The sequence below is a fragment of the Lithobates pipiens genome, unplaced genomic scaffold, assembly GCF_037356315.1.
Source record: "Lithobates pipiens isolate NorthernLeopardFrog02 unplaced genomic scaffold, aLitPip1_a1.2 Scaffold_3, whole genome shotgun sequence".
NCBI lineage: Eukaryota > Metazoa > Chordata > Amphibia > Anura > Ranidae > Lithobates > Lithobates pipiens.
The window spans coordinates 132,362,451-132,506,629 of NW_027507790.1; positions in this window are offsets into that span (position 1 = coordinate 132,362,451).

Genomic DNA, 144,179 nt, shown 5'->3' on the forward strand with positions numbered 1-144,179 from the left:
ACCCCTGTGCATTGTAAAAAAATTCTAGACTGCTGGAGGTTGGCCAAAGCAATACACCTGGGTCCTTGTTGTTACTGTCCCTGTTTTCACATTCCAACCCAAAAAAAGGAACATTTGGTATGACAGTACCTTGCAACTCAAAGATAATTTACTTGTGTCTGTGATAACCAATAATAAATTTGAAATAATTACCTAAAGTGGAAGTCGATAATTTTTGTTTAAATCTTTCAGTCCCCCCTTACCCTTCCTTTACCCTCTCCATGTTCCAGCACTGTCCTTGGCTTATTCCAGAACCTAGCATTGTTCTCTTCAGTGCAGAACAAATCTTAAACATTTGGCCCATTTCATGTAAGCCCAGTCTTTCATTCAAACATCAGAACATGGGTTCTGCTCAATCGTGGAGGAAAGCCAGCTCTCCACTCTGGCAGAAAGAATTAAAAACTGTGATGATTTCACTGAAACAGCATGGAGACTTCAGGATAAAAGGTGTTTATCTACTGTATATGCTGGTCGGATAGTTGAAGCACAAGTAGATGTCAATGTGCCTGTTGCAAAAAAAAAAAAAAAGGTTCCATACAAAAAAAGTAATACTTGCCTATAGCTCAACACGTTTGTGGGTGCTATATGTCTGGTAGTCTTCTGTGATCTGTGGTTGCTTCTGCTGGTCCCCGTGCCACTACAGAATACATAGGGGGTTATTTACTAAAGGAAAATCCACTTTGCACTGCAAGTGCACTTGAAAGTGTACTTAAAGTGCACTTTGAAAGTAAAGTTGCTGTAGATCCGAGGGGGACGTGCAAGGAAAATAAAAAAAACAGCATTTTAGCTTGCACATGATTGGATGATAAAATCAGCAGAGCTTCCCCTCATTTCAGATCTACCTCTTAGATTTAGAGCGATTGCACTTTCAAGTGCACTTACAGTGCAAAGTGGATTTGCCTTTCGTAAATAATCCACATAGTATCTTAATCTCTGGAGTTCAGCTAAATATATATACAGTATACTGTATACATTTGAATAAAAAACTGAGGAGCTAGTTCATACATTGTATACCATAATAAAAACTTTGACAAAGCACTTGTGTGCATGCCCAATGCTCTGTTCCCCTTCCACTGTAGCTGCTCCAACTATTACTGAAACTTTCTGTATCACAGCTGTTTCTGCAGACACTACTGTTTAAATTGAACCTTATTTGAAAAATATTTTTTTTTACAGCTAAAGTAACCTTTACGTGAACCCACCTGTCCTAAACCCACCTGTCCTAAACCCACATAACTTCTTGGTTTGACCTTAATGTTATAAAAGGTCATATACACTTGGAGAAGTATATCTATTGAGCCTTTCTTTAGTATAGATCCATCTTGAATAGCAATGACAAAAGCAATGACATGCATGTAATGAGCATAATCCACAAAGTACAAAAACGACTTTTATTCAAATTCTAGTCCAAGTCGGCTCTGATGCTGTTAGCTGAAGGGGATGTAGCAGTCCCGGAGTCTTGTCCTGTGCCAGTAGTAGCCAGTTTTATGTATCTGGGGGTACAAATCACGCCCAAAGTAGGGGAATATGGTTCTGTGAACATATGCCCGCTGATGTCGAGATTCCGGGATAGGAGAAATACGTGGAATACCCTTAGGATGTCGCTGACCGGGAAAGCTAATCTCATAAAAATGATTTTAATGCCCCAACTGCTATACTTCCTCCACAACACACGGGTAGTAAAACATCTAAAAATCTTCAGGGTGGTAAATACTTTATTTTGGAAGTTACTGTGGAATACAAAGTCCCCTAGAATCAAGCTGGAACAGCTGCAGCGGTCTAAGGACAGCGGAGGGTTGGACCCTTGGCAGCACTACATAGCGGCCCAGTTGCAGCACCTGGTAGGCTCCATGTCCCATGAACCGGTGGGCTCAGTGGCCAGGTTGATGCTTCATGCATCTGGGGCGGAGACCATCCCTATGGGACTGGAGGCACAGATGTTCAAGAGCTCCAACAAACAGACCCTTATGCTGTCCATGATACAAAAAGTTTGTAATAAGAGTAGACAGCTTCAGGGGGTAAAGGGATTCACAGACTATAGTCCTATATGGGGTAACCACAACTATGTAGAGCTCGCTAAAATACAGCCAGACCCCAGATGGCATGCCCATGGAGTGACAATGCTGTCCCATATATTTCGAGATGGTAAGCTGCTGACCTTTGCAGACATGCAGAATAAATTCAACCTTTCTGAGACCCTGACTTTCCCATATTTGCAGCTGCGGCACGCAGTGGCCACGCAGGGGGACGCGGGGGACTGGGTGTTGTCGCCCACCCCGGTGTACCATGCGTTGCACTCTGTGGGCGGTACGAAGGGAATAATATCACAATGCTACCAGATGCTGCTGGTGCGGTACCTGCGTGATCACCCCTGCAAAGCACTGCCACTCTGGGAAAGTGACGTAGGTCAACTCACGGGCGAGCAATGGGATGAGGCCTTACAAGCTATAACCTTATGTTCATTAAATGTGGCACAAAAAGTATCCCAACTCTATATTATACTGAGAGCACATTACACACCTGTTAAGCTTTGCAGGATGGGCAGGCTAGATGACCCCTTATGTGGTAGGTGCAGGTAGCATGAGGGGGACCTCATCCACCTCTTGTGGTGCTGCCGGAAACTCCACAGGTATTGGAAGGAGGTAGTTGATACGCTCAATATGGTGTTTCAAACACAGATACCTACGGATCCCATATGCTGTATTCTGAGGGTCCTGGAGGAGGTGATTCCTCAGGAGCCGATCAGGGTGGCAGTCTCCAGGGCGCTATTCCAGGCTAGGAAACTTATTTTACTGGGTTGGAAATCCGCAGTGCCTCCTGTAGCGGCGACTTGGATAATACATATGGGTAGCACCCTTATAATGGAAAAATGTATATACCAACATAGGGGTGCCCCGGAAAGGTTTGAGCGCCTATGGTTACGATGCCCAGTGGACACAATTAACCCCTTGATCGCCCCCTAGTGTTAACCCCTTCACTGCCAGTGACATTTTTACAGTATGCATTCTTATAGCACTGATCGCTGTAATAATGCCAATGGTCCCATACATGTGTCCAAATTGTCAAATTGTTGGCTGTGCGAATGGACAAACTTTCTGGCAACAAAAGTCCGATGAAGCAAAGTCCGACCATGTGTACGCAAAAGAATCGGACTTTTGTACAAGGTACAAACACGCATGCTCAGAACCAATGCAAAAGATCAGACTACAATACAGAAGTTGACCAAAGGTGGCGCTGGAGTCATTGAACGTCCTCTTTTGAAGTGGCGTCATTACGTTGTGATGTCACTACGTTCGTGTTTGTTGTCAAAAAGTCTGACCGTGTGTATGCAATACAAACTTGTGGACCACGCCCTTTGTACAAAAGTCCACGGAAAAGTTTGTACAAAGTCCGACCGTGTGTATGAGGCTTTATGTTTTCATCAGCCCCCCTCTTCTATCTTCCCCAATAACTCCTCTTCACTGCTAGAAGTCATTAGTTTTCCAGGTTAAATTACACCCAGCATCATGTAAAATGGTAGACTGAGGACATACTGTGAGATACCCTGCTCTGTGCCCTTTATTCAGTGTAATGGTGCAGAGAACTGGGCTAAAGTCAACCACATCGCCACTGCTTTCTCATACCTCCCAACTTTTTGTGATTGGAATGAGGGACACCTATCAGCAAATGTATGCAGGCATAGGACGCGCCCCTTGTCACGCTCCCTTAAAGGAGAATTGTACAAAAAGTAAAAGATTGGTTAGACCCACAAGTGATTTTTTCACCACTACTATTCCTTTATATTGGCTTTTTGGAATTTACAAATGCAGCCATTTGGAAATCAGATGAAAGGTTTAGCGGTGGAAAACAAAAAAGTGCATTTTATGTACATCTATATAGATCAGACCAAAATGAGGGACAAATGAGGAGAAATAAGGGACAGAGGGATATTGCTCCAAATCCGGGACAGTCCCTCGAAATCAGGGACAGTTGGGATCTATGCTTTATGCATCATTGGGACCGGCCCCTGTCTGGAGAAGATCAAATAAGGAAGAGGACACTGCACATCATGTGGCTGTTTTGAAGAAATCCTAAACTGGTAAGGATAAAAAAAATGAAAATAAAGCAAGCCATGAAAATATACATTGGGGCCGGTAAGGACTGCTATTGTCATGATCTGGAAGCTGGCCCATTGCATTGATATGCAGTTGTTTCTGAGGTGAATGTAGATAAAAAGTGGCTGAAAGAGGCTGCAGTGAATAAGCAGCACAGAGGTGCAAAAAGGATGAAAAAAGGTGAAAAAAGTATTTTATATAAAAAAAAAAATGCCATCCATTTTATACACAGCACTTGAACTAACTAAATGTCATTTAGTTACAGTTTAGAGCTTTTCCAATAAAAGAGGCAAACTTCCTCATATTGCTTTGCTAGGAGAAGTACATATAATGATTTTTAGACCACTACTTTCAATAATGCAAATTTTCTGTTTTTTATGCTGATCCAGTGGAATCCCAATTTTTGCAGCTACTGACCTGGCACAAGTATGCAGATCAGAATGTATAAGCCCTTGAAAATATGTCATATGAACACCAAAATAGAGTTAACCACCTCACCTCCAGAAGATTTTACCCCCGTCATGACCAGGCCTTTATTTGCTATTTAGTACTGCGTTATTTTAATTAGTAATCATGTGGTCATGCAACACTTCGCCCAAGTGGAATTTATGGGGTTGATTTACTTGATTTTCTGGTGCAGCTGTGCATTGTAGCCAATCAGCTTCTAACTTCAGCTTGTTCAATTAGGCTTTGACAACAAGACCTGGAAGCTGATTGATTTCTATGCAGAGCTGCATCGGATTTTGCACTCTCCAGTTTTAGTAAATCAACCCCAATACCCTTTTTTTTCACACAAATAGAGCTTTCTTTTGGTGGTATTTGATCACCACTGGGTTTTTTATTTTTTGCGATATAAACAAAAAAACTGCAAATTTTGCAAAAGAAAAAAAAAATAGATCTTTTTTTTTTTTTTTTACTTTCTGCTGTAAAACATATACAATAAAAACCGAAACAAAAAAAAAATCACATTTCTTCACAGATATTGACCAAAATGTATTCTGCTACATGTCTTTGGTAAAAAAAAAAATCCCAATAAGTGTATATTGATTTGTTTGCATGACAGTTATAGTGTCTACAAACTATGGCACATACACTATATTACCAAAAGTATTGGGATCCCTGCCTTTACATGCACATGAACTTTAATGGCATCCCAGTCTTAGTCCGTAGGGTCCAATATTGAGTTGGCCCACCCTTTGCAGCTATAACAGCTTAAACTCTTCTGGGAAGGCTGTCCACAAGGTTTAGTAGTGTGTCTATGGGAATGTTTGACCATTCTACCAGAAGCACATTTGTGAGGTCCAGCACCGATGTGGACAAGAAAGCTGGCAGTCTCCACTCCAATTCATCCCAGAGTCCGTAGAGTTCAATATTGAGTTGGCCCACCCTTTGCAGCTATAACAGTGTCAACTGTTCTAGGAAGGCTGTCCACAAAGTTTAGGAATTTGACTATGGAAATATTTTACTTACGGACTAAGACTGGGATGCCATTAAAGTTCATGTGCGTGCACAGGCAAGGCTCTCAATACTTTTGCCAATATAGTGTATATTGCATTTTTTTTCTTATACTACTAATGGCGATGATCAGCAACTTATAATGGAACTGTAATAGTGCAGAAGTCAATCTTAAATGATGCTGGGGGGGGGGGGGGGCGACTGACTAACTACCACTGACATCACCAGTGATGCTAATACAGTGATCAGTGATAATACTATACACTGTCACTGTACTAATGACACTGGCCGGGAAAGGGTTAACATCTAGGGCAATCAAGGGGTTAAATGTGTGCCTAACAATGTGTAATGTGTGCTGCTTTTTACTAAAGATATGTGTTTCTTATCCCTGCGCGTAATCTAAACCCAGAAGCAGGCAGCAATGTACCAGTAGTTTGCTTTGCCTGTACGGGTCCGCCCGTCTGCAGTATGTTTTGGGTGGGCGGGCGGATGGTCCTTAAGTGATTAAAAAAGCTGTATTTTTGCATAATAATCACACAATAAAGCAAGCGTTTGATGTTTTTGTGCATCGTGGACATCACTAGTCTCGATTAAGGGGTCCTGCATGACCCAGACAAGTTGCATGCACACTTTTTTTGTGTGATTATAATAGAATAAAAGCAAAATGTATTTGAATCTTATTCTGGCGTTCAGACAACATATCTTCCATAACAAAAACTGAAAAGAGAGTGCATTAAATTATCTGATCATTAGAATAACATGGACATCAGAAACTTAGGTAAAATACATGCAATCATACAGTATAAAGCGGAGGGATAATGTCTATTATGAAGGCAAATCAAGCTTTTTGCCTTTCAGGTACACGTGGATTTCTTACAAATCTGCAATATGTGGAATGCAGTGGCGGCCCATCCATACGGGGCACATGGACGCTGCCCCCTTTATTCATGCGTCCGGCCCCCTAATCTATATGCAGGGTGCTTGATGCATGGATTCCAATGTGGGGTGTTTTTTTCTGAAGCACATGATTTAGTCAGAAGCTCTAATAGGCTTCAAAATAGGGTGGGCTCAGGGCACAGAGCACAACCCAGTTGTGTGACACTAGAAATTAATATTCGCTATTGTCACACTAATTCTTCTCCCGGCCAATCAAGAAGTGGGTCTGAGACCTGTTTCCCGATTGGTCAAAAGTAGAAGCTATGCTGGCTGTCGGGAGGAGGAGGGAGGAGATGCAAGTAGAGAAGACACAGGGAAAGCTAGTCAGCTGCCCATCCGTCGTCCGGAGGGAAGACCCGAGTAAAGGTTGCGGCCAGGTGCCTGTCCGACCTGGGTATGGGTGACTGGACTGGGGGGGTGGCTGGCTGTGCACTGTTTGCCGCATATGGGTTTGATGTTTTCCTGTAATGAATTGTCTCGGCACAGTCCTCTACAATATCATCTATATTAGTATTAACTTGCAACCATACCTGAGCAGAGCATATTCCTGGGGATTTAAAGTGTTTTTAGGCATTTTTCAGGTGTTTTACAAGCATTTTTGTACATATAATACACTTCAAGTATTTGTTTCCTGGGCTGGAGCAGTTCTATAGGAGGAGGGTAGTTGTTCAGGTGCAAAAACATACATATTGTACATTTACAGGTGCTCCCATTGAAGTCTATGGAGGCAAAAATACCTGACTATGTTAAAAAAAGCTCATGTACTTTTTTGAGTGTAGAGCGTAGGGCCACTGAGCATACAAGTGTCAACAGAAATAATTAGAAGGAATTGGATTCTGCATGTTAAGCACAGTCAGGTGTAGTCAGGCGTAGAGAACAAGTAGAAAAAATGCTCAGGTGTGAATGGAGGTTTAGAGTTAACAGTGCAGAAATTTTCCCATTACATGGAGGTACTTTATATGCATTACATGGAGGATCTTTATATGCTGATACCTTTTCCTATATAATTGGTAAATTCTGAAAGGTCTGTTGTAATTACATGCTTTTAGAATAAAGTCACAAAATCTACAGTGTTTCCCTTAGATGAAGGATTTTTTGATCTATGATTCCTGCTAGTCCTGTTGAAATGTGTTGTTGAGAAGCCTAAGAACCCTGAGAACCCAAATTACATATAATGCATACACTTTGGCTAAGCCCTGACTCCATGGACATGTGCCCCATATTTTATCTTATCTCATTTCTGGGTCTTGAGTCATGACCATTATTTTGGCTGCATTAACAGCCGTCCATTAGTAGAGCTGAAGGAGGTGGAAAAACGTATGTAGGCAGGCATTTCATTGGTGGCAGCACCAAAACTCTGCAAAACATGATTCCTGACAATCTTTATAAATATCTACTCATTCTACGTGTGTATTACTGAAATATAGGTTTCCTGGCATTTCCTCCCTTTTACTTAGAGTTTGTTAAAGAAACCTGAATTATACACATTACCTGCGACTGTAAATCCCCTTCTGAAGATGCGTGTTGTAAGACTAGTAAACCGAGTTCAATGATTATAGTAGTAAGTCACTAAATTTAAATGGAATTAAGTCAGAAAACCTTATTTACATGCTTGTTTTAGTTAAAGGACACAAAGTTTTATGAAATGAAAAGTAGCAATGGCAGCCTCCCTGTCTCTATCAAGAAAGGTTTCCTTCAATAGCTGGTCTGAGAAACAGCGCTCGTGTACGTGTAAGAGACCAGATAGAAGTAATATCTGAGGGGAATGGCAGATTATGAATTTTGAGTGCAGCATAGTATTCATCCTTTTTAAAAATATATATTTTTATTAAATTTTTTAAGTAGAGACAAAAGAACAGGCATGCATTACAACAGTGTGTCGATGTTGGTAGTAACAATCACAGGTAATCATCCAAACAAAGGTCTAGCAAAGAAATAGACAGTACCCTTCCTGTATGATGAGATACAAAACTCTATACAGATAAATAATACCTATCAAATATGATACTAGTCCATCTACACCAGAAAAAGGGGAAAGAGAGAGCCATCATTGCTATAGGCATGGATGTCTGTCCCTGTCACTAACTTCAGCAATAAAACACATGGAGTCATTTTTTATTATTATTATACACAATTTATATAGCACCAACAGTTTACACAGCGCTTTACAATGTATGGGGGGGGGGACGACAACACAATTACAGTACAATACAAAAGGGACAGGCGGGCCCTGCTCATAGAGCTTACATTCTAAAGGGAGGGGGTGGTGGTACAAAAGGTAATAGCTGCAGACAATGATTTGATGTGGGGGGTGGCAGTAATTTGACAGTAAGCACTAGAAAATAACATAAGAAGAAAGGAAAAGGATTATCCACATATCCTTATTATCGGGTGACATATAATTTCTATACTTGAGGGGGTAAAGGATATCTCTTCAACATAGAACGAGTAATTAAACCAATAACCTAATAGAAGACTCCTAGCACTGTAATTAATGAAAAATAAGAATTACTGTCAATGAATTTTCAATTTAGCTAGGGCATTAGAGAGGCCGGCCTTGAGGAATTGTAGTTGTATAGTGGAAGGAGGACATAAATTTGCTAGTTCAGGCAGTGAGAGGAAGACGTTTTTGCCCATGGTGTCATTTTGTAACTTCACATCAAATTTTTCTTTGTAGAACAGAGCTGTTAGATGCCTTTTAATCATGCTGATTGTGGGAATAGATGAGATTGCCCAAACCTTTAGTATAATCCTACGAGCAGCAAGGAGGCACAAGTGGACCCATGGGGACACCACGGGTGCTCAGCCATCAGAGGATGGAGGAGAGGTTGTAACATAACTAAAGAGAAGTAGAGGAGGTAGTTTATATAGTTATGTCCCTGCGATGTTATAAATATAGTACAGCACCTGATCACAGAATTTAGTTATTATTGCACATTCCCAGAACCTTTACAGAGGGAGGGTCGAAATTGGCCACAGTGGGGGCAGATGGTTGCCTGGGTTGCCATTTTGGAAGGTAGAAACAGAAAAAAAGCCCTATGCTATAGTTTGAACTGAGACTCTCTCCAAGATTCATAAATTTGTGAATTTTCTGATATCCTGCGCCCTTGTACACACGGTCGGAGATTCCGGAATCTGGAATGTGTCCGATCGGACCGTTTTGTCGGATATTCCGATTGTGTGTGGTCTACATCGGACTGTTTCCGTCAGAGTATCCAACAGACCAAGTTTTCCAACTTGTTGGTAAAATTTTCCGACAAAATGCTCCGATCAGACATACTCATGTGTAGAGAATTCCGATTGGACAAAGTGCCACGCATGCTCAGATCAAATTCCTACACCAAAGCTATTGGCTACTAGCATGACCGTAGTCCCGTCGTAACAAAATAACGTAATCATGTCGGATTTTCCGACAACTTTGTCCGACCGTGTGTATGCAACAGTTTTGGACAAAATCCGACGGATTTGGTTGTCGGAATCTCCGACCGTTTGTACAAGGGCTAACAGAATTTTAAGGTCCAGTCTCTGGGAGAACTGTGGTCCACTTATGTAGAAGGAACTTATGCCAGCAAGAACAGAGATTTATGGTTAGTTGTTTATAGGCTTCCGACATGGAGTATGACTGATCTGTTAGTAGTCAACCAATCAGGGAAGCTTAAGATCTTAGACCTGTCCGGGCAGGAAGATTTGACATAGGCTATTACTTGATGGTAATATAAAAGGTGAGAAGCTGGTAGATTGAATTTAGGAGCTACTTCACAGAAAGGCTTCAGCATGGGTGGAGTATTAGAGAATAATGAGGACACAAAAGCTCTTTTGAGCATTTGAATATCTTTGTGTTTCAAAAGAATAGGTATGGTCTGTAATGAGTATAGTAATCTATGAAAACTAACCATTTTTACTAAATGGCATCAACCAAAAAACGATAACAGCAAGGTACGCCCAAGCCTCTAGCTCCTTTATAATTGTCATAATCAAGGGAGGGTACTCGCATGTACCAATATTAAGTAAAGAGGTCATCTAAAATTCAACTTTAAAATATACATATTTTACACCTAAATGACTATAAATAATAACCATTGCTTTACAATAATAATAATCTCTAGTTAGTTATTTATACATATGCTAGTTAATATAAACAATATGAAATATATGGGTTAATATGAACATCCTTCTACACATGTTAGCATAAACCAAGAGAAATATAATGCTTAGAACATACAGTAAACATGAATGGACCACTTACATATTCCATGACACTGCACACTGTACATAGTGCCGTGAATGACATATTCTTGCCCATCGCACTTTTTATGGTGTGCTGTAGATAACCTATTCCTGATGATTGCACTTTGTACACTTTTTTGTGTATCACATACTCTGCACTGTTCCATCATATATACTGTGCTGTTCATTACATACTCCGAACAACTCCTATATACATCATACTGTTCCACTTTATAGATTATTTTTTCCTGTATGTACTGTTAATACTGTTAACCACTTCAGCCCCAGAATAATGTACCCCCTTCCTGACTAGGCCATTTTTTGCATTACGGCACTGCGTTAGTTTATATGAAAATTGCGTGGTCATGCGACGCTGTACCCAAACAAAATTGATGTCATTTTTTTCCCACAAATAGAGCTTTCTTTTGGTGGTATTTTATCACCTCTGCGCTTTTTATTTTTTGCACTATAAACAAAAGAATAGTGACAATTTAAAAAAAAAAACACAATATCTTTTACTTTTTGCTATAATAAACATCCCCAATTTAATTTATTTATTTTTTCCTCAGTTTAGGCCGATATGTATTCTTCTACATATTTTTTGTAAAAAAATTGCAATAAGCGTATATTGATTGGTTTGCGCAAAAGTTATAGCGTCTACAAAATAAGGGATAGATTTAGGGCATTTTTATTATTATTATTTTTTTTACTAGTAATGGCAGCGATTAGCAATTTTTATTTGGACTGCGATGTTGCGGTGGACAAATCAGACACTTTTGACACATTTTTGGGACCAGTGACATTTATACACCGATTTATACACCGACAGGGAAGGGGTTAACTGTGTTCCCTAGGTGTGTTCTAACTCTGGGGGGGAGAGGGACTGATTACGGCAGAACACACGATTGGTCTCCTCTCCCATGACAGAATCGGAATTTGTGTATTTAAACACACAGATCCCGGTTCTCACTCTGCCACGAGCAATCGCGGGCTTGATGGCCACCGGGCATTCGCATTGGCTCTGGGGACGCATGCATGCACCACCTGCAGTGTCTTAAAGAGCCAACGTACATCTACAACGGCTCACCCAGGGGAGCCATCCTGCCATAGTATAACTGCGGCGGCTGGTCGAGAACCGGTTAATCATCTCAGTTTTGTCATATAATAGAGCAGATATAAGAGGGTAAAACAAGTGAAATCTATAAACACTAGATTTTTAGGAAAAGTGGTTTATATTTTCTCTCACCCCTAAATTCTGGTGGGTTGTGGCTGTGGATAATGGTTGTTGCTATTTTTTGTATGTGTAGTGTGGGTGGCTGTAATTTGGTCGGTCTTTTGGCTGGTTCACGTTCAAGTTACCATGTTCTTCAGCACACACAAATTATGCTCATACCCACATTTCATTGTTTTTCAGACACTGTCTTTCTCCTGGTGCTCTGTTGTGACCCAGATGAATTAAAACCCCAGCTACACCTATGAATTGATTTATTTCTTGATTAATCATGTTGGTCTATCTACTTCCAATCCTCATGGGATGCATTACTAAATGTAAAGTGATCAACATTCCAAAAATCCTATACATTCCTACCAGATTACTTACAAACAAAACTTCTTTTTTTTTGGTAACCCTTTTGCAGAGCCCACTGTTGAACATCCTTGTCATATGGTAACCCATTCTGGAATCTTGGTTTCTTATAATCATCCATCTGCTGGGGATACTGGGATAAAGTGCAGCCAGACTGCCATCTTGGAGCCGGAATAAGCTGTGGCTGGCTACTGACTAGGGATGAGCTTCAGCACACACAAATTATGCTCATACCCACATTTCATTGTGGGTATGACTCGACTCGACTCGAACATCGGCTGTTCGCCCGTTCGGCGAATTCTGAACATTATGGGCCGTTCGTGCCAAATTCGTGTGGCGCTCACAGCCCACAATGCACTGCGTCATCGCAGTGCATTGCTGGCTCATGATTGGCCAAGCATGCACTGTGACCCCGCATGCTTGGCCAATCACAGCGCCAGCAGCGAGGAGAGCCATGATTGGCCACAGGCAGGATGCCTGTGGCCAATCATAGCTCAGGCTGTGTAGTACACGCCCCACACTATATAAGGCCGCCAGCGTGGCGGCCTTGTGTAGTGTGTTGGCGTCTGAAGCAGTTAGTGGGTGTTCTGTGTACCTTCAACACAGTACACACCGATCGTTATCGGCCGATTTTCGATCTTGCTCTTTTGTAGTGGTTGTTGTCTGCTTGCCCTGACCGCAGTATACACCGCTATATTCACCTCACCTATATAGCTAGTGATCTATCTTTTATAATAGAGCTTGCAGTCAGTAGTGTTAGGAGCTTGTGCGTGCTGCCTGCATGCTCTGTACCCAGTACACACCGCTATATCCACCTACATAGCTCTTCTCTATTTGAGCCCACTTGCCATCTGCAGGAGTTATTGGAAGTTGTGTGTGCCTCCAGCACAGCACAGTATACATCTGTATATACCCCTTTATCTCTGGTGTTCTATAAAAAAGGCATCTGCAGGAGTTAGTGGGTGTTTTGTGCCTCCAGCACAATATACACCTGTATCTACCCTTTATTGCTGTTCTCTAATAGAGCCCTCTGCAGGGCTTAGTGGGTGTTGTGTGACTCCATTACAGTGTACCCCTTTATCTCTGGTGTTCTATAATAAAGGCATCTGCAGGAGTTAGTGGGTGTTGTGTGCCTCCAGCACAATATACACTACCCAACTGCTGTTTTACCCAACTCTCTTCAGGCCATTACCATGTCTGGAAGGCCAGCAAGGAGAGGCAGACAGGCGCGAGCCAATAAAAGAGGGCAAGCAGGCTCTGTGTCTAGAGACAACAGTGCTGGTCGTGGACGCGGTGCATTGTCATCAGCACGTGGCCATGGGACATGCTTGTCCTTCTTTTCGGCAGCTGGACATGTTGAACCGCAACATGCCAACGACTTGGTAGAGTGGATGACCAAGCCCTCTTCATCCTCCTCATCCTCTCTTACCCAGTCTCAGGGTACTAGCAAAGCAGCTGCCAACGCATCGTCTTCCCTCCTCTCAATGTCATCATCAGTGACTCCTTCCCTAGACCCACCACGTCCTCCTGAGGAGTCTCCAGAACTCTTTGAGCACAGTGTTGGGTACATGCTCCAGGAGGATGCCCAGTGTTTTGTAGGCTCTGATGAATGAATGAATGAATGAATGAAATACTTGTATAGCGCACAATGCGAACTGAATCGCCTCTAGGCGCTGTGGCGAGCTTTGATCATCTGCTAAAAGAGGAAGGTCTTGCGTTTTTTCCTAAAAGCCAGGTGATTTTCTTCCAGGCGGATGTTGATTGGTAGAGCATTCCATAGCCGAGGCCCTTGGACAGCGAATCTCCGATCACCCTTGGATTTATACCGGGCTTTGGGCACGAGGAGGAGGTTTTTGTTGGCTGATCGAAGACTGCGGTTTGGTGTGTAATGATTTATTTTCTCCATTAGGTATTGCGGAGCTTCTCTATGCACGCATTTGTGGGTGAGGCAAAGGGTCTTGAACGTGATCCGATTTTTTACGATTAGCCAATGTAAGCTCCTCAGTGAAGGAGAAATGGATTCCCAGGGTTTTTTTCCTGTTATCAGCCTTGCCGCGGTGTTTTGGATCAGTTGTAATCGCGCAAGTTGATATTGTGGTAATCCTATGTAAAGCGAGTTTGCATAGTCCAGTCGTGAATTAATGATTGTTCCAACTACCACTGCTTTGTCATTCTTTGGGATAAAAGGGATGAGTCTGCGAAGCATGCGAAGCATGCGCAGCAGATGGTGAGATCCACTGACTACAGATCCTATTTGCGCATCCATTGACATTTGTGCGTCTAAAATAACCCCGAGACTCTTCGCTTTGGTCTTTGGGGAGATAGTCTGCCCAAAGACAGTTGGTGGAGACCAGGAGGTTTTGGTTGCGGGCTTATGATTTGGGTGTAAGATAAGAAGCTGTGTCTTTGATTGGTTCAGCTGGAGGGAGTTGGTGGTCATCCAGTCCTCTATTGATTTGAGGCAGTATTCAAGTTGTTGTTGGTGATCTTTTTTTCCATTGATCTGGAAATAAAGTTGCGTGTCGTCAGCGTAAGAGTGGAAGCAGAGATCTGAGCATCTGATGATTTGAAGGAGTGGGCGAATGTAAATGTTGAAGAGAACGGGTGACAACAGAGAGCCTTGAGGGACTCCGCAGGTGACTGCCCGAGTTTCGGAGAGGAAGTTTCCTAGTTTCACTCTCTGTGACCGATTTCCTAGGAAGGACGCGAACCATTGGAGATATATGTCTTGGACTCCGGCTACTTCTGTGAGGCGGACGAGTAGAGTATTGTGATCTACTGTATCAAACGCTGCACTTAGGTCTAGCAGTACGAGGAGACACGGCTCTCCGTCATCTGCTGCTTCGAGGGCGTCATCCCAAATCTTGAGGAGAGCTGTTTCTGTTCCATGACCCGGGCGGAAGCCTGATTGCAGCGGCTCCAGGAGTTTGTGAGTATCCAGGTGAAGTTGTAGCTGATGTACTACAGCTTTCTCTATGATCTTAGAAATGGTGTTGAGGCTTGTAATCGGCCTACGGTTGTTTGGATCCTGAGGGTCCAGGTTTGGTTTCTTGAGTAGAGGTTTGACGATGCCTTGTTTGAGGATGCTGGGAACAATCCCTTCGTGGAATGATCGGTTTATGAGGTGGGTTATGGTTGGAGCCACGATGTCGGAGCATTCTTTCAGTAGTTTTGTGGGGATGATGTCAATAGGTGAGGTACTGTCACGCAGTTTATTAATGATGTTTTTTGTGGTGTCTACGGTAATTGGGGATAGTGAAAATTTTGGCGGTTGCGGTATGTTGGTGCAGACATCTTCTTTATGTATTTGCTGGCTGAGGTTGGATGTTTTCTTCTGACAAATTGTTTCCCTGATGGTTTTGACTTTATCGATGAAAAAATCCGACAGTTTGTCACAGTAATCCTGGGATTCGCATTCTGGGGGTTCTAGGCACACCGGATTCATTGATTGATTAACCAGTTTAAACAGTTCCCGTGGTTGGTTTGCTGCCGTTGAGATTATATATGAGAAGTGGTCCTTTTTGGCTTTGAAGATTGCTTTCCGATAATTCTCTGTCAGACCTTTGTAGTTAAATAGGTTTTCCTCGGTGGGATTTCTTCTCCATGTTCTTTCCGCTCTTCTGCGATCTTGCTTTAGTACGGAGAGGGAGCTATTAAACCACCCAGCATTTTTCTTCCTGATGAGTGCCCTGCATTTTGGTGCTACCGAGTCTGATGATGACACTCAGCTAGAAGAAGGCAGTAGCGTGAGCGCAGAGAGAGGGGATGCTCAAGAAGGACAGCAATCTGGCAGTCATGTTCCACAAGCTGCAGCATACTGCCAGGTTTGCTACAGCGATGAAGAGGGAGGGGATGATGAGGGCACTGACTCCACGTGGGTGCCTGGTAGGAGAGAGGAGGAGGAGGAGGAGGCACATGTCCAACGAGGCAGGATGCCCTCCAGGGGCCAGCTTAGGGGCAGCACACCGACTGAATCACACCGCAGAGCTCCGCCTGTACAGGGCGCTGCCTCTGCACGTTATTCTAAAAGTTCTTTGGTGTGGGCCTTTTTTGAGACGAGTGCATCAGATCGCACCGCTGCTATTTGCAACATATGTCTCAAGCGTATCTCGCGTGGCCAAAACATCAGCCGCTTGGGCACCACATGCTTGACTAGACATATGTTGACCTGCCATGCAGCTCGTTGGCAAGCGTACCTCAAAGACCCACACCAAAGAACAAAGCGGACTTCTCCTTGCTCCTCATCAGCTGGCATCTCCAACCCCACTAGACCTTCAGTCCTCTCTGAAACCTGCTCTGAGAGGAATGAAGGTGTAGAAATAGGTGTGTCACAGCCAAGTGCTTCCGGGCACTCTGCTAGCAGTACACCCACGTCCGATTATAGCAGGCAAATGTCCCTGCCCCAGCTGCTGGACCGGCGAAAGAAGTTCACTCCCAGCCATCCACATGCCCAGCGGTTGAATGCTAGCTTGGCTAAATTGCTAGCACTTCAACTGCTGCCTTTTCAGTTGGTAGACTCGGCCCCCTTCCGTGAGTTTGTACAATGTGCGGTTCCTCAGTGGCAGGTCCCCAAACTTTTTCTCACGGAAGGCGATTCCGGCTCTCTACCGGCATGTGGAAGGCAATGTCCTTGCCTCACTGGACAGGGCGGTCAGTGGTAAGGTGCATATTACCGCTGACTCATGGTCCAGCAGGCATGGACAGGGACGTTACCTGTCTTTCACGGCCCATTGGGTCACTCTTCTGGCAGCTGGGAAGGATGCAGGACAAGGTGCAGTAGTGTTGGAGGTTGTTCCACCACCACGCCTCCAAAATGCTACTATTGGTTGTGACACACCTCTCTCCTCCACCCCCTCCTCTTCTTCTTCCTTCATGGCCTCTTCTAGTGCTCTGTCCTCAGAACCAGCGGTGCTCCGTAGGCGTTCCAGGGGCTACGCAAGTACGCAGGCAAAACAATGCCATGCCGTGCTTGCGCTGGTTTGTTTGGGGGACAGGGGCCACACTGGGGCGGATGTTTTGTCAGCTCTGCAGGGGCAGGCCGAGAGGTGGTTGACGCCACGCCAGCTTAAGCCAGGAATGGTGGTTTGCGACAATGGCACCAACCTCCTCTCCGCCCTCCGACAGGGACAACTGACCCATGTGCCCTGTGTAGCTCACGTCCTTAACCTGGTGGTGCAGCGGTTCTTGGGCAGGTACCCCGGCTTACAGGATGTCCTGAAGCAGGCCAGGAAAGTCTGTGTGCATTTCCGCCGATCATTTAATGCCTGTGCTCGGCTGGCTGAGCTGCAAAAGGAGTTGAATCTGCCCAAGAACCGCCTTATATGTGACATGCCCACCAGGTGGAACTCAACGTTGGCCAGGCTGCAGCGGCTGCACATGCAGCAGAGGGCCATCAATGAGTACCTGTGCGACTACGGCACCAGGACAGGGTCAGGGGAGCTCTGTTTTTTCTCACCACGCCAGTGGGGCATGATCAGGGATGCATGCACTGTCCTGTCACCATTTGAGGAGGCCACAAGGATGGTGAGCAGTGACAGTGCATGCATCAGTGACACTGTACCTCTTGTCCACCTCTTGGAGCATACGCTGCGTGGAATAATGGACAGGGCACTTGAGGCAGAACAGAGGCAGGAAGAGGAGGACTTCCTTGCCTCTCAAGGCCCCCTTTATCCAGACAGTGTTCCTGCTGTGCCACCCATCACACAGGAAGAGGATGAGGAGGAGGAAGAGGAGGAGGAGGATGATTGTGTCAGCATGGAGGTGGAGGCTGGCACTCAGCATCAGCAGCAGCAGTCTTGTAGGGATGATTTACAGTCCCAAGAAACACGTGGACTTGTACGTGGCTGGGAGGAGGTAGCTGCGGATCATGTTGCCCTTAGTGACCCAGAGGACTCCGGACTGAATGCCTCAGCTAACCTACGCTGCATGGCCTCCCTGATCCTGCAAAGCCTGCGGAAGGATCCTCGTATTCTTTGGATCAAGGAGAGGGACCATTACTGGCTGGCCACTCTCCTTGATCCACGGTACAAGGGTAAGGTTGCCGATCTTATCTTGCCATCGCAGAGGGAGCAGAGGATGAGACATCTCCGGGAGGCCTTGCAGAAAGGTCTGTGCAACGCGTTCCCAGAGACTAGGAGGTTACAAACTCCTGGTCCTGGACAACATGTTGCTGAGGCATCGGTCAGAAGGAGCGGTGGAGAAGGTGGCCATCTGACTGATGCTTTCAGACAATTTTTTAGTCCGCAGCCCCAAGGTATGATCGGTTCCAGCAACCATCACCAGCGTCTGATTTACATGGTGCAGGAATACCTAGGGGCAAGGTCAGACTTGGACACCTTTCCCACCGAAAATCCTCTGGCTTACTAGGTCTTGAGGATGGATCACTGGCCAGAGCTTGCACAGTATGCAATTGAGCTACTGGCCTGTCCTGCATCCAGCGTTCTTTTGGAACGCACCTTCAGTGCTGCTGGTGGCTTTGTTACCGATCACAGGGTGCGCCTGTCCACTGAATCAGTTGATCGACTGACCTTCATCAAGATGAATCAGTCTTGGATCACCCACAGCTACCAAGCACCTGAAGCTGATGTAACCGAATCATTTTTTTTTAAATATCGCATCGCTTTAAGACTGCCTATGCTGATGCTGAGTGACTGTCCTGTTATGTTGATTGTCTATCCTCTTCCTCCTCCGCTGATATGTTTGAAGAACATTTCTAGTTCTGGGTGATGCCATCAGCCCAATTTTTCTGCCCCTGTTTAACAGGGGCGTTTAATTACAATTTTTGATGCAATGCTTTGCAGCAGGGCTAATTCCTGCAATAAAACTAGAGTATATGGGAGAGGTTGCAGTGTGGTGGCACCAGCACCAGTGCCTAAGGCCCAATTTTTCTGCCCCTGTTTAACAGGGGCGTTTAAGTACAATTTTTGATGCAATGCTTTGCAGCAGGGCTAATTCCTGCAATAAAACTAGAGTATATGGGAGAGGTTGCAGTGTCGTGGCACCAGCATCAGTGCCTAAGGCCCAATTTTTCTGCCCCTGTTTAACAGGGGCGTTTAATTACAATTTTTGATGCAATGCTTTGCAGCAGGGCTAATTCCTGCAATAAAACCTGAGTATATGGGAGAGGTTGCAGTGTGGTGGCACCAGCACCAGTGCCTAAAGCCCAATTTTTCTGCCCCTGTTAAACAGGGGCGTTTAATTACAATTTTTGATGCATTGCTTTGCAGCAGGGCTAATTCCTGCAATAAAACTAGAGTATATGGGAGAGGTTGCAGTGTGGTGGCACCAGCACCAGTGCCTAAAGCCTAATTTTTCTGCCCCTGTTTAACATGGGCGTTTAATTACAGTTTTTGATGCAATGCTTTGCAGCAGGGCTAATTCCTGCAATAAAACTAGAGTATATGGGAGAGGTTGCAGTGTGGTGGCACCAGTGCCTAAAGCCCAATTTTTCTGCCCCTGTTTAACAGGGGCGTTTAATTACAATTTTTGATGCAATGCTTTGCACCAGGGCTAATTCCTGTAATAAAACTAGAGTATATGGGAGAGGTTGCAGTGTGGTGGCACCAGCACCAGTGCCTAAAGCCCAATTTTTCTGCCCCTGTTTAACAGGGGCGTTTAATTACAATTTTTGATGCAATGCTTTGCACCAGGGCTAATTCCTGCAATAAAACTAGAGTATATGGGAGAGGTTGCAGTGTGGTGACACCAGCACCAGTGCCTAAAGCCCAATTTTTCTGCCCCTGTTTAACAGGGACATGTAATTACAATTCTTGATATAATATTTCAAAGGAGGGCCCGTTCCTGTGCCCACTCAGAGTAACTGTGAGGACTTATAGTGTTGTGGCACCAGCACCACAACCACCAAAGGTAAATTTTTCTACCACTGTTCAACAATGGCATGTAATTACAATTCTTGATATAATCGTTCACAGCAGGGCGCTCCAGCGCCCACCAAGAGTCACTTTGAGGGCTTATAATGTTGTGGCAAAACCAACACTTTGTTCCGCTATTTCTGCAGAGCATATAGGGCAGGCCCCTACTTTCAAACATCCAACTTACAAACATCTCCTACTTGCAAACGGAAGGAGACAACAGCAAGTGAGATGAAAAAAGATGGACGACAAAACAAATTATACAGGGGTGATAACCCTTCCCTTTGTTTTCCAAAAAGCTTAAAAATAGTTTTTTTGACTGGAGCTACACTTTAAAAATGTACCAGTTGAAAATTACAAACAGATTCAACTTAACACAACAAACCTACACAGTCCCTGTCTTGTTTGCACCGCCTGTATACTGCTGTTCTGAGTATATAGGGCCTGGGGGCCACATGCATTTCCTTTTTTTAATATGGGTACGGGGTTCCCCTTAATATGCGTACAAGACCCAATGGGGCTGGTAATGGGCAGGGAGGGCTACCCATGGCATTTTTCTCAATGATTTTCAACCATATTGCAGGAACCAGATATAACATTAAAACCGCAAGCAGTTTTCAATGATGTTATTTCCGTTTAATGTCATTTTGTGCAGGGACTGTTCTAAACACGGGAAACACGTGGCACTTCACAGGCATACTACAGACACCCCCCAGGCACCATATTTAAAGGAATATTTCACTTTTTTTTCCACTTTAATCGTCATTAACCACTTGCTTACTGGGCACCTAAACCCCCCTCAGTCCCAGACCAATTTTCAGCTTTCAGTGCTCTCACATTTTGAATGACAATTACTCAGTCATGCAACACTGTAACCAAATGATTTTTTTGTCCTTTTCTTCATACCAATAGAGCTTTCTTTTGGTGGTATTTGATCACCTCTCGGTTTTTTATTTTCTGCGCTATAAATGAAAAAAGACCGAAAATTTTGAAAAAAAAAGAATTTTTCTTCGTTTCTGTGACAAAATTTAGCAAATTAGCAATTTTTCTTCATAAATTTTGGCCACAATTTATACTACTACACATCTTTGGTAAAAATAACCCAAATTTTTGCAAATTATATGATCTGTGTGAAATTTATAGAGTCTACAAGCTATGGTGCAAATCATAAAGATTTGCAAAAAAAGATCACATCTGATGTACTAAGGCCTATCTCCATTCTTGAGACCCTAACAAGCCAGGAAAGTACAAATGCCCCCCAAATGACCCCTTTTTGGAAAGTAGACATTCCAATGTATTTAGTAAGAGGCATGGTTAGTTATTTTAAGTTGTCATTTTTTCCCATAATTCTTTGCAAAATTATGATTTTTTTTTTTTTTTCACAAAATTTTCATTGTAATAGCTTATTTCTCCCACACGGAATGTGCATACCACAAATAACACCCCAAAATACATTCTGCTACTCCTCCTGAGTATAACGATACCACATGTGTGAGACTTTTACACAGCCTGACCACATACAGAGGCCTAATTTTGAAGTAGCACCTTCAGGCATTCTAGGAGCATAAATTACACATTTCATTTCTCAATCACCTATTACAGTTTTGAAGGCCCTGGAACACCAGGGCAATGGAAACGTCCAGAAAATGACCCCATTTTGGAAAGCTAACACCCCAACGTATAATCTATGAGGCATAATGAGTCTTTTCAATGGTTCATTTTTTTCCAGAAGTTTTCGGAAAATGTGGAAAAAAATTAAAACGCATTTTTTTTTACACAAAGTTGTCCGTTTATAAGATATTTCCAACGCATAGCATTTACATAGCAAAAATAACACCCCAAAATACGTTCTACTACTCCTCCTGAGTATAACGATACCAAATGTGTGAGACTTTTACACAGCCTGACCACATACAGAGGCCTAATTTTGAAGTAGCACCTTCAGGCATTCTAAGAGCATAAATTACACATTTCATTTCTCAATCACCTATTACAGTTTTGAAGGCCCTGGAACACCAGGGCAATGGAAACGTCCAGAAAATGACCCCATTTTGGAAAGCTAACACCCCAACGTATAATCTATGAGGCATAATGAGTCTTTTCAATGGTTCATTTTTTTCCAGAAGTTTTCGGAAAATGTGGAAAAAAATGAAAACGCATTTTTTTTTACACAAAGTTGTCCGTTTATAAGATATTTCCAACGCATAGCATTTACATAGCAAAAATAACACCCCAAAATACGTTCTACTACTCCTCCTGAGTATAACGATACCAAATGTGTGAGACTTTTACACAGCCTGACCACATACAGAGGCCTAATTTTGAAGTAGCACCTTCAGGCATTCTAGGAGCATAAATTACACATTTCATTTCTCAACCACCTATTACAGTTTTGAAGGCCCTGGAACACCAGGGCAATGGAAACGTCCCGAAAATGACCCCATTTTGGAAAGCTAACACCCCAACGTATAATCTATGAGGCATAATGAGTCTTTTCAATGGTTCATTTTTTTCCAGAAGTTTTCGGAAAATGTGGAAAAAAATTAAAACGCATTTTTTTTTACACAAAGTTGTCCGTTTATAAGATATTTCCAACGCATAGCATTTACATAGCAAAAATAACACCCCAAAATACGTTCTACTACTCCTCCTGAGTATAACGATACCAAATGTGTGACACTTTTACACAGCCTGACCACATACAGAGGCCTAATTTTGAAGTAGCACCTTCAGGCATTCTAGGAGCATAAATTACACATTTCATTTCTCAACCACCTATTACAGTTTTGAAGGCCCTGGAACACCAGGGCAATGGAAACGTCCAGAAAATGACCCCATTTTGGAAAGCTAACACCCCAACGTATAATCTATGAGGCATAATGAGTCTTTTCATTGGTTAATTTTTTTCCAGAAGTTTTCGGAAAATGTGGAAAAAAATGAAAACACATTTTTTTTTACACAAAGTTGTCCGTTTATAAGATATTTCCAACGCATAGCATTTACATAGCAAAAATAACACCCCAAAATACGTTCTACTACTCCTCCTGAGTATAACGATACCACATGTGTGAGACTTTTACACAGCCTGACCAAATACAGAGGCGCAACATGCAAGAAACACAGTCGGCGTTCCAGGGACACATAGCCTGCACATACCAAGAATTACACCCCCAAATACATTATGCTGAGCAAAGGGTAAAGAAAAGATTACCTGTGGTTTTAGAAGCGCAGTTGTCCACAGGAGGATATCACTGGTCCAGGCAGCAGGCAGGGACTTGGTCAGCAACAGCGAACACAGTTTTTCAGGCAGCAGGCAGGGATACTGTCCATATTACAGTCCAGGGTTAGTGCAGAGATGTCAGCAGTGCCAAAAATATTGGTCCTGGTAGTAGGCAGGTCCTTGTGGTGTGGTCAGTGCGGCATGATGGCAGTAAGTCCTACAGGCAGCAGACAAAAGTAGAGCCTCGTTCAGGACAGAATGGGGATAGGGGTAGAGGCTTCTCCCTCCCAAATCTCTTTGAAGCCTCCGAGTCTCCAGACCCTAATCTAGGAATAAGAAAACAAAGAAAATTGTTTTCTTCTTCCATAAAAACTATACTGGAGCCCCTCACATATGTGAGACCCCGTGTTGAATCCCACTAGTCCAGTTGCAGAATACAAGATCAGTCCAAGAGGCAGGCAAATATCGTGGTCAAACAGTCCAAGGTCAGTTCCAGATCAGGCAGAGATATGTACAGAATCGTTAGACAGAAGCATGGTCGAATAACAGTCCAGGGTCAGTTCCAGATGAGGCAGAGGTATGTACAGAATCGTTAGGCAGAAGCGTGGTCGAATAACAGTCCAGGGTCAGTTCCAGATCAGGCAGCGGTATGTACAGAATCGGCAGGCATAAGAGTGGTCAAATAACAAGCCAGGGTCCGTTACAGAGCAGGCAGTGGCATAAGGGGTGTGAAGGTGTATGAAGGCAGGAACTGAGGATTATGTTTACCATACTTCACTAAAAATTTATTGAAGTATGGTAACGCCGAAAACAGTCGCCTATACAGAGGCCTGGTTGGGAAGGACATTGTGCACAATAATAACATGTGTCTCTTCTGACTCCTGCTTTGGTACACACCTTACATCTTTTTTGGCGTCTTTTGCCTGCTGGTGTGGGGGGAATTTTATCCGGAAAGTGGCGCTCGGAGAGTCGACTAACAACGTCTGATCTGATATTTTCTGGTGGGCCGTTTGGGAAAATAAGGGCTGTGAAAACTTCCTCCTGGTAGCCAAAGAAACGTTTGGGGTTTTGGGTGGCGTTGCGGTAAATGACATATGAATTGTAAATGGCCAATTGAAAAAAATAAATTACTACTTTTTTGTACCAATGATATGTCCGTCTTGAGACCAGATATGGTTCCATCATTTGGTCGTTGAAGTCGACTCCTCCCATGAACAAATTATACTCTGAAATACATTTGGGTTTCTTTACGGGGCCATTCCTTCTGGGGATTTCTACGAAGGTATCGTTGTGGATAGAAGATAACATGTACACATCTCTTCTGTCCCTCCACTTCACTGCCAGAACCTCCTTGTTTCTTAGACTTGCGGTTTCTCCTTTCCGCAGCTTCTTGTTCACCAGACTTTGAGGAAAGCCCTTCCGGTTCTTTTTTACAGTGCCACATGCTGGCGTCTTCTTCCGGTGAAGGTTGTGGAACAGGGGCAGAGATGTGTAGAAGTTGTCTACATAGAGGTGGTAGCCTTTATCCAGTAGGGGGTATATGAGGTCCCAAACAATTTTTCCGCTGGATCCCAAATAATCCGGACAATTAGGGGGCTGTAGCTGGGTGTCCTTCCCTTCGTACACCTTGAAGGAATATGTGTACCCTGTGGCTCGGTCACATAATTTGTAGACCTTCACCCCATAGCGGGCCCTTTTGCTGGGCATAAATTGCTTCATCCTAAGCCTGCCACTAAATTTAATAAGGGACTCATCCACACATATGTGTTGGTCCGGGGTAAACAATTTGGGGAATATTTCAGAAAAATTATTTAGTATTGGTCGAATTTTGTAAAGGCGGTCATAATTTGGATCATTTCGTGGAAGGCATTGGGAATTGTCACTGAAATGTAAGAACCTCAGGATCATCTGATATCTGCTTCTGGGCATTACCGCGGAGAAGAGCGGTGAGTGGTGGAGGGGGTGGGTTGACCAGTAGGTACGTAATTGTTTTTTTTTTGTTGAGTCCCATATTAAATGTGAGGCCTAAAAAAAGCTTGAACTCCTCCACCGTTAGGTCTCTCCATTCGTAGGGACGGGCATAATAGGAGGTCGGATTTTGAAAAATAAATTGTTGTGCATACAGGTTGCACTGGGCCACAATTGACGCCAACATGTCCTCCGTAAAAATTAAATGAAAAAAATCGATGGGGCTAAAATTCTCCGTGTCCACCTGGACTCCTGGCTGGGCGGTGAAAGGGGGAACATTGGCCTCTCCTGAATTAGGAGGAAGCCACAAGGGGTTCTGAAGGGCATAGGGAAGGCCAGCATGGCTCCTAACCCTTTGGGGCTGAGATGACACCCCACTGGTACTTGGCCTTTCTTGCTGGGGCACTGCGGTGCTGGTGGACGGCATTGCGGTGCTGGTGGACGGCATTGCCTCACTAGAACGCCTTCGCTTGATGGGCCGAATATCTTCCTCCTCGGATTCATCAGTCAGTGTTTCACTGCTGAGGACTGGCTCATAAGTTACGTCTTCAGAATCCGAATCCGAAAAGGAATCGGAAGAGGAGAGCTCCCCGTTGCTCTCGTCGGCCGCGGAAATAATTTGGTACGCCTCCTCAGCGGAAAAGACGCGTTTAGCCATTGTAGCACTGATGGGCACTGATGAGGTGGCACAGATGGGCGTTTTTGAGGTGGCACAGATGGGCGCTTTTGAGGTGGCACAAATGGACACTGATGGGTCGGCACAGATGTGCACTGATTTATTGCACAGATGTGCAGATTTGTTGCACGGATGTGCACTGATGAGGCGGCAGATGGGCACTGCTGAGGCGGCAGATGGGCACTGCTGAGGTGGCACCGATGGGCACTGCTGAGGCGGCACAGATGGGCACTGCTGAGGCGGCAGATGGGCACTGATGGGTCGGCACAGATGTGCACTGATTTATTGCACGGATGTGCACTGATTTATTGCACGGATGTGCACTGCTGAGGTGGCAGATGGGCACTGCTGAGGCGGCAGATGGGCACTGCTGAGGCGGCAGATGGGCACTGCTGAGGCGGCAGAGATGGGCACTGCTGAGGCGGCACAGATGGGCACTGCTGAGTCGGCAGATGGGCACTGATAGGTCGGCACAGATGTGCACTGATTTATTGCACGGATGTGCACTGATAAGGCAGCAGATGGGCACAGATGGGCACTGCTTAGGCGGCACAGATGGGCACTGCTTAGGCGGCACAGATGGGCACTGCTGAGGCGGCACAGATGGGCACTGCTTAGGCGGCACAGATGGGCACTGCTGAGGCACAGATGGGCACCGATTGGTACAGATGGGCACCGATTGGCACTGGCTGGCACTGGCTGGCACTGGCTGGCACTGGCGGGCACTGGCGGGCACTGGTGGTGCACAGATGGAGCACTGGTGGTGCACAGGTGGGCACTGGCGGTGCACAGGTGGGCACAGGTGGGCACAGGTGGGCACAGGTGGGCACAGGTGAGCACAGGTGGCCACAGGTGGGCACAGGTGGGCACAGGTGGGCACTGGCAGGGTAGATCTGGGCACTGGCAGGGTAGATCTGGGCACTGGCAGGGTAGATCTGGGCACAGGTGGGGTTTTTATACGTTTACTGTTATAAGTTTACTGTTCACAAACTCACAGACACCTTCCGTCTCCTCACACGCTATCGCTGTGTGAGGAGACACGTTCGGCAATGGGTGATGATCTCATTTGTTTACATTTGAGATCATCACCCATTGGAGGAGGCGATCGCGCTGTAAACGGCCGCTGTGATTGGCTGTTTACAGCGATCTGTGATTGGCCGTGTCCAGCGGACACGGCCAACACAGATTTTCCCCGATGCGCGCTCCCGGGAGCGCGCGGGGAACTCTTAAAGGGGACGACGTCAATAGACGTAGTCCCGGAAATTGAGATCCGCGCTGTAGACGTCTTTTTACTATAGCGCGGATCTCAAGTGGTTAAAATCAGTGCTCCCGCCAAAACGGCCATTTTTAAAAACATTTTAGGCATTGACCCATGTCCCCTGGGGCAGGAGCCAGGTCCTCAAACCCTTTTTAGGACAGTATCTTGCATATTAGCCGTTAAAATTAGCACTTTTAATTTCGAACGTTCAAGTCCCATAGACTTCAATGGGGTTCTAAAGTTCGTACGAATTTGGGGGCCGTTCGAAAGTTCTAGTGCGAACCGAACCGGGGGGTGTTCAGCTCATCCCTACTACTGACCACTGAATGCAGTCTCCAGGAACGCCTGGTTCCAGGAGGTGGTGGGAGGATTAAAGGCCCTGGCTGGGTATTAGCCACAAGCTCAAACAGCTTGTGCAGCTGGTAAGCTTGCACTCTATGTGGTGGTGGATTCACGTTATCTCTCAAATGTCACAGAAGATTTCACTATACTGACTACAATCACTTATGCATTTGCCATTGGAGGACTCTAGGACTGTTGATTCACTTGTATTGGCTTATTCACCATAATATAATTTTTTTCCATATATGGATATATAATTTTTTCTTTTTTGATGATTGATGTATTTTATCTTTTTGGACTCAATTATCAGATTGATTTACTCACTTGCACATCATTTGTAGTGATGGACGAACTTCCGACGGGACGTTTCGCGAACGCGGACCGCGAACGCGGCCGATAGTTCACGAACCGTAACATTCACGGCGGGCCCCATTGACTTCAATGGGAGGTGAGCTTTGCAAACCTACAGGTCAAATTTGCAGCCACAAAATAATTACTAGCTGTGCAAACATAGTCCCACCACATGGCCAATGGTGAATCTTGGATCAACAACTACAAGCATTCTTTTTTTATATGTGAAATTGTGACAATTCAGGACTGTGGAGTGGATGAAGGCAATGGAGGAGAGGGAAGGTCAAGGTAGGCAAAGCAGAGGGTGCAGGAGATGATCAACCGCACCGTGATAGAGAGCACTGACTTCAGCAGCGTGACATACAGCAATGACACCTGCACCGTGATAGAGTGATCTGACACCAACGCGTGATGGAGAGCACTGACATCAGCAGCGTGACATACAGCAATGACACCTGCACCGTGATAGAGTGATCTGACACCAGCACCGTGATAGAGAGCACTGACATCAGCAGCGTGACACACAGCAATGACACCTGCACCGTGATAGAGTGATCTGACACCAGCACCATGATAGAGAGCACTGACAACAGCAGCGTGACATAAAGCACTGACACCAGCACCGTGATATACAGCACTGACACCAGCACTGTGATATACAGCACTGACACCTGCACCGTAAGCAGCCCCAGGAGGAAGTCAGCATAGCACAGGGATGGTGGGAGCCCCTCATAATGAGCATAGCACAGGGATGGTGGAGCCCTCATATTATGCACAACAGAGGTACAGCCCCAGGAGTAAGTCAGCATAGCACAGGGATGGTGGGAGCCCCTCATAATAAGCAGCCCCAAGAGGAAGTCAACATAGCACAGGGATGGTGGGAGCCCCTCATAATGAGCATAGCACAGGGATGGTGGGAACCCCTCATAATATGCACAGCAGAGGTACAGCCCCAGGAGGAAGTCAGCACAGGGATGGTGGGAGCCCCTCATAATATGCACAGCAGAGGTACAGCCCCAGGAGGAAGTCAGCACAGGGATGGTGGGAGCCCCTCATAATAAGCAGCCCCAGGAAGAAGTCAGCACAGCACAGGGATGGTGGGAGCCCCTCATAATGAGCATAGCACAGGGATGGTGGGAGCCCCTCATAATGAGCATAGCACAGGGATGGTGGAAGCCCCTCATAATATGCACAGCAGAGGTAAAGCCCCAGGAGGAAGTCAGCACAGCATAGGGATGGTGGGAGCCCCTCATAATAAGTAGCCCCAGGAGGATGTCAGCATAGCACAGGGATGGTGGTAGCCCCTCATAATAAGCAGCCCCAGGAGGAAGTCAGCACAGCACAGGGATGGTGGGAGCCCCTCATAATGAGCATAGCACAGGGATGGTGGGAGCCCCTCATAATATGCACAGCAGAGGTACAGCCCCAGGAGGAAGTCAGCACAGCACAGGGATGGTGGGAGCCCCTCATAATAAGCAGCCCCAGTAGAAATATGACAACCCTCAACCTCTTCAAAGAGGAGGGTACAGGCATATAGTACGGTGTGCTTTTTTTGGACAAGGAAGTGAGCCAAATGAAGAAAGAAGGTCTCTGTGCTCGATTAAAAAAATCGTTTATAGACATATTGTCACGTACCTGGTGGTAGAGCCCGACTTGCAGAAGGAGACCTCTCTTGCAGCTCAGACTCGAGGGCCCTGGTAGAGTATACAGGTGACTCAAGAGTCAAGAGGGGCACGAGTGTCTGGCAGGATCAACAGCTGGGTCAAGGAGTGCTGGATCGGAGGGGAACTGGAACAGCAGGCAGGTGCAGGAAGCTGAAGCAGGACAGCAGGCAGAGAGGCTGAAGCAGGACACAAGTGCAGGAGTTCTGGCAGAGGTAGGACTTCAGGCAGGTGCTGGAACCACTACAGGAGATGGAGCAGCAGATGGCACTGGAACAGAAGGCTGGAAGCAGAGTAGTCAGGCAAGCCGGGTTGGAGGTCAGGCGGTCAGCAGAAGTACCAAGGATCAGGCAGGTGGATGGTCAGATGAGCCGGGTCGGTAAACGGACAGGCAGCAAGGCACCGAAGGAACAAACAGAAGGGAGGTCAGGCAGGCCGAGGTCAGATGCAGGCGGATAGCAGGAGCAGTAGATAAACAAGCCGGGTCAACAGGTCACAGGAAGCAGGTTCTCAGGATCAGGGTACTAGCACGCTGTAGATCAGACAGCAAGAACTGGATGTGACCAACTGGACTAAATAGCCCGCCGGGCGCCAACGAGCGCACACACGCGCGCACGACCGCGCGCGCGCACCCGCGTGCGCACACGCGCACGCGCACGGGCGCGCACCCGCGGACGCGCGGCGGAAGGTCCGGGCTGACCGCTGCTGGCAGGATCTTCGTGACATTGCCCCCCCTCAAGGGGCAGCCTCCGGATGCCCAACCGGGCCCATCTTTCAGGGTGCAATCTTCTGAAAGCTTGGATTAGAGTCTTTGCATGGATATTTTCCACAGGCTCCCAAGAATTCTCCTCCGGGCCGTAACCTCTCCATTTAATTAAAAATTGAGCTTGGTTATTCCTTTTCCTACAATCCAGGATAGCTTAAATTTCAAATTCTTCCTCCCCGTTCACCATTACAGGGTCTGGAGGGTTCACATTCCGGTCTGGAAAAGGATTGGGGACAAAGGGTTGCAACAGGGAGACGTGAAAGACAGGGTGGATCTTGAGTGAATCCGGGAGCTCCAGCTCATAGGCCACCTCGTTGATCCTCCTCCTTACAGGGAAAGGGCCCAGGAATTTGGGGCCCAATTTCCTGGAAGGACACGACAATCGAAGGTTTGCGGAGGATAACCATACGCGGTCACCTTGTTCGAGCAGCAATTCACCCCGCTTCTTCCTGTCGAACACTTCCTTATTCTGTTCCTGGGATCTTGCCATGGTCTTCTGTAGTAGTTGGTTGTTTGAAGAGAAAAAATGTATAGTCTCCAAGACTGCTGGCACAGAACATTCGGGAATGGAATTAGGAAGGAAAGCTGGATGAAACCCATAATTAGCAAAAAACGGACTTTGCTTGGTAGCAGAATGCACGGAATTATTATAGGCAAATTCGGCCAACTGGAGCAGTGTGACCCAGTCATCTTGGGAATAGGATGAAAAACAACGGAGGTATTGCTCGAGAGTCTGATTGGTCCTCTCGGTCTGACCATTCGTCTGAGGATGGTAAGCGGTGGAGAATGACAGCGTAATTCCCAGGACTTTACACAGCGCTTTCCAAAACCGTGAGGTAAATTGCACTCCGCGGTCAGACACTATATTAATCGGGATTCCATGGAGTCTAATTATTTCCCTGATAAACATCTGGGCCGTCTCGGAAGCAGAGGGGGTACCCTTCATCGGGATAAAATGGGCCATTTTAGACAGCCGATCTACCACCACAAAGATGGCAGTATGCCCAGCTGCAGGTGGCAGGTCGACGATGAAGTCCATAGACAACATCTTCCACGGCCTATCTGGAATGGGCAGAGGTTTCAGTAACCCCCAGGCTCTGGACCTACAGGTTTTGCTCCGGGCACAGGTGGTGCAGGACTCCACGTAACTCCTACAGTCCTTAAGTACTTGGGGCCACCAGAAGGTACGTTGAACAAGATCAGCGGTCTTATAGGCACCAAAGTGCCCTGCTAGAGCATGGTCATGGCAAAGTTCGAGAATGCTCACTCGTAAGCATTCGGGTACAAAGATCTTGCTGCCGTACCAAAACAGTCCATCCCTGGCCTGTAACTCAGTTCCAACGGTGGGTGTTGGTCCCATGGAAGCTTGTTTCAACCGCGAGAGCAGATCTTCCTGTAACAGGAGAAAGTTCCCTGGGGCCAGGATAGTGTCAGGGGGTGAAGTTCCTTCAGATTTGTGAAACATCCTGGAGAGGGCATCGGGTTTCGTGTTCTTGGAGCCGGGCCGGTAAGTAACATGGAATGAGAACCTGGAAAAGAACAAGGCCCACCTAGCTTGTCGCGGTCTCAGCCTCTTTGCAGACTTCAGGTATTCCAAGTTCTTGTGATCTGTGTAGATCAGGATAGGATGAGCAGCTCCTTCTAACAGGTATCGCCATTCTTCCAGGGCAGATTTAATGGCCAGTAATTCCCGATCGCCTACGTCATAATTTCTCTCCGCGGGGGACAGCTTTCGGGAAAAGAAGGCAATAGGAAAAAGTGAAGCTTTGGTACCTTGTCGTTGGGAGAGGACAGCTCCAACAGCGATTTCAGAGGCGTCTACTTCCAGGACAAATGGTAGGGAAGAATCGGGGTGTTTTAAGACATCCGCGGAAGTAAACAGTCTCTTGAGGGACTCGAAAGCGACTTGAGCTTCCGGGGACCAGTGAAAACGCACCCCTTGCTTGGTTAATTGCGTGATTGGGCAGATGATAGCGGAGAACCCCTTGATAAATTTCCTATAGAAATTGGCGAAGCCAACAAAACGTTGGACCCCTTTCTTGTCAGTGGGAGCTGGCCAATCAAGGATTGCAGAAATCTTTTGTGGATCCATCCTTATTCCTTCAATGGAAATAACTAGGCCCAGAAATGAGATACTTTCTTGTTCAAAAGCACACTTTTCAGCCTTGGCGTACAGCCCGTGTTGCTGGAGCCAGTTCAGGACACATTTAACGTGTTTGCGATGAGAGTCTAGAGAAGGGGAAAAAATGAGGATATCGTCAAGGTAAACAATGACAAACAAGTCTAAATAGTCCCGGAAGACATCATTAATAAAATACTGGAAGGTAGCGGGAGCGTTGCACAGTCCGAAGGGCATCACCCGATATTCGAAATGCCCAAAGCGGGTACGAAAAGCTGTCTTCCACTCATCCCCACTTCTGATACGGACCAGATTGTAGGCCCCTCTGAGATCCAGCTTAGTGAAGATAGAGGCAGTTCCCAGTCTCTGAAATAATTCCGGTACCAGAGGAAGCGGGTATCGATTCTTTACAGTTATCTTATTTAACTCTCTGTAATCAACACAGGGCCGGAGGGTATGGTCTTTTTTTTCCACAAAGAAGATGCCTGCACCCGCTGGGGAAGTGGAGGGTTGAATGAAGCCTTTCTTCAGGTTTTCGTCTATGTACATCTTTAGGGTTTCCTGTTCCAGTTCGGTCAGTGGGAAGATCCTGCCAAAGGGAATTTCAGCCCCGGGAAGAAGTTCGATGGGACAGTCATATGCCCGATGGGGCGGCAGAGATTCTGCCCCCTTCTTACTGAAGACATCTAGGTAGTCGTGGTATACTTCGGGAACTGATTGGCGAAGCTCGGAATCGGAATCCAGACATAGTAGGGCAGAGGATTCGCCAGAATTTTTCAGGAGACAGTACTGCTGGCAATAAGGAGAGAAGAATGTGATCTCCCCAGTGACCCAGTTAATAGCAGGGTTATGGGCCTGCAACCATGGCATGCCAAGGATGATTGGAAACAAAGGAGATGGAATGATGTCCAAGCGAAGCAGTTCCTGATGCAGGTTAGAGACAGAAACTGAAATGGGGGTAGTCTCTTGCGTAACTGGTCCAGATTTTATCGTGGAGCCATCGGCCAGGTGGATAGAGAGTCCTTGAGCCTTGTACAGCAAAGGGATTTGGTGTTTACTGGCAAAAGAAGAGTCCATGAAACAACTACAAGCCCCCAAGTCAATGATAGCGGGGACCTGCAAAGTCTTTCCTGGGAGCTGCAACGAGACAGAAAGGGCGAGGTGAGAAGAGGTCTTAAGCCAAGCAGTAGTAGAGCCAGACGAGACAGACATGCACTTACGGAGCTTGGCCGGACAGTTCCTGACGTAGTGCCCAGGTTCCCCGCAGTAAAGGCACAAGTTGTTGACCCGACGACGTTGGCGCTCCTCCACCGTGAGAGCAGGGCGAAGGACTCCGAGCTGCATAGGTTCAGAAGTATCAGGTGCTGGAACAGGACCAGGAATGGGAGCCGGATGGGAATAGTTAGGTACCCGAGGCAGCATCCAGGTGGGGCGAGTGAGTCCAGGACCTCTTTCAGCTCTTCGCTCCCTCAGCCGTCGATCAATTTGGATGGCCAGATTAATCAAGGCATCCAGAGTTTGTGGGATTCCCACACGGGCCAGTTCATCTTTCAGTGGGTCTGAGAGCCCCATCCGAAACTGGTAGCGAAGGGCCGCATCGTTCCAGTCTGTATCAGTACTCCAACGGCGGAACTCAGCGACATAGTCCTCTACGGCCCTACGCCCTTGCTGAAGGGTATGCAGGGCGGCTTCGGCCGTGGCGGAGAGTTGAGGGTCCTCGTAGAGCTGGGCCATCTGATCGAAGAAGGTGGTCAGGTTGGTTAGGACCTCTGCTTTCTGTTCCAGTAAACGATGAGCCCAAGCTTGAGGATCTCCCAGGAGCAAGGACACCACGAATCCCACCTTGGTGGCCTCAAGTGAGAAGGTGCGAGGCTGAAGGGCAAAGTACAGTTCACAAGAGTTCCGGAACGCTCTGAATTTACTTCGTTCCCCGGAAAACTTTTCAGGCGTGGGAACCCTGGGTTCGGGAGGCAGCATTACCACCGTCGGAGAAGAGGTGCTTGAGCCGGCAGTAGACGGAAGAGGCCCCTGAGCGGTTGTGGGCGAAGTGAGAGCTTGGACCCTTTCCTCCAAACGCGTGTAACCCTCCTGGAGACTCTTAACAGCCTGGGTGAGGCCAGCCAGATGCAGACAAAGTTCGTCCATGGGAGAGGCTCCCTGCGCGGGCTCGGACATGGCTGTCTGATACTGTCACGTACCTGGTGGTAGAGCCCGACTTGCAGAAGGAGACCTCTCTTGCAGCTCAGACTCGAGGGCCCTGGTAGAGTATACAGGTGACTCAAGAGTCAAGAGGGGCACGAGTGTCTGGCAGGATCAACAGCTGGGTCAAGGAGTGCTGGATCGGAGGGGAACTGGAACAGCAGGCAGGTGCAGGAAGCTGAAGCAGGACAGCAGGCAGAGAGGCTGAAGCAGGACACAAGTGCAGGAGTTCTGGCAGAGGTAGGACTTCAGGCAGGTGCTGGAACCACTACAGGAGATGGAGCAGCAGATGGCACCGGAACAGAAGGATGGAAGCAGAGTAGTCAGGCAAGCCGGGTCGGAGGTCAGGCGATCAGCAGAAGTACCAAGGATCAGGCAGGTGGATGGTCAGACGAGCCGGGTCGGTAAACGGACAGGCAGCAAGGCACCGAAGGAACAAACAGAAGGGAGGTCAGGCAGGCCGAGGTCAGATGCAGGCGGATAGCAGGAGCAGTAGATAAACAAGCCGGGTCAACAGGTCACAGGAAGCAGGTTCTCAGGACCAGGGTACTAGCACGCTGTAGATCAGACAGCAAGAACTGGATGTGACCAATTGGACTAAATAGCCCGCCTGGCGCCAACGAGCGCACACACGCGCGCACGACTGCGCGCGCGCACCCGCGCACACGCACCCGCGGACGCGCGGCGGAAGGTCCGGGCTGACCGCTGCTGGCAGGATCTTCGTGACACATATACATGGTCTACTGGTCACATGTGTTGAATTCCTCCGAGATCCATGCCTCATTCATTTTTAGAAATGTGAGTTAGTTAACACTGTCGTGAGCTAGGCGAGTACGCTTATCGGTCACGATCCCCCCTGCTGCGCTGAACGTCCTTTCGGACAGGACACTGGACGAGGGGCAAGCCAACAGTTCGATTGCAAATTGGGCAATCTCACTGATGGCGCCATGGCTGCAACTGACCAGTTTGGTGATCTCCTCAAATGGCCGCAGAAGTCTGCATGCGTCGCGCATGAGCAGCCACTGGCGCGGTGAAAAAAAAACCCAGCTCCCCAGAACCTGTTCTGCCGCAGAGTTCATACAGGTAGATGTTAACTGCACGTTTTTGCTGGAGCAGCCTATCAAGCATATAGAAGGTTGAGTTCCATCGCGTCGGGCAATCGCAAATAAGATGTCTGACCGGCAGATTGTGTTGCCGCTGAATGTCAGCAAGGCGAGCCATGGCCATGTAAGATCTTCTGAAATGGGCCGAGATTTTCCTTGCCTGCCGCAAGATGTCCTGGACCCCAGGGTATTTGACAACGAATCGCTGCACGACCAAGTTTAAGACGTGTGCCATGCATGGCACGTGCATAATTTTGCCCTGTTTCAATGCGCTAAGCAGATTGGCACCGTTGTCACACACCACTTTACCAACTGTCAAATTGAGCGGTGTTAGCCACTGATCTGCCTGTAAACGCAAAGCTGAAAGGAGTGCCGGGCCAGTGTGGCTCTTGGCTTCCAGGCACAACAGACGCAGCACGGCATGGCAACGTCTCACCTGGCATGTCGAATAGGTTCTGGGGAGCTTGGGCGGCGCAGTGGAAGAGACGCTAGCAGCGGAAAAGGAGGAGTCAGCTGTGGAGGAGAGAAAAGAGGATGGAGTAGGAGGAGGAGGAGAAGAAGAGCCAGGCCTGCATGCAATCCGTGGCGGTAAAACCAAATCTACACGAGTGCCACGGGTTACATGCTTGACGGTCGTCAGAAGGTTCACCCAGTGGGCAGTAAAAGTGATATACCTTCCCTGCCCGTGTTTGCTAGACCACGTGTCTGTGGTCAGATGTATCTTGGCACTGACACTGTGTGCCAGAGATACATTCACTTGCCGCTGAACATGGCCATATAGCTCTGGGATGCCCTTCTCTGAGAAATACTTCCTTCCTGGGACCTTCCATTGTGGTGTTCCAATGGCCACAAATTTTCGAAAGGCCTCCGAGTCCACCAGTTTATATGGCAGTAGTTGGCGGGCTATCAGTTCTGACAAGCCAACCGTCAACCGTTGGGCAAGAGGGTTATCCGGCGTCATCATTTTTTTACGCTCGAACATTAGGCCCATGGAAGCCTGCCTTTTTGCAGAAAAACTTGAGCTTGGCGTGAAGGACAATTGTGAGGAAAGAGGAGAAGGAGAAGTAGAAGACGAGGCTGGACGGTGAGAGCCTGGAGTGTGGCTTTGTGTGTTCCGTTGCTCCCACTGGGCTCGGTGATGGCAGCTCATGTGCCTTCTTAAGGCGGTCGTCCCTAGGTGAGTGTTGGGCTTACCGCGACTAATGCGTTGACTGCAAAGATTGCAGATGGCAACACTATTGTCAGCAACGGACACGTTAAAAAAAGCCCACGCTGCGGAGCCATGTGCCGGCGTCCTGGGAGTGCCAGATGTGACCGTACATGGTTGATGACTCGCTCCTGATACATTAGCAGTCTGCTTTGTCCCTCCTGTGCAATGTAAGTTATTCCTGCTTCTCCTCCCTATCTGCTGGTCCATATCTCCCTCTGAACTCCCCTCCTCTTCCTCTCTTGTGGGCACCCACGTGACATCACTAGACACATCATCGACATCACCTTCCCCACCGCTATAAGTAGAGATCTCGGGGTAGGCAGCAACACCGGGGACCAACCTCCTCCTTGGGCTGATCTGGGTACTGTCGTCAGACTGCTGAGTGGCGGTTGTTGCTACCTCCTCTTCCTGATCCAATGCCAAGAGTGGCTGCGCATCAGAAATGTCTTGATATGGATCGGAAAATAATTCCTGTGACTCAAGCGGAAGGTATGTGGTGGTGGTGGTGGTGTTGTTGGTGGTAGTGTCTTTGGGGGTGCACATAGCAGAGAGTGAAGAAGAGGGTGCAGATCGAGAGGATGAGGAGGGTGCAGAAGAGTAAGGCTGAGTGAGCCAGTCAACCAATTCTGGTGCTTCCTTTGACGTAATTGCACGCACCTTCTGCAATTTCCCACTTTGGCTCAAGCCTGTTGCTCCTGCCCTACCCCTACCACCCCTGCGGAAGGGCCTGCCTCTTCCTCTGCCTGTCATTTTTTAAATGACCCTGTGACAAAACTCTCAGTCCTTATACTGATAAAGGACTGCTGCAGAATTGGGCAGCGGTCAGTAGTAGTGCACCTCAACCCTATATATTGTGGACCTATACCAGTCCTTAAGGATTAGCAGACTGTACCTCACTCAACCCTATATACTGTAGTACACTATATCTTACCAGTCCTTATAAGGACTTTTGTGGAACTAGTAGGTTGTGATTAGCAGACTGTACCTCAGTCCCTATACTGATAAAGGACTGCTGCAGAATTGGGCAGCAGTCAGCAGTAGTGCACCTCAACCCTATATATTGTGGACCTATACCAGTCCTTAAGGATTAGCAGACTGTACCTCACTCAACCCTATATACTGTAGTACACTATACCTTACCAGTCCTTATAAGGACATTTGTGGAACTAGTAGGTTGTGATTAGCAGACTGTACCACAGTCCCTATACTGATAAAGGACTGCTGCAGAATAGGGCAGCAGTCAGCAGTAGTGCACCTCAACCCTATATATTGTGGACCTATACTAGTCCTTAAGGAATAGCAGACTGTACCTCACTCAACCCTATATACTGTAGTACACTATACCTTACCAGTCCTTAGAAGGACCTTTGTGGAACTAGTGGGTTGTGATTAGCAGACTGTACCTCAATCCCTATACTGATAAATTACTGCTGCAGAATTGGGCAGCAGTCAGCAGTAGTGCACCTCAACCCTATATATTGTGGACCTATACCAGTCCTTAAGGAATAGCAGACTGTACCTCACTCAACCCTATATACTGTAGTACACTATACCTTACCAGTCCTTAGAAGGACCTTTGTGGAACTAGGAGGTTGTGATTAGCAGACTGTACCTCAGTCCCTATACTGATAAAGGACTGCTGCAGAATTGGGCAGCAGTCAGCAGTAGTGCACCTCAACCCTATATATTGTGGACCTATACCAGTCCTTAAGGATTAGCAGACTGTACCTCACTCAACCCTATATACTCTAGTACGCTATACCTTACCAGTCCTTAGAAGGACCTTTGTGCAACTAGTAGGTTGTGATTATTAGACTGTACCTCAGTCCCTATACTCATAAAGGACTACTGCAGCAGAAGGGCAGCAGTCAAGTATAATATTCTTTCTATATTTGGAAGAAAGAATATTATACGTGCACAAGCCTATTACCATACCAGTCCTGAAAAGAACCTTTGTGGACCTAATAGTAACAGCCACTGATTAAACTGACTGTCCCTCACTGCCACACACAGCTTCCTGTCTGTCCCTATTTAAACTGACAAAACATAAGCTGCTGCAACAATAACTTGAATAGCACTCAAAACTATATCCTGTACTACTTTACCATACCAGTCCTGAAAAGGACTTTTGTGGACCTAATAGTAACAGCTAATGATTAAACTGACTGTCCCTGCTGCACACAGCGTCCTGTCCCTCTCTCTACACTGACAAAAGACAGGCTGCTGCAACAATGACTTGAATAGCAGTGCCTCAAACCTATATCCTGAACTACACCTAACACCTATACCATACCAGTTCTTAAAAGAACTTTTGTGGACCTAATAGCTAGCGATTTGGGTCACTGCAGTCCTTTCCTGCTCCACACAGCAACCTCTCCCTATAGTGACATACGAAAGAATGTAAAATGGCTGCCGGATCGGGTCTATTTATAAGTTAGGGGGAATGTCCAAGTGTCCATGTGCTGTAATGTCTCAATTGGCTGTCCTGTACCACATTATGGATGTGTCCTCATAGGTCAAAGTTCTTTTACACAATAAACACGGAAGTCCGCCGGATGAACAGCGGCAATAGTCCGCCGATCGGGCGGACCGCGAACAGCCAAAATTCGCCGTGAGCCGACCGCCTGGCGAACCGTTCGGCCATCCCTAATCATTTGTTCACTTATCACATTTTTGTGAGCGCAGCTCCTTATGTTTTGTATTTGTGTATATTTTCCTTTGAGTTGCAGCTTGTGTGGGATGTTTAAACAACGCAGTTTTTTGTTTTTTGCTTCACATTTAATATTATATAGTCAGTGTTTTTTGTTTCTGTTGGGTCATCAAGTTCTACATTTCCTAAATGTATTTGTTAGTCCCTAGCAGTCATGAGTAGATTATTGTTGCTTATTTATATTTCATAGCATCACATTTCATACGTGTTCACTGATAGACACATATACCGAAGAGAGAAATTTGTAGACTGGCCTTAAGGCTTGCTACTCGTAGGAAACATTATACAACACATTATATAGATTTTAGCTTCAATGCGTAAAGACACAATACTTATTAAAATCCACCACACTAAATAAAGAATTTTATTTATTTCCAGAAAAATATGCTTTTGCTATAACAAACAGGATTTTGATTGCTATCATAGAAACTTAAATATGTAATTTTTTCCAGTTATGTAATCTTTGAAAAAATCATTACTTTTTTTTTCACATACATTTGTAGCTAAATCTGTCTTGAGCTTGTGAAAGCACAAAAGGATTGTGTCTCAAGCTAGAAAATGGAAATTCATTATATTTTCAACTGCAAAATGAAAAATGTTTATTGAAAAGGATCTAGTATCAGGTATATGTTCATGTTAAGTGCATGTATACCGTATATGTATAAAGGAATATATCACCTCTCTTAGGGATCACAGTTAGCAATATTCTGTTCAACAATTCAACTATTCAACAGTTCTGCTGTTCTTTCCTGAAGTTTCAGGCAATATTCAGGGTTATTTATATATATATATATATATATATATATATATATATATATATATATATATATATATATATGAATATATATATATAATATGGATTTTGCAATAATAGTGCAAAACAGGGAAAAAGCAGTTCCCAGAGTCTTTTTCTCTCCCAGCATGAAAATCAGTAATTGGTGTCTACAATCAGTCCAAAAAGCAATATATCCTTGTGTTTTTTAAAAACTATTTTTTTTCTCTTCTAAATGATACAATATTTTTCCATGACCATCAAGTACAACCAGGGCAGGACTTACCATTGGGCTTGACTGGGCTCAAGCCCATGGGCCCCACCCAATAGGGGGCCCCGCTGAGATTCATAGCCGAGTGTACTCGGCTTGGCTCCACTCACAGTCACGCCCAGTCCCACCCTATGATGGACATAACACAGGGACTGGGCGTGACTATGAGCCGCGTACACTTGGCCACTCTCAGGTCTGCTCGGGTCTGCGAGAGGACCCGAGAGTCCCCGAGAGCTGCCGAGATACACAGGACTCTGTATCTCATCTGTGCCATTTTTAAACTTCAAGACTGCAATGACAAGGCTGCAAATGACACTGGGGCAAGGCTGCAAATGATAAGGCTACACTGACAAGGCTGCAGTGACACTGGACAAGGCTGCAGATGGACACTGATAAAGCTGCATTGATGGGCATTTAAATGTAAGTTTTTTCCTTAAAATTCCCTCCTAAACTTGGGGTGCATGTTAAACGTCGGCGCATGTTATACGCCGATAAATACGGTAATGTATAGAAGGTAGGGCCCGAAAGTGACTCAAGCCCAGGGGCCCCCAGCACCCTAAGTCCTGCCCTGTGTACAACTACAATGGGATAAAACTCACCAAATGTGATAACCAGTTAAATCAAAAAACTGTCCACAGAACTACAGACCAATCTCAGTAATAAACAATGATCTTAAAATATTCAGTCGAATCATGTCAAATAGATTGGCTTTAATAATCCCCTCCTTAATTTCTCCCTTTCAATCAGGCTTCATCCCAGGCAGACAAATCACGGACAATATAAGATTGGTTACAAATGTTGTTCAAGATGCCAATATTAACTCCAAATCAGTTCTCCTGCTTAGTCTGGACATTAACAAAGCTTTTGACAGTGTATCATGGAACTTTCTAGATATAATTTTAGATAAATACGGTTTTAAAGGGGAATTTACACATGCATTCCATGCACTATACCATAACCCATCCACCAGAATTAGACTACCAGGTTGTAATTCAGATTTTTTTAATGTAGGGAGAGGCACTCGGCAAGGCTGTCCCCTTTCCCCATTACTTTTCGCCTTAGCGATAGAACCTTTAGCAACAGCTATTCTACTAAACCCTGACATCAAAGGCTATACTACAAATAACAGCACATATAAATTAAGTATGTATGCAGATGACATGATCCTTTTTCTTACACAACCAAATATTTCTCTACCGAACCTGCTTCAAACACTTAACACCTTTGCATCTCTATCAGGGCTAACAGTAAACGTTTCCAAGTCTGTAGGTATGCCGATTAATATCCCGCCATCTCAATTAGATACCCTACGCGCTACATTCAATTTTTCCTGGTCACTAGAATCACTCCCCTACTTGGGCATTTTCCTTACCCCCAATATAAATGATTTATATTCCAAAAATTATATACCTTTAATTAATAAAATAAGATCTACCCTCAAAATGTGGAAATCGTTTAAAATTTCATTCTTAGGCAGAATCACGGCAGTTAAAATGACCATTCTACCAAAAATTTTATATCTATTTAGAGCAATACCAATCAGACTAAATAAAATAATGATTTCAAGATTCCAGACAATTATTAATAAATATGTATGGCTGGACTCCCACCCACGCCTACCCAGACTGGTGTTATATAAACCACAGAGAAACGGAGGATTAGGCCTTCCGGACTTTTGGTTATATTATCTATCTGCAAGATGGGCGCAAATGGCCCAATGGCATATTCACAACTCTAAGATACCATGGGTCAGATTTGAACAAGAGTCTATCAAACCACTATCTATCTCTGGTATTCTCTGGGGCAACAAAATCCCAATAAACACTATCGAAGCTCTTAACCAAATAGTCGCACACTCTTATCGATTATGGACTTTACACAATAAAAAATTCAATCTTATTTCTAGATCCCCACCCCACGCTTCCTTTGTAGGAGACCCAAGATCCCCACAGAACGACAATGATATGGTGGACTTGTCATGGTGGATCAATCATAATTTGACCTCCCTTAAGAACTTTTTCGAAAATAACAATTTCTCCTCATTTGCATCTCTTAAATCAAAACATCAGATCCCAAATACAGAATTCTGTGGATATCTGCAGATTAGACATTTCTTCAACACATATTTCCAAACAACAAATCCCCCTCCCCCCTCGTTTTTTGAAAATATCTGCCTTAAAACACCAAGGAATCCCGGACTCATATCAGAGATATATCATAACCTTCTCAATCACACTGAAATGACCAAACTCCCATACATGACTAAATGGGAACAGGAAACAAATCTCTTGCTTTCTTCTCACGACTGGGACATTTGTATTAGCAATCTACACAAATGCACGAGATCAATCACAGTCAAAGAGACAGCACTAAAATTATTTACCAGATGGTACTATACCCCAGTAAAATTACATTCAATATACCCCATAACACCTAATACATGCTTCAGAGGCTGTAATTCCCTGGGCTCATTCTCACATATCTTCTGGGATTGTTCCAAAATTACATACATATGGAAACAGTTAGAAAATTTTGCCTCAGTGATCTCAAATAAAAACATAAAACTAACCCTACAGAATTGCCTCCTATATGCCCCTATCCCCTCTCTTTCCACTTACAATATGAGATTGATTCATACAATCTGTGTCGCAATTCATTGGCTAATTGCTTTTCATTGGAAATCGCATTCCGTCCCCTTGGATCACCTCAAAATCAGAATTAATAACATTAATCTGATGGAAAAGATATTCCATACCACACAGAATTCCACACATTTATATAGGAAGAAATGGGATCCCTGGTTTAACCACTCTACCTCCTTTTTTAATACTCCCTGAAATTGGGTCTCTTATACATGATTATCTACGGTTTACTGCACTATTATGGCTCTAGCCCATCACCTTACCAAATGAAAACACAAACTATTGCAATATATATGCACGGTATCTTGTAAAAATGTTTTGTATCTATGGTGATTTTCTGTTTGTTTTGATATACATTGCATTTATTATATTATATCTATGCTTACTCCCTGTACTTTCTCTATGTACCAAATAAAAATCGTTTGTAAATCAAAAAACTGTCCACATCGATATATTGTAAGGGATCTTCCCGGGGTAGGGTGTGTTTGGACACAGTTCACAGCAGACTTGGAATTTATAAAGCAGATCTTGGCGTTTATTCGTGGTACAAACAGTCCAGCAAACAAAATATACAGCAACACCGTGCTTTCTAAGTACAACAAAAATAAAAGTCCTAGCCCGGCTGGGCGCTTACTAACAGGTTCTGCTCACCTATCTGACACTTACAAACACAGCGTCTTTCGCCTGGATATCGCAGGGTGAGTTTTAGCTCCAGCAGTGGCTGTGCTTGCAGCTTCCTTCAACACACAGATTGTTCGTTCCCTGGCTGAGAGCAAACACCTGCAGACCCTGCAGTGCCTTTAGCTTCCCAGGCTAATTAGGATCAAAGCTCACCTGATCCCAAACCCAGAACTGGATCGGGGGATGTGGAATGACAGGTCCCTCTACCAAACCTACCTGCCATTCCATATAAACCCAGGCCCGGCAAAATTAAATAACAACTCAGCAGCATATCGCTGCTGAGAAACTGATCCATCCTGGATTTACCATCTCACACTGTGTAGCAACCTAGGTGAGATGTACACCCCCTCAACCACTTCTCCAGTGACATGTCTACATATCCCCCCCCTCTTTTTCAGACCGGAGGGCTGAGCCTTTTGTCCCCACAGACAACTCACCCTCGACAATGCGTCAGCATTTGCCTGTAATTTCCCTGGCCTGTGTTCCACAGTGAAATTAAAGTTTTGTAGGGAGAGAAACCATCTAGTCACTCTTGCATTTCTCTCCTTGTTTAACTTCATCCATGTTAGGGGGGCATGGTCTGTCACCAACTTGAATTTCCTGCCTAGCAAGTAATACTTTAACGATTCTAGGGCCCACTTTACTGCCAAACATTCTCGCTCCACAATGGCATAATTTTTCTCGGCCGGGGTTAGTTTTCTACTCAAGTACGTCACTGGATGCTCCTCACCATTCACTACTTGTGAGAGTACTGCACCTAAGCCTGTGTTAGAGGCATCTGTCTGGACCAGAAATTCTCGCCTGAAATCGGGGTAACTAACACAGGTGGTTGGCACAAGGCAGACTTAAGGCTTTGGAAAGCCTTCTCGGCCTCTGGGGTCCACGTGACCATTGCTGTCTTTCCGCCCTTTGTCAAGTCAGTTAGTGGAGCAGCAACTGAGGCAAAGTTCGGCACAAATCTACGGTAATACCCCGTAATACCCAGGAAAGCTCTAACCTGTTTCCTTGTCAGGGGTCTAGGCCAATTCTGTATTGCCTCAATTTTATTTAGCTGTGGCTTAATCAACCCTCTCCCAATAATGTAGCCCAGATATTTGGCCTCTTCTAGGGCTAGAGCACACTTCTCTGCATTTATGGTCAACCCTGCATCACTTATGGTATCCAACACGGCCTGTACCTTACAGAGGTGACTTTCCCAATCAGGGCTAAAAATGACCACATCATCGAGGTAGGCAGCTGAGTAATCACGATGTGGTCGCAGAATCAAGTCCATCAACCTCTGGAAAGTTGCAGGCGCTCCATGTAACCCGAATGGCATCACTACATACTGGAATAGCCCATCAGGGGTGGAGAATGCAGTTTTCTCTTTAGCCTCACCAGAAAGTGGAATCTGCCAGTAGCCCTTTGTGAGATCGAGAGTGGTTATGTACCTGGCGTTACCCAACTTCTCAATCAACTCATCTACCCTGGGCATAGGATACGCATCGAACTTGGAGATCTCATTCAACTTTCTGAAATCGTTACAGAACCTCCAAGTTCCATTGGGCTTTGGGATTAGCACAATTGGGCTGGACCATTCACTCTGTGACACCTCAATTACCCCCAGAGCAAGCATACGTTTTACCTCGGCAGATACGGCTTCCCTACGTGCCTCCGGTATCCTATAGGGCTTAAGGTTTACTCTGCTTCTAGGCTCAGTTTCAATGTGATGATGGATGAGGTGTGTACGCCCTGGGAGGTCAGAGAACTTGTTTTTGTTTTTCTGTAAAAATTCCTGAGCCTCCTGTTTCTGTGACACTGATAGAGTATCACCTACCTTGACTGGAGGGATTGGTTGTGACAAATCATTAACAGTATTTGTCGCCACCAAGGATTCCCTGTCTTTCCAGGGCTTGATCAAGTTTATGTGATAAACTTGGAAAGGCTTCCTTCTACCTGGTTGGTGCACCTTGTAGTTCACCTCACTGATCTTTTCAACAATTTCATAAGGACCTTGCCACTTCGCCAAGAATTTACTCTCAACAGTGGGGACTAGTATAAGGACCCTATCGCCTGGGTTGAATGTCCTGATTCTTGCGGACCGGTTGTAAATTCTACTTTGGGCCTCTTGAGCCCTCTGGAGGTGTTCCCTTACCAGGGGCATTACAGTGGCTATACGGTCCTGCATTTGTGCTACATGCTCAATAACACTCTTGTATGGGGTGGACTCATTCTCCCATGTCTCTTTTGCAATGTCCAGTAGACCCCTAGGGTGATGACCATAGACCAACTCGAATGGTGAGAACCCTGTGGACGCTTGGGGCACCTCCCTAATAGCAAACATGAGGTAGGGTAATAAATGATCCCAGTCACGACCATCTTTTGCCACCACTTTCTTCAACATATGTTTCAAAGTTTTATTAAATCTCTCCACCAATCCGTCCGTCTGGGGGTGGTACACAGAGGTACGGATGTGTGAGATTTTAAATAGTTTGCATAATTCCTTCATTACTTTCGACATAAATGGCGTACCTTGGTCAGTTAGGATTTCTTTGGGGATCCCAGTCCTAGAGAACATATAAAACAACTCACGTGCAATTGTTTTAGATGCAGTGTTTCTTAAGGGTACAGCCTCAGGATAGCGGGTCGCATAATCCAGGACTACCAAAATATACTGGTGTCCTCTAGCTGACTTTACAATGGGACCCACTAAATCCATGGCAATACGCTCAAAAGGCACCTCTATAATAGGGAGCGAAACCAAAGGACTGCGAAAATGTGACACTGGGGCACTAACCTGACATGTGGGGCACGACTCACAGTATTTTTTAATGTCATCATATATGGCCGGCCAAAAAAACCTCTGGAGAACCCTCTCTCGCGTTTTGTCAGTCCCCAAGTGTCCCCCAAGAACATGGTTATGTGCCATGTCAAGCACCTGACGCCGGTACGGCTTAGGTACCAGAAGCTGTTCCACAATCTCATCTTTAACCTTATTGACTCTATAGAAAAGATCATTAGTCACCGAAAAATGTGGAAATCTTTTTTCAGCATCTGGTTCCTGAGGTACCCCGTTCATAACAGCAACCTGCTCTCTCGCATTTTTGAGAGTGGGGTCCTGTAATTGTGCAGTCCCAAAATTATCGCTAGACACCTCTAAGTCTAGTATATTTTGCTCAGTGGGAGGAGCCTCCTCCTCCCCAGCCAGGACCTGCAAAGGAAAACAATCATTTTCATCCTGCACATTTTTATCATTCACAGTGGACAAGGCAACCCCCTTAGAGGTATCCTCACTCCTTTTGGGGATTTTTCTTTTTTCCCAAAGAGCCCAGAATAATGGAAAATCGCGCCCCAATATTACATTATGCATGAGGTTTTTAACCACACCCACTTCATATTGTACGGTGCCTTGTTCAGTCCCGACTTTAGCCAGCACTATAGGGTACACTTTTGTATCACCATGTATGCACACAACACTCATATGCTTTTTAGACTCTAAGTCCCCAGTCACCAGGCTAGCATGCACCAAGGTTACAAGGCTTCCTGAGTCCATTAACGCTTTAACAGGAAAGTCATTGATTGTGATGTTGCAGATTTGCGGTTCAGTCTCTAGTCCAGGAACTGCAGCACAAGATGGTTCCGCAAATAGCGACTGACGCCGGCTAGCGTCACATTCCATGGGTTCAGAGGTAAGAGGGCAATGGGCAGACACGTGTCCCGCCTCATGGCATCTCCAACACTGGATAGGGCCTGGTCTCTTTGGCAAGGAGTCCTTTTCAGAGCCCCTTAGCCACCCGGGACCATCACCAGTCTTTTGTCCCTGAGACACCACTTGAGCCCTTTTCCCCCCATCAGCACCCCTCCACACTCCCCCAATAGATGGAAGTCTCTTACCAGCTGACGGCACAGATCTGGCGCTCCGGGGAGGTGAAGATGCTGCAGGAACATCACGGAGGTAGTCCTCAGTCGCCTGGAACCTCTCCACAAGGTTGACAAGTTCGTTTGCGTTCCTAGGATCACCTTGTCCCACCCAGCGTTGCAGGTCAGTAGGAAGCGCTCGGAGGTAGCGATCCATCACGACCTTCTCTAGGATTTGTGCAGGAGTAGAAGTGTCTGGCTCCAACCACTTTCTTGCCAAATGGATTAGGTCATACATCTGGGACCTCGCTGATTTGTCCAGACTGTAGCTCCAGTTGCGTACCCTCCGGGCACGGACTGCAGTAGTAACTCCTAGTCGGGCAAGTATCTCCTCTTTTAGCCGAGTATAGTCCTTAACCTCTTGCTCACTGAGGTCATAGTAGGCCTTTTGAGGTTCACCTGTTAAATAGGGCGCAATTACCTCTGCCCACTCAGCGGCTGGTAACTTCTCTCGCTCAGCCACGCGCTCAAATACTGTTAGATAGGCCTCAACATCGTCCTCAGCAGTCATCTTTTGCAGCGCTTTCTGCACAGTCCTTCTCCCAAAAAAAATCTCTGGAGCGGCTCCCTCCATTGTGGGTGGATTAGCAACCACAGGCGCCTCTCGATTTACTATCAGGTGCTCGATAAGTTGTTGTTGGCTTTGGCGCAAAGCTTGCAACTCTTCCTTATGCATCCGCTGTTGTGCAGCCATCATCTGCTGTTGTGCAGCCATGGACTGTTCATGTCGTCTATTGGCCTCTGTCTGAGCCTGCTGTTGTTGCAAACTCACTTGCATAAACTGCTTCAGCATCTCCTCCATGTTGCTGGACTGTTTTTGGAGTGTAGTTGCAGCTTTCACCCAGGACATCAGCAGCTGTAGCCAAGTCTGTCCACACCGTTGCCCCTAGCAACCGCGTTGCCCGCTACCTCCACCAATTGTAAGGGATCTTCCCGGGGTAGGGTGTGTTTGGACACAGTTCACAGCAGACTTGGAATTTATAAAGCAGATCTTGGCGTTTATTCGTGGTACAAACAGTCCAGCAAACAAAATATACAGCAACACCGTGCTTTCTAAGTACAACAAAAATAAAAGTCCTAGCCCGGCTGGGCGCTTACTAACAGGTTCTGCTCACCTATCTGACACTTACAAACACAGCGTCTTTCGCCTGGATATCGCAGGGTGAGTTTTAGCTCCAGCAGTGGCTGTGCTTGCAGCTTCCTTCAACACACAGATTGTTCGTTCCCTGGCTGAGAGCAAACACCTGCAGACCCTGCAGTGCCTTTAGCTTCCCAGGCTAATTAGGATCAAAGCTCACCTGATCCCAAACCCAGAACTGGATCGGGGGATGTGGAATGACAGGTCCCTCTACCAAACCTACCTGCCATTCCATATAAACCCAGGCCCGGCAAAATTAAATAACAACTCAGCAGCATATCGCTGCTGAGAAACTGATCCATCCTGGATTTACCATCTCACACTGTGTAGCAACCTAGGTGAGATGTACACCCCCTCAACCACTTCTCCAGTGACATGTCTACAATATATATATATATGTATATATATATATGTATATATATATATATATGTATATATATGTATATATATATATATATATGTATATGTATATGTATATATATATATATATATATATATATATATATATATATATATATATATATATGCAAGAAACAGTGTTGCCAACCAACTAGTTTGAAATGTACTGATACCACACCCACAATTTACTAGCACAGTCATGTTTTTACTATCAGATTTAAAAGTTACAAAATTACAGTTTTAAGTGCAAATTTCAGTATTTAGGCTACAAACAAGTACAATATGCAATTAGCAAAGTGATTTAAGGTAGATATTAAGGAAAAAAACATATTACTTATTTTATTTTTGATATAGTAAATAAGGAGCTCAGGGACAGGAATCGGGAGGGCAAGAAGTTAGAATGGGCGGCACACACACATGCAATTGTGACACTGACAGCAGTGTGCAGCAGTACAGATGATGGTGGCACCTCACCAACATGACACCTCTCCTCCTGACTCATAGTGACCATCTCTCTCCATACCAGGTGTTCCCTTCAGTTCACTTCCGGGTTGCCTTCCTCCTGTTCCGCAGGCCTTCACATGAGGCCTTGGCTGCCCCATTCCCTTGAACCATGACATCATGCTACACCAGGGGCAGATTCAGGGGTGGGCAACGGGGAAATTGCCCCCTCCAAGAATTGCGGGTGACGTTACACGGATGGCCGGTTCCACTGGTAACAGAGTGGCTGGTTCCGCGGGTGACAGTGCGGCCAGTTCCGCGGCCGGTTCCGCGGGTGACAGCATGCCCGGTTCTGCGGGTAACAGTGCTTGGCGGCTTGGTCGTTGAGTGGGTAGGTGAGTCTGGGAGAGCAGCTTGGCGACTCCGTGTCTGAGCAGTAACAATCCTCAATGTGTGGCAGGCGATGTGGTAAATGACAATCCACAATGTGTGGCAGGTGATGTGACAAGTGACAATCCGCATTTGGTGACGAGTGACGTGGCAAGTGACAAGCCGCATTTGGTGGCAGGCGACATGGCAAGTGACACCCTCAGGGCTCCCACTAATTCTGCATTATGGTGAGTTGAACCATTTAATTTTATATTACAATGTAATAATAGCAATAATGCGCTTCAATCATCCTGACGCCATAACAACCATGGTGCTGTAATGATTGAAGCGCCAATACCAGCCATTTCCCATATAAATTTCCCCCAAAAAAACATATTTTATAGCAGTGCCCCTCCCGAGACTCTGGATCCACCCTGCCTTGTATTAAAAGAAGTATAGGCTTGTAATCTTGTAATTCAGACACAAGTTTACATAAATACAAATAATAGAGCCTGCAACTCCAAATGTCCTTGTTGCTTCTTTATTGGTGCATAAAAAAGTGAGTAAAAAAGCGAGTTAAAACATACAGGGGCTCACACAAGCCTTTATCACAGCTCAATTTTCAAGTTAAAAAACTGAAAATATACAGTGCCTTACAAAAGTATTCACCCCCCTTGGCATTTTTCGTGTTTTGTTGCCTCACAACCTGGAATTAACATGGATTGTTTGAGGATTTACATCATTTCATTTACAGAACATGCCCACAACTTTGAAGATTTTTTTTTATTATTTTGAAGCAAACAACAAATAGGACAAAATAACTGAAAAGTCAATGTGCATAACTATTCACCCCCCTAAAGTCAATACTTTGTAGAACCACCTTCTGCAGCTATCACAGCTCAAAGTCACTTTGGATAAGTCTCTATGAGCTTGCTACATCTTACCACTGGGTTTTTGCCCATTCCTCCTTGCAAAACTGTTCCGGCTCCTTCAAGTTGGATGGTTTGCACTTGTGAACAGCAATCTTTAAGATTTTCTATTGGATTGAGGTCTGGACTTTGACTAGGCCATTCCAAAACATTTACAGGTTTCCCCTTAAACCACTCAAGTGTTGCTTTAGCAGTGTGTTTGGGGTCATTGTCCTGCTGGAAGGTGAACCTCCATCCCAGCCTCAAATCATACAGAGTGGTCAGATTTTGCTCAAGAATACCCCTGTATGTGCCCTGTATTTAGCACCATCCATCTTTCCCTCAACTGTGACCAGTTTCCTTATCTGGACTGCTGAAAAACATGGATGGAGGATGGGTGGATAATTAATAGATCCACTTCAATCATAGATCACTTTCCACTTATAGAAATGTAAATTGCAATCTGTTTATGAAAAATAGATTTATTATTCTGATATTCTTTCTACAATGTGCATTTGAATAGAAATGCTAAGCCCTCAATGTGCCACGCTGGTACAGAAAAGAAATCGAAATCACTAACAGCCATAAGTAAAAAAACTAATTAACCACTTGCCGACCGCCGCACGACGATATACGTCGGCAGAATGGCACGGGCAGGCATATTGGCGTATATATAAGTCCCTGCCTGCCCGCGGGTGGGGGGCCCGATCGGGCCCCCCCCCCGGTGCCTGCGGCGGTCGGCATTCGTTCGGGAGAGATCAGGGATGAGGGGACGGCCATTCATTCATGGCCACCCCCTCGCGATCGCTCCCGACGAATGAAAATCCTCGGTGACATCACTTCCTCTCCTGTATTGTAAACACAGGCAGAGGAAATGATGTAATCTCTCCTCGTGTCGGTCTTTTTCGTTCCGGCACGGAGGAGAGAGGATCGGTGAGTTGCACCTAACACTACACTAACAGTAGAACACGCCAGGCACACTTTTCACCCCCCTGATCACCCCCCAATCACCCCCCCAATCACCCCTGCCCCCCCAGTCACAGTGACACCAAGTGCATTTTTTATTATTTTTTTTTTTTTTTTTTTGCATTGGTGTCATTTGTGACTGTAATAACTGTTAGGGCAGTTAGGGTTAGCCCCCTTTAGCTCTAGGGTGCCCCCCTAACCCCCCCAATAAAGGTTTAACCCCGTGATCACCCCCCGTCGCCAGTGTCACTAATAAGCGATTTTTTTCTGATCGCTGTATTAGTGTCACAGGTGACGCTAGTTAGGCAGGTAAGTATTTAGGTTCGCCGCAGCTTTTTATAGCGTCAGGGACCCCCATATACTACCGCATAGCCCCCTGATTGCCCCCCAGTTAACCCTTTCACCAGTGATCACCATATAACTGTTACAGGTGACGCTGGTTGGTTAGTTATTTTTTTTTTGTTTCAGGGCACCCGCCATTTATTACCTAATAAAGGTTTAACCCCCTGATCACCCGGCGGGTGATATAAGTTTGAGGGTCAGATAAGGCCTGCGTCGCCCCAGCGTCAGGTTAGTGCCAGTACCGCTAACACCCACGCGCAAAGCATACACCTCCCTTTAGTAATATAGTATCTGATCAGATCTATATTAGCGTTGCCTTCATTTTAGGTTTCCCAAAACGCATTGTTAGCGGGATCAGCCCAGATACCCGCTAGCACCTGCGTTTAGCCCCTCCGCCAAGCCCAGCCCAGCCCACCCAAGTGCAGTATCGATCGATCACTGTCACTTACAAAACACAACACACATAACTGCAGCGTTAGCAGAGTCAGGCTTGATCCCTGCGATCGCTAACAGTTTTTTTTGTAGCGTTTTGAAACAGTCGCTGACAGGCTAGGTGCTTTTTTACCTGTGAGTCTCACTAGTGTACCCCTAAATTTAGAGCCCAAAATGGCAAAGCGAAGGTACACTAGTGAAGAGGCCTACACGTTTCTGAGCATGACAGATAGTGAAGAGGACGTCACTCATCTGTCAGATTCAGGCTCAGAATACGATCCTGTAGAGGACAGCGGCTCCATGACAGATAGCTCTGACGACGGAGATGAGGCCGCTGCTAAGAACAGGTGTGCCCAATCCCGTATGTATTCTGTTGTTGAGGTGCAGGAACCGCAGGTCACTCGTATGGAGCAGAGACGTACTAGAGCCGCTCAACCTTCTGGTGAACTGGCAAGCACCAGCGGCCTAGTACACCCTGGACGTACATCCAGCACTGCAGTAACACGTGGTGACGTGGCGAGTCCCATAAGTGCAGTTCAAGCTGGCGAGGTGGCAAGCACAAGTAGTGTCCCGCTGCCACCAAGAAGAAGACAAAGACAGGCCCGTCGTACCCATAGTGCCCTTCCTGCAGAATTCGCCAATCCTATTTGGGTGCCCACATCTTCTGCAGAACCCGTACTTCCCCCATTCACTGGCCAACCTGGCATTAACGTGGAAACAGTTGATTTTACGACACTTGACTTTTACTCACTGTTTTTCACCGAAGATCTCTATAGATCTATTGTGGACCAAACCAATTTGTACGCTGCTCAACACATCGCCACTATTCCCCAGTCCGCCCTTGCCAAACAATGGAAACCAGTTACGGTTTCCGAATTTAAAACCTTTCTGGGCCTCTCCCTCAACATGGGCATAACCAAAAAGAGTGAATTGCGGTCATATTGGTCCACTGACCCAATTCACCATATGCGCGTGTTCTCTGCTTCCATGTCCAGGGCACGATACGAGATGATTTTGCGGTTCATGCACTTCAGCGACAATGAACTCTGTCGTCCTCGTGGAGACCCTGAATACGATCGGCTCTACAAAATTCGGCCCCTCATAAACCACTTCAACCAACGTTTTGCAGACTTGTTTACTCCCCATCAAGTTGTCTGCGTTGATGAGTCCCTGATTAAGTTTTCTGGTCGCTTGTCATTCAAACAATACGTCCCCAACAAGCGTTCCAGATACGGGGTCAAGATGTATAAGCTCTGTGACAGGGCCACAGGCTATACACGTAGTTTCATGGTTTATGAGGGTAGAGATAGTCACGTAGAGCCGGAGAACTGCCCTGATTACATAGGAAGCGCTGGCAAGATAGTGTGGGACATGGTGTCACCCTTATTCGGAAAGGGGTACCACTTGTACGTGGACAATTATTACACAAGCGTGCCACTGTTTAGTCACTTGTTTGATCAGCAGATTGGAGCATGTGGCACCGTGCGACCTAATCGCCGGGGCTTTCCCCAGCGGCTTGTAGAGTCCCCTCTTAGGCTGGGGGAGAGAGCCTGCTTGCGCAGTAATAATTTGCTCGCTATGAAGTGGAGGGATAATAAGAATGTTTTCGTTCTTACCTCCCTTCATGCAGACACGACGGTCCAAATTCCTACGGCGACTGGTATTGTGGAGAAACCCCTCTGTGTCCACAAATATAACCTTAACATGGGAGGGGTGGACCTCAATGACCAGTTGTTGGCGCCGTATCTAGTTGCCCGTAAGGCCAGACGCTGGTACAAAAAAGTGTCTGTTTATTTATTCCAATTGGCTATACTGAATGCTTATGTACTACACAAAGCTTCAGGACGGACTGGATCCTTCCTCAAATTCCAGGAGGATATCGTCAGAGCCCTTCTGTATCCAGACGGTGCTCCACCTCACCTTCCCCTACCAGATGCAGTAAGCCGGCTGCATGAGAGGCATTATATTTATGTCCTCCCGAGTACCCCTACCCAACGAGCCCCCCAAAGAAAATGTCGTGTCTGCAGAAAGCGCGGATTTAGGCGTGACACCCGTTATTGTTGTCCCCGCTGTCCTGACAATCCTGGTCTTTGCATTGGTGAATGTTTTGAACGCTACCATGAACTAGTTGAGTATTAGCGTAGGGTACAGCATTGCACAGGCTAGGCACACGTTCACAGGGTCTCCCAAGATGCCATCGCATTTTGAGAGACCCAAACCGCTGGAACCGTTACAACAGAAGTGTTAAAGTTACATAAAAAAGTGTTTAAAAAAAAAAAAAAAAAAAGTAAAAAAAACAAAAAACCAAAAAAAATATAAAATAAAAAAACCAAAAATAGTTGTCGTTTTATTGTTCTCTCTCTCTCTATTCTCTCTCTATTGTTCTGCTCCTTTGTACTGTATTCTATTCTGCAATGTTTTATTGTGAACCATTTTTTGTTTTCAGGTACGCCATTCAGCTGTAGCGTGGATTTATTTATCTTGACAGCAACAGCGTTTGCTCCCACGATACGTAAAGCCACGACTCCAGCGCTGTCGGAGGTGATTTCACCACCACAGTTAAAAAAAGAGCATATATGCCGAAGCATGGGGGCATAAGGGGTGGAGGAGCGATCTGCTCCTACCTTTTGCGGGAGGATGCCCCCATGCTTCGGCATATATATATTTTAGGCACAGATTGTGTTAAATGTGTTATTTTTTGCGATTTTTTTTGTATTTGCTTTGCAGGTATGGTAAGTCCTACTGTTATACTGTAATGTTACTTTGTTTTATTGTTAACCATCATTTGCTTAGCAGGTACGCCATTCTGCTGCAGAGCGGATTTATTTATCTTGACAGCAACAGCGTTTGCTCCCATGATACATAAAGCCGCGACTCCAGCACTGTCGGGGGTGATTTCACCACCACAGTTAAAAAAGAGCATATATGCCGAAGCATGGGGGCATAAGGGGTGGAGGAGCGATCTGCTCCTACCTTTTGCGGGAGGATGCCCCCATGCTTCGGCATATATAAATGGTGCATGTATGCCCACCATTAGAAAGTGGGTGGATGAAGGGTGGTATCTAATGGTGGGCATACCCACCGATCAATATTTTTTTTTCGTTCAGCCCACAGGCTGCATGAAAAAAAAATTACAATATATGCCCAACCAGTTCCAGCAACATACTGGTATGTTGCGGGACTTTGAGTGCTTATACCAGAATGATGCCTGCAGGTTTAGGTATCATCTTGGTATCATTCTTTTCAGCCAGCGGTCGGCTTTTATGTAAAAGTAATCCTAGCGGCTAATTAGCCTCTAGACTACTTTTACAAGCAGTGGGAGGGAATGTCCCCCCCCCCGCACCATCTTCCATGGTTTTCTCAGGCTCTCCTGTCCCAACAGGGAACCTGAGAATGCAGCCGGTGGTTCCGCCAGCTGACCATAGAGCTGATCAGAGACCAGAATGGCTCCAATCATCTCTATGGCCTAAGACACCGGAAGCTACAAACATTTCATGACTTAGATTTTGCGGGATGTAAACAGCGCCATTGGGAAATTGGGAAAGCATTTTATCACACCGATCTTGGTGTGGTCAGATGCTTTGAGGACAGAGGAGAGATCTAGGGTCTGATAGACCCTAATTTTTTAAAAAAAGAGTACCTGTCACTATCTATTGCAATCATAGGGGATATTTACATTCCCTGAGATAACAATAAAAATCATAAAAAAATATATATAAATGAAAGGAACAGTTTAAAAATAAAATAAAAAAGCAAAATAAATAATAAAAAAAAAATTAATAAAAAAAAACACCCCTGTACCCCCCTGCTAAGGCGCAACGTGGAACGCAAGCGTTGGTCTGGTGGCATATGTAAACAGCAATTGCACCATGCATGTGAGGTATCACCACGAAGGTCAGATCGAGGGTACTAATTTTAGCAGTAGACCTCCTCCGTAAATCTAAAGTGGTCACCTGTAAAGGCATTTAAAGGCTTTTAAAAATGTACGTAGTTTGTCGCCGCTGCACGTTTCTGCGCAATTTTAAAGCATGTCATGTTTGGTATCCATGTACTCGGCCTAAGATCATATTTTTTATTTCATCAAACATTTGGGCAATATAGTGATTTTTAGTGCATTAAAATAAAAAAAAGTGTGTTTTTTCCCCAAAAAATGCGTTTGAAAAATCGCTGCGCAAATACCGTGTGAAAAAAAAAAATGAAACACCCACCATTTTAATCGGTAGGGCTTTTGCTTTAAAAAAACACTTCATGTTTGGGGGTTCAAAGTAATTTTCTTGCAAAAAAAAATATTTTTTCATGTAAACAAAAAGTGTCAGAAAGGGCTTTTTCTTCAAGTGGTTAGAAGAGTGGGTGATGTGTGACATAAGCTTCTAAATGTTGTGCATAAAATGCCAGGACAGTTCAAAACCCCCCCAAATGACCCCATTTTAGAAAGTAGACACCCCAAGCTATTTGCTGAGAGGCATGTCGAGTCCATGGAATATTTTATATTTTGACAAAAGTTGTGGAAAAAATACATTATTATTATTTTTTTTTTTTTTTTTGCACAAAGTTGTCATTAAATGATATATTGCTCAAACATGCCATGGTTATATGTAAAATTACACCCCAAAATACATTCTGTTGCTTCTCCTGAGTACGGGGATACCACAAGTGTGAGACCTTTTGGGAGCCTAACCGCGTACGGTACCCCAAAATCCAAGCACCACCTTCAGGATTTCTAAGGGTGTAAATTTTAGATTTCATTCCTCACTGCCTATCACAGTTTCGGAGGCCATAGAATGCCCAGATAGCACAAAATCCCCCCAAGTGACCCCATTTTGGAAAGGAGACACCCCAAGCTATTTGCCGAGAGGTATGGTTAGTATTTTGCAGACCTTCATTTTTGTCACAAAGTTTTGAAAATTGAAAAAAAGAAAAAAAATATACATTATTTTTTTTTTTCTTCATTTTCAAAAACAAATGAGAGCTGCAAAATACTCACCATGCCTCTCGGCAAATAGCTTGGGGTGTCTACTTTCCAAAATGGGGTCATTTTGGGGGGTTTTGTGCTATTTTGGCATTTTATGGCCTTCAAAACTGTGATAGGTAGTGAGGTGTAAAATCAAAAATTTACCCCCTTAGAAATCCTGAAGGCGGTTCTTGGTTTTCGGGGCCCCGTACGCGACTAGGCTCCCAAAAAGTCCCACACATGTGGTATCCCCGTACTCAGGAGAAGCAGCAGAATTTATTTTGGGGTGTCATTTCACATATGTCCCTGGCATGTGTGAGCAATATATCATTTAGTGACAACTTTGTGAAAAAAAAAAAAAAAAAAAAAAAGTTTGTAATTTTCCCGCAACTTGTGGCAAAATATAAAATATTCCATGGACTCAACATGCCTCTCAGCAAATAGCTTGGGGTGTCTACTTTCTAAAATGGGGTCATTTGTGGGGGTTTTGTGCCATCTTGGCATTTTATGGCCTTCAAAACTGTAATAGGTAGTGAGGCGTGAAATCAAAGATTTACGCCCTTAGAAAGCCTGAAGGCGGTTCTTGGCTTTCGGGGCCCCGTACGCACCTAGGCTCCCAAAAAATCCCACACATGTGGTATCCCTGTACTCAGGAGAAGCAGCAGAATTTATTTTGGGGTGTCATTTTACATATGCCCATGGCATGCGTGAGCAATATATCATTTAGTGACAACTTTGTGAAAAAAAAAATAAAAAAAAAAAAGTTTGTAATTTTCCCGCAACTTGCGGCAAAATATAAAATATTCCATGGACTCAACATGCCTCTCAGCAAATAGCTTGGGGTGTCTACTTTCTAAAATGGGGTCATTTGTGGGGGTTTTGTGCCATCTTGGCATTTTATGGCCTTCAAAACTGTAATAGGTAGTGAGGCGTGAAATCAAAGATTTACGCCCTTAGAAAGCCTGAAGGCGGTTCTTGGCTTTTGGGGCCCCGTACGCAGCTAGGCTCCCAAAAAGTCCCACATATGTGGTATCCCCGTACTCAGGAGAAGCAGCAGAATTTATTTTGGGGTGTAATTTCACATATGCCCATGGCATGCGTGAGCAATATATCATTTAGTGACAACTTTGTGAAAAAAAAAAATAAAAAAAAAAAAGTTTGTAACTTTCCCGCAACTTGCGGCAAAATATAAAATATTCCATGGACTCAACATGCCTCTCAGCAAATAGCTTGGGGTGTCTACTTTCTAAAATGGGGTCATTTGTGGGGGTTTTGTGCCATCTTGGCATTTTATGGCCTTCAAAACTGTAATAGGTAGTGAGGCGTGAAATTAAAAATGTATGCCCTTAGAAAGCCTGAAGGCGGTGCTTGGTTTTCGGGGCCCCGTACGCGGCTAGGCTCCCAAAAAGTCCCACATATGTGGTATCCCCGTACTCAGGAGAAGCAGCAGAATTTATTTTGGGGTGTAATTTCACATATGCCCATAGCATGTGTGAGCAATATATCATTTAGTGACAACTTTGTGAAAAATTTATAAAGTTTGTCATTTTCCCGCAACTTGTGGCAAAATATAAAATATTCCATGGACTCAACATGCCTCTCAGCAAATAGCTTGGGGTGTCTACTTTCTAAAATGGGGTCATTTGTGGGGGTTTTGTGCCATCTTGGCATTTTATGGCCTTCAAAACTGTGATAGGTAGTGAGGAGTAAAATGACATATGTATGCCCTTAGAAATCCTGAAGGCGGTGCTTGGCTTTCGGGGCCCCGTACGCGGCTAGGCTTCCAAAAAGTCGACCACATGTGGTATCCCCGTACTCAGGAGAAGCAGCAGAATGTATTTTGGGGTACAATTCCACATATAACCATGGCATGTGTGAGCAATATATCATTTAGTGACAACTTTGTGTAAAAAAAAAAAATAATTTTTTTTTTTGTCATTATTCAATCGCTTGCGGCAAAAAAATAAAATATTCAATGGGCTCAACATGCCTCTTATCAATTTCCTTAGGGTGTCTACTTTCCAAAATGGGGTCATTTGGGGGGGTTTTGTACTGCCCTGCCATTTTAGCACCTCAAGAACTGAGATAGGCAGTCATAAAATAAAAGCTGCGTAAATTCCAGAAAATGTACCTTAGTTTGTAGATGTGACAACTTTTGCGCAAACCAATAAATATACAATTATTGACTTTTTTTTTACCAAAGACATGTGGCTGAATACATTTTGGCCTAAATGTATGACTAAAATTGAGTTTATTGGATTTTTCTAATAACAAAAAGTAGAAAATATCATTTTTTTTCAAAATTTGCGGTCTTTTTACGTTTATATCGCAAAAAATAAAAATCGCAGAATCAGTCAAATACCTTTAAAAGAAAGCTCTATTTGTGGGAAGAAAAGGACGCAAATTTCGTTTGGGTACAACATTGCATGACCGCGCAATTACCAGTTAAAGCAGCGCAGTGCCAAAGTGTAAAAAGACCTCTGGTCATTTACCAGCAAAATGGTCCGGTCTGAAAGTGGTTAATTGCAATATTGGGTTCAATAAAAAGAAAAAGAAAACTCCCTATATAAAAATATTGCTTCTAGTTGATTAAGGAAAGCTAGGCAGCATTAAGTATATCAGGCAGCATTTGAAATGGGTCACAGCAGGCGTATTCGCTTCACGCCGAGTCATCACAAAGACTACGTCAAAATAATGAGGCTGATGTCCCCATGGACTCTTTTTATTGTTTCTGTCATGTTAGGTATAAGAAGCATACCTTCTGTGAATTACATTCATAATCTTTCCTAAAATTACTCCTGGCTTGCCCTATTGGGAGGCTCCACATGCCTAATTTATTTCCTTATTTCCAGAGTTAATAAAGACACTTGCATGCGGAAATGAGTACTTGAAAGGGCCACAGAGTCTGTGGACTCAATAATCCTCATTTCTGTGACTTTACCATCCTATCGCATCAGTCTGCAGGGGAACTGTGACAGATAGTAAACGAAGCTGTGCTTTTTTTCCTCAGCTCTGATATGAAATCTATCAGATTGGATTACACACTGATATTTGTATGGGACTCCATAGGGACAGAATGTGATAGGAAAGTTTTAAACACAGATATGTTTGGAATTAGGCTTGTATTGTAAATACAAACAAGATCACCAGTCCAAAAAAAAAACAAGCCTTCAGTTAGACAATAATATGATATTCTTTAGTCTTGCCACAAACATTTTGTAAATGTGATATACTGATCGTAATATTAGCCATTTTATGTGCATGGCGTGAAAAGATAAAATGCAGCTGTATTTAAAAAAACAAACAACAATAAACAAAGCTGCCAAACCCTATTGGCCCTCAAAATTGTATTGCGAATTATAGCTTGAATTCAAGGACTGGTTTTCTATTTACAATTTTCTTTTTACATCAGGGCAGGGCAAAATTTTTAGTTGCACTTCAAGCAACTACAGTTAACATGAAGTATGTTCAAACAGTTCTAATGGACGCCAGCTCAAACCAGGCATGGGGTCTGCTTGGCACCCCTAAGGCTATACCATCCTTGAAGTGTTCCCTAACTATATCTTTTTTCTAAATAGGCATGAGCCGATCAAACCTGGATTAGGTTTGGAATGTTATTCTGAACTCCACTAAAGTCATTATGAGCTAAACCTTTAAAATGTCATGGTAGTTCCCGTAACTACTTCTCACCAAATGACAAATTCCTAGTTGACAACTTTTTTTTTATAAACAAAGAGGTGGGAATGGTGACTTATGTCATTAACCATTTGCTATATTTAATCAGTGATGTCAGCCAGGTATCACTGACTAACGTGGCCAGGCGGGGAGGCATCACTGGCTGCCAGCTACCTAACAACCAGCCTAAGCGGGATGTTGTCATGTTTAGTAGTGGAATTAATACCGCTGCTAAATTGAGCTGAATGCCAAATAGGCAAACTTTACACAAAATTCTACTTCCATCTGAATCCAAAGCTCATCCCTTTTTCTAAACTCCTGCTGAGGCCTGAATCATGAAGAGTACACATACCCTACTGTATTGCCAGACTGTTTCATAATTTTATATGACATATAGATGATAACAAGTATTTATTGTAAGGAAGGATTTTAGATTTGCACATTGCAGTTTAAAGATAAAGTTAGAATTTTTTCCAAGCAACATATACAGTACATTCAAGTTGTGGTTTGAAGTAGTTGTTCCCATTTCTCCTTTCTTATTTCAAATGAGGTCATTATTTACTGACAGTGATGTCCCAGGAGCTAGATTGTCCCTGGCGATGAGAAAGGGGTGGATGATGAGGTGGCAGGCCATCACACTGAGCTTGAGATACTGGCAGCAGGAATTTCAACCTAACTTTCTGTTCATGTGGCAAAGTAAGGAGCTCCAGTATTTGGCAATGAAGTTGACACCCTCTCTAAATAGACTGTATTATGCTAATTACATCCCAATGTTCAATTAAATTAGAAAATAACTAATTTGACTGAGAAACAGACCTCTCTTGTAGATTGGGAGAATCAACTTAGTGAAGATGGGAATTGTACCTAAAACTGTATGTTTCAGATGATTGCGATTCCGTTGCCCCAAGTGTTTTTATTTTTTTTGGAACAGGGCGTGATGAGAAAATTTGTATGGCAGAATAGGCATCCAAGAATCCTGTTTGGAAAAATGATGAAAGCGAGAGGGGAGGGAGTATTAGTGGTCCTGGAAATTAGGAAATACTATCAAGCAGTAATTGTATCACAGATGGTAGATTGGGTACAGGGGAATTTTAATAGGAGTATGGTAAAGATAGAGATGATTCAGAGTGAGGCACTTTTAGGTAAGATTATATAAATACCGCAAAGGTATAGAGACATATCAAGAAACAAGAATCCTTTAACTTTGATACCAAGGTTTGGAACACAGTACACAGGCAGTATTTAAGGATTTACAAGTCACCATTGACACCATTAACAGACACTAGATATTTTATTCTGGGCAAAGAAGATCAGTTGCACTTTTTGCATTGGACCATGATGGAAAATTTAAAATTAAGGGATGTTACAAATTGGAATACTATTTGCATGTTGGAAGAGTTATGTTGAAAATGGGGGGGGTATGGCCAAATATGTCACTTTGTAAGGCATGTATTGTTTTGTGGCAGACCTATTACTGCCACAAAATAACAGACTTCCAGCACATCCTAAGTAAATATAATGCATTCTGCATGTATCACAGTAGCAGCTGTATCTGCTTCTATGCAAACTGACACTCAGTGACTTCAGGGCCAATAGGAATTACAATGTAGCAATCATTACTGAAGTTACATTGCAATTATTATGATTCATTTATAACATGTCAGGACTTTGATCTGCATATGCTGTCAGAAACCTTGCAAGTAAAACAAGAAACATATTTTTAAATACACTGTCTTCCTAATGAACCCTTAGTAATCCCGATCTGCCTTAATTAACACCCTTTTCCCCTACACCATCACATAATCTGTCCCTGCTTGAGTTAAAGTTTCATGAAGGGGTCGTGGCTAAGACCGGCATGTGAGAGGACGCACTTCTCACAGCTTCTGGTTGATCCATTTACCGATCCTTCCCCGGCAGCCAAAACTCTGCTTTTTCCGGCTCCCCAGCTGGTGACCGACCTCCTGCACCTCCCGGACCCATCGCCGGCCCTCTGTACCCGTGGGAAGACCCGCAGAGGCCCGTTGGAGATGACGGGACCGGACTCCCAAGATGCGCACAGCGCACCCCGCGGCATGCGGACAAGTCCAGAGAGGGAGGCGGCAGGCGGACTTTAAAGACCCAGGGTAAGGAACAGTACCGGGACATTCTGTATTATGCTCAAAAGCTGCAGGGCCCTGAAGCTATTGATACAGCGGAGGAGACACAGGAGGGAGAGAATGATTTGTTTACACAAGCAGACTGGAGACATGATACCGGCGGCAATCCGGGCAACTCTATGGAGGATGCAGCTCCTCCACCCTCTCCCCCCCTCATATCAACCCACATTGGCTGCTATATTGAAGGCTGTTCATGTATGTACGGCATCGGTGAATGATATGAAGGAGCAGTTTGGGGGCTTGAGGGAAGAAGTCTCACTTCTCAGACAAGATTTGCAAAAACTTAGAGAGAGGGCGACGGCGGTGGAGAGCAGAGTGAGTGATATAAAGGATAAGCTACCCCCCTTGCCAGTGAGGCCAGGGCAGCGCACCGCTTGGCACAAGACATATACAACAGAGCCGAGGACACGTAAAATCGCTTACGCAGAAACAATGTCCGCATTGTAGGTCTACCTGAGAAGTCAGAGGGTAAGACCCAACGTTATTCTTGGAAAATTGGCTGGTGGATATCTTTGGCCGTGATCCGTTCTCCCCATTTTTTACAGTGGAAAGGGCCCACAGAGTGCCGGGCAGACACCCCCCACAGGGTGGCCCCCCCAGGTCCATGCTGGCCAAGATGCTGCACTACAGGGACAGAGAGGCAATCCTGAAATGTGCAAGAGAACGTGAAAACGTCAAATTCAACGGGGTCCGGGTTTCATTCTACCCGGACTTTTCTGCTGAAGTTCAACGGGCCAGGGCAAAGTTCGGGAAGGTGAAGAAACGCCTGAGAGCTCTGCAACTGCCATATGCCATGCTTTACCCAGCCAAGTTACGTGTGACAGTGGAAGGACACGCACAATTCTTTGAGTCGGCTAAGGGTGCAGCGGCCTGGCTGGATCACAATGAGCAGGCCCTGCGACATCACAGGGTGCCTGCTGCTGGTGATTGACATCGCTGTGAAGGTATGCGACCACTAAAACAGTTAAGGCCCGAAGGCCTGCCTAGGCCCTTGCTGTGTATCCCTCTGTGGAGACTCTTGTTTGTTTGACATACCTTCTTCTGATGGCCCTACATTATCTTGGGGGGCTTCCCCCCCACTCCGTTTCTTCTTCCCTTTATTTTTCCCTACTGCCGGGGAATACTGTGATCTTATTACTGAGTGAGGATCTTATCATGACATTTAATTCTACGACCACCCCTTTCTGTATACGTTTTCTTTTTTCGGGGCAGTATTTTTGTTTTTTGTTTTTTTGGGGGGATGCTGTACCCCAAAGTTGGCCGCCAGTTAGGCCACACTGGAACAAACAAGTTTGCCCTGTTGGCTGAGTTGGTCTGGAGACCTGAATCTATGCAGACTATTTGGCGACATTATGTTGAAGGCGCTTTTTGGGTATCATTGATCCCCCACGCCGCCTGCGACAGTCCCAATGTGCCTTATTACAACATGCAGTGTGGATCATCATGCAGTACGAATGACTTTAGTAGTTTGCATTGTGGAAGTCCTGGGGGCTATGGGGGTCCTGTTTGGCTTACACTTTTCCCTCCATGATGGTGGGGTAGCAGTAGTTTCATGGAATATTAGGGGCCTGAACTCCCCTCTTAAGCGCACCATGATATTTACCTGTTTAAAGAAGTTTCACCCTGCTATTTTATGTTTACAGGAAACACACCTTACTAGTGCCACCAGGGGTTGTTTGAGATATCTGTGGATTGGCTGGGCATACCACTCCACTCACACCTCCTTTTCCCGGGGGGTGAGTGTGGTGGTACATAGGTCCCTGGATTATCAGGAATATGCTTCCAAGATAGATTCAGAAGGGAGATTTGTATTTTTACATTGTCGGATTGGTTTTTTACACTGTGTACTGGCTTGTGTGTATATACCTCCTCCCTTTGATGCACGGGTGCTCCGGCTGCTCCTAGAATTTTTGGGGGAGTGCCCGGTCTCCCGTTACTGATAGTGGGGGACTTTAACAGTTGGTTGACTGCGGGTTTGGATAAACATCCAGCTCTGGGGCCGCATGGCCCTCCGAAATTAACTCCTCTGGCCAGGTTATTGCAGGAGGTGGGCTGGGTGGACATATGGAGGCAGCGTTATCCCTTTAGTAGACAATTCTCCTGCTTCTCAAAAACTCACGGGTCTTTGTCCAGGATAGACTTGGCGGTGGGGAACTCAACCATGCTCCCTTCTGTTCTGGATGTTACTTATAAACCTAGATGTGTTTTGGACCACTCGTATTTAGTGGTCAATCTGCTAGTCACCCAACCTTCCTCCCTTTCTAGGGCCCCCTGGAAATGTAATGCCTTTTGGCTTCAGCTTTTTATAACGCCCGAGGTGACGGAAGGGAGCATCCGAGAGTTTTTCACTCAGCAGCCTGATGCATTATCAACACTTACTGAATGGGAAGAGTTTAAGGCATTTCTGCAGAGGCTGCTTAGTAAGGAGGTTACTAAGGTTACGAGGCGGTCGGAGTCTCTCAGGGAGGCACTTGAGGCACAGGTACATTCTCTGGAGGTGCAATATATTCAGGACCCAACAGAGACCACAAAGGGGGCCTGGCAGTCGGCTCAATCTGCGTATGACCGCCTGTTGGCCGCCTCTGCGGAAAAAAAGAGATTTTTCTCGAGGACAGCTTTCTTTGAGGAGGGGGAGGTCACGGGCAGGCTTTTGGCCAGGATAGCTAACTCTGAGCAGAGATCTCCGGTTATTGGCAGTATACGCACGAAGGAGGGGAGAATGGTTCACTCCCCTGATGGAGTGATACAGACACTAGCTGCATACTATGAGGACCTATACCGCCCATCCTCACAGTATGGCTCTGAAGAGCTGAAGGCCTATTTAGATGAGATACCGTTCCCGCGACTTTCGGAGTCCTAGTGTGCGGCATTAGATGCCCCACTCACCCTTGAGGAGTTACAGACTGCAGTGGCGGAGTTTCCCAATTGTAAGGCCCCGGGGGGCGATGGGATCCCTATTGAAATCTACAAGCACTTTTCTGAGATATTGCTCCCCAAACTGCTGAACGTGTTCAAGGCTGCCAGGGAGGCGGAGACTCTGCCCCCCTCGATGTCTGAAGCAATTATTGTTTTAATTTTGAAACCTGATAAAGAACCGGTAGACCCGGCCTCTTACAGGTGATCTCCCTGCTGCAATCTGACATAAAAATGTTGGCCAAGGTGCTAGCGCTCCGTTTAAATACAGTAATCTCCTCAGTAATACACGCAGATCAGGCAGGGTTTATGCCGAATAAGTCCACGGCAGTGAATCTTCGGAGATTGTTCCTTAATATACAGTCACTGGCTGACAATGTGAGCAGGAGAGCTCTCCTGTCCCTTGATGCTATGAAAGCATTTGATAGTGTGGAGTGGCCTTATCTTTGGGAGGTACTGAGGCATGTTGGCTTTGGGGCTGGGTTCATAGCATGGGTACGGCTGCTTTATTACCACCCTAGCACGGCCATTAGGGAGGCCGGTAGGCTATCCTTGCCATTCTGTCTTGGTCGGGGCACTCGGCAGGGGTGCCCTTTATCTCCCCTGCTGTTTGCCCTGGCAATTGAACCGCTGGCTATTAGGATTAGGGAGCACAGGGGCATCACAGGTTTCTGCTATGGGGATAGGCAGGAAAAGGTGATGCTCTATGCAGATGATACTATGATTTTGCTGGGGGACTCGGCACAGTCTCTGGAGAACACGTTAGATACAGTGACTCGCTTCGTGGAGTTCTCTGGTCTAAGGATAAACTGGTCCAAATCCGCACTTATGCCTATTGATGAGCCACAATTACAGCAGCGGGGAAGGGTGGGAGAGATCCCTATCGCCCTCCAGTTTAAATATCTGGGGATACAGGTGACGCCACAAATCAGAGACTATGTTGCGTTAAATATCGCACCGCTGCTGACCAGGTTTCGCTCCAGGACTAAGACTTGGAATTTGTTGTGTATGTCGGCTGCAGGCAAGGTGAATCTTATTAAAATGATTCTTATGCCCCAACTGTTATACAGTGGTGTGAAAAAGTGTTTTCCCCCTTCCTCATTTCCTGTTCCTTTGCATGTTTGTCACACTTAAGTGTTTCGGAACATCAAACCAATTTAAACAATAGTCAAGGACAACACAAGTAAACACAAAATGCAATTTGTAAATGAAGGTGTTTATTATTAAAGGTGAAAAAAAATCCAAACCATCATGGCCCTGTGTGAAAAAGTGATTGCCCCCCTTGTTAAAACATACTATAACTGTGGTTGTCCACACCTGAGTTCAATTTCTCTAGCCACACCCAGGCCTGATTATTGCCACACCTGTTCACAATCAAGGCATCACTTAAATAGGAGCTGCTTGACACAGTAAGGTCCACCAGAAGATCCTTAAAAGCTACACATCATGCCGAGACCCAAATAAATTCAGGAACAATTGAGAAAGAAAGTAATTGAGATCTATCCGTCTGGAAAGGGTTATAAAGCCATTTCCAAAGTTTTGGGAATCCAGCGAACCACAGTGAGAGCCATTATCCACAAATGGCGAAGACATGGAACAGTGGTGAACCTTCCCAGGAGTGGCCGGCCTCCCAAAATTACCCCAAGAGCGCAGCGACGACTCATCCAAGAGGTCACAAAAGACCCCACAACAACGCCCAAGGAACTGCAGGCCTCACTTGCCTCAGTTAAGGTCAGCGTTCATGCCTCCACCATCAGGAAAAGACTGGGCAAAAATGGCCTGCATGGCAGAGTTCCAAGGAGAAAACCACTGCTGAGCAAAAAGAACATCAAAGCTCGTCTCAATTTCTCCACAACACATCTTGATGATCCCCAAGACTTTTGGGACAACATTCTGTGGACCGATGAGACAAAAGTGGAACTCTTTGGAAGGTGTGTGTCCAAGTATATCTGGCGTAGAAGGAACACTGCATTTCATAAAAAGAACATTATACCAACAGTAAAATATGGTGGTGGTAGTGTGATGGTCTGGGGCTGTTTTGCTGCTTCAGGACCTGGAAGACTTGCCGTGATAAAAGGAACTATGAATTCTGCTGTCTACCAAGAGATCCTGAAGGAGAATGTCCGACCATCTGTTCGTGTACTCAAGCTGAAACGAACTTGGGTTCTGCAGCAGGACAGTGATCCTAAACACACCAGCAAGTCCACCACCGAATGGCTGAAGAAAAACAAAATGAAGACTTTGGAGTGGCCTAGCCACAGTCCTGACCTGAATCCTATTGAGATGTTGTGGTATGACCTTAAAAAGGTCGTTCATGCTCGAAAACCCTCTAATGTAACTGAATTAGGACAATTCTGCAAAGATGAGTGGGCCAAAATTCCTCCAGGACGCTGTAAAAGCCTCATTGCATGTTATCGCAAACGCTTGGTTGCAGTTGTTGCTGCTAAGGGTGGCCCAACCAGTTATTAGGTTTAGGGGGCAATCACTTTTTCACACAGGGCCATGATGGTTTGGATTTTTTTTCACCTTTAATAATAAACACCTTCATTTAGAGCCGGTTCACACAGCGGGCGATGCGAGGCGACACGACTCGCCTCGCCTCGCTCTCGCAAGTCGCCCCCGTTCTGTACAATGGAACCGTTCTGAGAGGAGCGACTCGAGTCGCTCCGGCTCAGAAAAAAGGTTCCTGTACTACTTTTGGGCGACCTTGGGGCGACTTGCATTGACTTCTATACAGAAGTCATCTGCAAGTTGCCGCTGAGGTCGCGGCAGGTCGCGGCGAGGCAAGTCGGAGTCGCCTCGCCTCGCCTGCAGTGTGAACCGGCCCTTACAAATTGCATTTTGTGTTTACTTGTGTTGTCCTTGACTATTGTTTAAATTGGTTTGATGTTCCGAAACACTTAAGTGTGACAAACATGCAAAGGAACAGGAAATGAGGAAGGGGGCAAACACTTTTTCACACCACTGTACATGTTGCACAACTCTCCAGTGGTGATCCCGCTGAAGACTTTTAGGATAGTGAACTCAATATTTCGCGAGCTAATATGGAAAGGCCGGCCCCCTAGGATTAAATTAGAGCATCTCCAACGTCCAAAGGGGGACAGGGGGCTTGCGCTGCCGAACCCCTGGCTGTACTATTTAGCCTCTCAGCTACAACATTTAATAGGCACTATGGTCCCTGAGAGTGACCCCACTGACAGAGTCCTTACCGCTTCTGAGGCCATCATGTTGCACACGGTGGGCGGGAGATCTGTTCCGACTGCCCTGGAGGCTCTGGCCTTCGGCAAACGCCCCCAAAAAAGTTTCCCCACATATAACTTAATGCAGAAAATATGGAACAAAACCAAATACTTGCAGGGAGCTACGGGAATCAGTGAATATAGCCCTATATGGGCTAATGAGTCGTATCCTGAGTTAGCAAAGCTGCAGCATAAGGAGAGGTGGCAGAGGAGGGGAGTGTTTTACCTTACGCAGATAATCAGTAACAGTCAACTGTTACCCTTTGATGCCCTGAGAGCAAGATATCAACTCCCGTCACATATGTACTTTTATTATATGCAACTTAGGCACGCATTTCTGGCCCAGTCGAAGGTTTCGGATTGGCAGCTGGAGGGATTGCCTCTTGTTTCCCAGCTTAAGTCAGCTGCCAGCTCGAAAGGCTTTATCTCGCAGAGCTATGCTACACTTTTAAGCAGATTCTTGTTGAAACACCCCCTGACGGTTAAAAGATAATGGGGATTAGATGTGGGGCCCCTGGAGGATGAGCAGTGGGAGGAGGTGTTGCAGTCGGTGGCAGTCTGCTCGCTGAATGTGACGCACAGACTTACCCAACTGTACACCATACTGAGAATTTACTATACTCCCCATAGGCTACACTCTATGGGCCTTGCTCCGACACCGATGTGTACCAGATGTGAAAGGGATCACGGTGATTTAATTCACATGCTGTGGCGATGCCCCAAACTTCATGTTTATTGGAGGGGGGTGACGGGCACTCTGAGCATGGTATTTCGGGTGTCCGTCCCCTGGGATCCTCGGTGTTGCATTCTGAACTTGCTGGATGAGTTGGGATGGGAATCGCACACTAGAGAAGCCCTGACCAGGGCGCTCTTTATTGCCTGCAAGTTGATAATGCTCAACTGGAAATCGGACTCACCTCCATCGGTTCGGGAGTGGACCGCCACTGTTGGTAATACGCTGAGAATGGAAAAAATTGTCTATCAGCATAGAGGTTGTCCTGATAAATTTGAAAAACTATGGGTGCCGTGGCTGGATACTCCGGGTCTTGCCCCGGATGATTTAGTTATGGACCGGCTGCTCGGACCAGGGGTGTCCTAGGTGCTGCAATTTCCATTTATTTCTATCTGCATGGCTACGGACTGATGTTTTGTGTATGTACCAATTATTAACATCACTGTGGTATAGATTGGAGGGGGGGAGGGGACTCGTCTGTTCTCATGTACTATGTGTTCTCGGGCTAATTGTGTATTGTACTGCATTGTTCTGCACTGACTGGATTTATTTGGACTGTATGTGTATACTATTGAATAAAGTTTTTTTTCTGGATAAAAAAAAAAAAGTTTCATGAAATGCTGCAAGAGACATTGTCACTACTGATTTACTAGTCTGTAGCTCATCAGTCTGCAACTGGATACACTTATTTTTGACAAATGCCTTTTGGATTGACAACACTGCCTCTTATACTGAAACCTCCCCACTGTGAGCTGCGGAGTCTGAGAGAGGGTGGATGTGTGACACAAATAAAGTAGGATTTGGCACACTTTGTGAAGGTAAAGGAGGTACTTTCTTTAGGCTCAGTTCACACTGAGTTCCCGCATCACATGTCTCCCAGAGGCAGTTCACACTGCCCTATGCGAACTGCTGTTATTGTCAATTGAAAGTTAATGACACTCCAAAATAAGTTTGCATATCACAGTGCAAACTGCAAATTCAGACAGGAATTGGATCGCCTTGGGTGTGGACACCCATGCGATCCAATTCTGCTGAGGACCAAAAAAAGAGTCCTGTGCGAGTTTGGTCAAAATGCAATGCGAATTCAGCCATACTATCTGTATGGCTGAAATTGCATCCCACAGAGATCGCATGTAATTTGCACTACAGTGGCCAAATCACATCCGATGTCAGGCTTTGCACCAATGGTAACTCTGATGCTTGGTAACTATATTTATGATGTATTTGGAGTGTCACACAGGAGCATTTAAAGGTACTATTTTTAGGTGACACATTTAAAAAAAGAGTAAAATTAGAAAAATGTGCCTTTGTTTCATTTTAACCACTTCGCACCCAGGCCAATTCTGACATTTCTCTCCTACATGTAAAATTCCAAATTTTTTTGCTAGAAAATTACATAGAACCCCCAAACATTATATATGTTTTTTTAGCAAAGACCCTAGAGAATACAATGGCGGTCATTGCAACTTTTTATCTCGCACGGTATTTGGGCAGCAATTTTTCGAACGCGTTTTTTTCAGAAAAAATACAGTTTCATGCTTTAAAAAAAACAAAACAGTAAACTTAGCCCAATTTTTTTGCATAATGTGAAAGAGGAGGATACGCCGAGTAAATAGATACCCAACATGTCACGCTTAAAAATTGCACGCGCTCGTGGAATGGCGCCAAACTTTGGTATTTAAAAATCCCCATAGGTGACGCTTTAAATTTTTTTACTGGTTACATATTTTGGGTTACAGAGGAGGTCTAGGGCTAGAATTATTGCTCTCGCTCTAATGTTCGCGGCGATACCTCACATGTGTGGTTTGAACACCGTTTTCATATGTGGGCGGGACTTACATATGCGTGCGCTTCTGTGTGCGAGCTCACGGGGACAGGGGCGCTTTAAAAAAATTTTTATTGTTAATTTTATTTTTATTTTTTTAGTTTTACACTTAAAAAAAAAAAAATTTATGACTTTTATTCCTATTACAAGGAATATAAACATCCCTTGTAATAGGAATATGGCACAATCGGACCTATTTACAGTGAAATATGGGGTCAATAAGACCCCATATCTCACCTCTAGGCTGGGAAGAATAAAAAAATAAAAAATAAACGATCCTGGCTTCCTAGCCAGATTGGCGCCGTTAATTTGAATACCGAGGCCGGGCGTGACATCATAACATCGCGCCCGGCCTCCGAACGATCATAGAGACTCCGGGGACAATCTAGTCCGCCGGAAATCTCTATGATTACTTGCTGGGGCCGGCGGATCCTGTGACTGACTCACCGATGGAAACGGTGAGTCGGTAGAAGCACCGGAGGGCGGCGGGAGGGGACGTCCCCTCCCGCCGCCCGTAAGAACGATCAAGCGGCGGAACAGCCGCTATGATCATTCTTATGGTGTAGGGAATCGCTGGCTGAAAACTGCAATATCTGAATGATGTCTGTGGCCTCAGGCATCATTTAGATATAACCACCGGAACCCCATGACGTCAATAGACGTAGTGTGGGAACCAAGTGGTTAAACAATTTTAATATGCTTTGTAAAAGAACCTTAAATTCGAAAGTAAACCCATCCATAAAACAGTTTCATTTTTGGCACATGCCAGAAATGTAACACTCCCATTGGTTGTGCTCTCAACCAAACTATCAAACCATCCAATAGCTGTTGTCATAACTGATCACATGTGCAGGATCATTGCAGTTACAGATTAAACAGAGGCAAAGATGGCAGCTTCCTTGGCTGAAAACAATAGGAGGGTTTACTCACACTTTAATTGTAGTGTCATTATAAACAGGACAGGCCCTTGTGTATGTCGGTCTGATTGGCCATTTGGCCAGCTTCTGTCGGACTTGCATGCTGGAAAACCAGCAGCCGATCGACTCCAAATCTTTGCTCTCAGCCAATGGCAGAGAGCACTGATCAGAGTGTTCTGGTGGGGTGGTGATCAGCGGGGAAGATCGCTATAATAACTTTGCATTGTTAGTACAGCGGCTCTGACCAGAGCTGACAGTTTTTTTTTTGCTTAACCCGCTGGGTTGCACAAAAAAAGACTATTAGCCCTTGTACACACGGTCGGAGAATCCGTCGGAATGTGTCCTATCGGACCGTGTTGTCGGATAATCCGACTGTGTGTGGTATGCATTGGACTGATTCCGTCGGAATACATCCGTCGGACCCAATTTTCCAACTTGTAGGAAATATTTCCCGACAAACTGGTCCGATCGGACATACTCCGATCATGTGTAGAGAATTTTGATCGGACCAAGTGCCACGCAGGCTCAGATCAAATTCCTACATCAAAGCTATTGGCTACTAGCCTGAATGTAGTCCCATCGTAACGAAATGACGTCATCACGTTCTGAAAGATCTGATGCAACAGTTTCGGACAAAATCCGACGGACAAAATCCGACGGATTTGGTTGTTGAAATCTCTGACCGTGTGTACAGGGGCTTAGTGTGTACCAGGCTTAACACTGGTCAAATTGCTTTTTTTTTGCCATGAGAAACTTGTTTTGTTTTTTACAGAATACAACATGTATTACTCCATTATTTTAAATAATGACAAAGCTATCAGCTTATGAGTAGAGCTACAGCAGAAATGTAATAATTGTATGGGGTATGCAGGTGAGTGAGCTGAAGTTGTTCATTTAGGCATTCACATGTTTGCATTTGTCATGTGGTACAATTGCCATGTGACATGTTATAGAGGTGTTTTACATTCAATTTCCACTTGCTAACATCTAGGCCTAAAGAAGATGCCTAAAGTGCAGAAGTGCAAATGTAGCCTTTATGTCGAGAGCTATAATCGTGTTTCTAATAAATGTAGGTTTAATCAACTAACTATGAGACCTGCCAATAAACTTAATTTAAAGACATTGGCCCAGCATCTGCTCACACCACAACAGCGTGCTGCTACCAATTTAGTTTGATGGCTGGATTCTATTCTGTGTTTTCTGACTGCTAACAATGGCTCCTGTGGTAATGAAGTAAATAGTGGCTTCCGGCTTTATTCTTAAATAATATTTTAACAATATTCTTACAATGTATTTTATTATAGTGCTTATGTGCAGACTAAAAACTGTATTCTGAATTGAATGTGAAGTGTTTTTTTTGCCTCCTATATATAAACTTTCTTTTCAGTTGTCTCATTAATTCATTTTTGCAGCAATATTAAAAAAAATAATAGAAAAGTCTTTATCGTAATTGGGTATTTTAAGAAGTAACAAGGCTATTATCAAAATTTGAAGCCCACAGCTGCTAAAAATAAAGTCGCTCTGGTCATTAAGGAGTATACAGGTGTTCAGCTGAACTGGATAAATATATTCAGTTAGTTCATTTTAAAGATTGAGATTCAGTGAAATCTAATTTTTAACCAAAATGTAGCCTAATCTTTGTTTTGTTATTCAGCATTTGAATGCAATTACCCATAACAGACAGATAAATAATAATACAAAATAAAATGTGTGACATACATTATGCAATAGCATCCTGCAGCACAACCAGCAGCAGACATGAAAAACGAAGTGAAACAGTCACGCATAGTGGCACAATTCATGGTGCCCCTACTGGCACTCCACAGGGCACCCTCCATATCATGCATGAGAGAATCTTCAAAAAGGTACCCATCATGAATTCAGACATAGTTATGAAGCGCGCATGCTGCTTTGACCGCAGATATTGCATTCTCCATTTTCAAATTGATAGGTGTATATAGGAACAGCCAATTGTTAGATAAATGCCAAAAGCACATTTGACAACTCGTCTTGCCCTTTCTGAGCAGTAGCTGAAGATTCTCTTCACTCAGAGACCGATTGAAATAAGGCATTAGTAGATGGTCACCAAGAGCAAAGGCCTCATCCCCAACATAGGCAAATGGCAGTGGTGGCCCATTTGTCCCTGGCAACGGACAGTCCTGTGGCAGGTCCAGGCCATTTTCCCCTCGACATTCTTCCAAAATATGATCATGCAAAAATATTGGAGTCTGAGCTGCTGGTGTACGATCCTATGTCTATATATCTAAAACAATAATTGGCATCAGCCACTGCTAGTAAGACAAATGAAAAAAAAAATTTTTTTTGTCTCAATAATTTTTATTCAATTTTGTCAACATACAATAAGTGAACGATATTGGACATACAGGAATAAGTAACGTATGTTTGTGATACAGATGGTAATCAAGGCTAACAGAAATAATTATCTATAAGACATAATTTGCCAGGATAACGTGTATTCACACATTTAAGGAAGTATGTATATGCATTTCTCTAAGAAAAGAAACAACAAACAGAGATAAAAAAGAAAAAAAAACAAGAAACGTATTCCACATTTAATAAAACGTAGATAAATCAGGATGTATATCGTCCACTATGTGAACCAAGGAAACGATTAGGATGCGGTACACACACAGTGGTGTAGACACCATATCTGCAAGGTAAAGTAGTTTTACGGATCTAACTGGTAGACTGGTAAACTGGTGGCCTGGGTCAGTTATATCTTCGTAGCTCAGCTGCAGCACTAGTGAGGGGGGATGTTCCACCCGAGCACCCCCTGAGGGATCTATTCTGTGCCCGAGAAGAGTCATCCACCCCTCTTCATAAGGTTGACTTCGAGTCTTATTTCAAAGAGTTGAATAATGGAGTTAAGCTAGGAGAGCTGACCCAGTCCTTCCATTGTTGCCACCTGGAAAGGGTTCGTTTTTTGGTACCTTGTCTGAGTGTTAGTACTGTTTCATGTAAATAATGTGCATGGGTAGTTTGTACTACGTCAAGTAGAGTAGGTGGGGTAGTGTTCTTCCATTTCCGTGCTATACTTAGACGTGCTGCAAGAAGTATGTGTATTATGATATTTCTTGCCGGATTAGGGAATTGTTCAATAGTCAAGGAGAGGAGGGCTAGGTAGGGAGTTTCTGTGACTGATTGCTTGGTAACATCAGAGATTAATCTGAATACTGAGTGCCAGTAACCCGTGAGTTTGGGGCAGTTCCAGAAAGTGTGTAGTAAGTCCCCACGGTGTCCACAATTCCTTCAACATGTACCATCATTAGTTAGGTCAAATTTGGATATTTTGTCAGGAGTCAAATACCAAAGGTATGTCAGTTTATATGCCAACTCCCATAGGGAAGCGCAGCATGTAGCATTATACGTGGATTGGCAGGCTTTTTCCCATTGTTATAATGTGAATTTGTGGTCTAAGACTTTTTCCCAGTGCAAAATTGCTGCTGAGCTAGTAAATGTAGATTTATGGTGGAGTAATTTGTAGAAGAGAGAGATACCTTTTTGTCGTACCATGGTGGATTTGAAGAAGATCCATGCTTCGTGGGGGAGTGTGCACTTCCATGTTTTAAGGGAAGCGAGGCAGTGTTTGATGCGTAGATATAAGAAAATATCAGAGTTTGGGAGTAAATATTCTTTTTGTAGTGCGGGAAATGATTTTATGGCATTTTTAGCAATTAGATCCGATAGAGAGGTTATGCCCTTGGTGTTCCAACCTGAATAAGATGTCGATTGCATTAGAAGATGTAGGGTCCCTATGGGTATAGGAATTGTCGACCCGTTTGAGTGAGTGGTCAATAAATGGATAAACCGTGTCCATGTTTTAATAGTTGCCACTATGGTCAGAGAGAGTTTACTAGGGAGTTTTGCTCCTAGGATAGTTGCGAATAGCCAGGAGGATAGATTTCCACCTGGAATTAGAGAGGCTTCCATTTTTTCCCATAGGGTGGAAGGGGGAGAGAGTGGGAACCATTCCTTAGTTTGAGTGAGTATAGAAGCCATATAGTAGTCTTGGAAGTCCACATAGCCTGTGCCTCTGGCCAGTCTGTGTTTAATTAATTGGGCGTGTCCGCATCTAGCTTTTTTACCCTGCCAAACAAATTAAGAGAGTAGCGATTGGAGTGATTTGAAGTAGTTAAGGGGGAGTGGGATGGGTAAAGTTCTGAATAGATATAGTATTTGGGGGAGATGTAACATTTTTAATGCTGCCAAACGTCCCGTCCAAGAGAATTCGAAATTTGCTAGCCTGGTAAGGTCGTTTTGTAGTTTTGTGCGAATCGGTAAGTAGTTAGCTGCAAACAGAGATTTTGTAGATTTAGTTAGTTGGATGCCTAGGTATGTTATGCTATTCTCTGCCCACGAATAAGGGAATTGTTCTTTGAGTCGAGCGCTAGTGGGCGTGTCTAGGCCTTTTTTTTGTAATAGGAAACATCACTAAACCAGGCGAGCGTCTTCTGGATTGCAGGGAGTGAACGTTCAGGATCAGTGATCATAAGGATCACGTCATCCGCGAACAGGCTAATTTTATGGTCTAGGTCAGTGAGGGGAATGCCAGTGATTTCGGTATTAGATCTTATTCTTTCAGCAAGGGGTTCCATGACTAGATTAAAGATTATAGGCAATAATGGACAGCCTTGTCTTGTGCCATTAGAAATTTGAAAGGGGGAGGAAAGAGTGTCTGCTGAGAACACTCGGGTCGAGGGAGAAGAATATAAGGCCATTATAGCATCCTGTATTGGGCCAGTGATTCCAAATGTATTCAATACTGCTGACAGGTATCCCCAATGGACCCTGTCAAATGCCTTTTCGGCATCTAGGGACAGGAGAATCGAAGGGAGCTTAGTCGATTCTGCATGATGTATAATATTTAATAGTCGTCTAGTGGCATCTGAGGTTTGGCGCCCTTTGGTGAACCCCGACTGGTCCAGGGAGATAAGGGAAGGTATAATGTCCTTAAGTCTGTTGGCTATCAATTTCGCGTATATTTTCAAGTCAAGGTTCAAAAGTGAAATGGGGAGGAAGTTTTTAGGAGATGTAGGTTCTTTGCCAGGCTTGGGTAGGGTCACAACCATGGCAGTAAGCATTTCTTTCGGGAAGGAGGCGGATGCGGCTGCCAGATTGAATGTTTGGGACAGAGTAGGGGCTACGATGTCTTTGAATTGTTTGTAGTATTCTCCAGTGAAGCCGTCTGGGCCTGGGGATTTGGAACAAGGAAGCCTATTTATTACTGATATAATCTCATCGACCGTAAAAGATGAATTCAAGTCTGAAAGTTGTTTATGTGATATAGACGAGAGGGACAGGTCATCTAAGAATGCTTGAATCAACGCAGGGGAAGGTTGGGTGATGTTCGGATCTTCTTTAAGGTTGTAAAGATCTCGATAGTACGTGCTAAAGGCGTCGGCTATGGATTGAGGTTTAAGGAGTTTTTCGCTGGCGTGAGGGTGGTGTAGAAACTGGATTTTCATTTTGTTCCTGTGTCCTTTGACTTTTAATGACATTGCTTTACCTGCCTTGTTACCTGTGGTATATGAAGTGGCCTTGAATATCTTATAAAATTTTTCATGTCTCTCTAGGAGAAGGGATCTCAATTCGTTTCGTAACGTGAATATTTTAGATTGAAGGAACAGGGAGGGATTTGCTTTATTTAGGGATTCAGCAGTGGCAATGTCAGCTGTGAGTTTGTCCAGTTTCTGGGTTCTTTGTTTTTTGGCTTTAGCACCCATTTGGAGGAACACCCCTCTCATAACTGCTTTGTGGGCATTCCACACCACCACCGGGTCAGATACTGAGGATTGATTAATTAAGAAGTATTCTTCCAATTGTTGTTTGATAGGAATGGAGTATTGTGGCGTGTTAAGGAGATAATTGTTTACTCTCCATATGAAGGAATCTGGGTGATGCGAATCATCAGAGATATTGGGGCTAATGGGGCCATGGTCCGACCAGGTGGTGGTGTGGATGCTGGAACCCAAAGTCCTCTGAAGCAATCGTTTGTCAGCCAAAAACAGATCAATACGTGAGTAGGTGTTGTGACGCGGCGAGAGGAATGTAAAGTCCCGCTCGCTTGCATGACAACACCTCCACACATCATACAAATCATTAGATGCAATAAAAGACTCTAAAGGAGATGCATATCTTTTAGACCCTGCTGTGGAGTCCATTGTGTTGTTTGGAACTAGATTAAAGTCTCCGCAAAGCAGTAAGTGACCCTGTTGGACTTTTCTCGCTCTTCTCAGTGTCTTCCTAAGAAAGTTAATTTGGCCTTGGTTTGGGGCGTAAATGGTAACAAGGGTGTACGGTACATTGTTGATTGTACAGTTCAAAATAATATAGCGGCCTTCCGTGTCAGCAATATATTTCTGCAATGTGAACAGAACGGTGTTCTTTATGGCTATTAGTACTCCACGTTTCTTCTGAGGGAAGGAGGAGTGGAAGACATGTGGGAACATTCTGTGCTGGCATTTAGGGGTTGCGTCTACGGCAAAGTGGGTTTCCTGGACACATAGTACATCACAATTATGTGCCAGTGCTGATTTCCACAGTGAGTTACGCTTCACAGGGTGGTTGAGCCCTTTTGCGTTAAGGGAAAGGATGGTGATTCCCATGTTATGCTGGGAGGGTGTGTGGTAGCAAGTACTTACAGTTGATGAGTGCAACCAATCAAATCTCAGGATACCAGCTGGTGCAGATGAATTGGGTGGGAACAGTACTCGGAAGTCCAGGCAAGAAGAGAAAAAATGGTGCTACAGATATAAGGAGAAGACAAGTTAAGATTCGTGTAGGGCAATTTGCCTTAGGGTGGGACTGTGTGTGCTTGACACTTTTGGAGGTCCCGGTATAGCAGAAGAAGTGAACTGAGAATAGCAAACCAGAAAATACAACAAAAGACAGGAAAAAAACTAAACAAAAAACACACAAGTATGTCAGTGGTTGACCGCTCATGTGAGCAACTGACTAAGTTAGGGGGAAAAGTTCAACAGTCAGGTGTGTAGTCGCAGCTCCAGACTGGACTAAGATATTCGCTTAGCATTGTAGTATGGGCTGATCACTCAACGGTGGGTGTTTTTGGGTTTCTCCCGGTTAGGACCAAAGGTGAACGGATTGGGCTTCCCGTCAGGATCCAATTAAGGTTGTGGAGGATCTGGTAGGATTCCCCAAGCATTGAGCTTCAATCCCCCCTCCAAAGTGGAGATGGTATGCGGTATACCATTGTAGGTGGCCAAGATGGTCGCTGGGTGGCGCCATTTGTAATTGATCTTGTGGTTGTTCAAGGCCTTAGTTATGGTTTTTAATTGCCTCCGCATTTGTAGCGTATACTGAGATAGATCTGCGTACAATTGGATATTGGAGTATGGTGCAGGTAGTGGTGATAGCTCTCTAGCCTTTAGAAGTATTTGTTCTTTCGCCTGAAAGAAGTGGTCCCGGGGTATATCCGCCTCAAGATGGCGGGGTTTTGGTATTCTGTGTATACGGTCAATAGTGAGCTCAATTGGGGAAAGCTCAGGAAGCATGCTAGAAAACATTGAAGTCGCAAAGTTATGCAGTTCTTTGGGCTGGATGGACTCTGGGATCTCGCGTATTTTGACGTTATTTCGTCTGGAGCGGTCTTCGAGGTCCGCGAGTTTAGCTTTGATCCAGAGAGACTCATCTCTTTGTTCGGAATATGCGTCTACTAATTCATTGACCGTGTCAGTACATTCTCCCATTTTGTTCTCCATGAACTGCATTCTATTGTCCATATGTTTCATTTCCAAGGAGAATCTATTGATCAGGGACGATAAATTGGTCATAAGGGAAGATTGCAAGGATAGAAGCATATCCTTCATCGTTGTGTCTAGTAAAGGTTGTCCTGTAGTCGGGAATTGTGCTATTGATGATTGTAAAGCAGATATAGCAGAATCATTATGGAGGCCTGTACTCACTGTGTCTGAGGCCTGGTTGTTAGGATCCATCCACATCTTCGATTTCACTGGGCTCTGGGAGGCCGGAGTGGAAGGAGACATGTCAGGGGGGTAAGATGCCAGCATATCAGCTTGTATTTCCCATGGATGAGCATCGGGGAGATCTGTGTAGCTCAATGAGGTCCGCGCTGTGCCAGCGGTGCCATCTTGGGCCTTGCGGCGGGGCTGGAAGGAGAAGGACTCCAGTCTTTTCGGGCCTCTTTCCTGGAACCGCTTGCTGTGCCGGAGGGTCGGGAGGAGCGAGCGAGGCTCTGTAGAGCAGATAGCGGCGGTACGATCACCCGTTAGTTGCTGTTTGTCCGGTCTGGGTAGTGGAGCTCTCTGCTCAGGCGTCCATCTCCGTGCGCGTGCAAGCCACGCCCCCGAAAAATATTTTTTGAAGTGGAAGAAATTGGTTGCACTGCCAATGGGCATCACTAATCTTATATGTTTGACGTCAATTGCCCCGACACAATTCGGAAAATTGCATCGGTCCCAGAAAACTTTTGCTATCTTGCACCAATCTTCGGGAGTGGGCTTCTTCAGGACCAAATCTCTAAGAACATTCCAGTTGTCTCTGCAGGTATCATGTACAATATTGCTGTCAGTAGTTTTGCCAACCAAGACCTCAAAATTAAAATTTGCAAAGGAATGTCCAGTTACCAGGTACCTAAAATGACAGAACAAGCACAAAGTTTAGCACTAGGAGCTGTCAGTCATATATATGGATGTAAATGCCCGGAGAGACGTTGAATAGACTCTGAAAAAATGCATACACGTGAAACATGTAAGCCACAGCAACCCAGAACTTGTGGTTACCGCTACAGATGGGCTTCCTGTTTCCCCTCGTTTCCGGCGCGGCATCCAGTGCGCCCAGCTCCAGTCAGTTTGTGCGGCTCTCCCAGTTCCATCTTTCAGTGGTGGATGTTATACCACACTGTCTGCAGCTCAATAGTGGCTCACTCCCGCTAGGAGCTTCAGCATCTTACAGCTTCCTGCAAGTGTCCTTCGCCATTGCGGTCTCCATCCTGGACACCAGCAGAGCCTGACCAACAGCTTTAGGCAGAGGGCTGTCACACAACCCCCCTTCCACCGTGCTTCCATTGTTATCTCACATGGTTTATTACATGTCTTTCCATGCTTAAGCAAGAGGATGATGTTGACCCTTCCCTACCCGGATGTCATTGTGGTACTGTTTATTTAACATTTTTATACTAGTATTTACAGTATATTGGCTATATGCTCCTATGATTGTCTTTTGCAACCTCCACAAGTTTTTATAATTTACAGTTGTTCACCTTTCTCAAGTGCAATAAACTAACTTTTTACTTAGCCAATGGTCTATAAGTATCTATCTACTATCTAAGTATCTACTATAATATATAATAATATAATATAATATAATATATAATATAATATAATGTATTATATATAAGTATCTACTAACTGCTAAAGCCAATGGGCACTACTTCATACTCTTTAGACCTCTCTTCCATACTTTTAGACCTCTCTGCTGCCTTTGACACAGTTGACCACCTGCTCCTCCTCAGCAAATTACGCTCCCTTGGCCTCCGCGATTCTGCTTTATCCTGGTTTTCCTCCTACCTATCTCAGCACACTTTCAGTGTCACTTATAACTCCATCTCCTCCGCTCCCCTTCCTCTTTCTGTTGGGGTACCCCAAGGTTCTGTCTTTGGGCCCCTCCTATTCTCACTCTATTCCAGTTCCCTGGACCAGTTGATAACCTCCCATGGTTTCCAATACCACCTCTATGCCGACGACACCCAGATCTATCTCTCCACTCCTCAACTCACTCCCTCAATCTCCTCAAAAATCTCCAACTTACTGAATGACATATCAGTATGGATGTTACACCACTTCCTCAAACTCAATCTTTCTAAAAGTGAGCTTGTTATATTTCCTCCTTCACGATCCACCCCCGCCCCCCCATGCCGTGACTTCACCATTAATATCAACAACACAACCATTGGTCCCTCCACACATGCCAGGGTCCTGGGTGTAATCCTTGACTCTGACCTCTCCTTCAGCCCCCATATCCAATCACTGGCTAAATCCTGGCGCCTTCACCTCCACAATATCTCCAGAATTCGACCCTTCCTAACTAATGACACCACAAAGCAACTCAATCAATCCTTGATTATTTCCCGCCTTGACTACTGCAACTCTCTCCTTAATGGCCTACCCTTAAGCAGGCTATCCCCCCTTCAGTCTATTATGAATGCTGCTGCTAGACTAATACACCTCACTAATCGATCCGTGACTGCCGCCCCTCTCTGCCATTCCCTTCACTGGCTTCCCCTACCCCACCATGTAAAATTCAAAATGCTAACCATAACATACAAAGTCATCCACAACATCGCCCCCATCTACATCACCAACCTCATCTGCAGATATCGCCCAAATCGTCCCCTCTGCTCCTCCCAGGACCTCCTGCTTTCTAGCTTACTTGTTACCTCCTCTCATGCTCGCCTTCAAGACTTCTCCAGAGCCTCTCCCATCCTCTGGAACTCCCTGCCCCAGTCTGTCCGATCAGCCCCTACCCTGTCCACCTTTAGGAGATCCCTTAAAACTCATTTATTCAGGGAAGCCTATCCCACACCCACCTAAGAACTGTCCCCGAGCCACCCCCATCAAATCATTCTCTGCAGCTATTACCTTTTGTATCACCACCCCCTCCCTTTAGAACGTAAGCTCTACGAGCAGGGCCCTCCTGTACCTTTTGTATTGTACTGTAATTGTGTTGTCCCCCTTATACATTGTAAAGCAATGCGTAAACTGTTGGCGCAATATAAATCGTGTATAATAATAATAATAATAATATCTATGCTTTTACCCATAGAGCTCTGCTTCTCTGTTTTTTTTTGTACCTAAAATGAGTAAATACAGTTTATTAGAATGATGCATATTAACAATAAGATACTTCTATATTAGAATTAAAAAATAGCTTGGAAGGAGGTGCCTGAGAAAGTGAAGAAGAGGGGGAGCAGGAGAAAGACACTGGTGATGTACAGGGACAATTACTATTGTAAACACAATCATACCCACAATTGCATGCTAGTATTTATTATTTCAATTAGTGTAAAAAGGATCAAAGAAGGATGTGGATCTCCAAATGCCACATATGATATACGAGGAGGGATGGGACTGTACGTGAAAATGTTTGGTCTGTCTGACCCAATTATAGCAAACATAGAAAAAACACCTGGTACCAAAGGTACAGTGAGGAATTGTTTTTCAATAATCAGTTATGCTCCTCAACCTCAAGCAATGCGGATGGGTTTCATTTAGAACCTGTTTGTACATATTTTTTAATACAGAACAACAGTGCAACCACCACCTAATACTCCTAAGGATATGAATGTCAGAAATTTATAAATACAAACTATTTGATTATCACTGTAATGGTGGGTACTGTCAGTATGTATTAACCAATTAAATGTGTTCAATGTTCTGTATTTCAACATATTGCAAATGTCACATGGGTATTGTGAATCATGTTTGACAAATTTTTGACTGTTACACTAGCAGAGTGGATGCCCCCTTCTGTCAAATTACACTTGTTGGTCTGTGGGCATGGCGCTCTCCTGTGCATCCTTTGACAGATCTGGATGGGACGTCTTTACTCCCGGAGCGTAGGACTCCTGACCCGCCCCTACCATTCTTTGGTGATGGCGTGGCTCTGGACATTACTTTTTTGGCTAAATTGGTCCTCCAGGGGCCTCCATATGCTTGCGTTCCATCAGTGGAGCGCAGGCATGGCCATTGCACGTTATGCCATCCCGCCCATCATTGTTGGGCGGTGCCACGCGCCACGAATCGGGGGGACTCCAGGGTGATGGGTAGTGCAAAATTATCGCATGATGTCCTCCCATTTTCTGGACCGTCTGTTTTCCATCGCGATTACCATCTCGACTGGCTCTTGCTCGGATACCGGTCCTCAGCCCTTACTGAGAGAGTAGTCGGTTATGAGAAAGCACAATCCATTCGCAAGGTCGGTTCACCCATTATATTTTTTAATAGGTTCTGGTACTCTCTGCCCTGTACAAGCATACTCTTTAAGATGTTGGGGCATATGATTGCTGCAACCTTTATTTGATTTTTGTATACATTTCTTGGCAATTGATTTTGATACAGATACTTATATATCTTTTTATACCATGTAGAACAGCAATGATTCCAGTTCTGATGCATGTCCACTATATGCCCCATCATGTTTGAGTCCTTGCGTTGAAGCAAGCCCCGTTTCCTACATATGGCCTGGTTGCCAGGGATTTGGAGGGTGCGTGCCTCATTGACCAATACATTTTCTGACCTAGTCAATTGCTCAGATATTTCTGTTATGTGAATTGTTTGCCATGTAAATAAATACATTCATATATTATATCACGTGTCATGTTAATGTGCTGCATGGTTTGCTATTTAGCTGAACAGTTATAAATATGATTACTTTGTATTAAGATACATTTATTTGTATACTCATTATCCCTGTGCAGAAATCTTGTACCCATTTAAATCAGTAATGCCCCGTACACACGAGAGGGATTAAGTCTGACAGACCTCCAAAGGAGTTCCGCCGGAGTTCCGCCGGAGTTCCGACGGAGTTCTGGCGGACTTTTCGACCGAACGGACTTGACCACACACCATCACACCAAACTCCGACGGAGTCGAACGTGATGACGTACGACTGGATTCGACGTAGGAAGTTCCTAGACAGTAGCCAATAGCTGCCCTAGCGTCGGTTTTAGTCCGTCGGAGTAGCACACACACGAGCGGATTTTTCAAAGGGGACCGGGTCCGGCGGAGTTCCGTCGGGAAAATTTAAAGCATGCTTCATTTCTAAAGTCCGTCAGACTTTAGCTTCGCTAAAGTCCGTTGCAGCCCACACACGATCGGATAGTCCGCCGGACTCAGTCCGTCGGAGTTTGGATGTCGAAAAGTCCGCTCGTGTGTACGGGGCATAACATAAAACCTCTAAAGAAGGACTTTCAGTCCGTCACATGTAAGGTGTTAGATACACTGTATCAATTGCCACCAGCCCTTTGCACCAGGATGGTGATTCATCTATACAATTGTATCAATCAGGGTATTACCTATGGCTTTTATGCTTTTTATGTATTGTTTGTATATGTAAACTATTGATATTTTGTAATAAAATTTATATTTTAATACTATGAATTTGATCTGTCTATTAACGACCCCAAGGGGTTCCTCGCCATACCTTTGGTACCAGGTGTTATTTCTATGTTTGCTATAATTGGCTCAGACAGTCCAAGCATTTTCACATACAGTCCCATCCCTCCTCGCATGTCTTGATTTTCTATGTTTGGGTTTACCGCCCATAAATCCCCTTATCTGGAGGTTAAGGACTGTTTGTGTATATAACCATTTTTTGGATTACTAATTCATATTTTGTGCATTTATTATTACTATTCAGCCATTTTTATGTAGCAATTTCGCATGCTTGTCCCCGTTGGGTGAATATTGCTTTGTTCAGTGATTACTTCATTCTCTTTTTATTCCATCTATCAATTAGGGGGTCACCACCCTGCTATTTTAGTAAATTTAGTCAATATGGCGGCATATCTTGGGGAGGATTGGAATATTTTGATGTCTAGGTCTCTCAAAGACTTTGACACAAATGAATCAGCAAAATCAGAGCTTTTGTACACCTTTTCAAATCTTACCAATTTGGTTGAGAAAAAGGTGTCCCTTCATTGGCATATAAAATCCTTTGAGGATTATAACAGGGAAGGTATTAACCCATTTGGTCTCAGGGTTCAGATTTTTCCATCATTTGAGAGGATTGAACCAGAATTGAAAACTGTCTGGGAACAGGTCCTCAAACAATGTTTCACAGCTTTAATGCAACTCCTTTTCATGGAATACGGAAAACTAATTTAGGACATTGATGCCAAGATTGATGCTCATAATACTCAAATCATCAAATTTAAAACTGATATTTCTTTTGCATCTATTGAAAATAAGCTTAAAAAAACATTTAGAGCAATTTAATAGGGACATCCTTGTTAAAAAGGACAAAAAGTTTTACCATGACAAGAAGGCCTTTAGAGAAGAGCGGGCATATAAATGGGATACTTCCTCAATGGGATCAGTAAGAAATAGACCCTCCAATACAGCAATAAATTTCATTCCTTCTAGGCATTCCTCTATGGGGTAAGTGGGGGAATGTTCCCCCAGTTACCCCCACACAATCACAAGGATCACAGCATTCCAAAAAAATCACAATGAAGTAATACATCTACTGATAATAGTTCAGAATTGTAAAATACTTCTTCCATGCACACTGGTGACCAACATATTGGCACTCATCATATGGGACAACCCAAAATTCACCCCACTCGAAGGAAATCAAGATCTAGCACCCCTATATCAACGCCAATACCAGGAGTATCACAACGGGGGGATTTTTTAGATCTCTTATGTGCACAGTCACAAAAACAGCCTCAACACATCAAAAAACAGGGCCCCAAGACTCAACAATCTCACAAAACCCAGCCTCACTGAATGTCATTAATCTGTCTTCATATGATCCTACCATAAATGAGATTAAAATTATAGAGAAAGGGCTTAACTTTTGTCCAACATTTCAAATTAATAAGTTTAACACAATTAAAGATATTCATCATTTTGTACACAACCTGTTGGTCAAAAGCTTGTTCTTTAAAAAAAAAACAATCATGTGGAGATCAGACCTACACTCATGAAGAACTTGAAGCTATAGAACAATTTACCGAATTGCTTTAGGACAAAGGATCCTGAAAACGTACTAGATCTTATTGATCTAGATACAATTTTAGCAGATGTAGAGGTGGATAGTACTATCTCAGACATGTACACAGCCCAATTGCAAAGTAGGCACAGGACATACATGACAGGGCGTAAGTAGCTTACAGAGAGGAAAAGGTTAGGAAAAGGAGGGTGTTAAGGAAAGTACTTGTCTTACTGGATTGGAGGACAAGATGATTTGGGGAGGAGTTTAGGTAAAGTCCAGGAGGGAGTAGATCAGAGGTCAGCAGTCTGGGGGAAGAAGCGTGTTGGAAAGTTCCCTCCCTCCCGCCCTAATAAAAAGGTTTCCTGGTATTGGAGTGGACTGCAAAAGGGTGCGTGGCAGTTGGGTCCTTGACGATAGGTAGCAAAAACATGAGGTATTGAGAAAATGGTGGGACCCATCTCAGGTATGGAGTCCTCCCGGTTGGTCTGGTTTAAGTCTAGACTACCGGGTAATAAGTTGGTGGGGATCTGTGGTCAGTTAGTGGTCCCCGAGGCAATTCTGGCGGCTGGGGACAGATGTTAACTAAAAGGTATTACAGACCAAAAAAGTTGAAGATTGGGTTGTCAGGGACCGGCAACCAAGTATTTGGATTGGAGCTGGAATATTTTAAATAATGGTTAGAGTTTATTTGGTTTTGTCAATAAAAGGCTGAACAGACCATTTAAATGCAGCAGGTGTCAGTGTCATTATTTATTAATAATGGTAAGTCTGCATACATGTGTGGTTTTGGGGAAGTACGTTATCTGACTGCCCTAGTCATGTCCTTCCAGCCTATTTAAAATTTTAATCTGATCATTTTATTTCCAACAACATGGTCTTGCTCTGTGGGTATCCACCTTTGTTTGTAAATAGACTGTTCTTGGCTAGTAGTGTGCTTTTTAGGCTCAGGAGACCAACTCTGGGCTGAATCAACAACACATTGCATTGAAGCAAATTTTACAGTAGGAGGGTAACTGGGGGCAACTGAGTAGTAGGAGTAACCCCTAATATTAGCAGTTTTTAGAGCATAATTAGATATATAAAAATGTAAAACAATTAATAAAAATGCATTCTTTTAGGATCAAAAAGTCTTTATTGAATAGGGCCACATGTTTGTGTAAATATCATAGCTTGTAAAATAAGGTTAATGTGTTTATAATGTACATTTCACCTTCAAATGGCATACATTCTTCAATGCAGGCCCTAGAGTGCATGTTTTGTAATGATTTCATTATATATGTATTAAAACTCATTAACAGGAAGACCATCTGCGCTTCATGAAGTGACAGGACGAAAGGAGGAATGATCACTTATTAACTACCCGCTAAACATGCTTAAATGCTATTTTCTGCAATGGTTTGGTTTTTTAATGTGTTTGTTCATTTTGCATGACATCTCTAAATAGAAAACAAGTTATAATATAGCATTTTAATTACACGCAGTCTGTGTATGATCAGTCAAATAAAAAGTTTTCTTTTTCTGTTTTACTGAAAGCTCTATGCAATGCAGCTACTTCTTACTTATCTATTATAAACATGTATGACAAATTCATTAAGATGTGCTTTATAAATTACAGAGGCACAGATGAGTTTGACATTCCGCAGAGCCGTTACAAAGTTTTACAGTCAGAAAATGTTCAAAGCAGAAAGGTCTTCTCATTTGACAAGCTTTTAATCATTTACTACAGTAGCTGCAAATCAGTTCTATGTGTAGCAATTAGTTTTTATGCATAACAGCTATAGCTAATTACAGCTAGTTAACACATTGCCTCAGTTACAGTGCACTTGTTTATTGCCCTTGAGAAAGCTAACTGTTCAACTCGATATATAACTTGAGTGAGTCCCTTACATTAAGAAATGTTTACATACACACACACAATGAGAATACAAGCAAATACAGTAAATATATAACGTGGCATATATAAGAAGAATAATAATCCCGTGTTTAAATCTGCATGGGGAGGAATTATATTAGATAATCTATTATGCCTTCTTTAAAATCAAACACTTGCATGGGGTGTTTTTTTGGAAGCTTTATGGGAAAGTGGGAAAGGATGGTTTCCATTGTGCCATGGTGGAAAGGTAGATGGAACATCAGTGCAATTTTTTTGTTGGTCCAGTTTTAGTATGGGTGTTTTAATGGGATTTTTCCATTGGTTCTTTTTTGAATCAGACCTTCCAATGATGGAAGGATGTAATTTTGACATGTTTAAAATGAAGCTATAATAACAACAGGCTGAAATTTCCAATACAAAAGTCAACACTGATTTTTGGCAGTCAGTTTACTGTATAACCTATATAATGAGCAGAAGTTAGACAACATTGGGCCAGCATGGGCCTCTGAGGCCATCAGCTCTGAATAGAAAAGCTGAGATATCTATTCTGTCCATCTGCTTTAAAGAACCAATACCTTTCCAGAGAAGTTTATAAAGTTGTTTAACCACTTCCTACCAGCTGCTGCCGATATACTGCGGGGGTGGCTCTATTGTGCGAATTGCCGTACTGGTATGGCAGTTTGTATAATAGATTCAGCAGCCGCGATGTCCACCGGCAACCTGCGATCACTCTACAGAGAGACAGAACAGGGATCTGCCAGTGTAAACAAAGCAGATCACCATTCTGTCAGGGGAGTACAGTGTGATTGTCTGTTCCTAGTGATTGGGAACAACGATCTCTCTGTACTCCCAGGCAGTCCACTCCCCCCACAGTTATAAACACCTCCCTAGGACACATTTAACCCCTTTATTGCCCCTAGTGTTAACCCCTTCCCTGCCAGTGCCATTTATACAGTAATCAGTGCATTTTTATAGAACTGATCGCTCTATGGATATTACTGGTCCAAAAACAGTGTCAAAAGTGTTTGATTTGTCTGCCCCAATGTTGCAGTTCTGCTACAAATCGCTGATCACCGCCATTTCTAGTAAAAAAATAATAATAATAAAAATGCCATAAATCTGTCCCCTATTTTTTAGATGATATAAATTTTGCACAAACCAATCAATATACACTTATTGTGATTTTTTACCAAAAATATGTAGAAGAATACATATTGGCCGAAACTGATGAAGATATTTTTTTTTGTTTTTTTTTGTTTTTTGAGGGATATTTATTATAGCAAAAAAGTAAAAAATATTGTGTTTTGTTTCAAAATTAGTTTATAGCACAAAAAATAAAAAACGCAGAGGTGATCAAATACCACCAAATGAAAGCTCTATTTAATTGTCAGTTAAAACAATACAGTGCTACATAGCAAAAAATGGCCTGGGCCCTTCTGGGGATGAAGTGGTTAAACCAAATGGACTATTAGGTCAAGACATTGGCTATGAAAGAATAGTCAATTAAAAAAAAAAATCATAAAGACAGCTTTCACAAGACATCATACAGTGAACCAAGATGGAGCAACACATCAGGATTTAACATAGATAATGATAACTCATGACTTAGAAGACCCCCTACAACCCCCTTCCCCATTCCCCCTTCTGCTCATATGATGCTGGTAATGACAGCTTTATTGGTAGTTTGACCTTTAAAGTCGTTATTGTTTGTACAATGATTTATGCCCTTTTGTGGGTTATAGGGTAGTCAGATGTTTGTCTAGCACTTATTATGCCACATTGCTGTTGAAACTTGTTCATATTTTGACAATTTATCAAAATATTTCTATAAAGCTGTGGCCTTTCCCTTCATAACTTTAATTGTCTTTATGTTATATCTGTGCAAGACTATATTAATATTTATGGGAATGGTGAATGATGTTGGCCTATGCTTCTTGCCAATGAAAATGTACTGTGGCTAAGTCTTCTTTTCAGGCACCACATTCCTTTGCAAATCATTGATGTGCCAACACAACACATATAAGTTAGGTCACATCTCCAAGCAACAGATCTCTGTGTCCCTGGGCATGAAGTAACTCTCTGAGTTATGTTATACAATGACTGCTAGAGGATGCTACTGCTAAGTAAAATTCAGGTACTTACACTGCCTGCCCTTAAAAATATGTTTAATAATGTATTCATGATTATGGTGGTGTAATAATGTTGCACCTTTTACATATGCATAGAGAGTGATTTACTAAAATTATTGCACACTGAATCTGGTGCATCTGGGCATAGTAACCAATCAGCTTCTAACTTCAGCTTGTTCAATTGTATATGCTTTGCCTTTGGGAAAGAGTGGATTCCTGGGGGCTCGCACAGACCTTCACATCTACTTTCGGAACAGGATATAATGACCACTTACATGACTGGATAAGAGCCTGTTTGGAAATGAAAGGGGAACTGCATGATTTTAAACTCAAGAGATTGCTAGGATGATCACCTAAGTTAAAAAGGTGCATGCAGGACCTTGGTAATAAGGGAGGACTAATTTAACTGAATGTGTTCACGCTTCAAAAAAGAAAGGGACTGGGGGGATATGATTGAAATATAGAAATGTATACAAAAAATCCTTGATATGTTGTTCAAATTGAAATAGGGGGTTATTTACTAAAGGCATATCCACTCTGCACTGCAAGTGCACTTGGAATAAAAGTTGCTGTAGTTTTGAGGGGGACATGCAAGGAAAATAAAAAACAGCATTTTAGCTTGCACATGATTGGATGATAAAATCAGCAGAGCTTCCACTCATTTCCGATCTACCCCTTAGATTTAGAGTGACTGCACTTTCAGTGCACTTTCAGTGCAAAGTGGATTTGCCTTTCGTAAATAACCCCTATAGTCTTAAGAGTCAAGGCCAAGTTTTTTTTCTATAGCATAATTTATACTCGCAAGATAGAATAGAACATGTCTGTCCTGTGAGTGTTCACGCTTTCTCTTAATGAAGCTCAAGTCACTGCTGAGCAGATAACTAACACAGATTTTTTTCCCATCCCCATCATGTGTATGTTTCTAAGGCTCTAGTGTGCTTTTTAAATAGATTCTGACTCAGTTATTGTTCTAACACTATGCTGCCTAGTATTAGTCATGTGAAGCTAGACCATTTATTTACAGCTTAGTGATAATATTAGGTCTGAGCTATAGAGTATTCTACAGTGCTTTGCTAGCTGTTGCTATGACATATAGATGTGCAGTGGTCACTGAAAGACTAAGCTTGACTACATGCATAGTATTTAAAGTTGTTGTATACTAAGTGCCCTGTTATAAAAATACAATACATGTTATTGTGTTTTTACCAGGGTTATCATAGACCTAATAGGCAGTAAAAGCAGTGTCTAATATACAGTGCAAGTTACAACTACTAGTTCTAGTACAAACAATACAATGCATTTAAGGGCCTTCCCCTTCTTCAGGCTAGTATACAGAAAAACAGATATATGGTAAACCGTTTTTTACCATGTATCTTTTTCTCTATATATTAGCCCTGATGAAGGAGACAATTCCCCTGAAATGCATTGGCTCTACTTGTTTACATTTACCTTCAATAAACAACTATAAATTTCATCAAGTGAGACTTTTTTTTGGACATCAGGTGCTCTTCTCCAATCACCCATGTGTTCGCTGCAGTAACACCTCCATTGTCGTTATCAGATGGGTAGCACCCCTCGACCCCAATGGAGTCTATCACCTACCACCTACAATTAGGATACATCCCATTGGATGCAATTCCTTCTATACCCTCAACACAGTAACTTGTCACTAGGCAGCCTCGAGCGATTAGAGTAAAGTGATTAGAGTGATTAGTGAGAAGAGTAAACTTTAATCTGATTGGTGGCCATGCAGTGCCTAACTCTACTTGTGGGACTAGTGCCATGTGGCCCATGAGGTTGCTAGTGGTCCAAAGGTGTGCTTGACTGCCATCCATAAGGAACCCCTTGTGTTGCAGAGCTGACATCATTAGGTAGTATAAGGTACTTGGTAGTAGAGCCTGAAATGATGAGGAAGGGCTCTCTTACACCTCTGACTCAGGGACCCTGGTAGTGGGAGCAGAAGGCCCAGGAATGCAGAGTTTTACAAGTCATGAGTGACTGTAAGTCTTGCTAGTAGCAGAGCGGGTATCTATGCCAGGCAGAAGTCACCAGTAGCCTTCAGTGAAGCAGGAGGGCTGGTACACAGCTGGTGGGTGACAGACTGGAGCAGGTGGGTACTGGTAACATCGGGCAGGTGAGGTATACACTGGTAGCCGACTGTAAAACAGCAGGCACAGCTTTTAACCAAAAGGTACCTAAAGTCCAACACTAGGGACTGTAAAATTTTAGGCGCTGAATAGGGGCTACCAAGAAGTGGATGGAGTCTTTTGTGCTTGAAACACCCAAGCAGCTAGAAGGAACAAAATACCAGGGATGGTTTCAAACCGGTACCAAAAGGTACATAAAGTCCAGCGCTAGGGATTATTTATATAAGATGTGAAATGGCAGCATTCTGTCCCAAAAGTTCCATTGATGGTAACTGTTCCATAGTTTGTGTATAAGCAAAAGTGAATTTATTAATAGTAAAATAAACAGCTACAGTTCATGTTGCAAGGGTAATTAAAAAGAGACAGACCATATAAAAATGATTAGATGCGCTCATATGTCACAGACAGCTGTATCCTGAGATCAGGAGGCTGCAAGTCACGTAACTTAAAGTGTTACTAAACCCACAACAGTAAATTCAGTCTGTATATGCAGTAAAGAATAATTGTCATCCTCTGTATTGTGTAAAAAGGCTGTTCAATCCTATATGCACAGATCCTCCCCTTCTTGCATTATCAGAGTTACTGAAGTCAGACTGCGCATGCTCAGATTAATGTATTTTGCCAGAACATTTTTTTTTCTTGGGAGTGTATGTGATCAGCACAGGGCCAATCAGCACTATCCAGACAGAGGGCAAGGGGTCCTGCCTCCTGATAGTACAGCCAATGCAGTGTGAAAACTCCTACAAGCTTTAATCAGGCACTGATAGAAGCCACAAGACTGCTATATAGGAGCCAATCAGTGGATCAGAAGCAAATGGAGCAGGCAGAAGCGGTGGTCAAGGACAAGCTGGGGTCGGTGCAGGCAGAGTTCAGAGAGTAGTCAGACAAGCCGGGTCAGCAACTGGAATCTGGATGCAGAAACACAGGGTCACAGGATACAGGGGAGGCTGAAGACAAAACAGCACTGATCCTAAGCACTGACACTGAAATCAGTACAATTATTTTGCATGAAAATTTGACGTTTTATATTGTAGTCCTGTAATTTTTATGCCGCGTACACACAATCGGAATTCCGGCCAGAAAAACACAGATGAGAGGTTTTCACCGGAAAATACGACCGTGTGTATGATCCATCGGAATTTAGCTGTCCGAATTTCCGCCAGCCAAAAATTGAGAGCATGCTCTCAATTTTTCAGAAAAAAAAAAAACTTTCTATCGGTAATTCCGATGGTGTGTATCTAATTCCGACATGCTGTGTTCAATACCGTGCATTCTCTTCTTTATATAATGCTAGAAGAATGAAGTTGTTCGCTGCTCATATTCACACCGAGTTATCACAAACTTATTTCTTTATTATTTCTAGGTATCTCCTGAATAATCTTTATTTTAATTTAAGCCAGATCTAAATAATATATATGTTTTTTTTGTAAAGTCCTTTTTTTTCATTAATAGAAATTTTTGGATTATTGTATTTTTTTTCTCGTGCTCTCCTTTTTATTTTTTTTATGTCACATTTCCACAGCACCATTATTATGTTGTATTTGTAAACCTGTTTGTTGTTGGTGTCCCTTGTAAATTTTGACATTGTATTTTTGAAATGTACCTACCTAAAAATTTTATATTTGCTATTTGAAGAAAAACATAGGCAAGTATTTCCTTGAAAAAAAAAACACTATTTATTTTACATCATAAAAACAAAATAAAGATGAAGGCAACGCTTGAGAAAGTGCTTGAATTTGCAAAGCCTTTGGCCCCCCAAGGCACACATGAACTTTGTGGCTCAAAAACTTGGTAGCTTGAGAAGTCCATATAGAAAGGAGGTCAGCCTAGTCCAGGAATCCCAGGGAACAGGAGAAGCAGCAGACATATGTACCCAGGCTGTGGTACTACAACAGGCTGTGTGTTCTTCAGACCAGACTGAAGCCAGGCAATCACTTTCTTGTCTTCCGTACAGCCTTCCCCGCAGCCTTCCCTGGAGGCTGTGGCTCTGGAGGTGGACCTGTGGCAGGAGGAGGAGGAGGAGGAGGAGGAGGAGGAGGAGGATGGTCGTCATCAGTTATTTCGCCACTCAACCCCTTGTGGATGGTTGTAAAAATAATTTATTCACATTTGCGCCGTTGGCCCTCCTCAGTAAGCCTTGTGTTAATAAAATGAGAATTTACCATTAGGGTTGCGAGCATAAAATCCTCTTTTTCACATCATGAATAGTTGAAATGCCCTCTGAAATGAAAAGTATATGCAAAAACATTTTTGGCAATTTGCATTTAAAGTGTTACTAAACCTAAAAAAAAAATCAGTGTCCCTGTACCCCTGAGTGAAGGGGAAGAGAGGGAAGAAGAGATAAGCGCTGTGCAGGGCTGCATCTTTTCTCCCCTTACGTCCACTTTATACTGCATTAGAGCAGCAGCAGGAGCCATTGGCTCTTTCTGCTGTCAATCAGAGGAAGTGGAGGCGTGGGCCTAAGTCCCGCTGTGTAATGCCGCATACACACGACCGGACTTTTTGATGGACTAGGTCCAACAGAATGAATCCGTCGGATATTGCGATTGTGTATGGGCTCCAGCGAACTTTTTTTTCTCCAAAAGTCAGACGGACCTAGTAATAAAACATGTTTCAAATCCTTCCGACGGACTCGAGTCCGGTCGAAAAATCAGTTCTTCTGTATTCTAGTCCGACAGACAAAAACCGATGCTAGGACAGCTATTGGCTACTGGCTATGAACTTCCTTATTCTAGTCTGGTTGTACATCATCACGTTCGAATCTATTGGACTTTGGTGTGCTTGTGTATGGCCAAGTCTGTTTGGAAAGTCCGTCGGGAAGACCATCGGACCTAGTCCATCGAAAAGTCCAGTTGTGTGTATGCGGCATAAGTCTATGGCGCGCGGCTCCATAGACACAGGGGGCGCATGGACTACCTCTCCCCATAGCCAGCAGCTAGCTATGGTAGTCCCGCAGAAGAAGAGGAGGAGTCAAGATCCCCGCCAGGGACCTCAGAAGAGGAGGATCAGGGCCGCCCTGAGCAATACCACTGCACAGAGCAGGTAAGTATAATGTATTTAGTATTTTAATAATAATAAAAAAAATTATTTAGTAACACTTTAAAGAGGAAGTAAACCCTGATGAGTTTACTACCTCTTTCATTCCCTGCAAAGGCAAAGCATAATGGACTACTATGCATCGCATAGTAGCCCATTATTGTGTCACTTACCTGACACAGGAGCCAGCGAAGTCACCGCTGTCCCCTGTAGTCCGCCGCATCCATCTTCTCGGTGGGGTCTCACAGCTCCGCCGCTGTCATTCGGCGAAGCCGCGATGACGTCACTCCCGCGCATGCGCACGGGAGCCGAGACGCGCGGCATATTCGTTATCGAGGATGCTACGCTCAGTGCGCCTGTGCGCGGCTGTCTACGGCGCATGCGCCATAGACAGTGGTGCCCGTCTTCGGGCAAATATCTCCTAAACCGTATAGGTTTGGGAGATATTTCTTGGACCTACAGGTAAGCCTTAATCTAGGCTTACCTGTAGGTCAAAGTGGTTTGTAAGGGTTTACAACCACTTTAATGTTATTTAGTATCTATGCATTTTGGCGATTTTTAGCTCTGCACCAACTAAACTCCATGCAAATTCTATTACTCAAAGCAACAATCTGTTTAGTTTGGACACAGTTTGGGTGGCCACAATTTCTTTTACCACTGTCATCGTTGGTGTAACTGTTAATCTTTGACAGTTCCCATTTTTATTGCTGGACAGCTCACTTTTTGCCTTGTAAATGTAATTGTACAAGTTTTTTTTTCAATTGTTGATACAGGTTATTTAAATATCACCAGTTTCTGCCCACTCTTCCTTTGATAGGGTAACAATAGGTTAATAGGCTATCCCAAGGACTCCCAATATCTATGGGAGCGTTGTCACACTCCTTGGTGAACTACAGGCAGCTCTCTGCTGGTTTATTGACAGCTGTTCTAACCATTTAGCAACCATAACTGGGACTTCCTATTTCAGTGACATCCTTGGTTATCTCAAGCAGCTTCTCCCCTCCCATGGCCCTAGTATGTGGGGATGGAATAATTAGGTGACATGGCTGCTAGTAAAAGCAAGGCGAAAAAGGAATTCCTTTTTTTTTTTTATTACAAAATGTATACCGTATATACTCGAGTATAAGCCGAGATTTTCAGCCCCTTTTTTTAGGCTGAAAGTGCCCCCCTCGGCTTATACTCGAGTCACGGAGATCAGGTAGACAGACGGCGGCCATTCCACTATTCAAAAGCCGCGCCTCCCTGTCTGTGATAGGCGGAACACTCAATTTCCCAGCAGTCAGTGTTCCGCCTATCACGGACATCCGCTCATTTTCATACTACGGACGAGGATGAGAGGATGTCCGTGATAGGCGGAACACTGACTGCTGGGAAATTGAGTGTTCCGCCTATCACAGACAGAGAGGCGCGGCTTTTGAACAGTGGAATGGCCGCCGTCTGTCAGACGAGGAGGAGAGGCTGCAGATTGGCACAGGTAGGCAGGGATGGACACAGGGATGGACGGGACACAGTGATGGACACAGGGATGGACGGGACACAGCGATGGACGGGACACATCGATGGATGGGACACAGCGATGGACGGGACACAGCGATGGACGGGACACAGCGATGGACGGGACACAGGGATGGACGGGACACAGGGATGGACACAGGGATGGACGGGACACAGGGATGTCTCACCCTTGGCTTATACACGAGTCAATAAGTTTTCCCAGTTTTTTTGTGGTAAATTAGGGGCCTCGGCTTATATTTGGATCGACCTATACTCGAGTATATACAGTAAGTTAATAATGCTGCACTGCCCTGCAGGATTCCCCTACTGTATACTTTAAAAATGAAACTTTAAAAATACAAAGTAATTCTGATGAAGATAATTGCAAATTCGAAAATCAGTTTAACCCTTGCTCATAAACCTTTTTTTTTTTTTTAAATGTCATAAAGTTTAGTATCTCCTAACTTTGTTTCACAGGCACTATCCTAACATATTTTTAACTTGAGGCAATGTGCATTACCATATTTTCCTACCTAACCTGTGCCAAGCTGATCAAGGCATTTGAAAATTTGTAAAATGGCTTGCACCCAATAATTTATTTTTATCAGACTCATCACAGTAAAATCATCATGACAGCCTTCTCATTTTGCAAGATGACAGGCATGCTCCAAACCTGCCACTTCAAGGATTTTCCTGTGGCAGAGTAGAAAAGTTCATACACTGAAGTTCCACATTAAAGACATCAGAGTTTTAACTTATGATTTATAACAAATACATTCTCCTTTTCCAAAAGATGCTTATTTCACATGGTGCATTTCTGAGAGTGGAAGAGAGAAGACCGGGAACTTACTTTTGAAGAAAGCATTTATCCATAACAGCGACAGTGGTTAATGAGTAATTAGAGTCACGCTGAGCAAAAGGGAGAAGCGCCATCAAGCAGATGAAAGGATCTCAATATCTAACACAGAAGTAGAATGTTAAATAATTAAACACAATATTAATTCATGCTATAATATTAATCAAAGAAGCAGAACTGGATGTCTTGTTGTTGGATGCATATGAATCTAGACACAAAGAAAGCAGAATGAACTTTAAAAAACACTGTCATAGAATTATATTTATTTTTATCAGGGAATAAATTTATTGCATATATAAAATGTATACATCAACGTCAACCTTGTCACCTTCTGACAAACACACACACTATAAATTGCAACGTTTGATTTCATTTCAGATTTGTGTTGAGTCACAGTGGATTTTGTTTTCCACTTCTCTAGTTTAACATGGTAGGCACTATTTCCCTGCACAGAAAAAAATAGAGCATAACGGGGATTAAACTCCTGTTCCTAAATGAAGACAACCAAATACATTTTTTCATGACATGTCAATAGCATTAGGAAAAAAATAACAATTGCTCAATTTAAAAAGTAACTCAACTTTTGTTGGAAAATAAATATTGTAAATTAAAAATAAAATATAGCATATACAATTCCAACACACGTCTTATTGTAGTATAATGTTATTAAAAATCACCTTTCTTTTCAATCTGCAGCACTGTCATGTTTCTGTAAATGCAATGCAATATGGCGACCTTTAGGCATTCTGTACATGGATGGTGTATGGAACACCCCCCAGAAATTTAAAGTGGAAGTAAACTCCCCTATCGTTTTCAGCCAAGGAAGCTGCCATCTTTGTCTCTGTTTAATCTTCAACTGCTATGGTGCTGCACATGTGATTCGTTATGACACCAGCCATTGAATGGTTTGATAGTTTGGCTGAGAGCACAGCCAATGTGCAGTTAGCATTCCCGGCATGCCTTTTTTTTTAACTGTTTAAATCCATGGGTTTACTTCCACTTTAATTTCCTGCTTGTGTGATTGGCTCATTGGTTTTCCCAGAAGTCTGCACAAAGGTACAAATCAAATTTTAAGCATCTTCACATAAACATTTTAGTTTTGTTGAGTTATGCCCAAAGGGTTAATCACATCTAAAGGGATTCAGAATCTGCAATTTTCCTCATTAGAATCTTGCAAGTGCAGCAACTGATCAATAATGAAAAAGACACTCTTATTTGCATTCACTTTGTGCATGAAAACAGATGAACAAACAGCTATTTCTTCAGAATAACAAAAGGTAGAAATCTGCAGCAAAGTTTGTTTAAATCCTTACAATGTACATAGATCACCCAAAGGTGTCCCCCCCCCCCCAAACAAAAGTGGAATTACTCTTTAATTATTTGATTTTAGTGTAGAGCACGAGGATGCTCCCTATCAAACAGGTGCTAAAATGTTAGAATACTGATAGGAAACATATTTATGTAGAGGCATCATAGGCAAATCATAAGCACTTTAGACAGAATGGTGCAGGTTTCCTTGGCTCAATTTGTGAAAGTTGATAAGTCATAGACAAAAAAAATTGGAGTCAGTGTATTTGACGTCTCTTATAAAATATAATGGACACGAAGGTGAGCCCTTAAGGTTATGGCATCTGTTTTCTTTAACAAAATAGTATATTGCTACCTTAAAAAGGATGCAATAATCACATCAAGATACTACAAATCCCTCCTGTGTGACATTCTGTACAGTAGCCAAGCATTGCATTATAGGAGGGATGTGCCTGATGAAAGTCCCAATATATGCACCTTGCTTTGTGCACTGGAAGGAAGTTGGGAGCATGAAATTGTCTGAAATGTCTTGGTATGCTGACGCCTCAAGAGTCGCCTTCACTGGAACTAAGGGGCCAAGCCCAGTCCTTGAAAAATAAGCCCACACCATAATCCCCCTTCCATTAAATATATATATAGTATCTCACAAAAGTGAGTACACCCCTCACATTTTTGTAAATATGTTATTATATCTTTTCACGTGACAACACTGAAGAAATGACACTTTGCTACAATGTAAAGTAGTGAGTGTACAGATTGTATAACAGTGTAAGTTTGCTATTCTCTCAAAACAAGTTAACACACAACCATTAATGTCTGAACCGCTGGCAACAAAAGTGAGTACACCCCTGAGTGAAAATGTCCAAATTGGGCCCAAAGTGTCAATATTTTGTGTGGCCACCATTATTTTCCAGCACTGTCTTAACCCTCTTGGGCATGGAGTTCATAAGAGCTTCACAAGCTGCCACTGGTGTCCTCTTCCACTCCTCCATGACAACATCACAGAGATGGTGGATGTTAGAGACCTTGCGTTCCGCCACCTTCAATTTGAGGATGCCCCACAGATGCTCAATATGGTTTATGTCTGGAGACATGCTTGGTCAGTCTATTACCTTTACCCTCAGCTTGTTTAGCCATGCAGTGGTAATCTTGGAGGTATGTTTGGGTGTCATTATCATGTTGGAATATTGCCCTGTGACCCAGTCTTCAAAGGGAGGGGATCATGCTCTGCTTCAGTATGTCACAGTACATATAAAAGTGAACAAAGAGTCCTGCGCAAATCAATCAAAAAAGTGCTGAGTGCTAATGAAATGTGAATAAATATAATAAAAAACTACAAATATATATGAAGAAAATTCTTTAGCAAAATATAAAAGTCCATAAAGTGAATATCAACATGTAATTCACAGGCACCAATGGTGAAACAAATGCAGATGAAAGCAGTATAATAAATCCCAGGATTAAAGGCTCTCAGAACTCTCACCTCTAAGTATAAAAAACAGGCACATCAGACAAAGCTGACCAACTCCACTCCTTGTCTCCAGCCACCAGGGGGGTCCTCCACTGCAGCCAACTAGGAAGCGATATTCTCCCCACCGGGCCACAAGGGGGCCATATAATACATGTAAACTTATACTGTAGTTGCGGGGAAGATATTCACAGAGATGTGCGGCTCAAAAATATAAAAAACATGGAGAGAGCGGGAAGGCTCTGATAGTGTAGTATTGAGTTAAAATATGACAGTTTAATTGAAGAAATAAAAATCGGACTCTCACATTTAAACATATAAAATACAGCACAAGAAGTAAAATGGTGTTATGGCGTCTTCAGACAGTCCTACTTCACTTCCGGTATGACATACGGCCACTCCCGTCGTACCGGAAGTGAAGTAGGACTGACCCCCCCATCCCTTCAACCTCTGCAGCAATGCTGGCAGCACTCATATGTATATTTCCCAAAGACAACCTCTTGATATGACACTGAGCATGTGCTCTCAACTCCTTTGGTTGACCACGGCCAAGCCTGTTCTGAGTGCAACCTGTCCTGTTAAACCACTGTATGGCCTTGGCCACTGTGCTGCAGCTCAGTTTCAGGGTTTTGGTAATTTTCTTATAGCCTAGGCCATCTTTATGTAGAGCAACAATTCTTTTTTTCAGATCCTCAGAGAGTTATTTTCATGAGGTGCCATGTTGAACTTCCAGTGACCAGTATGAGAGAGTGAGAGCAATAACTCCAAATTTAATACACCTGCTCCCCATTCACACCTGAGACCTTGTAACGAGTCACATGACACTGGGGAGGGAAAATGACTAATTGGGCCCAATTTTGACATTTTCACTTAGGGGTGTGCCCACTTTTGTTGCCAGTAGTTTAGACATCAATGGCTGTGTGTTGAGTTATTTTGAGGGGACAATAAATTTGCATTGTTATACAAGCTGTACACTCACTGCTTTACATTGTAGCAAGGTGTAATTTCTTCATTGTTGTCACATGAAAAGATATAATAAAATATTTACAAAAATGTGAGGGTTGTACGCACTCTTGTGAGATATATATATATATATATATATATATATATATATATATATATATATATATATATATATATACCGTATAGATCTCCTTTTTTTAAGATGTTATTTGTTGAGTTTTCAAGTCATACAAAGTGCAAATAAAGTAGGCATAATAAATATTATTGCTATTCTGTTAGCAGGTAAATATATTGGCTCCTTAAGGCTGAGCTACTGTTCAAAGCGATAGTATTCAACATTAATATCTTGATTATTTGAAGCACTGTTCCATTTTTTCGTTTGTGCCTTTGTGTATCTATTTTTGCATTGCTGGCTCATAGATCAGAATTAGTCCATGCTTCTTGTTTACAAGCTATGCCTTTCAAGAGCCCACCTCTGTATAAATATCACATGTATATCACATGTTTTGAATTGATCTATCTCCATTCAGGACAAATTCAACTCTGGCTCATTCTGTATAGATGTTTTGCTGAATGTACCCAATTAGGCTCAGTAAAACAATGAGATTTGGGTAAACAGCCTTGAGGTCTGGCTTTTGAGCATGCTTAGGACAGATGGAATTATATTAAATTTGAATTTGATTCAAAGCTCCGTAGAATCGCACATCATAGAGAATGTGCACACAAAGCCCATGTACACACGGTCGGAGAATCTGTCGGAATGCGTCTTATCGGACCGTGTCATCAGATAATCCGACTGTGTGTGGTATGCATCGGACTGATTCCGTCCGAATCTCCGTCCGACCCAATTTTCCAACATGTTGGAAATATTTCTCGACCAACTGGGCCGGTCGGACCTAATCCGATCATGTGTATAGCATTTTGATCGGACCAAGTGCCACGCATGCTCAGATCAAATTCCTACATCAAAGCTATTGGCTACTAGCCTGAATGTAATCCCATCGTAACTAAATTACGTCATCACGTTCTGAAAGATCGAATTTTTCGCCAACTTGGCCCGACCGTGTGTATGCAACAGTTTCGGACACAATCCGTCGGACTAAATCCGACGGGCAAAATCCGACGGATTTGGTTGGCAAAATCTCCGACCGTGTGTACAGGGGCATAGACATTTTGATATTTGTGTCTACTCATTTATTTAAAAAGAAAGTGATATTCTTATAAGATAAAATACCATTGCTGATGGAATGTGAGTTAGTGGTTGGTAAAATATTTCCACTAATGTCAACTAATGTTAAAATCTAGTAGCTGTATGTACACAATGTAACCGTTCTTGTATGGAATACTTCAAAAACAGTCAAAATGCACAGAGGAGGAGAAAGATGAATAATTAACATTGTAAATGGGTTGGTATCTGCGCTACTTTATCCATTACCACAACTCTACCACCTTTATCCATAGGGCGGATGACAATATCATTCGTATTTTGCAAAGATTTCAGGCCATTACGAAACATAAAATTATTCCTATCTTTTTTAACCTCCCTGGCGGTAATCCCAAGTCTGGCTCGGGCTGGGATTTCAGTACCACGAGCGGTAACCCACGAGCCAGACTCGGGATCGCACTACGACGCACGGGAGCGGAGATCGGCACCAAATTCAAAAAAGTAAAAACACACAATACACATACAGTACTGTAATCTTACAGATTACAGTACTGTATAAAAAAATACAAATCCCCTTTGCCCCTAGTGGTCTGTCCAGTGCCCTGCATGCACTTTTATATTATAAATACATTTTTTTTCTGACTGGAATTTGGAGATTGTCCATAGCAACCAAAAAGTGTCCCTTTATGTCAAAAGTGATTTTAGACCAGCTAGAGGGGGAACGGACTGAGGGGGAACCCATGCCATTTTTTTCAATGTGTTTTATCTATATTGCCAAGACCTGACAATTAATTACAGCCGCAATCAGTTTTAAATTACTTTTTGTCCATTAGAAATATGATTTTGCTGTGGTATTGTTCTAAACAAGGGAAAAATGTGCCACTTTGCAGGCATACTATAGACACCCCTCCAGGTATGATATTTAAAGGAATATTTAATTTTTATTGTTTCACTTTAAGCATTACTAATATCACTGCTCCCGAAAAAACTTCAGTTTTTAAAACTTTTTTTTGCATTGATACATGTCCCCTGGGGCAGGACGCAGGTCCTCAAACACTTTTTATGGCAATAAATTGCATATAAGCTTTTAGAATGAGCACTTTTGTTTATTCATGTTAATATCCTATAGACTTTAACGGTGTTCCACGACTTTTGGATTTGCTGCAAACGCCGTATAATGTTCGCTGTTCGGCTCATCCCTAGTTGCTACATTACATTCATTTGGGTAAGGAAGAAGTCACTTTAACAATATCTAGTGTATATTTATGTTATACCTCTACAATATAGGACACTTTATGCAATTAATCTAAACATTTTATTATTCATGACTTATGTCTTAGCTAAAACACAACAAATGTCAGAAATTATTTTTCCTAATAGGTACTTCTGGGCATTGTGTTATGCAGTATATTCAATAATCTCCCAAAACAGATACAGCAGTGAAATTAAATCTTGTTCTGAACATAGCTTGTGAAGAATAGATAAATAGAGGTGCTTGTAATAAATCATGATAACAAAGCAAGAACAATGAAAAGGGCAAATAATTAGACAATAGCAATAAAACAGCCTTATTGTTCCAGCAAGAAATACAAAACATGGGCATTGTACAAGAACATTGTAATTATTTTTGAGTTCTAAACATTAAGTGCATGATGTTCGGTCTCTAGAGATCAAGACTCAGTATACCTTAAAAAAATGTGTACTTGTTACTATGATAGATCTACAAATATGGTTGCTGAAATGTTATCAGCGTCTTGGCTTAGCTACTTTGATAATATGAGAATGTAGCATTTTCAACTGTGCAGCAAGAGCAGGTGCTACAGAGTGTATGGTTGTTACTTTTTCTACTATCCGGTCTTCTCTAGAAGAGGTATACACAGGGCTGTCTTTAACGCAGGGCAAACGGGGCACCTGCCCTGGGCCCAATCTTTGTTGGGGGGCCCAAGGCAGCTGCCACTTGAACCTGCGCTACCACGAATTGGGGCCCCGATGACAGCAATGCAGAGCACACAGAGGACATGGGAGGCTGTATTCCTGGGCAAGCCAGCAGAGGGGGCCGGGAGCTCCACTGACCCTCTGACCCCGCCCCATGCAGCCTGTATGCTCTGAACAAAGCGGCTATAGTGAGAGCAGTGATCAGAATGGGAGCCCCCTGGACCTCTGTATTCCCAAGCCAGTATAGAGGGGGTGGGGCTGGAAGCTCCACTGACATCCAAACCCCACTCCATGCAGCCTATATGCTCGGGAGGGAGCAGCTGTAGCATAAGTAGAGATCAGAATGGGAGCCCCACCCTCGGATGGCTGGCCAGGCATGTCCTTATACCCATAGAATGCCTGACTGCTATCCTGAAACCCTGAGCTGTGTCATTCAACTGCAATGGTGTGCATTGCTGAAAGTTCTCTGACCAGCCCCTGTAGTATGTCCGCAGTCACTGATTGTCCCCTGTAGTATGTCCGCAATCTCTGATTGTCCCCTGTAGTATGTTTGCAGTCTCTGATTGTCCCCTGTAGTATGTCCGCAGTCTCTGATTGTCCCCTGTAGTTTGTCCGCAGTCTCTGATTGTCCCCTGTAGTTTGTCCGCAGTCTCAGTTCAGGAACGTCCATCAGAAGGAGCAGGATCGTGCCCGCGCAGCGGCGCGATCCCGATGCGCCCGTGTCACCCGGACACGGCACATCTCAGATCGGCAGGAAGGCTCTGTGATTGGCCCTCCTGATCACATGACGCCCGTGTCCAATCACGGCCGTCATGTGAAGTAAACAAACAGCCGGTTGCTAGGCAATCGGCTCCTCCTCTCCTCACACAGAAGTCATCGCTGAGGAGAGGAGAGCAGATCGCTGCAGCCGGCTGATGATCAGTGAGTATGAGCTGTTTTTTACAGCTTTTTACTCACTGATCACCAGTCTAGTGTACACACAAATCACCACACAGTAAACACACCACACAGTATAAACACAATGTCCCCACACATGTCCCCAAATAATAAAAACACATGTCCCTAATAATAAAAACATGTCCCCCACATATGTCCCACTAAAATCACATTTCCCAATGATTATCTGCACACATATGTACGTGATCACCTGCACACATATGTACATGATCATTTGCATGCATATGTCCGTGATCACACAAACCAATTATTATACACTTAACGGAATTTTTTTTACCAAAAACATGTAGCAGAATACATTTTGGCTTAAAGTTATGACAAAATTTGATTTTATTGGATTTCTTTTAAAATAGAAAAAAGAAAATATTGTTTTTTTTTCCAAATTTCCGCTTTTTTGCGCTTATATTGCAAAAAATAAAAAACGGAGTTGTGAATAAATAACACCAAAATAAAGCTCTATTTGTGCGAACAAAATGATAAAAATTTCATTTGGGTACAATGTAGCATGACCGCGCAATTGTCACTGAAAGCGCTAGAGCGCTGAAAGCTGAAAATTGGGCTGGGAAGGAAGGGGGCGAAAGTGCCCTGTATTGAAGTGGTTAAGCATGCTTGAACATACATTTATAAATCTGCAATATATTCTCAATAAAGTACACTGTCCATAAAATACACATAAAGCCCCCACAGTTGTGTGTGTGTGTGTGTGTGTGTGTGTGTGGAGGAACGGACTCCTTTAGGCAAACATTTCCTTAATCTATCCATTATTTTATATGTGCTCATACTATGCAAACTCTCAAAATTTATCGAGTTAGGACTGCAGATAATACTGGGGTTCCTTGACATGGCTTCTGTAGCTTATAAAGGTGCAAAGGTGTGAACACTAAACCCAGTTTTTAATGCAGACTGTTAGACAGGACAATTTGGTTTGTTGTAGGCTGGCTGGTAAGTTGAGCTGGGAATTTTTCTTTGTTGTCGTTTGACATGCATCGCTCTTCCATGTGCTCCTTGCCGTTAAGGCCAGTTATAGGTTGGGGCAGTGTCCGTTTGTTTGTACTGTTGGTTATTTGGTAAGGGGGTGCACTGGACAAATTTGCTGCTATTCTGCTATTTCTTGGGTGTCCAGTGTGCCCCTGCACCTTTAAGAAGGTGTGGGCTCACTCCAGGCATACCTGACCGCAATCTATCTATTATTATATATGTTTTCCTACTATGGAGGTTCTCAAAATGTATAGAGTTAGGACTGCAGATAATACTGGGGTGCCTTGTCACAGCCTGTGCAGCTTACGCATGTATTTGAAAATGTGTTCAAATTAAACCCCTCTTTATAATGTGAACTGTTGGAAGGGACATTTTTATTTTTTGCAGGCTGGTTAGTAAGTTGAGCTGGGAATCTTTGTTCCTTGTTGTTTGACATGCATCTCCCTTCCATGTGCTCCTTGCTGTTAAGGCCGTTTATAAGTTGGGGCAGTTGCCATTTGTTTGTACTGTTGGTTATTTGGCAAGTGGGCACACTGGACACCTTTGCTGCTATTTTGCTATTTCCTGAGTGTCCAATGTGCCCCTGTGCCTTTAAGGAAGAGTGGGCTCCCTCCAGGCATACTTGACCTCAATCTATCCATTATTATATACAGTATCTCCCAAAAGTATGTACACCCCTCACATTTTTGTAAATATTTTATTATATCTTTTCATGTGACAACACTGAAGAAATGACACTTTGCTACAATGTAAAGTAGTGAGTGTACAGCTTGTATAATAGTGTAAATTTGCTGCAAGTTCTCTAACATCCACCAGTGGAAGAGGACTCCAGTGGCAAACTGTGTTTACATGGCAAACTCTATGCCCAAGAGGGTTAAGGCAGTGCTGGAAAATAATGGTGGTCACACAAAATATTGACACTTTGGGCCCAATTTGGACATTTTCACTTAGGGGTGTGCTCACTTTTGTTGCCAGCAGTTTAGACATTAATTGCTGTGTGTTGAGTTATTTTGAGGGGGCAGCAAATTTACACTGTTATACAAGCTGTACACTCACTACTTTACATTGTAGCAAAGTGTCATTTCTTCAGAGTTGTCACATGAAATGATAGAATAAAATATTTACAAAAATGGGAAGGGGTGTACTCACTTTTGTGAGCTACTTATTTCTACTATGGAGGTTCTCAAAATTTAGGTAAGGACTGCAAATACAGTAAAATCTTGGATTGCAAGCATAATTCGTTCCGGAAACATGCTTGCAATCCAAAGCACTCTTATATCAAAGCAAATTTCCCCATAGGAAATAATGGAATCTCAGATGATTCCTTCCCCAACCATTTATTCATAAGTCTTCAGTTTATAGTCTATATAAAAAGATTGTAGCAATGTGATAGATTGTGTAACCATAAAATGTCAATCCACAAATGGTAGCCTCCACAAGGGGATCAGAAGCAAAACCCAGCAGGAACTAGAGTATAAAAGAGAAGAGAGGCACCTCTAAGTGTAGCAATATGGTAGCATTTAATGAAGGTGCAAAAATTAGCAACTCACATGGGTGATGATTAAAAGAGGCACATCTACATGTGCAAGCATCTGGGGTAAAGCTGTCCACATAGACCATCCTCCACACCGCCGGATCTCACTGCTGTCAGTCTGCAATCATGACCGGGAAGACTACCTTGCAGTAGAGCGATCTGAAAGCGAGGCTTGAAGCGCTCGTGGAGTGCAACATGGAAGGGATGACATAGATGGCGGTGAGGAGGATGGTTTATGTGGACAACTTTACCCGGATGTCTGCATAATTTGATGTGCCTGTTTAATCACCAGACACGTGAGTTGCTAAATGTTATACTTTCATTAAATGTAACCATATTGCTACACTTAGAGGCGCCTCTCTTCTCTTTTATACTCAGTTGTGACATGATGCTACTTGTATATCAAGACATCGCTTGTTTATCAAGTTAAAATTTATTGGAAAATTTTGTTTGTCTTGCAAAATGCTCTCAAACCAAGTTACTCTCAATCCAAGGTTTTACTGTACTGAGTAAAGATCTCTGAGTAAAGATCAAATCTTTAATCACGGAGGGATTGTGGCCACTGTCAAGGTAAAGCCCCGTACACACAGGTCAAATATTGGCCAAAATCAGCCATTACAGTACAAACCAGCTGACATTCGGCCCGTGTATACAGCTGCTTGTCCAACAGAAGCTGATCTCATGGCCAGCTTCTATCAAATGAGCATGCTTGAAAACTAGCAGCCAATTGGCATCAGATCAGCGCCTGCAGCCAATAGCTGCGAGCGATGACCAGTGTGTTGTGGGAGGTTGATGGTACCCCTGACAGAACACAATAGGACAGAGAGGGAGATCGCTGTACAAACATTGCATTGTGAGTATAGCAACCTCTCAATTTTCTTTTATTCACTTAGCTGATTTGAATGAAAAAACAAAAAAAACGTGTGTACTAGGCTCAAGTTTTTTATACACTGGTATATATTTTTATGATATATACTATTATGTGTGTTTGTTTATGTGTCTTGAAACTGTATAGCACATTTCTGCCACTCTATGACTGCTTGTAATGCAGCAAGCACTTTTGTGACTTATTTTTAATTCACCTATTTCAATAAATGAATATATATATATATATATATATATATATATATATATATATATATATATATATATATATATATATATCAGGGGGACAATGAACTCTGTCCTTTTGTTACGTTTTAATAACATTTCCCTCCCTGTGACTTGAGCTGCCATCCAAATGTGAATCTGAGAATCTTACGTGATTGTGTGCATTATGTCTTTGTGAGTTGTTGCTAGCACTGAAGAAACAGTTTTTGCATGTATACATATGTCGGCAATGCCACACAACACCCCCCCCCCCTCCTTTCCCGTGTATCGATTATGGAGCCCCTCTGTGTCCAGTTATAAACGCAGTTTTGCCACCTCCCATGAATCCTGCAATTGTAGCACGGTTGAGCAAAATGAATTAGACCCCTTTCACACTGGGGCTTTTTTCAGGTGTTTTGGAATAAAAATATCACCTGTAAAGTGCCTGAAAAACACCTCCCCACAGTCCCAGTGTGAGAGCCCCATTGCTTTCACACTGGGGCGATGCATTGGCAGGACGTTAAAAAAAAGTCCTGCAAACAGCATCTTTGGGGTGGTGAAGGAGCGGTGTACACAGCGCTCCCCCACCGCTTCTGCCCATTGTAATGGATGGGCACTGCTGCTGAAGCGCCTACAAAGTGCTTCGGCAGCGGAGCTGCACAGCCACATTTAACCCTTTATTCGGCTGCTAGCAGGCTTTAAAAGTGCCCCGATAGCGACTGAATTTCTCTGCTAAAATGGCGGTAAATCGCTGCTATAACTAGCAGCGTTTTAACACCTACGCCCGCCCCTGTCTGAAAGCGGCCTAAGATAAACCCTGATTTCCTTGGCTATTTTGAGTGGAGATAGCTGCCATCCAAATAATGACTTAATAGATTTTGTGGGAGGGTGTTATAATCAGCCTTTGTTGTTTCTTGCTATTCTTTTTTCTCTCAAAATTAAGAACATAGATAGTAATTGACAGGTCAAATTTCTTTATTTTTGTCCTTTTTCTTTCCTAGCCATACAGGGCTCCTGTTAGAAATCAAGGGACCCTGTACAGCCTACCTGACAGGGCCCCCTCTTTTTTGTCACTTTTTGGGGGGCCTTTGGTGAAATATCAGGGGATATCACATTTGAAACAGAGAAAGGGACTGGGGACAGAGATTTCCCAGTCCCTTTCGCTGCAGCCTCATCTGCACTGAACAGTGAATTAATGGGAAGCACTCTGAGGCTCCATGTTCATTCATAAACGGAAGCAAAGTAAACACAATTTACTATGATTCAGTGATTAATGGACACAGTGAGTGATCAGTGTTAATCGCTTACTGTGTTCGTTCAAGAAAGGAAGGGATAGGTAAATAGGACATATTCACCGTACATTCCCTGCTCTCCATACTGTGTGCCCTCAGTCACTGGCGGGAGAAGAGGGAAGCTGGAAATGCTGCAGGGGAGGGGGCACACAGGGAGGCCCTGACAGCAGGGGGGTGGGCACACAGATTCCAATCCCCCTGCACTGCAACCAGAGGGAGAAAAATGAGTCAAAGCCAGCAGAGCTGCAGAGGGAGCCACAAGCCACAAGAGTTGGCAATAAGGCAGTACTGCTCGGCAGGTGCCCGGGCCTCCCTTTTGACCTGATGGGGCCTGGGTCAGATACAGGAGGGCTTATCAGTGGCCCTGCCAGCCACAAACACCAATGACTGCATCTGGTCAGGTGGAAGTGGGAAAGGATTCTTGTGCTAAGATCCTCCTGTTCTTTGAGGAGGAGCAGCAGGAAGAATACAGCATCTTCTCCACAGTAAAAGAGGAGAAAGCTGCAGAAGATGGCTCACCACACAGGCCTCCTGCATCTAGGTTGAGGACACAGAGCCAGAGGAGGAAGGTCCTGGTCCCAGCGAAGCACCAGGTTCAATTATAGAAGGTATGCTAAAAGTTCCAAACTCACATTGTCGTGTTGTTTTGTATCTTTCTGCCTTGGGTATTAGTATTGCATAGCGTGATGATGGGCTAGATCCCCTTTCAGGTATTTATGTTTTCCAGGGTTCTAATACAGAAGTTCTCCTATTGCCTTTTATGCATAGATTCTTTTCAAAAAACAGGGAGTTAATTCTCTAACAGCAACATAGATGTAAAGAAATGCTCTGATGCCTATAAGAATTTTATGGTTGTCTGCTTGCAGTGTCAAAGATATACCTTTGTTTTCAGTGTGGAAAATATAGTCCTAGGGCCAAAAAGTAATGGCAAATCTCAATAATATATGCACAAATGGCATTAAAAAGACAGAGGTTCTTACCTTTCCCTATTCTACCTACAAAATAATATATGGGTCTAAATAAACTTTAAAGAGAGATGTAAAGAAAAGAGTTGAGCACATTAGTGATAATTCATGCTTCAAGGAGCTTTTCACATAGCTTTGCTGACCTAAATAATCCATATAAGTCCAAGAAAATCTCTTGAATGTAATTGTTCCTTCTACATGATTGTGATTTATTTCCAAAGAGATTTGATACAATATTCAGTAAGCTAAGTGAAGATTTACTTTCAAAGTGAAAAATCTTTTCAAAAGTGAACATGTTTTACTCCCTTAATAAATTATATTATTTTCTAGGCCACATTCAGAAGTATTTATATGTCAAACGTGAGTTTTACTTTGTATAGAGTAGGTAAAGGTTAACACCTTTTAGCCTCTGTTACTTCGTACTGTTCCTTTTGTTCTCTCTTAGCTCTAAACTACCTAGTAACTCACATGAAAATATTTTCTTCTTTCCACAGTTTGTCTCGAGAAACAGGGCAATAAGAGGCTAAATAAAGCAACTGCATTTATACATTTTTATTAAGGGGTCTTTTTATCTGGTGAGTGTATGTGTCCACTGGGGTTGTCTTACAATTGATGGAAGCAAGCACTATTGAGCATGAGAGGATTGTGTACAATTACTGCAACACTGCTCGGAGATTCTGCAATTTATGCATTTAAAGAGTCCACAGTGGAGTGTATTTCCACCCTTATATTGAACACTTCCTGCACTGTTAACCAAGCCTCCTTCTCAATCCAACGTTTCTATGGCAACCCTGCTTCCCTGTTCATAGCTTACTTGTTTATTTCATAGTATTCACTTGTGCCTATGTCTAATGTTTGCCTTTGTCAGACTTATCAGCTTTAGCTGATAAGACTGCAGTAATGGCCCAGTTTAGACTGTATGTGAGGTCACATGGTCACATGGTGTGTAGGAGGAAGCTCTGAATGATTCTAAAGTTTCCTGGGAGTTCAGTGCTGTGCCGTAGGAAGTCCTGATAACAGATAGATAAGCACATAGAGAGTGTGCCATAGATCAGGAGAGATCTGGGCATGCTCAGTGACTTAATTCTACAGAACAAAAAGGATTACAACAATACTAAGCAAGTAAGGAGATATCTACAAGCAGTGTTCATTAGGGTTTTTTATGCTGATTTACATGGGACAAAGTTGTGGAGGAGGGTTTACAACCACTTTAAGAGCACATGTTATGTGGATCTAATTTTTTGCAATTTGTTTTGCACATGATATAAAATAAGAGATTAATATTATTTAAACAATTGTTCATCAATTACATTTATTAATTAGATGCACATAAATATTGTTTTGGGGCAATAGATATTTGATATCAATGGTTTAGAGTGATGCTTCTGGTGGTATTTGTTTTCAGACATATCATTGGAATATTGTAGCAGTGTTTTTTTTTTGTTGTTGTTGATTTTGTGAATAATTGATCCAAAGATCCAAAGAGCAGATTATATTATTAATTTATTTTTGTAGTTTAGGATAGAATGAAGAAAATGAAGAAAACATGTGAACTTTTGCCTTGCCTATTGCTTGTTTAAGTTTTCCATTATTAACCACTGATTAGTCACAGCAATCACACATGGTACAGGGCCAACTTCATTGGCTCTGTACACCGATATCTAATCTGCTATTATCATAGGACACAGCAATCACTGAGTGTACTGCTGCATGCCCTAGAAGGCACACACTGAGATGCGGGAATGGAAAGATGTACTGGTACATCTACACGCATTGGAAAAGTTCCCATCTGGCTGCTTATTTGCAATTGCCGAAGCAGAGCTTCCCAAAACATGGTAATTTTGTGGGTGTTTTTTCTGTCCTGACACTTCAGAGCCTCCAAAAATGTGATAGGTAGTCAAGAAATTAGTAATTAGTGTAATTTATGCCCTTAGAACACCTGAAGGTGCCTGAAAAATCTCACACAGGTGGTATTGCTGTACTTGCGAGGAGTATAAGAATGTGTAACTAGGAGTAATTTTAAGTATGCCTATGCTGCGTGTTAGAAACATCTTATTAATTGACAAATTTGTGTAAAAAATATATTTTCATTTTATTCTGCAAAAACTTGTGGTAAAAAGATTGTCTTCAAAAGATTCAATGTACCTCTTATAAAATACCATGGGGGGGGGGGGGTCTTTCCAAAATTTGGTCACTTTGTGGGTGTTTCCACTCTTCAAAAATGTGTTGGTTATTTAGGAAACTACCTGTGTAATTCATAAAGGTGCTCCTTGGATTGTTGGCCCCTCTAGGGGGCTAGGCTGCAGGAGGAGTAGCAGAATGTGTTTTGAGGTGTACGTATGCTTATACTGTGTGTTAGACATTTTATTAAGTGATACTTTTCTAATTAAGTGATACTTTTGTGTCAACAAATACATTTTCATTTTCTTTCTTACATTTTCCAAAACATTGTGGTAAAAATATATTTTCTTAAAAACTCACTATGCCTTTCGAAAAATATCTTGGGGTGCTTTATTTCCAAAATAGGGCCATTTTGTGGTTGTTTCTCTTGTTCTGGCACTCAAGAAATGTCAGGAAATTAGATGCACAATTTATGCTCTTTGAAAGCCCAAAGGTGCCACTTGGATTTTGGACCCTTCTATACATCTAGTCTGTGAAAAGTCTCACACTTGCAAAGAGTAATACAATTTGTTTTAGGATTTTACTGTAAGTATGTCAATGCTTACATGTAAAATATCTTGTTAGGATTAAAACTTTGTGAAAACAAAATTATGTATTACTTCATTTTTTTTTTTAAATAATGCCAAAAAACTCACAACCTTGGACTGTCTTCTTTCCAAAAGTGGGTCATTTGGAGGTATTTGTACTGAGCCTCAAGAAATAAGATCAGTCAGTACATCAGGACTGATCAATTTTGAAATATACACATAACATAGTTTGTAGATTCTATAACTTTCACACATGCCAAATAACATAATTTTTTTCAGAATACATCAGAATACATTTTGGCCAAAATCTATGAAGAAAACGTATTTACCGTATTTGCCGGTGTATAAGGCGACCCGGCATATAAGACGACCCCCTAATCTTATAGGACAAAAACGCTTTTAAAACTGTACTTACCGTATAAGACGACCCGGCTTCCGAGGCTTCATATTTCTTCCTTCTTGCTGCATTTGCTGGAGCCAATCACAGCGAGCGATGTATTCTATTAATGAATACAAAGCCTGCTTTGATTGGCAGAGGCTGTAACATCATCAGCCCGCGCCTCTCTGACTCTCCAAGCCAATCCGAGTAGGCTACAGAGTAGCCTGCTCGGATTGGCAGCGGTCGTTACTCCAATCCGAGCAGGCTTTGTATTCATTTGAATAAATCGCTCACCAGGATTGGCTCAGCGGTAGGGATGAGCTTCGTGTTCGAGTCGAACGTACGTTCGACTCGAACATTGGCTGTTCGTGCGTTCGGCGAATTCCGAATGTTTTGGCCGTTCGCGTCAAAATTCGAGTGACGCGCGCGCGGACCATAATGCACTGCGTTGGCGCAGTGCATTGCTGCCCGATGATTGGCCAAGCATGCACTGTGACCCCGCATGCTTGGCCAATCGCAGCGCCGGCAGCGAGGAGAGCCATGATTGGCCACAGGCATCCTGCCTGTGGCCAATCATAGCTCAGGCTGTGTAGTGCACGCCCCACACTATATAAGGCCGCCTTTGAGGCGGCCTCGTGTAGTGTGTTACTTAGCATCTGAAGCAGTGGGTGTTCTGTGTACCTTCAACACAGTACACACCAATCGTTTTTGGCTGATTTCCTATCTTGCTGCTGTGTAGTGGTTGTTGTCTGTGCCCTGACTGCAGTATACACCACTATATTCACCTCACCTATATAGCTAGTGATCTAGCTTTAACCACTTAACAACTGCCCATTGCCGATTAACGGCTTCAGGGCGGTTGTTTAACTCTGAGAGGCCGTTAATTAACGGCCTCCCAGAATTCTGCTCTCGCGTGCCCCGAGGTGTGCGCACTCGAGAGCATCCGTGACCGCCGGGTCCACAGGACCCGGCGCATCACGGATCACGGTAAACGGCCGCTCATAGCGGCCGTTTACCAAGTGATTGCTCCGTCAAATGACGGAGTGATCACTTGGAAACAAACCGGCGTCATGTTATGACGCCGGTTCCTCCCTCCCCTCTCTGTACCGATCGGTACAGCGGAGGGGAAAGAGATCGGTGTCAGCAGCGATGTGGGCTGCATCTGCAGTGCCCACATCGCTGCTCACCGAATTTAACCCCTCAATTCCCTGCCAATACTCTGCAATACCAGTGCATACTCTGCAGTATCCTGCCATTACTGTGCAGTACCCTGCCATTACTCTGCAGTACCCCGTCATTACTCTGCAGTGCAGTACCCTGCCATTACTCTGCAGTACCCCCCATTACTCTGCAGTAACCCCCATTACTCTGCAGTAACCCCCATTACTCTGCAGTACCCCCCAATACTCTGCAGTACCCTGCCATTACTCTGCAGTACCCCCCATTACTCTGCAGTAACCCCCATTACTCTGCAGTAACCCCCATTACTCTGCAGTACCCCCCAATACTCTGCAGTACCCCCCAATACTCTGCAGTACCCGCCATTACTCTGCAGTACCCCCAATACTCTGCAGTACCCTGCCATTACTCTGTAGTACCCCCCAATACTCTGCAGTACCCTGCTATTACTCTGTAGTACCCCGCCAATACCCCGCCAATACTCTGTAATACCCTGCCATAAATTGCCATACCCAGCCATACTCAGAGATACCCAGCCATACTCTGTGATACCCTGAAATACCCAGCCATAGACGCCCCCCACCCCTCACCGCCCTCCGGTGCTTCTACCAACTCGCCAGTACGATCAAAGCCAGAATCTTTTTTTTATTTTTTATTTCAGGCTTCCCAGCCTAGAGGTGAGATGTGGGGTCATATTGACCCCCAGATTTCACTGTAAAGAGGACCTGTCACCCCATATTCCTATTACAAGGGATGTTTACATTTCTTGTAATAGGAATAAAAGTGATCAAAAATATATTTTTGGGGAAAAAAATGTCAAACTAAAATAAATAAAGTAAAATGAACAATAAAAAAATAAAATAAAAATTAAAGCGCCCATGTCCCCATGTGCTCGCATGTGCCACACATGTGAGGTATCGCCGAGAATGTTAGAGCGAGAGCAATAATTCTAGTCCTAGACCTCCTCTGCAACTCAAAACATGTAACCAGTAAAAAAAAAATTAAAGCGTCGCCTATGGGGATTTTTTAAGTAGCGACGTTTGGCGCCATTCCACGGGCATGTGCAATTTTGAAGAGTGACATGTTTGATATCTATTTACTCAGCATAACTTCATCTTTCACTTTATGCAAACATTGGGCTAACAAGTGGTTAATAATAGAGCTTGCAGTCAGTAGTGTTAGGAGATAGTGCGTGCTGTCTGCGTGCTCTGTACCCAGTACATACCGCTATAATATAGGGCAGGCCCCTACTTTCAAACATCCAACTTACAAACATCTCCTACTTGAAAAAAGATGGACGACAAAACAAATTATACAGGGGTGATAACCCTTCCCTATGTTTTCCAAAAAGCTTAAAGATAGTTTTTTTGACTGGAGCTACACTTTAAAAATGTACCGGTTGAAAATGACAAACAGATTCAACTTAACACAACAAACCTACACAGTCCCTGTCTTGTTTGCACCGCCTGTATACTGCTGTTCTGAGTATATAGGGCCTGGGGGCCACACGCATTTCCTTTTTTTAATATGGGTACGGGGTTCCCCTTAATATGCGTACAAGACCCAAATAGGCTGGTAATGGGCAGGGAGGGCTACCCATGCCATGTTTCTCAATGATTTTCAACCATATTGCAGGAACCAGATATAACATTAAAACCGCAAGCAGTTTTAAATGGTGTTATTTCCGTTTAATGTCATTTTGTGCAGGGACTGTTCTAAACACGGGAAACACGTGGCACTTCACAGGCATACTACAGACACCCCCCAGGCACCATATTTAAAGGAATATTTCACTTTTTTTTTTCACTTTAATCGTCATTAAAATCAGTGTTCCCGCCAAAACGGCAGTTTTTAAAACTTTTTTTTGCAGTGACCCATGTCCCCTGAGGCAGGGGGCAGGTCCCCAAACCCTTTTTAGGACACTATCTTGCATATTAGCCGTTAAAATTAGCACTTTCCAATTCGAACGTTCGAGTCCCATAGACTTCAATGGGGTTCTAACGTTCGTACCGAACGCGGGGGTCGTTCGCAAGTTCTGGTGCGAACCGAACCGGGGGGTGTTCGGCTCATCCCTACTCAGCGGTATATACTGTATGTAGCTTCGGCTACATACAGTATTACCGAACACCAAGCAGCCATCCTGAGGGGCTGACCCGGCGTATAAGACGCCCCCTGCTTTTTGGCCAATTTTTTTACATGTAAAAGGTCGTCTTATACGCCAGAAAATACGGTATTTGCAACATTTTATAACAGAAACTAAGAAAAAAATATATATATTTGGTCTTTCTTTTTCCCTTTGCATAACTGAGTAATTGTCATTCAAAAAGTAGTTTTTTTTTGGCTGAACTAGATGGACTAGTATCTTTTTTTAACCTTATTAACTTTGTAAGATATGTCTACCTGTCTTGCTGACAGTGTTTTACAGGATAAGTTCACCTTTAAAAAATATTTAATTTACCTGCAATAGAAAGTGCATGCAAAGCTCTTTATCCACAATCAGCAGATCGCAAGTGCAATCTCAATATCTTGCAGACTCTCAGCATAGGTGTCTGCTCATACATGATATGGGCAAGCAGGAAGATCAATGGACTATGACAGCGCTCACCAGTAAGAATGGGCGAACGGTTTGGTCTGAGCATGAGTTCAGGCCAAATATTGGCTGTTGGGAAGTTCTCAGAAGAACCACATTATAGGGTCGTTTGATCATTTGTTCAGCCTACAAAGTGACCACAATACACTGCACCGGTGCACAATGCATTGAAAGCCCTGATTGGCTGAAGCAATGAAAGCTTCGCCCAATCAGGACACAGAGCACTATCAGCGTTGGATGCTGTAATGATGACTGTATCCAATCATGGCTCATTGCTCTTAATCCCGTCCCAGACTATAAAAGTATTCTTTATATAGCAGCCATTTGTATTGTGATAGAGGCATGAAGAGAGATAAAACAGGGATCCGTTCAGTGCTATTAGACAGTTAGTGTGCTTTAGTGTGCTATTTTGATTCAATTGTCAGTGTAGAATATCAATTTAGTGTGCATCTAGGGATAGTTCAGTGTGAGTTTAACGCCGTATAGTTCTGTGCGTTACTGTAAGTTTAACGCCATTTAGTTCTGTCAATTTTTGTTTTCTGAGCATCTCTTAAGTTACCCTCGGTATTTGTTTGGAAATAAGAAGTGGTCTGGACAGGAGGAGAAGTGAGATACCGAAGCCCCCCCCTTTTTTTCAGGATTTTACGTTTGTGCTGTTCATCTTACAGCTGTAAGGTAATTACCTGGTACACTCACGGGCTTGGTGAACACTCGAGAATCACTAGTATTGTTGGACACCATTTGTCACATATGTGTGATGCTTCTCTCACTGTTGTTTGGAGGATTTAATTCCCTGTATATATAAACTTTCACTTGAGTGACACTTGCTATTTTGGATCGGGATATATGCAATTTGATATATCACAGCTTTTTTTAATTTTTCTTCACGTATATTTATTGTTTGTTTTTACATTATTTATTGCTTGTGGATCACTGTGAAGATTATAGCACACTAGCACTTTATGTTTATTGGGGCTATTATTAGCATAGCAGCATTTCTGCGGATAGCACTATTCACTTTATATGTGAGATTTGTTTCATTTATTTATTTATCATATGAATTATTGTTTAATATCATATAGTTCTGTGCATTACTGCACGTTTGACGCAGTATATTGCAGTATATTATAGTGTATCCATGGAGTGTGTCTCTGTCGTCAATACTCAAATTAAAGTGCACCAAACACCACTTTCCATTGATTAAAGTGTATCCACGTACACATTTACACATCTTTATTACATTTTGTTAATAAGCACCCCCCACTCCCCCCATCATGTCTGGGAGGACAGCAAGGAGAGGGAGACGTTCCCATGGCACAGCAAGGGGGCCAGCAGTGTATGTGTGCACAAGCAAAGGTGGGCGTGGTCAGTCCTCAGGCAAGGCATCATTTCCTCAGTTTAGTGATGTTGCCCATGCTATCCAGCCACAGCATGCAGAGGAGGTGGTGGACTGGCTTACTAAACCGTCCTCATCCTCCTCATCCTCCATCACCCAAGCAGAGACTAGTGTGCAGTCCCTTGAAGCTGCCAGAGTGGAAAAACCTGCCTCCTTGTCCACAGCTATTCCTGACATATCTCCAGCATCAGGCATTGAGGAATCATGCAAAGTTATTTGAACACAGAATCAGCCACTTGCTCCTTGACAATGTACAGCCATTACTCAACTGAGATGTTGATTCTAACTCTGAGGTTGAGGAAGGCAAGAACATGAGCCTACAGAGAGGGGAGAACACTGGTACACAAATTGGCAGTCATGTTCCCCCAGCCGCAGTGTATTGCCAAGTTGTCTCCAGTGGTAATGAGGATGGAGGAGATGATGATGATGAGGTCACTGACTCGACTTGGGTGCCGGATAGAGCAGAAGAGGAAAGTGAGGGTGAGGGACAACCCCAACGAAGCAGCCATTATGGAAGAGTAGAGAGCAGCCACCCTAATCCATCACATTGTGGAGCTGTTATCGCCTGGCCCACTTCCCACAGCGCAGCTGTCTGTGCCTTTTTTAGTACGCAGCCGATTGCACTGTTGCTATTTGCATCAAGCGTGGCAAAATTACTAGCCATTTGTGTACCACATGCTTGACAAGGCATTAACCTCCCACCACTCAGCCCGTTGGCAAGAGCACCTAGAAGTCACACAAAAGAGACACAAATATGTCCCTCCTCCTTACCTCAGTCTGTCCCTGCTATACCTCATAACCTACCAGCAGTCTCCACTGACAGAGATGATGGTATAGCGCAGGGTGTGCCAGGTCCTTGCAGCACATCTACCAGCAGCACACCACCAGCTGTAGACTATAGCCAGAAAATGTCTCTGCCCCATCTGCTGCAGCGAAAAGAAAAAAAACAGTCCCTGTCCAACAAGTGTAGAAAAATTGTTCTTTGAGTGTTAATTGTGCACATGAAACCTACACCAAAAACATTCTTCCAGATGAACACCCACAACACTAGGCAGCCTAGAAGTCCTGCAAACATTCCACATCCCAAAAACACTTAATAGTCGACATAAGAATCAAGGGCTTCATAGCTGCTGGTAATCTAGGACTGATTAATTTTGATAAAAGTCAGACAGTCCAGGGAGTCTGTGGACAGACATGTTCTAAGATCAGTAACAAAACCTCCAGCAGCACTGAATGCCTGTTCAGAAAGCACGCTGGATGCAGGGCAGCCCAGCAGCTCAATAGCATACTGGGAAAGTTCTGGCAGGTGGTCTATTCTTATGACCCAGTAATCCAGTGGATCGTCAACTGGAAAGCTCTCAATCTCTGTTTTCACCCCTAGATAATCCTCCACCATGTGGTGCAGACACTGCCAATGGGATGTGGAAGCTGATAGCCCTGGGCGGCAAGGACTACATTAATTCACAAATGCATAATTTAGGTGGTCGCTTTCTCCTTCGCTCCTCTCTTGACCAACAAAAGCCTCAAAAGCTTTGTCTTCCATGACACTGTAACCTACCAGAGTCGGGAAAAGCATTCAATAAACTCCTCTTTAAGGTGTCTTCAAGAGATTTCATCTTCTGCACTCTCTGTGGGAAGTTCTGAGACTTTCGCCTTTCGGTGATCAAGGAGGGTTGCTGTAATGCCACGTACAAGCAACCAGACTTTTTCGACGGACTTGGTCCGGCGGACAATTTGATGGACTTTGCAGCTGAGGTCCGGACTTTAAAACAAACAGACTTGGCCACACACGATCATTCCAAAAGTCCAATGGATTTGAACGTCATGACGTAGAATAAGGAAGTTCATAGCCAGTGGCCAATAGCTGCCCTAGCGTTGGTTTTAGTCCATCGAACTAGCATACAGAAAACCGGATTCTTCTAGTTTTGAAGCAAGTTTTATTTCTAGGTCGGCTGGACTTTTGGGAAGAAAAAGTCCACCGGAGCCCACACACGATCAAATTGTCTGTCGGATTCAGGCCGCCGGATCAAGTCCATCAAAACAGTCCGGTCGTGTGTACGAGGCATTAGCGAAGTCTGGCTAACAGACGCGTACCTGCGCATAAGTACGGGCACACCAGTGTAAAGAAGGACTTGCATTGGCCAATGCATGCACACAGGTGCAAGCTAATGCTTGCACACAGGTGCGCTCTAATGCACGCCCCTGCACACACGCGCATGCATGGGCTCCAAGTAGTTATTTAAACTGAGCACTGACACATGAACTTTGCTGAGTGGTCTTTCAGCTAGTGCTTGTTAACCCGATCTGTTCCAGTTTCCGGTATCTTGACCCGGCTTCACCTGAACCTTCTCCTTGACCTCCGCCTGCCTACCTTATCCTGGCTTGTGTTTGAATCTGCTATTGCCTGATGCTCTTGTACCTTGCTGCCCGTCTGTGTACCTATTTAGGAAACGCTGCACAATAGGTACCTATGTACCTATTTAGGAAACGCTGCACCACCAAATTGAGGACATGCCAGACATATGTCAACTTTCCTTGTCTAAGAGCAGACAGGAGGTGTGTGCCATTATCATACACCACCATTGCTGGATCCAGCTGGTGTGTTGTGAACCACCTCTGGGCCTGTCCCTGCAGAGCTGCAAGAATCTCTGCTCTGGTGTGGTTCCTTTCCCACCAGCTGAAGCACTGCATGGCACCTTTTAGCCTGACTCATTGAATAGCCCTTTGAGGGGGTACTTGAGGTTCATAGGACAATTCAGCAGAGGAGGGCATGGATGAGGAGGAGGAGGGGGCAGAGCTAAAAATGTCACAACATCACCAGCTATATGGAGATGTGGGGACACAACAAGCTGCAGCACTGAGCCCTGTCCTGCATCCTTCTGAGTTGCAAGCAGAGTTACCCAGTGTGCTGTAAATGAAATATATTGTCTTTGCCCATGCTTGCTGGACCACGTGTCAGCAGTAACGTGGACTTTGCAGCTGACTGACTTGCCCAACGATGCCACAACATTGCCATGATGGTAGAGAGCTGGAATTGCCTTTACATGAAAATAAATAGTGACTGGGAAACTGCCATTGTGGTACACTAGATTCTGTAAATTCACGGAAGGGGGCAGAATCAACCGGGCGGAAAGGCAGAAGTAGTAGAGCCAACAAGCTTGCATTTAGACGCTGGGTATGTACTGTCAAACTATTTTTCTGCACCTGTTTGACAGGTGCATATCATTGCAATTTTTGACAGCAAGGCCAATTCTTGCTTTCATCAAGAGTACCTCTATAGGGTTACGGTGTGAAGGCACCACCCACACCCAAAGAACTATTTTTCTGCACCCTTTACAGAAGTAGAAATCCAAAGTCTGTGGTAGAGACACCAGAATTTATCCAAAAAATCTCTAATCTTGTTCCCTGTGCACTACATTGTGGCCTCATCATACAGACTGGCTTCTCAAGCCATTGCTTACAAAATAAAGAAAGCTTGCAGGAAAAATTTCATTTTTTCTGCATTGTCAATTATTGCTGCAGCAGCCTTCTATGCACAGTGCAGATGTGCCACTTTACAGGTGGACTAAGGGGACACCCCATTCACTATAGTGAAAGGAATTTTACATTTTTATAATTTCACTTTAAGCATCAATAAATCACTGTTCTTTAAAAAATGAAATTAAAAAAAAATTTTTTTTTACATAAATAGTTACATAGTTACATAGCTAGTCAGGTTGAAAAAAGACACAAGTCCATCTAATTCGACCAAAAATAAATAAAAAAATTCATACAGTACCTGGACCCCCATAACCATTGTATGCCCTATTACTTGCATATAAGCCTTCAAAATAGGCACTTTTGATTTTTCCCATTCGGGTCCCATAGACTTCAATGGGGTTCGTTATTCGGGTCTGAAATTTTCCGATGTTTGAAAGCTCTGGTGCGAACTAAACAGGAGATCTCTCAGCCATAATGACTTATGGTACTTGAAGGCATTTATTCACAGAAAACTGTGAATGAATGAAGCAGTCGTGTGGGTCTAGCCCTGCACGACCACGCTGTTTTTAAATTGTACTGCAGGTGTGGGGAGAGGATCCCATGCGCGCTGTCACAGGGAAGGTGGAGAGGCTGTAGAGGCTGCGTGGAACATGCAACACGTTCCAAAGGTTAACATATCATTTAACAAACAGTAAGTAAGGAAAAATCTGCCACAAGAACACACATAGAAAATCTAAACTGAACAATTACACAATAGTTTTATCCTTCTCTCAATATCCTGAAGAAAAGCATCTGTATTTCAGTCTGTGCTTGTTGTTTAAGATTTCATTTTGCATTATGCCTATCAAAATGGTGACACCTCTTTAACCATTTCATCTCCGGAAGATTTTACCCCCTTCCTGACCAGAGCACTTTTTACAATTTGGCACTGCGCCGCTTTAACTGACAATTGCGCGGTTGTTCGACGCTGTACCCAAACAAAATTTGCTTTTTTTATGCTTCTCCTCCCCCCAGCTCTTATGCAGCAGAGAACAGAGGGAATGTGATCACTTATATAAAAGGGAAAAATGTATGTATAATTTTTTTTATATCTATACAATAATGTTTTGCCTTTCATTTCTATTTTAAACTGAATAGGTTGTTATACAAGGTGATCGCTATGGCTCCTTGTCTCAGTGATTTGGCTGCTCCTACCCTGTTTGCATTATTGCTGCCAGACTCTGTTGCCATTTATCCTTGATCTTGCCCTGTATCCAGTACATTATTGTCTTTTTCCTTTCTCTGTTTTGTTTTGCTTCTTCCCATCCGCTCCCCCAGTTTTCTCCCTGCCTTGTATATTTCCTGCGTATATATTTTGTATATTTAGTTAGTTGTTAGGTTTATGCATTTTAGCTGTACAGTTTTGATTTTCATGCGTTCTCATGTTTATTGTTGTTGGTGTGTGGCTATTGTTCACTGAAATTAAATCTCAATTTCAAGGTATACATACATGGTCTTGTTCCAGTTTCTTGGTGTGGCTATATATACCTGGTCTCCCAGCTGCTAAATCCTGACAGTTGCCCAACCTTTTAGCAAAATTTCAGTCATACAGCAGCATAATTTTAATATTAACCTCCAATATTCGGAGGCATTAAATATTACTCTACCCGAGCCTATACTGCACTCTCTCCATGCTCATTTTCCATTCCGGATGGGCCTAATGCTGGAGGAAATACCTTGGGATTTATCTTACTCCCTCCAATTAATGACATAATGGGTGTTATTTACTAAAGGAAAATCCACTTTGCACTGCAAGTGCACTTGGAAGTTAATTGTACAATGTCTTGTTGTGTGCCTTGTGTCCTGATGTATGCCCCATGATGTGCCCTGTGCCCTGCTGTGTGCCCCCTGCCCTGATCTGTGCCCCATACCCACTGTGTGCCCTGTGCCCTCTTGTATGCCCCATGATGTGCCCTGTGCCCTGCTGTGTGCACCCTGCCCTGATCTGTGCCCCATACCCACTGTGTGCCCTGTGCCCTGTTGTGTGCCCCATGATGAGCCCTGATGTGTGCCCTACTGTGTGCCCCATGTCCTGATGTGTGCCCAGTGCCCTATAATGTGCCCTGCTTTGATGATGTGCCCTCCTGTATGCCTCATGCCCCGTTGTGTGCTCTGCTGTGTGCCCCATGCCCTGATCTGTGCCCTGTTGTGTGCCTCATGCCTTGCTGTGTGCTCCATGTCCTGATGTGTGCCCAATGACCATGTGCTCCCTGTGCCCTGCTGTGTGCCCCATGTCCTGATGTGTGCCCCATGATGTGCCCTGCTGTGGTATATTTTCCCAAAGTAAGTTTCTTTTATAACATTGGCATATTGGCAGTGTTTTCTGTATCAAAGTAAAATTGTTTGATTTTGTTTTGAAAATAACTGCAGACAGGTAATTGAACTATAACCCATTATAAGTGTGAATTTGTTAATTTTAAATCTTAATTAACAGCATACTGGGACCATAGGTGAGTAATGCATGTGGAAACCTTTACACATTATTCAATCAAATTTCCAGAATTAAAGTTCACACTTATTTAGTTTTAATTTTCCAATTTTATACATTTGATTTGGTAAAACTGTGTATAAAATGGTTTGCTTATGTCTTTTGACTTTAATAAAGGTGTCATTTGCTATTTACTACTTCAAAACAATGTCATATACAAAAGTTAGGCTCATCTTAAAGGGCACTACACCTATCTGTATATTTTATTGTTTAGAGATTAGCTCAGCAAATTACTAATGTACAGGGTCCCTGACTGTCAGACCGGGAGTAATCTACTGTTGCCTGGGAACTTAAAGCAGAGCTCTGGGCTTCTTCAGAAAAAAATTAAAAGTCAGCAGCTACAAATAATGTAGCTTCTGACTTTTACTATTAGAACACTTGTCTGTCCACAAATCCAGCGGGGTTTTCTCCCGAGTCGACTTTTCAATCGGCTCTCGGGTGCTGCCCTGCAGCTCCACAGCCGATTCCCTACTTTGCATGCACAAAGCTTGCTGCGCTTTGTGAATGGCCTGGTGGTGGGGGACGGAACTTCCTGTTGAGTTTGCCGGGGGGCGAGCTCAGCAGGAAGTGGGAGCAGGTTCCTGTCAAAACCAGTTGCCCGTTCCCCCCTTAAAGGTGCCAAATGTGGCAGCGAACGGGGGGGGCAAACAATTGGAGTTTCCCTTTTGGATGGAGCTCCGCTTTAACTGTCTATAAATAAAATCCTGACCACAAATGCTGTGTCTCACTGAACATAGGCTAATTTTCAGGTAGTACAGAATTCTGACATACACAGTTCAAAATCACTGAACAAACTAGGGGTTTATAAAGAGCCAAAAGCTACCAGACTTATTTTAGCTAAGCTTGTTGCCTAACCAGCCAGTCCCCAAAAAAACTCAGCTCCTGCACTTAATCAAAGTTAGTTATTTAAGAACTCTCAGAGGAGAGGGCAGACATCGGGAGCGGAACCCTTTTTTTTCTCTTTTTTTCTGGTCCATTGTGGCGACTGGCATTGAGATATTTCAATAGATCTACATGGGGAGATATTTTTAGAAATTTTAGTTTTTTTAAAAAAGGACTGCCAAACTGTATTTTTTTTTACACTACATTTTGTTTTTCGGTGAATGAGTAGGGGTACTCATTCACATGGGGGGATCTCCAGTTCAAACATCCCATGATCATCAACTGCAGTCATCTTTGACAGTGAGGGGTTTACGCAAAAAGATTATGGAGTTGGGGGTGTGGCCGGCATGCGGACAGAATGGACGCTTAGATTACAGGCTCCTCTCGCTGACCTGGGGTTGCAGTGTTTGTCGGCTCTCCTAAGGATCAGTAAGCCCATTATAACTTGCCCATATTCTGCCTCCTCACCAGTGGTATGTCCCTGAAGTGTAAGGATGACAGGCAACTGAGGAAATTAATGGAATTCATGTTCCAGTCAGCTGAGTGGTGCCTCCAAGATGGCACCGCAGCCGACACGCTGAAACACAGCCTTGCTGCTCTCATGGTCTCTCAGCTCTCACAGGGGACCTCCCTGCACACTGAAACATGTCCACAGGAGCACTCCAGCCCGCTACCTTCTCCACCAAGCACCCCTGTAGCTCATAGCCTTGCCCAGATGAGAATGGACTCTCCTGCAACAGACAACCATGAGGTGAGCCAGCAATTTCCCACACAGGGAGCCCAAGATTCTCAGTAAGACCTGTAGCTTCCTATCCAACTCTGGGGCATCCGGTCATGGATAAACCTCTGAAAGACATGGAAAAATCAATTCCTCATATAAATAGATAATCATAAAGATATAAAAATAATCATAAAAAACACCAATCACAAGTAATTGATATGTGAAAAGGAACACCACAGAATGTGCTAACACAATATTATCACAAATTAATAAGTGAATAAATACAAATGGATAATACATATATCAGGATCAAAAAACCTCATCAAATATATAAATACAGATAAATAGAATTAAAATTACATCAATAAATTTCATGCAGTGTATATAAAGCAAAAAGACACAAAATAGTCCACACAAGTCCCAAAAAAATATATCAGTTGATCCAATGTGCAATGGAAAGTAACACCAATAAGAAATAGTGTAACAGGGATTCCACTGAAGCACCTCCACCAATGGATAATAAGAGCCGCTTACCAGAGCGTAAGATCTCAGTGTTAAGTGAGATCAAAAACGTATTTGAAGATATTCTAGATAGACAGTCCTGGGAACCACACCGAGCCTCTCTCTCCAGACACTACAACCAGTTAGAACGTTAATGCCCCAAAAAATATAAAAAACAAGGGAACACATACATAGTGTAAAACCCTTTTAATAAGCTAATAGGTAAAAAGCAAATAAACTCACATAATCAGCCTATAAATCAGCGATTTACAAAATCGAGCCAGCCGGCTCTCAGCTACCGCCCGCACTTCCGGGTCTACGTAGAATGTGGTGACATCAGCACGCCGTTCCTCCCTACGCGTTTCGTCACTAGACGGACGTGGTCACAGGATACCATTATGGGAACTAGCAGCTCAGACTCACTGAGACATCCTTTGTGTGCAGGAAACTCACTTTCATGCATTTAATCCCCATCCTGCTTTAAAAAGAACTTCACCAGTGTTTTTACAGACAAAGTCCAGTCAAAAGGAAAGGCATCCTTGTTGCCATCAGCAACTCCCTCTCCTTCCTGCTTCAAGAATACATCAAAGAGGAAGGAGGATGCTTTCTTATTCTTCAATGTTCCATCAATAATGCTTTATACACCATTGTAACAGTGTACGCCCCAAACGTGCATCAGCAGAGGCATCCAACAAGGCTCTATTGCCTGGTGCTGTGACTTCAACATCTTTCTGGATCCACTCCTGGACTCTAACAATCTTCTAGAAAACCATCTTTCTTAGTTCATCTTCCTAGTCTGACTCCTGAACAATTGGAAGTCCCCAATGCTCCCTTCACCATCACCACTGTGGAGAATGGAGAAGCGATTATTTCACTCCCTAATAACAAATCCCCAGACCCAGATAGATTTGTAGGGGGATACTAAAAAACAGTTCAAACTCATAATAATTGAGCACCTTACTAAACTGTTCAATACTGCTGCCTCCTCCGCCTCCTTCCCTAAGGATATTCTCACAGCAAAAGTTGTCACTCTGCCAAAGCGGGTAAGGAACATACCACTCCCCAAAATGTTCCCCCATTTCATTGCTCATATATATATATATATATATATATATATATATATATAAATTTATTGTACAGGACGCCGTGGCTGGGTCCTGGAATGACGCTATGTTTCCCCTCTGTTTGGACTGTGGTCCCTTTAAGGGAACAAAAAGGGTTAACTCACCTGTCAGAGGAAGTGGGTTTAGAACAAGACAGGGAGTTGTAGATGGTGTGGAGGAGTGTAGTGGAGATTGGAGATTGTGGATGGTAGATGGTGGAAGGTGGAAGGTGGATGATGTTTGTGCTTGCAGCCCCCAAAAGTGAACAGCAGTGTCCTGCCTGGAAGCCTCCTGGCAGAGGAAGCTACCTGAACCAGAAACCAAGGACTCTTTGACTGCGACAGCAATTCTGGACTTTGCAAGTCGGTGAGACTGAAATCTCTTTCTTTTGTGTTTGCTGCTGTAAAACTATTTAAGTTCGATAAACCTCCCTTTGAGTGAAAAGCCTTTGTCCTGCGATCTAGCTGGTTCCCTGAACTTTACTATATATATATATATATATATATATATATATATATATATATATATATATATATATATATATATATATATATATACACAAATATATATATATATATACACAAATATATATATATATATATATATACACAAATATATATATATATATATATATACACACACAAATACATATATATATATATATATATATATATATATATATATATATATATATATATATATATACACAAATATATATATATATATATACACAAATATATATATATACACAAATATATATATACACAAATATATATATATATATATATATACACAAATATATATATATATATATATATATATATATATATATATATATATATATATATATATATATATATATATATACACAAATACATAAACATTATATATTATTATTACATCAGGGTCCCCAAAAAACCCCTCATTAGATCAGGGTCCCCAGAGAGCCTTCCCCTTACATCGGGGTCACCAGAGAGCTTGTCATATTACCTGCCACAAGATGCAGATTGTCACTTCCCATGTCACCTACCACCATATGCGGATTGCTACATACAGAGAGGCTAGGGTATATAGAAGAGAGGTTAGTGTATACAGAGAGGCTAGTGTATATACAGAGAGGCTAGTGTATATACAGAGAGGCTGGGTATACAGAGAGGCTAGTGTATATACATAGAGCCTGGGTATACAGAGAAGCTAGTGTATACACAGAGAGGCTAGTGGATATACAGAGAGGCTGGTGTATACAGAAGATAGGCTAGGGTAGTACAGCGTTTCTCCCCTCCCCCATGGTCTGCATTCACCTTCTCAGGAGCTCTGTGTGAGAAACTTCCTCCCTACTCTATGATATGGGCAGAGCAAGGAGGAGACTTGCTCTTACACTCATCTCCCTTCTCTGGCTGTCACTGAAGTATGGACAGAGTGCATAAAAATAAGCCCTCGCGCCACTAAGTGATAAAGTGACTAAAGTGAAAATATATCTAAATTTGTGTATTACCAAAAATAGAAAATATGCAAAAAATGGTAAATAGCATATAAACAATAAAGTGATTAAAAGTGCAGGTGCTACTTAATAATGCAAAAAAATGCAGCGGGACAAAATAGTAAACACAAACTATCAAGTGAAATGAATAAAACAAAGAGTCCTGCGCAAATCATGCCACTCTATAAGATACAAATATATATATATATATATATAAAAATGAAAACGTGAAACAGTCAATGTGTAAATAAAAAATATATTCCAAGAATCGCACCCAAATGAGTAAGGATAAAATATGGAAAAAAGCGGGACCATATATTCCAAAGTCCACTAATCCAGGCTCTCAAAACTCTCACCTTAAGATGAAAAATGCAAGCACATCCAAAAAAGCCCCAGAAACTTCTCCTTTGATTCACTGTGTTAAGCCATTAAGGAAATGCAGGTGAAGGATGTAATAAAAAATTCCGCCACTAGAGGGCTAATCTCAGCTTATAAGTATTGCACTGTAGATATAGACATCTATTCCGTAGTGTATGGCTCGAAAAAAACACAAGGGAGAGGGGAGGAGAGAGAGAGAGGGGACTCCAATCATGTAGTAATTTAGATAAGCAGATAAATTTATTAAAAAACGCCAAGATTCTCACATTTTAAACAGTAAAAAATCACAGTAAAAATTCAGAGAGAGGAAGATGGTGACCTGGCGTCTTCCGCCAGTCTTACGCTACTTCCGGTTTGTCCTACGGCCACTCCCTACGCGTTACGTCATACCACGTGACTTCTTCATGGAGATGATCCCCATGAAGAAGTCACGTGGTATGACGTAACGCGTAGGGAGTGGCCGTAGGACAAACCGGAAGTAGCGTAAGACTGGCGGAAGATGCCAGGTCACCATCTTCCTCTCTCTGTGAATTTTTACTGTGATTTTTTACTGTTTAAAATGTGAGAATCTTGGCGTTTTTTAATAAATGTATCTGCTTATCTAAATTACTACACGATTGGAGTCCCCTCTCTCTCTCTCCTCCCCTCTCCCTTGTGTTTTTTTCGAGCCATACACTACGGAATAGATGTCTATATCTACAGTGCAAGACTTATAAGCTGGGATTGGCCCTCTAGTGGCGGAATTCTTTATTACATCCTTCACCTGCATTTCCTTAATGGCTTAACACAGTGAATCAAAGGAGAAGTTTCTGGGGCTTTATTGGATGTGCTTGCATTTTTCATCTTAAGGTGAGAGTTCTGAGAGCCTGGATTAGTGGACTTTGGAATATATGGTCCCGCTTTTTTCCATATTTTATCCTCACTCATTTGGGTGCGATTCTTGGAATATATTTTTTATTTACACATTGACTGTTTCACGTTTTCATTTTTATATATATATATATTTTTGTATCTTATAGAGTGGCACGATTTGCGCAGGACTCTTTGTTTTATTCATGGACAGAGTGCAGACTCAGTGAGAGTGCTTTGGCTGTGCGGGAAACGATGTGTCAGGCAGTCCGGGACACTCTCATAGTAAGGTCAGCCCTGGACTCGGGGTTATGGGCCCCAGATTCAGGCTCTAGCCTCAATAGCCACCCCCTAGTGATGCCACTGGTCGATGCCACCTGCAGGATGATCAATATCATTCATCTCTCCAAGAAACACAGAGTGCCTCCTCTGCTCCTTTCCCTGGATGCAGAGAAGGCATTTGACATCGTTAACTGGCAGTATTTAACCTTGACATTCCAAAAGTTTGGCTTTCCAGGCCATATTCTCGCTGCAATAATGGCTTTATATGCTCAACCCACGGCCCAAGTATACTGCTCCTCTATGCTATCCAAGATATTTACTATAACCAACAGCACAGGGTAGCGGCGTCCACTCCCCCCCCTAGTTTTCAACCTAATGATGGAGCCCCTCGCAGAAAAAATTAGGTCCCAGAAAGATATAACTGGTGTCACTATAGGATCAAAAGAACATAAAATTAACTTATTTGCAAATGACATTATCCCCATGTTGACTAACCCTGATTCCTCCCTGTCTTTGGTACAGTGCATTCTGACTGAATTCAGCAGTGTTTTATACTACAAGGTGAATGATTCTAAATCATTTATACTATCACTAGTGTTGCCTCAGGACCTTCAAGCTACCCTACAAGGTACATACCCCTATCCAGGCCCGGACTGGCCATAGGGCAGACCGGCACAGCGGGAGGTAAGCGGCGGCCGCGGCCTGATCCTGAGTAACACAGGCCATGGCCGTCGCTCGCCTACCGCCATACGGCCGTGCCTGTGTCATGCGAAACTGGCGGCTACATGGGCTGTGCTGTGTGACAGTTCCGCTCTCCTCCTCCAGCATGGGTGTCTGCACGGTGGGGAAAGCTGCTGCTGTCACTATTCTCCCCTCGCTCCCCCTCCCCTTCTCACATCGGCAGCAGGGGAAGAGAAGGCGTTCCTGTATGGTCGTTTTTCCTCCCCATTGGCCAAAACAGAGGACCAATCAGAAGAAACTAGAGGGGCATCATGGGAAATGTAGTCCCAGAGATACATGGCACCATTGGTCTCAGCAGGGAGGAGACTACAGTCCCCAGCTTGCACTCTGCTGGGGTGAAAGAGAAAACCCAGAAACAAGCTGAGGAGTGCTTGTAGCAGCTACTACAGGAGACATGGCAAATGAAACAGAGGACTGTGCTGGGGGAACTAATAGCCTCAGCACAACCAAAGAGAGCTACGCTGTACCTGCACCACCAGAGAGCCGCGCTGCACCGCACCACCAAAGAGAGTCACGCTGCACCGCACCACCAGAGAGAGTCACGCTGCACCGCACCACCAGAGAGAGTCACGCTGCACCGCACCACCAGAGAGAGTCACGCTGCACCGCACCACCAGAGAGAGTCACGCTGCACCGCACATCCAGAGAGAGCCACGCTGCACCGCACCACCGGAGAGAGCCACGCTGCACCGCACCACCGGAGAGAGCCACGCTGCACCGCACCACCGGAGAGAGCCACGCTGCACCGCACCACCGGAGAGAGCCACGCTGCACCGCACCACCGGAGAGAGCGACGCTGCACCGCACCACCGGAGAGAGCGACGCTGCACCGCACCACCGGAGAGAGCGACGCTGCACCGCACCACCGGAGAGAGCGACGCTGCACCGCACCACCGGAGAGAGCGACGCTGCACCGCACCACCGGAGAGAGCGACGCTGCACCGCACCACCAGAGAGAGCGACGCTGCACCGCACCACCAGAGAGAGCGACGCTGGACCGCACCACCAGAGAGAGCGACGCTGCACCGCACCACCAGAGAGAGCGACGCTGCACCGCACCACCAGAGAGAGCGACGCTGCACCGCACCACCAGAGAGAGCGACGCTGCACCGCACCACCAGAGAGAGCGACGCTGCACCGCACCACCAGAGAGAGCGACGCTGCACCGCACCACCAGAGAGAGCGACGCTGCACCGCACCACCAGAGAGAGCGACGCTGCACCGCACCCCCAGAGAGAGCGACGCTGCACCGCACCCCCAGAGAGAGCCAGGCTGCACCGCACCACCAGAGAGCCACCCTGTACCCGCGGCACCAGTGGGAGCCACACTGTACCACACCACCAGAGAAAGAGCCACGCTGTACCTGCACAACCAGAGAGAGAGACACACTCTACCGCACCGCCAGAGAGCAGGTCAGTGTCACTGGGCCATGGACACAATAGGAGACAGACAGTACTGGCATGGCCACAATAGGAGACGGACAGTACTGGCATGGCCACAATAAGACTGGGGCACTATAATATAAAGGGGACTGCCCCGTAAAAGGGCACAGTTATTATTGCAGTGCCCCTTTTTAGTGCAGTTCCCTTTATATCACAGTGTCCCTGCACATTACAGTGTGGAGGACCAACACCAGCCACCCCCGCTAATGTCTACCGAACCCCCCCCCCGGTCCCAGGAAAGGTTGGCTGCTCAATCTAAAATTTGTCCCAGTCCGTGCCTGCCCCTATCCATGGGCTAAAGACTTCCTCTCATACTTAGGGGTAAACCTAACTTCTTCAGTATCCTCCCTGTTTCAAGCAAACTTCACTCCTTTTCTAAGTTATTGCCCTAAAGATTTGGAGCGTATTTCCAAAACGACACTCTCGTGGTCAGGCAGATTAGCAGCATTCAACATGCTTCTACTGCCTCAGCTGCTTTATCTTTTCCTGTCACTTCCCTGAAACTTTTTTTGCTTCTATGCAAGTGCTTTTTTTGTGTTTTCAATTTTGTGTGACAGCAAAAGAAGATCAGATATGCATGAACTAACCTAATGAAACACAGATCAGTGGGAGGTACAGGGTAAACAAACATCAAGGACTATTTTTTTAGCATAACTCAAAACTTGCTTTGTCCCCAGCCTCAATTGTCTCTGGTACAAAATTGAAGCATTGCAGGTACCTGGCCATAACTTAAGCACTTGGCAACTTAGTGCACCCAAAGTGAAAACATAAAGTGTGGCCTTCTCGCCCATTATTAGCGGCATTTACTAACCTCCTTTCACATACTCCTAGAGGGGACAAGCCTTGCAAATTACCTACACCAATCGCTATACTTTCTCTAATCATCCTTAATCTCTCATTGGAATCATGGCAAGACAAAGGCTTACACTGAATCTTAGATCTTTACTCCAACAATCTCCTCAAACCATTTAATTCCCTACAAGGATCTTTTTCACTCCCATCAGCAGACTACTACAAATACATTCAAATGACCCACTGTCTTATTCGTAATCCCCATGTTCATGTCTCTCTACACAGTCGGGCATGGAGATTCTTATCAGGGATTGATCCTCAATCAAAAGGAATCACCCTTTTCTATACTCTACTACAGGATAAAACCTCCTTCAGGAAACTGATCCCTATGTCCAAATGGGAAAAAGATATAGGCCAAACTTTCAATGATTCCCAATGGTTAGCTGCCCTTAAAAATAGCCTCAATGCATCCTGATCTTCCAACTTACATGAACTGGTCCATAAATTCACACTCCATTGGTATATCACACATGATTCATACATTTGACCCAACTACCCTGCCACTCTGTTGGAGAGGCTGTGGGGAAGTAGGCACCCTGTACCATATTCTATGGGAGTGCACTAAGGTGACTACTTTTTGGAAAGACATATTTCACCTACTATCTGAAGTTATTAAAGTGGATATGAAGCCAACTCCTGAACTTGCATTACTGGGTATAGGTCTTGTAGGTCTCTATAGGACACTTGTCTTCTGCTTGGGAAAAATGTTCCCAGTGGCTTAGCTGGCATCAGCAAACATCTCATACCTTGAATTAATATAATAACTGTAGCGGTACACCTGTAAGGGCTGCTGATTTGGTTACTTAGCTATCCACCAATCACCCTGCTGCCAGGCTTCCCCCATTCTTACAAGACAAGAAACAGTCAATAGCACGGTTTTGTTGCGTTTATTGCCGGATTCAACTTAGGTGAAACAAAAGGTGATATGAGATGCCCATAGCAGTTGGTGTATTGTTTGACAATACTAAATAGCCTTAGCTTGAAAGTTGTAGTACATCTAGTATTCAGAGTATACAGAGTATAGCATCATAAAGCAACTAAATATCCCTACACAGACTGTTATCTCTTCCTAAACTACTCCAACCCTCTTTTTTTAGAGTTAGGAGGCTGGCACAAAACAAAGCCCCCTTTATTGTTCATTGTAAACCTACAATGGTGATTTGTCAAATTTCCACATTAGTTCACCAGGGCAGTAAATTTTGAAGCCACTGGATTGACTGAAACCCCAAGGTAATGACAAACTCAAACCTCAACCCTAGAAGTGACTCATCACAGAGACTTAGGATGGTCAATCAGAAGTTGCAATCAAACAGTGCCTCAACATAAGAAGCTTCTGCTGTGCTCAGTCATTAGATAACTCATAGTTCTCTAGGACTAGGAATTCTATGTCATGTATTAATTGTTTATTGGTAAAAAAAATGGTTGTACATTTACAGTAAAAATACAAGACGATAATTCAAAAGCATATACACATTAAAAGACAGCTATAATAAAAGTTTAACCCAAAGTCAACATAGCTTCCATTTAAAACTTGGTATAGACATGTGCTACTTTTTGCATTTAAATAGTTTACCGTTTTACAAAAACACATTCTCATATTATCCCTTTTGTACCTGTGCTCAGTCCCATAGGAATCTTTCCAAATTTTTACTACTTTATTGGCTGTGAAAATAGAGGTAGTTAAACTTTTGCCAACACATCAGTTTAACTTTTTGCAATAAAAGAAAAAGATAATACAAATGTTACACCTCATTGTCTGCAGTTGTATGCTACTAGAGTCAAATGATAGAAAATAGCAGGGAAGAGTGTGGGAAGCAGTGTTCTCAAGCTGGAGTTTGTTATACTGTAGACACAAAAGAAATTAAAGTTAATGAGAAAATGTAGAATTAAATCTAAATCCAATGGTTTACGTGCATGGAGCAGCAACAAATGGCTTTCAGTTTATTTCCATTTGCATAAAAAAAGGTTAAAGATAAACTTCAGTTCAATGCAAAAAATATCACTTACTGTGTACAGTACATATAGTATACTGTATACCAGTGGTTTCCAAACTATGGCCATGAGGCCGGATGTGGTCCTTTGCTTGCCTTTATCCGGCCCATGAGGCATTTTTTCTGCCACTGACACCAACAATGAGGCATAATTCCTGCCACTGACATTAAGGACGGGGTATAATTCCTTCCTCTGACAACAAAAACAGGACACTATTCCTCTTAATGACACCAACTATTTTTCCTCCTAGTACCAAAGATCTGACATTGTTTACTCACACTGGGCACAGTCCACCCCCCCCCCCCCCCCCCAAAGTCTGCAGGACAGTAAACTGGCCCTTTCTTTAGAAAGTTTGGAGACCCCTGCTGTATATGATCACTGATGTTAGATTTAAACTGTATTCTGTTTAACCAAAATTTTGAAAAAGATCGTGGGAGTGCTTGCTGTTGAAAAAGGTAAGAAAGATAATAACTGAGATGGGTGATATGAACCCTATCTAGCGCTTCTCTGTTTGCAGAGAGGACAGTGACATAATACTCAAAAACTAGTAGGGCATATGGTCAGACAACACACAAAAAGATAAGCAGTGTTTAGACACATTTCGTGAAAAAAAGACATAAAATGAAGTCAGTTCCCCAAGGATTGGTCATATAAAAATGTTATTAGAGCATAAGCCTAAGCAGGTGCAAACTATATTAGATATCCAAATATAGTAAGTATATAACATAAAATTTTTGTTATGTTGCTGGTTAATCAAAGGTGCTCTTTACACCAGTCAGCCAAGAGGTAAATGGTAAAAAAAAAAAAAAATTGAAGTACTATGATAAATTATGATCAGACAAGCCTATGATAAAAAGCAAGCAACATATGTAGCTGTGGGGTTTAAGGTGAAGGGTGAAAGGCCTCTGCAAAATAATACTATAGAATCTGCCTTCTATCAAATCTAATTTGGTTAGTAATGAGTGAATTCATTTGGATGTGCTCCACATGCAATCAAGACATTATCTAAGCCAGAATATTGACATTAAAAATAATATTTAAGGGTTTTGTATATTTTGTTTATTTTGTTTATATTTATTTTCTTTCATTTTTTTATTATTATCATTGGGACTAAAGATGGGAATTATAAAATATGTTCTCTTTTTCTTAGGAAGGTCAAAATAATAGATTGCATAAAAGTGGTTCTAAAGGTATACGGTTTTTAATCTTCTTGCATCCTATGCATGAAGGCAAAAAAAACTTCTGCATGCAGCCCCCCCCCCCCCCCCCAAATGCTTACTAACCTTAAAAAAATGCATTTAGAATCACTTCAATATTTTGCATTTTCATACACAAGCAGGCGTGGAGATCTTTTTTTTTTAGGTTCTCCCTGTCTCTTCTATTGAAAACAAAGCCTGCTGTTTATAAAGCGCAAAAGCTCAATAGCTCAAGCTAATACATATGATTGAATGGGTAAGAGCCATGAGACATCCCCCTCTCCATAGGATTTGAGGTCACATTTAATCTTTGGCGCTGATGGGTGCTGCTATTCATTTTTAGAGACACCCCAACACACACACCTATTGCACCAAAACACACCTATGTTAAAGTGTATAGCATCACACAGATGTAAACACAAACAATTTCTTGTGCTCTGTGTTGGTAAAACTGTCTAGATGTGTACTTGTGTGTTTCAAAATTAATGGACTGTCTAAATACATTGCAGCAATGTATATAGGCTCTCATTTAGTGATAGGGTGTCTCTGGAAATACTGTGCTATGAGTTTAACCTTTATTATAGTTTTATTATTAAAGCAAAAATGTTATATTTATGGGGGGCGCATGCGCGGCGCTGAGCGAGATGGCAGCCTAGTGTGAGAGCTCCGCACGGACCGGGATTTCATCAGTGCCCTGGGGGCTATACATCACCTTTTTTGCCTCAATTTTGCTACCCCCCAGGTCCCCTCAGCACGGTGCATGTCTGCCCGAAAGAAGAAAGCCCGTAAATCGAGCCAACATACTCTAACCCATTACCTCCTCCGGACAAGGGACAGCGGCGTGATGTCTCAAGATGGCGCCGGCCAGGGCGGCCTCTCCGTCTCTCCGTCTCCCACGCCTCGGGCCTCCCCGGACCCCTTCCCTCCGCTGACCGGAGCCGGTGAGTCTAACTCCCTCTCTAAAGCTTATTTGGACGCCAGCCTTGAGGCCATGTACGATAAAATGGCGGCTAAATTTCAGTCGGAGCTGCACAAGACATCCCACGTGCTATCGCAGGAGATTGCCGCTTTGGGCTCCAGAACTGAGAAACTTGAAAGTAAGCACGACGAACTAGCTTTAGCCCACAATGAATTGAGCAGGGAGCATGATAATCTGGCCTCTGCTTTCACTACTATTCAAATGCAACTCGAGGACTTAGACAATAGGAATAGACGTAATAACCTTCGTCTGAGAGGTATCCCGGAAACAGAGGTGGACCTAAATCCGACGGTTATCCGCCTGTTTAAATCTCTTCTGCCCGAACACGAAGCCGTCGCTTTTAAATGCGATCGTATCCACCGAGCCCTTCGTCCGAAGCCTCCGGCCGACAAACCACCAAGGGATATCATCCTATGCCTCAAAGATTTCCTAGTAAAGGAGGAGATTCTACGGGCGGCTAGGAATCAACCGCGCATTCTTCTAGATGACTTCCAAATTCAAATCTTCCCAGATGTCTCTCCCGCCACCCTGGAGAGACGTCGTTCGTTGAGGGAGGTCACATCTGCCCTACAATCCGCGCGGATTCGGTATAGGTGGGGCTTCCCGTTCAGGCTGATCGTTCCACATAATGGCAGCACTTACTCGGTGTCTACGCCTCAGGAAGGACAAGATCTACTAGTTAAACTGGGACTTCTGGAAGCCATGGAGGTTCGTAGACCCCCGCTGACTCCTAGACCGGCCCCCATCTGGCAAACACCACCGTCACGGAGGGGTGGGAGGCGGATTCGTTATGGAGCTGGAGAGCTGGGCGGAAGAAGCCCTCGTTGAGACCCGCTTCTCTTCTACACTCCCTCTTGTCTACACCATTTTGCTGGCAATGGCTGCGGACATGCCTCCCTATTTTTCCTTGTTCTCCCGGAACGGCGGCAGGTTGCTATTGTCGTTTGGTGCAGTGACATGCTTCTCCCCCCCAGCAGTTTTCTTCCACATTTTTGTTTTCTCTATTTCATTTTGCAGACACACGCTGGGACTGAGACCTTGGTGTCTCGTGGTTACCTTTGGGTTTTTTGTTTTTCAGGTTGTGAGTCTCACCTAGGGACTTGGGCCCCGATGCTCAATCTTTTGATGGTCATCGGTCCCCCTGCCAACCTGACCCCCTGGTTAAACGTTCTTGGACCTGGACTCTATGTGCTCTGGATTTGGTTTATGCTCCGGGGTACTGGTCTCCTGGGAAAGCTTTTCCCCCCCGATCCTTCTGCCTTCTCTATATCTTCTTTTTTCCCTCTTTTTTCTCTCCTCTTCCTCTTCTACTCCGTTTGGCTTAGCACTTTTTCTACATTCTCTTTCCACACCGTGTTATATGTATGGCTGTATTTTTTGTGCTTGATATGGCTTTAATATATGATTATGTATTTGGTAGCGGGCTGATGGCTGTGCCCTTATTTGACCTCCCTCAGATTGGTCCCCTCCACTCTATTTTCCCCGACTATTTGTGGATGGTTGGTGCTTCCCATATGCTCGTCCCCCACATTTTTGGTCATGGCAATTACATGTATGTCACATAATGTTAAGGGGTTTAATTCCCCCATCAAGAGACGCAAGGCGTTTGACTTCTACAAGGGAGTAAATGTTAAAGTCCTCCTCCTTCAGGAAACCCATTTCTCCCATAACTCCCACCCTAAATTTTTTCATAGGGACTTCCCGCAGGCGTTCTACTCTTTGCACCACTCTAAGTCTAGGGGCGCAGCCATCTTCTTGCATTCCTCCTTTCCTATGGAGGTGAAACGTATCTATAAGGATGCTGATAGTAGATATGTCATTATCAAAGGTTTGATACACAACAGAGAACTGACTATCGCAAGTGTTTATGCCCCCAATGATGCCCCGGCTGCCTTTTTTAAATCCTTTTTTTTGAAACTAGCCTCTTTTCACTCATCACACCTGATTGTTGGAGGGGATCTTAATCTGGTCGCTAATCCAAATCTGGACCGCTCCTCTCATACCCCCCTCTCTAGGGCCTTCCCCCAAGTCACTTACCCATGGTTTATTAGAATATCAACTTGTTGATACCTGGCGTGCGCATAATGTGGGGGTTCGGGAGTTTACATTCTACTCCCACCCACACAATAGCTCAGCCAGGTTGGATTATATTTTTGCCTCCCCTGTCATTCTAGCCAACTCTACTCAGAGCCGTATCTACCCCTGTGCCTGGTCGGATCACCATGCCACTGCCTTCACCATGACTTTCATTAGGTTGTCCCCCACATCACACTCTTGGCGACTTAATGAGTCCCTTTTGACGGAAGCTGACATAGTTTCAACAGTGGAGGAAGCGATTGAGGATTATTTTTCACTTAATGACTTACCTGAAATGTCCCCATCCACTGTTTGGGTGGCGCATAAGGCAGTTTTGAGGGGTAAACTGATTGCGATTTCGGCTGCCCGCAATAAACTATTAAACGGTAGAATTCTAACCTTGACTAAAGAGCTAGATCACCTGTATAAGAACTCCTCCATCTTACACTTAGATTCTACTAGACAAGAGATTGACCGTAAACGTTTAGAATTGGACTCTCTCTTGACTAACAATACTGAAAAAGCTCTTAGATTTGCGAAAGCGAACCATATCCTGTCAGAGTGCGGCTTCCTCCAGATTCGCACGTAAGTTGCAACATTCCCAAAGACCTACACATGTTTACAAACTGACGTCTAGGGAAGGCCATCTCACGTCACACCCAAAGGAAGTTTTAGCGATCTTTGAAAAATTTTACGCCACTCTCTTGGCCCATGACCCAACTGTTAAGACTTCGGAGATCGACACATGGCTGGATGAGGTGCCATTGCCGACCCTGTCTGAGTCACAATTGTCGAGTCTGAACTCTTCTATCACTACGGAGGAGGTTTTAAATGTAATCAAATCTCTAAAAAGAGGTTCTGCCCCAGGCCCGGATGGCTTTGCATCCGTCTACTATAAGAAATTTGCCTCGGTTCTGGCCCCCAGACTCGCCTACTTTTTTAACTGGGTAATGAAGGGTGGTAGCTTCCCGGAGGAAATGTTACTTGCCACAATGTCCATGATCCCCAAACTAAACAAAAATCATACACTCCCCCAAAATTATAGACCAATTTCCGTCATGAATAATGATTTAAAAATATTTAGT